Source organism: Rhinolophus hipposideros (genome assembly GCF_964194185.1).
Source record: "Rhinolophus hipposideros genome assembly, chromosome: 16".
Classification (NCBI taxonomy): Eukaryota; Metazoa; Chordata; class Mammalia; order Chiroptera; family Rhinolophidae; genus Rhinolophus; species Rhinolophus hipposideros.
The window spans coordinates 36,682,619-36,825,864 of NC_138062.1; the positions used below are offsets into that span (position 1 = coordinate 36,682,619).

General features: G+C 35.1%; 2 protein-coding genes and 1 pseudogene across 7 annotated transcripts in view; 1 reads left to right on the top strand and 2 right to left on the bottom strand.

The window, feature by feature from the left end:
• The window catches only part of PALLD (palladin, cytoskeletal associated protein), a 375,682-nt gene extending 364,614 nt beyond the window's left edge, over nucleotides 1–11,068 (bottom strand). For 2 of the 5 annotated variants that reach the window (XM_081075482.1, XM_081075474.1), the window contains exon 1: nucleotides 10,931–11,066. The gene's annotated coding sequence lies outside the window, so the exon portion shown is untranslated. Of the gene's footprint in view, nucleotides 1–10,930 lie in introns of all 5 variants that reach the window. The other 3 variants (XM_081075484.1, XM_081075481.1, XM_081075483.1) reach the window with 2 other exon arrangements.
• On the bottom strand, nucleotides 173–842 carry LOC308509086 (iron-sulfur cluster assembly 1 homolog, mitochondrial-like; annotated as a pseudogene). The gene is made up of 2 exons: nucleotides 578–842; nucleotides 173–366 (listed from the first exon to the last, which is right to left on the bottom strand). The product of its transcript is annotated as an iron-sulfur cluster assembly 1 homolog, mitochondrial-like (transcript).
• A 25,979-nt stretch (nucleotides 11,069–37,047) lies between the features above and the next one.
• On the top strand, nucleotides 37,048–120,942 carry LOC308509198 (putative ATP-dependent RNA helicase DDX60). The gene is made up of 39 exons (XM_081076951.1): nucleotides 37,048–37,252; nucleotides 38,031–38,090; nucleotides 45,674–45,783; nucleotides 45,956–46,025; nucleotides 46,580–46,769; nucleotides 47,910–48,251; nucleotides 49,945–50,061; nucleotides 53,723–53,884; nucleotides 55,456–55,614; nucleotides 57,048–57,189; nucleotides 58,153–58,308; nucleotides 60,891–60,996; nucleotides 61,452–61,567; nucleotides 62,866–63,026; nucleotides 66,255–66,513; nucleotides 68,152–68,318; nucleotides 68,855–69,013; nucleotides 70,112–70,261; nucleotides 72,435–72,554; nucleotides 73,914–74,009; nucleotides 76,339–76,454; nucleotides 77,260–77,402; nucleotides 77,497–77,606; nucleotides 86,847–86,951; nucleotides 87,526–87,654; nucleotides 88,648–88,772; nucleotides 92,559–92,717; nucleotides 95,577–95,724; nucleotides 97,078–97,230; nucleotides 99,329–99,433; nucleotides 101,679–101,879; nucleotides 105,507–105,611; nucleotides 105,879–106,020; nucleotides 107,590–107,711; nucleotides 113,000–113,147; nucleotides 114,467–114,609; nucleotides 116,994–117,145; nucleotides 118,358–118,420; nucleotides 118,595–120,942. Exons 3-39 carry the CDS (start codon nucleotides 45,780–45,782, stop codon nucleotides 118,692–118,694), a joined length of 5,145 nt encoding a protein of 1,714 aa, XP_080933077.1. The 5' UTR covers nucleotides 37,048–37,252; nucleotides 38,031–38,090; nucleotides 45,674–45,779; the 3' UTR covers nucleotides 118,695–120,942.
• The last annotated feature ends 22,304 nt before the right edge of the window (nucleotides 120,943–143,246 follow it).

The window sequence follows — 143,246 nt, forward strand, 5'->3', positions numbered from 1 at the left end:
TCTTCTGGAATATAACATGCTGGCTTCATTTTCAAAATGCATCACTTTATTTTCCTTATACGGCAGCCATGCATTAAAAACCTTAAGCATGTGACAGTTACATGGTTTCATCAGTACGCCCAGGGCTTCCACAGGCTTTCCTGGCAGTTTCTGTCAGAGTAGTCCTGAGGGGTCAAATAGTAAAGCTTTCTCCACAGCCACACATTCCTTTGATGTTTGGGTTACTGAACACAAACTCACTGGATAATTTGTCTTTAACACAGTCTATTTCTGTTAAAAGTGTTATCTGTGCTTTCTTTCTGATGGATACTCTGACTCCATCTTGAATAACTTCTTCATCAGAATCTGCTTTTGTCTTTGTATATTCTAGAGCAGGGGTGTCCAAACTGCGGCCCGTGGGCTAACTGCGGTCCGCAATCCATTGTTAATTGGCTCGCAGCAAATTCAAAAAAAATATTTAGTTTACTTAAATAAACCAGGTGAGGCAATACGTACTTTACCTCGAGTGATTGGCCCGGCTGTTTGTGTATTTTACTGCATATGGCCCTTGGTGAAAAACTTTGAAAAAAGTTTGGACAGCCCTGTTCTAGAGTATAAGAAAGGCCATTACAACCTCTGGTTCAGTCGCCAACTTTCACACCTACATGTTGAAGCTTATCTTTAAGAAGTTTTATCTTGTTTACTGCTGAAAGTGTCAGGGTGAAGGTGGCCCGGATGGGTGGCCGCTTCCTCTTGCTCACAGCCAGGACAGTGGCCAGGAATAATGAAGGTGACATCCTCGTTATCCAGGGGCCTGGGTGCCTCCAGCCAGAGTTCAGCCGCCTCAGCCTCTCTCCCTGGACACAGCGGACACATTGATGCCACGAGCACTGGCACAGGGCACCATTTAAATTCTTGTTTATGTTTTAAACTCACCATTAAAAAGTGAGCCCTCAAAATTCTAGACCCCTGTCATGCGGAGACACAGCTCCCGCTCTACCACACAGAACGCAGGATATGGTGAAGCCAAAAAGGAACTCCCATGGAGCCATAGATAGGGGAGTCATGCCACTATATTCTTGTTGGCAGTTGGGTTGGAGACACAGGAAGAAGGAGACACACGACCCACAATCCACCATCCGCTTCTCTGCCAATCAACTAACCTGCCTGCCTAGACATGGCAGTGATATTAGTGGCTAATGGCTAACTGGTAACAGCTGATGGCCACCCAGCCACAGCGGACGGCCATCTGATTACAGCTGATGGCCATCTAATAACTAAGCCAGCACCTTTCCACGTAAGGATGAGAGCCTGGAAACTGCTCTCCTGGCTCTCTCCCCACAGCCCTCATTCTCAAAGCACACTCCACACTTAAGAATAGTCTGTATCCCCCTGGCGTGTCTTGTATACTCCAGGGCCGGTAAGCAATAAACTCTTTTTTCTTCAAAGTTTTCTAATAGTTACCATGTGAGAGCATCTTACAATAGGAATAAGAAGCACAAGGGTCTGGCCAGTTGTAACATTAGTTTGGAAAGGGGATGTGTCTGTAGGAAGCTCCCAGGCCTAAGTGAGTGCCCCAGGCATTTTTGGCTGATAGCTATTGATTGACTGAGATGGGCACAAAACAGTAATGCCTTATGCCACAGCACTCCGACTTTACGACAGCTACATCATCACTAGGTGATAGGAATTTTTCAGCTCTGTTATAAACTTATGGGACCACCATGGCTTATGCTGTCTGTCATTCATTTAAATACTGTTATGTGGTGCATGCACAAAGTCTTGGGTACCTGAGGTGGTATGGCAAACTCAAGTAACTCATAGAGGTTCAGTTAAACAGAAATCTATCTGGAGATGGGGAAGATAGCCAGAGATAAGGTTAGAAAACAGGAGTGGGCTCAGAGAGCTCCTGAAGTCATGTGAAGAGCTTGAGTTTTATCTTATGGGCAGTTGGGAGACAAAAGAAGACTGTCAAGTAAGTATGTGAGAAATACCCCAGAGTTTCAATTTAGTAATATGACTGATTGCAGCCTGGGTTTAGGACAGAGTCAGGGGAAGATGAAGCAAGATGAAAGAAAAAAGTCAGTGAGAGGACCTTTGTAGTATTCTAGAGGTTGTGTGTGTTTATCATTGTTTTATTTTTGGTTGTCCATTATCTGAATCTCCTTCTTAGTTTTGAGTAATTCCTCATGTTATGAGCCTCAGAAACTGAGTTTCCTTGTCATAATGTGATGTGAAATCTCCAAATATTTGCTTTCCCAGTGCCTTGGAGCCTGGGCACAAGTCTTGGCATATAGCCTAGACTTGACAATTAGATACATCTGTCTTGGACTTTGAAGCAGGGCCATGGCAAAGCCATTCTGATAGCTAGCCACTGATAGTGGCTTTAGAGACAGCAGCATGGAATGTTCTGTGGTGGTTGTGCAGAGGGATATGCAGGGTTGGAGATGGAAGCCGTGTTGTAGACTGTTCAACTGTGGCAGAAGGGATAGCCACACACGAGCCTTTTTCTGGCACAGTTCTGACTGTTGACTTGTCTCCAGCACAGACTCTGGGCTTCATTCTGTGAGTTGCCACTGCTCTTATCAATAAAGCTCTTTGTGCTCAAGTTGACCAAAGAGTATTTCTGTTACTTGCTACTAAGAAACCCAATCGATAGTAGATAAAAAGAGATGATGGAGATGTGAACAAGTGACGTTAAGATACAAAACAGTGGACTGAACCAATAGAAGAGAGAAATGACAGAGATTGACGATGGATTAAATGAAGACATCATGCAGAGGCAGGATCATAGACTTCGTAATCACACAGTGGGATTCACATGACACAACTAGGGAAACAAGTTTGGAGGGAAAAAAAGTTTCATTTTGATTTGCACTTTTTGCATCTGAGAGGACGCTGGGACTTCTGGTGCTGATGTCTAAAAGGCAATTTGAGATAGTAGTCCAGAGTCCAGAGAAAGGAAAGCAGAGCTGGACCGGGAATTATTAGCCCACGGGTGGCAACATACTGTGGGAGTGGATAAGGCCGTCAAGAGAGAGAAAAGAAAGATTCCTTTAGGGAGTTGGAGGGAAACCAGGAGAGTGGGCTGTCATAAAAGCAGGCTAAGAAATGTCCCACGAAAGAGAGGGTACCCTTTGGACTCAACAACTGAGGAATTTAGCACAATTGGCAACAGCAATTTCAGCGTGTGTGACAGAGATGTAAATCAGATTCCAGATATGTTGAGAAATTATGGAAGAAAAGGAACTGTAGATTCCAAGTACAGTTGACTCTGGAGAAATTTATAGAAAGGAGGAGAGGGAGTGTAGCTAGACAAAAGTATGGAATCTAGTGAGGTTTTTTATTTGTTAGGATGGGCCACAGGAATATGTTTTGATGCCAATAGAATTAGTCAGTGGAGAAGAAGCATAAGATCCATGTTAGAAAGTGGGGATTATATGTACACCAGGTCTCCCAGGATGTGAGGTGAAATGGGTTATTATAATTTAAATGGCTTCAGGTTGGAAGGGGACAGTTCTTCCATTGTCAAAAGAAAGAAGTAATAAAGTATTTGTGTGTGTGTGTGTGTGTGTGTGTGTGTGTGTGTGTGTGTGTGTATGAGAGAGAAAAAAAATGAGAATCTGGATAAATTTGTTACCGAAAGGGGAGCTCTTGTCTTGAGACTTCTGCACATTTGGAATTTTATGAAGACAGGAGAGGATTTCAAATAGCTGTTATAGAGAGGGAGAAATTTCCTTAAGAAGTATTTATGGGCAAAGGTAAGGGCTTAGTTGAAGTTAGATGTAATGTATTTATGGTGTCATTAATCTGTGTGATGGCACAATTCTCTCCACCAGAGCTCAGCTGTCCAGATGAAGATGTGGAGTTACACGATCCAGGTTTTGACACCCAGGTAAGATGGAAGGGAAGTGGGCAAGGTCGTTGAGAATATTGGCAAGACAGGGATGGATTCTAAATCTATACTGGATTGGAGTTCATGGGTAAGCATTTGAACATAAAAAGATTAAGGAAATAAAGACCCAGGGAAAACAAAAGAATAGTATAAGGATGAGTAGAGATCTGGAAGGATGCATTAAGATAGTGACATGGCTGAATGGATCATTTTAGAGGCAGAGCCTTTTGACTGCTGATTGCATTTAGAGTGTGGCCGTGTTACTATCTTTGACTGTTTTTGTAGAATACCGTCAGAGTTTAGCTGCACAGAGATGGTATGATTGACAAAGCCTAAAATATTTATCCAGATTTTTACAGAAAACGTTTGCCAAGCTCTGCTATCGAACATCAGCTTCCTAATGAACTCATATAACACACATAAGCACTAATACTGATGATCGTGATAAACATAATGGCTAACAATGGACAGTTTACCATGAGGTAGGCATTGTACCAAGAGCCATTATGTAGATTATTCCATCTAAAATGCTCATCACATACCCAGTTTAGAAAGAAGGAAACTAAGGCACCGAATGTAAAAGAGCCAAGAATTAAAGCCAGATGACGCCAGAGATTCTGATCTTAACCATAGACTTTACTACATTATTTTATAGTATCTTAAGCAATATATCAGATTAATAAAACTGCATCCACAATCAGAACTCTGCTACTAATTTCATTATATTTAGTGCAAAGTGAACACCAAATAATAAGTTTTAAGATTTCACAAAAAAATATGAGGCAGCTTAAAGGAAAGTTCTGAATGATGAAATGATTTTCAGTTTTTTTTTGTTTTTTTAATAGGGAGTGTTTGCCGGAAGCAGATTAAATAACCTGCTTATTAACTTATATTTTGTTTTTAAAGAGGCGCCATCTGACAGGATCCAGTTGTCAGGATTAGGTGTAGCTTAAAAACTGCTTGCATGGTGAAAAATAAAATAATAGCTTTATGGCATATATGGTTTGGGTTTAATTTGCAAACCCAGTTATTGCTGCTAGAACATGCCTATCATTTAGGGAAAATGCTCATTCACTGTGGATGAACAAGGGAGATTTCCGGGTGGCCCAATTTTCACTGGAAAATTATGCTTCAGAGATGTACATGTCAGTCAACACTCCAAAATAAAAAGGTCATAATCAAAAGAAATACAACTGCAAATATTTCCATTATTTCCTTGAGATTTCATGTTTTATTTTAAACAGTGCTTTTGGTAATTCTATGCTGGTGTGATAGACACAGAAATGAAATATACTTAAAAGAACTAATTATGCAGCTTTTAAAGAGTAAAGAGGAAGTTAGGTAAATGCCAAAAAACATTAAAATATTCCAGTTTAGCAAGTAGAATTGAAAGATTTTGAAATTTTGAGGAATAAACTCTTCTCTTACACCTTTAAATCTTTTCTGCCCCCCGCCTCTATCCTCTTCTCTTAAGGAATTTGAATTGCCTGGAAGTGCCTTTTTTAGTCTTTTTCTCCTTTGTGTTTTCTTCATCATCTCCATCATTAATAATTTAGCTTAATTTTTCCTTCCCCTGAAACCCCCATAAGCCACAACTATTTTCTAATTTCTTAGACTTTGTGTAGTTCTAGCTCCTTCACCATAGGAGAAATGGCTCTTATTTGGCCCTGCTCATTTTATGGTCACTCTTTCTTTTTTCCACTTCCCTTTCCTGGAATGGCAAGTGGAACTCTAAATTAATTAAACAACTGTTTTATCACTGTGCACAAAGGAAGCTCCAAGGAGGGTAAAGATGAGCCAGGCATGGTTTGTTTCCTTTAATGGTTTTACAATCCAGTAGGAGGGATTTAGAGGTATTATATTAGCCAAGAGTAAAAATGACTGAAACAAAAAGAGGAACATGATGATTGATATTAAAATAGTTTAAACAAACTGCTATAAAAGATCAAAGATGGTAGGAAGAATCATATTTACAAATTTGGTCATATCAGTCCTTTGGTACTTTTTTTCCCCATTGGTACCCCTGGCTGATAAGAGAAGGTCCAAAGTATGATATACAGGTTATCTGTGTGCCTCTGGACAGTTTGCACTGATGCTCTCCAGCCTTATGCTCCATTGTCACTCTGAAACATGTTGCAGTCATGCCTAACTGGCTTACTCACCATTTCTTCAATAGTCCGTGTTCTTTCATGACTCCAGGCCTTTGCACATGCTGTTCCTTTGGCCCTTCCCTTTTGTTTCTGTGTTTCAAATCCCAGTTCATCCTTGAAAACTTTACTTAATTTCACTTCTTTTGGGTGCTTTCTATGATTCCCTAGTCAGTATAATCAGCTCCTTCTTCCGAACATGACACTTTGCATGTCATTTTATGATATTAGGTTGGTGCAAAATAATTGTGGATTAAAATTTTTAAAATAATTGCAAAAACTGCAATTACTTTTGCACCAACCTAATAGCATTCATCTTGTTGAATTATAAATATGAGTTTAGAGAACGCTTTCTTTGTTAGACTGGAACACCTTGAAAGCAAGAGCTGCAACCAACAATCTTTGTATGGGTCGTGCTTGGCACAGTGTCTGGATCGTGGCAGGTGATGGAGAGAAATACACCTGGTATTTGATATTAAGAATTCTACGCTGCTTTAGGTTCTCTCAAATTGTATCATGGAGGAAGCTGCAGGTGTCCTCATGATGTTCTGAAGGCAAGTTTGGCAATGAAGTTTGACATTTATGCATAATGCCAGACTCAATCTTTTTAAAATACTTAACTTATAGTTGACACAAAATATTATATTAATCTTAGGTATAAAATTAATAGATTTGATATTTATATACCTTATAATGTATTCACCCTGGTAAGTCTAGTAACCATCTGTCACTGTACAGTTATTATATTATTGACTGTATTCCCTGCAAACTCTTAATCCTAAGCAAACATTTGGTGAAGCGAAGGTTTGGGAGGGTCAGCAAATAATGTGAAGCATTACAGATTCCTTTCCACCTTGAACTTCATTAGGCATCTTGTCAGCATCTTTGCTTATCCCAAGCAAATACTGCTTTCAAATGTAAACTTTCATAGTCAACTATTTTGTTAAAATACTGTGCGTACTTCGTTGGTTTTCAAGGAATTCTATGCCACTTAATTTATACATTATTTCTAATTGTAATTTTATGGCTCGCAACTTCTCCATAAGTTAATATCATCCAAATTTTGTTGGACTCATGGTCTGCTATGAAATATAGAACACGTAAGTTTTCGTAGTTTATATTTGGATGTGTATATTACCCATTCTGACATAAACATTTTTATCCTCAATTGTCTTGGCATTACTATTCTAGTATTCAGGAAAACATTTATTTTTGAGTTCCTGAATACGTAATATACATGAAACGTATAAAATTCACATACATGTGTGAACATATAAATAATAGAAAAGATAGACACATTTAGAAATTATGAATAACATTTGTTTTGAGAGTTGCTGACTTCAGATGGATAATGATCTGAAAACCAGATCTATGATATCCAGGATAATCTTCAATTTGTCCATCAAAAAATACTTTGGGACATTCCTGGATCCCCATGAAGCAAGGCACGATAAGCTGTTGAAAGGTACAATATTTCCCTGACTTTGGAGGAACTTGGGGAAGACAAGGCATATTCATGAGTAATAGGAGAGTCTAATACAAAAGGAAATTCAGTTACAAACAATAAAAGCTCGCCTCCCTGAGGATTTACCACACAGCAGCTTCTGAACAGTGAATTGCCTGCTGTCCTATAGTAAACCATTTGGTCCTCAGTATAATTGATGGGGTAGGTATAATTTTTCATTATTTCTATTACTGAAACTACAACATAAAAATGTTCAGTTATTTGGCCAAAGTTGAACCATCAGGGAATTGTAGACATAGAGTTTCAACCTGCATTTAACCACAAAGTTTTCTTTTCCCATTGGGAATATTAAGATTATTTACCTTAAGAATTTAGATAAGGGGAGAACGTTTGCAATCTGTTTATGGACTACTTTGCCAGAGACCTTGGCAAGTTACTACAGTTTTTAAAGACAAAGTGTTTGATATTAGAAAAATACTTTCGGACAGGCACCAAGAATCCCACAATATGCCATACTATATAGGCCAGGCAATTTAGAGAGTCCAGACAGTGGTGTTCCAATAGGCATTTAAAATGTATATATGGTTAGACAGAAATACATGAAAAAGGTTGGAAGAACCTGCACGAAACAATTAATGCTTGTTTCCTTTGTGGTAGGGCTTAGGTAGGGATATGGTTGAAGGGTGGGACATTTAGGAGAATCTTTTGTTCCTTATCTCACATTCTTGGAAAAAAGTAAAAATCGTGAGTGATTTTAACATTTAAATTTAGTCTTTTTATTTATTTTTTATTTTTATATTTAAGCAATTACTAAAAAAGTAATTTAAAAAAACTGTGGGTACAAAGATTCAATACTGAAAATATTTTAAAATAAAGCCTAAACTATAAAAGCCAAAGTTGAAAACTCTGAAACTTTTTTTCCTCTTATTTGTGAATCACAGGCAGGCAGTCTCCAGACTAAATTTCTTCTGCTGAAGTAATTTTGTAGGCACAATATAGAGCTCCTCTTGCCCAGAGTGCCACATCAGCAAACTGAAGCTTACATAGTTCTGTGTCCCTGGAAATGCTCTGCTTGACCAGCAGCAACACAGTCTATCCAGTCAGCCAACCCCCAAATACCAAGCCGTCTAGGCTCGAGTTGTATTTTCCTTCTCACCCCAAACAAGGTGGACACTCTGGCCCAAGCCAATCATATATTTTCTAATTTTCTCTTCCTTGCTCTTTATTTTTAATCCAATAAAAGCTTCCTGCCGTTCACCCTATTTTGACAGTTCTCCCGAAAGAAACTGCTTCATGAAATGTTAAAGTTGGTTTGTATCTCCTAAATTGACTTCCTTCCTTCCTTCCCTCCAACCTTTATTTATTTATTTTTTGGGGGGTAATGTTCATTTTCATCAAGGGTGCTATAGAACAAAAGTCAAATATGAAAAAAACATAAAATCTTATTTGATGCAAAAAAGTGCACAACAATTTTATAATCTATTTCTTAATAATACATGTGGATTTCTACTTTCTTTGTCTTGAAGTGAATTGTCATTGCAGGAAGATATGTCGTATTTATTCTACAGTTAAAAATAGCCCCAAGTAGTATATTAATCTCAATTTCAGAGGCACAATATAATAGTTCACTGAATGCTCATAATAGCATTACATAATACTGAATGCTTATAATGCTGAGCATTCTGAATGATCATAATAGCATTATAGAGAGAGTGTTTTCAGTTATCCCTGGTGTCTTCTTCGTATTATCATCTTTTCTTACCATATTGAATCAGTTGTAAATATCTGGAATTTACTTCTAAATCATCCATTTCCACTGCCATTATATTTATTCAGGACTTCATTCCTCTCATCTAAATTCCAAATGTATTTACCAAATATGTTTCCGTATTTTCTAACATAATTTAATAGTTGCAAATTATGGTCAGAGCTGTTTTTCTCAATCTTTGTTTTCTTTGCTGGAATTGTCACTGAGACACAACCATGAACTCTAGATGGCCTAAATTCCTGACTGGAACTCAGTTATCACAATACCCTTTGATATCCTCCACATGCATATTCTTAATGAAGTGGAGGCCCTTGTCTTAGCCTGGAAGTTTTCGGTTGGTATCTCTTTAAGAATGGGTCAGCTTTATTTTGAAACTTGACTAACGTTTCCCCTCTACATTTTTAGAAAATGAGGTAAAGAAATCTAAGTGATTGTAATTGTCCAGTGTTATCTAGATACTTATTCCGTTGTGAAGTACGCTATAGGACCACTACCATATTGAGGTTTAGCAATAAAACACAGAAGCTCAGACAGAGAACTGACATAGAATCCCCAGGATACAGACCCTAATCCATATCAGACACGAGAATACGAGAGGACTAATTTGTATTCTAGGAATATGTAATCATATATTTACAGAGAAATTATTGGCTTGATAAATCTCTTAAGCCTTGTCTACTGTTAGCAGTTATTTGTCAAATAGACTGATTTTTAAAATCTGAATAATTGAGGTGAGCATCTGAGTCCTTTCTTTGAGGAAAACCTATTGGAAAGTACCTTTATCATGTAATAAGGATTTAACTTCTGCACATACATGATTGAGTAGTATAATGTCAGGCAGTGGTCTTTGTATGTGGTCACATTATTCATAATAAAAGGCAACTAGTATTTTCAGCAATTCTTAAAAAGTAATACGAGCCTGAAATAATTTTGTGTTATCCTCATGTATTGGATCCAAGACAATTTCGTTTATAACTTAAAACAACACGTTATAAAATTATTCTGTGATGTTTAAATTTGATTGGACTGTAGTTTCCCTTAGTAAGCTGTCATATATATATATATATATATATATATATATATATATATATATATATATATATATATGTATAAACTTTATGCATACATATAATTTAAGATGTCTGCTTTTACTATCTCAACAGATTTTTTAAATCCTTCGAAAGTATAATAATAACTTAAAATGTTACTAAAACCTAAAGTATATCATTTAGGCCATCAATATTTAGCACAAGTATGGGTGAATTAACTACCTTATTTTCTGTAAAACAAAGCACATACACAATCTTGACAAAAGTTGGTTCAATAACTATGTTTAACCCTTTTGGAATTGATAGCACCAATTTAGCATACTTAAGATTATAATAGAAAATGGAGTTATCTGACAGCACAGGTAGAAATAAGGCCTGCAGATAATCTTGTACCTGTACCTACAGCACAGGTAGAAATAAGGCCTGCAGAATCTTACATATTCTCTGTTTTTGGAAAGATGACAAAATTCCCATTACTTTTCTTCTCCAAATAAAAGAAAAATCAAGGCATCTTCTAACTAGTATTATATCTTAAGTCAAACTACTATTATATTTTTAACTTTAAAAACAAATTTAACAAATGTTGCCTTGCTGTTTAGTTAGTATATCAAGGTACATCTTACAGACCTTTTCAATCCGTGCTTACTTTGAAGACTCCACAAAGGTGATGGATTTCAGATGAGCATTTCTTTTCTGGGGGAGCAGAGGTTGGCCTCGTCTATTCATTAAAGGCTGCTTGGTCTGTGGTCACTTTGAGGCAACTGTGGCCTCAGAATCGTATCTGTCCTCTTACTCCACTCTACTATATTTGGTAACTGAACTCATGTTTCCTCAGACTGCCACCATCAGGAATTCCAGCAGTGAACTGGGAGGCAACCCCAGGTCTGAGGGCTGGGTTCTTAGAAATTAAAGGCACTTAGTGTAGAAAGAATTTTGTTTTTTAGAGCTAATAAACATAGAATTTACATATGTTTTCCTACATCCTGACCTTGTGACTGAAAATCATTACCTTTCTTTTTAACATATTCTTTATTAATTAAAAGGAGAAAAAATGAGACTCATAAGGAATGCTTTTCTTACTATAATCTTCTGCTCAGTACATTTAACTTTTCGTCATATAGTAGATTATCCTAAAATAATAAATCCAGTAACTATTTAAAAATTTAACCACCAAATTGAATGGAGAGTCCACTGTTCTCTTCAAGTTGTTCATTAACAATCATTTTATGACTATGGTTAGTATTAAAGACATAGTTTATAGTAGGATTAAATAGATATAAACATACAGGGAATGAATTTTATACACATTGCAACATTGAGTTCTTAGCCCAACGCGTAGCACATCATGAGCATCCAAATAAATATCTGTTGAAGAAATAAATGTTGAATGAAATTGTTCAGGACATGTAAAAAAATTGTTCAGGACAATTTAAAAAAAATGTTTTCAAGCCATTTTCTTATTCTGTAGAATCTCACTGTAACATACTCTTAACATTTCAAATTTCCAAATAACAAGTAGCAATAACAAGAACAGAAAGCTATTCTGTTCCATGGTCAGGTAGCAGAGCCAAATCTAAGGGGCAGAAAATAATCGCCCACAACTTCCTAGTTAAGTTTATTTGGAAATGAAGTGCTGAGTCCTCCTTTGTCTGGATAATACTATTATAGTTGATCCAGTTTCTTCTTTGAAGAAGTTTTTTCTGATGGTGGAACACTTATGAAAGTCTGCTCTTGTACTTTACAAGCAAAACTGATCATTTAGAAATGCTGTTTCTTGAAACTAGATACTTTTTGGGCTGTTTCAGCCATTATGCTCATTAATACATGTTTTATTTATTTATTTTTAATTTTTATTAAATTTATGGGGGTGATATTGGTTAGTAAAATTATATAGGTTTCAAGTGTACATTTTTGTAATATATCATCTACATGTGACATTGGGTGTTCACCACCCAAAGTCAATTCTCCTTCTATTATCATATATTTGACCCTCTTTATCCTCTTCTACCACTTCCCACCCCCATTACCTTTTGATAACCACTAAACTGTTGTCTGTGTCTATGAGTCTTTGTTTGTTTCTTTGGCTTGTTCTTTTGTTGCTTTCAATTTTATATCCCACATATGAGTGAAATCATATGGTTCTCTACTTTTTCTGTCTGATTTATTTCGTATAGCATGATAATCTCAAGATTTATCCATGCTGTCAGACATGGCAGTATTTCATCTTTTCTTATGGCCAAGTAATATTGTATATATGTACCACATCTTCTTTATCCAATTGTCTACTGGATAAAGATGATTGGATAAATCATCAAATGAAGGATGCTTCGGTTTCCATGTCTTGGCCACTGTGAATAATGCTGCAGTGAACATAGAGGTGCATATAGCTTTATGGATAAATGTTTTCAGATTTTTGGGGTAGATACCCAGAAGAGGGATTGCTGGGTCATATGGTAATTCTATTCTTAATTTTTTGAGGACTCTCCATACTGTTTCCATAGTAGTTGTACCAATTTACATTCCCAACAGCAGTGTAGAGGGTTTCTTTTTCTCCACAGCCTCTCCAAAAGTTGTTATTACTTGTCTTGTTGACAATAGCCATTCTAACAGCCATGAAGTGGTATTTATCTCATTAGAGTTTTGATTTGCATTTCCCTAAGAGCTAGTGAAGTTGAGCATCTTGTCATATATCTGTTGGTTGTTTGTATGTCTTCTTGGGAGAAGTGTCTGTAGAGGTCCTCTGCCCATTTTTTTAATTTGATTCTTTGTTTTCTGGTTCTTGAGTTGTATGAGTTCTTTATATATTTTGGATATTAGACACTTATCAGCGGTGTTGTTTGAAATGGTCTTTTCCCCTTTGGATGGTTGTTTCTTTGTTTTGTTGATGGTTTCTTTTGCTGTGCAGAAGCGTTTTAGCTTGATACAGTCCCATTCATTTATTTTGCCTTTACTTCCCTTGCCTTTGAGGTCAAATTCATAATATCCTCACTTAAACTCAAGGTCAATAAGTTTAGTAGCTCTGCTTTCTTCTATGCAATTTATTGTTTCAGGTCTTACATTTAGGTCTGATCCATTTTGAGTTAATTTTGGTATATGGTGACAGATGGCAGTCTAATTTCATTCTTCTGCACGTGGCTTTCCAATTTTCCCAGCACATTTATTGGAGGGGCTTTCTTTTCTCCATTGTATGTGTTTGGTTCCTTTGTAGAAAATTACCTTCCCATATATATGTATGTTTATTTCTGGGTTCTCAATTCTATTCCATTGGTCTGTGTGTCTGTTTTTCTGCTAATACCTTTCTGTTTTGATTATTGTCACTTTATAGAATAAATTGAAGTCAGAGAATGTGATGCTTCTGGACTTGCTCTTTTTTCTCAGTATTTCTTTGACTATTTGGGAATTTTTTATGATTCCATATAATTCTGATAAATATGTTTTAAAATTGATACTAATGGGGGAAAAAACCCTATGGTTGACAAAACACGTGTTTTATGTCTTCTTCCTAAACAAATAAACAAAAACCCTAAGATAAGAGTAAAAAAACAAAAGTTCAGAAATTGGGGAAGAAGACAGTTGAAGAGTGGTCTCACTAAATTAGAAAACTTAAATGCCTGCAGAAGGAGAAGCCAATGAGAAGTAAATGATTCTCCTTCCAGTATCACAGAGGGGTTCAGGAATTGAAGGCACATAGCCACTCCTTGAAAATAATTTTAATTGGCTACACTGGATATTGCTAGGAGTGAGGCAGGAGGTGAAAATAGGGAATTGGTTGAAAGAATCCCTAAGAAGCAGTTGAAACCTATACTGCCCCATTGCCATTTTAGATAGCCAGGGGACTCTCCCTGCTCATGCCTAGAGAAGTTGGGAAGTTTATTTTCTGGAAAATTTAAAACAGACAGTCTCCAGTGTCAGGGACACAGGATACAGAAGACGGAAAGGATGAGGCACTGGAGGAAATTTCTGGGAGCTGGATCAGAAAAGGGAATAGGGCCTTCAACTATCTAGTGCTATATTTCTAAAAACTAATAATGATGAGAATATGGAAAAATAGTAATGTTTGACACATCTTGTATTGTGGGTGTCTGTTACACTAATATCTGTACTTTTTGTGTTTGAAAATGTCATAATCAAAAATAATCAAAAACCTCTGTTGTGTCCTAAGGCAAACTGGGAGATGTTATAGGAATGAAAGTGTTGTAATCTCTCCCTGATATTATCTTAGTTATGGAACGAAATGCTGAGATTAAGTAGGCAAGTGGTTAAAAATGCCACACATATGATGAATACATTAATAACAATGTTATTATTAATTTTAAGATAAATGGATGCTAACCATATAACCCAACTATCATCTCAATGTTTTAACAGATTTTATTGTTGTATTAATGGTAAATTATGTGGAAGCTATCAAGTTCCCCCTTGCCCCCCGAGACCAAACTGCAGCCAGGCAATAATTTGTGTAAATTCCAGGTTCATTTACAACCCCATCTAAATTGTGTGTTGAGGACATGCACACTCATGCTGATATTTTTCTCTTATGAAAACATTACCAGGAAGATACATATTCTTGCAGTTTCTAGATAAAAAAAAATGGCTATGCAATCCAATAAATGTTCTCTGTACAGAAGAACAAAATTAATTCTGATGAGTTATTGATAAATTAGTGACTCATTTTTTCTTGTTGTTGAGTCACTCACAAATGAATTAAAACACATTTTCCCTTCCTCTTTCCAGGACGTATATTCAAGTTTTAGTGTGTTTAGTGTTCCCTTGTTATAAGAAAAAAATCACACATTTTTATAGAAAAGTTAAAAATAGAATGTGACATTGATCAGTCAAGGTGACCTATTGATTTATATGAGTGATTGAAATAATATTGTTAGATTATCTCAGGGACATGAGGGCTGGTGTTTCTAGGAGAAGATACTGGTTCTAGCCTGGGAGAGAGTAGAGTCGGGTTCTCAGGACCAGGAAGGACAGAGGGGTGCTGAGTTCTGTGGCGGGTCATGACACTGAGCAGGGTCTGGGCATACATGTCTAGACACTGAACATTAAGTATCATGATCTTGGGAGCTGCACTGAAAGAGGTGGATGACTCTACTTTCTAACAGGCCATTGGAGCTAGAACAATAAACCCCACAATCTCAGTGGCGATCACGTTGGACTGACCAGAGGGAGACCTCTGCCACATTTTTCTGGGATGCCCGGTTCTTAAATCATGCTGTAACACCAGGGGAATGATAAATCTGTAAGAAGAAAAAAAAAGGAAAAAGAAAAAAAGATAGCCTGTGGTCCCAAGAGAGACCTGAAAGCTAGATATAATTTTATTCAAAAAGATAAAGAAATGTGACTTTTCTTGTATATTGTGAGCAGTGCAGCAAATCATGCTTGTTTCTAAAAATATAAGAATCTGGAAAACAGAAGTTCTTTTCCTTTGGAAAGATTCTTGGCCAAGGTTCTTAAGTTATTATAACAACGTTTAATTGATATTAAAGGTAAAATTAGTGCATGGACAATAACATAGTTTGCATTTTGATAATTACCCCTAGAGCCCATTTCTGTGCATCCAAATTGGGAAGTGAGATCAGTGACCCCTTCTCTGGATTTCAGTTCATCTTCCAACTGATTACTTCCACATATAAAAATTTCTGCCCTTTTACGTGTTTACATTTGAGCCATGTATCCTCCATCCACAATTTTCAGTTAAGGCTTCGATCTAGTTGGGCTCTTGATTCTCTTTACTCCCAGTATCTTGTATCTTGGGTGGTGTTAGCATCTATTTGTCTATTTACTCCACACTGCAGCATATTAGTTCTTTGACCTGCTTTCATCTCTCTTCTTCTTCTTACACATGACATGTGAACCTGCTCCACCTCTCAAATCATTTATAAAAAAAAATTTAAAAAATTAGTGTCTTAAAACAATAAATATTATTTCACACATTTTCCCATCTGAGAATAAGCATCCGTCAAACCACAGCCAGTCTTCCTGCTTCTTCCTTTTCCTGTGTATCTGACTTGAAGACTTGTGAGAGAATAAGCTATGCCCCAAAGACGTGTTTGATTAAACTGGTATGTCTACCTGTAGGTAGCGGTAAACTTCAGATTTGTCCCTCATGAGTTATATTTTAGGGACTGGGGTTGAATCTCTTGTATATTTGTAGCCCAAGCCTCTGGGTGGTCTTGAGATCACATGCTTTTGCTGCTTGAGATGTTGGCCAATTTCTGTATATGCACAACAATTAATAGAAAAAAATAATTTTATCACAAAAGCAATAAAAGTAGAGTTGAGGTTTTCTGTGAATAGATTCCATAATCCATTTATATATATGTGTATATATATATATATGTATATATATATACATATATATATATATACATACATATATATATATATGTATGTATGTATTTGAGCACAGTTAGGTATTATGATCCTTGATCAGAAATTATCCCATTTTCAATTCGGCTTATCGGGCCCCAATGTAGAGAAGTTTTGTTCTTCTGGGCTTAAAAGCCAGTAACATTAATTTCAAAAGCAGATTTTATTGAATTTAAGCAAAATTAACGTTTCTTTACAAAGACAGAAAAACATGGATATCAGATTTAATAAAGAGGGAAAAGTGCAGACTGCTACTTTGAATAGTAATATAAAATCTGGAAAAAATAGTAGTGAATAGGAGTCAAGAGGATATTAAAAGGAGAATAAATGTATGATGCTAGGATAGAACCATTCTCTTCCCATCCCACAAAGATGGAAATTCAGAGCAGATGTTAACTTTTGTCCAAATACTCATTAATGATCTACAGAGATAGCCATATAGCTTTACTCTTTTGACTTATTAATATGGCAAGTTAAGTATTAGATTTTTGGATGTTAATTAATCCAAATTTATAACTTTGATACAACCCAATTGTCCACAGTGTACAAGTATGTATGTATAATTATATCTATATGTCGTAATCTGTGTCTCTAATCTCTCTCTTTTTCCTGACATACGGATAAAAAAATGTAGTTTCCCTGGAAGGTAACAGTAGTTAATCTGGGAGAGAAAATGCACTCTGACAGGGATTGTGAATAGGGGTGAATGGGAGAATTTACTCCAATGTACATGTTTTATTGCTACTTTAAAAAATGGTATTAGAGGGTAAAAATGGCATCAGAGATTATCTTGATTATCACTCTTGTTGCTCCTTCTACTTGTCCTTGTTAACAGTAATAATTTTAAAAATGTACTTCCTAATACAGTGTAACAAGAAGTAATGTGGAAAAGATATCCCCAGTGCACTGCTAAGTAAAATGAGCACACTGTATACTAATTATTATATCTGGAAGGTAAGATTAAAAGAAACTTTCAATTTTTTTCTTTTCCTTTTTGTGTTTGAAATTTGTTGTGCTTGCATTGTACTTACCATCAAAAAAAATGCAGCAAAATTAATTAATTAATTAATTAATTAATAATCACACAATCAGCCTAAAGTCATTTTAACCTTTTTAAAATCTTTTCTTAATTGAGAAAGTTACTCTCTACCTACTTTTTTTTTTTTGAAGTTCTTTGGTTATAAAATAGAGAATAAAGAAAGAAATTTTGATTTCAGTATGTGTCAGGTCAGAGAACTGAAAATAAACTTCATTGATTTTTAAATTTATTAAACAGAGTTTCTGCTGCTGTGGGTCAGCTCTCGTGCCTGCTAATTTGCAAATCACCAGATCCATTTACAAGTGGACCTCTTGTGCATATGAGCCTTCATCTTCATCTGGCTAACTTTAAAATGTCATATCCTTTGACCCACTCTATTCTAGATCTGTTCTGAGGACATGATACTTACTACAGAAAAAGCTTTATGAAAAACATCTTCAAATTCACATTGTTTATAATAGCAAAGAATTGAAGCAACTTAAATACAAATCATGGAACAGCTTAGAAAATGCATGGAATTTTGAAGTGGTCATAAAAAGAGATTTTTCCAGTGCTTACATTAGCACAGAAAAGAGCTCATTATATTATCCTAAGGGAAATAGGAAGAAAACCAATACTTTTTACAGTTTGAAAGTAACTTTAAAAAACTTAAGAATCTTTTCATGGCTGAAAGTGTTAATGGACTTCGTATACTATTAAAAAAATATATGAGGATGTTACTAAACTGAATGAGGCCATTTTTGTTTTTCCATTAGAAGGTAAAGGCAAATCTACCAAAATAATTAGATATTTAAAAATGGCTTCACGACTTATTTGACCTAAATCAAAACTCACAGCCTTTTCTTTTTATGAAAGTTAGCATTTTACACGCCTCATAGAGATACTTGTGAGAGAATATCAAACTTGAAAGTGGAGTGGTCACTGCCAAACAACTAGGGACAGCTGTATAATAATTTCAGAAGCTGCTGACCAAAGGAAGTCTAACGTGGAAAGATGTGCTGTCACTCCCTGGGAAAACAGAAATGAAGGAAGAATATGGTAAAGGAGGAAATCAGCTGTTGGACCAAAGAAGGATTTGTACATTGAAAAAATGCCAACCATTGAAGACAGTTGCTGTGCCCCACAAAATCCCAAGTTCTGTCCATCATCTACTTCTGTTGGCCTAGCAATTTGCTCAGCTATTGCTATTTTGGGAAGGAATTTTCACAGAGCTGGCATATCTTCAGCCCCCGAGGTTTCCTCTGATTGACTGATCAACAGGTGTTGAAAAAGCCTGTGACAGAAATATTGCAGACACAGTCAGTGCTGTCATGTGACTTCTGTGACTGTGACTGTAGTTTCACAGGACTGTATCGTTTCTTAAGAAAGCCTTTCTGCAGGAGAAAAGCTGAACAGATTATTTACAACATTTATGGGGAATTTTCGATAGAGACAGCATATGCATATCTTAATACCGTGTGTATTTATGATTTAAAAATGGAATATTGTGCTCGTGATTACACAACTGAAACCTAAATGAATATGAATAGAGTAAGCTTTTCAAAGAAATGGTGTTGACATTAGCATCCTAAAAATTGTTAAACTATCTCGACTTAATTTTGTTTCACAGGCAAATTATCACAAAAGCTATTCGAACAGTGGTCATATGAGTATTAGAGAAGAAGACAAAAAGAAAAAAAAAAGCACATAAAGTTAGATTTTCAGATACGTAAGGAATATAATTTGTTATACTATTTTTATACTAAATTTCATTTCTTGATTTTTAAAAAATTCATCCAAAGCAAAAGAAACACATGTATATAAATTATTCAAATTTTCGTTAAAAAGAAAGAAAATTTAAATAAGGCCAAACTTCTCAAAGTGTTTACCATGCCCTGCTTTCTTATAGTATTCAGAATGAAAGCCAAAGTCCTTATTTTGTTCTCTGGGGTCATGCGTAAACTGCCTCTTCACTCTATCTTTGTGACTTGATATTCTCCCACTCTCACCCTAGTCTTTCAGCTTCAGCCACACAGATCTTTCTGCTCTTCCTTGAACCAGTGGGGCTCACTCTACCTTAGGGCTTTGCTGTCCCTCCCCTGGGCATGGTATCTTTCAGAGAACAGAATGGTGGGAGCTCTCACTTCCTTCAGATCATTAGTCGAAATGTCACCTTCTTGGTGGGAATTCCCCTGTTTATCCTATCTAAAATTTAACCATCTTTTTCCATCATTGTTTTATATTCCTCTTCCTTGTGTATTTTTTCTCTTATGGCTTATCTTTACCCAACTCAATGTTCTTTTTACTTCTCTTATTATTGCCTACATTCTCCACTAGAAGGTAAGCTCGGAAGGAAGATTTTTTTCTTTGTTGTTGTTTGTTTGTTTACTTTTCCATCATCAGTGCCTGGGACATAAGAGTCTCAATAAGTACATGTTTAGTGAATGCCTAGAAAGGAGTCACTAGGAAATATGATGTTGGAATATAATTGGTTTGATACTACTGTTGTCACTCAACACAAGGCTTTTAATACTTGTATATGCCTCGTAACTCAGGGAAGGACATGTTATCTAGTGCTTCTTCAGGATTCCTAGTATTTTCTGCAGAGAATACCACTACCATTACTACTACTACTACTATTTTCATCCTATTGCTTTGTACTTAGCCTCTTTACAAAAATGAAATCATTTAATCCTTTAACCTCACTGAGTTAGGTCATATTATCCACATTTCATTGATGAAAAATTGAGCCTAGTTAACTAACTTATCCACTGTTGAAGCTAATATGTGATGGGGTTGGTATTAGATAGATCATCTGAATAAAAACATACGTATTTGTCACCATGAAGCTATGGTGTTTTGGAAATCTGAAAAGAGATGAAATATAAATAGGCAGATGTAATCTGAAAGCAATGAAGAAATGTTAATGGATTTGAAACCAGCGAATGACATAATTAGGTTTACATGTTAGAGAAATTACTCTGGCAGTAGAGTGGAAAAGGGAACAGGGTGAATGGGCTGGAGCCAGGAAGTAAATAGGTTGTTGCAATAAACCAGAAAACAAAACATGAAGCTCATTCTAGTCAGTGGAAGTGTTAAAAGAAACAAAATTTAGATATGTCATGAGCTAGAATTTACTAAGGTTTGAGAGAAGAGAGAAACCCACAATAGCTTCTAGGGTTTTTACTTGTACAGTTAGAAATATTTGATGGTGCATTAACCCTGATTAGAAGTGTAAGAAGAAAAATAGATTTAGAAGAGAATAGTGTAGCTGACATCAGGGATTAAGAGACCCTTACAAAGAAGAGACTGGTATAAAATCTCAAATATTGACGAGAGGTCAATAAGTCAAAAACTAAAGAGCATTGTTTGGATTTGGCAGTCAATAGATAATCATTGGTGATATTTGGCAGATGAGCTGCAGGACAGATTCTGGCCTAGAGGTAGACCAGATCAATCAACTGTAGGAGTTTGAAAGGGAAGTAGTGCTGGTGGTGAATGTATTAACTCTATGAGATACCATACTTAAAAGGAAGAGATAAAATAGGGCCGGGGCTTATTCTTTTTATTGTTTTAAAGAGGAAAGTTACTTCATTATTTTAATGGAATAGATTGTAAATGCCAGTTGTATTGGATTTCTTTTACTGTTGTAATAAATCACCATAAGCTTAGGGGCTTGAAATATACCAATCTGTTCTCTTATAATTCTGGAAGTCAAAACTCTGAAATCCAAGTATTAGCAGTCCTGTGTTACTTCTGAGGGCTTCAATGGGGAAATTTGTTTTCTTGCCTGCACTACTTGGCTTGTAGCACCCTCTTCCATCTATAAGGCAGCAGCCTAGCACCTGCTCTGTCCTCTGAGCTTCTGCTTCTCTTTTACAAGGATTCTTGAGATTATATTGGGCCCACCCTGGATAATCAAGTATAATCTTTCATCTCAAAATCCTTAAATAATCACACATGCAAATTTCTTGGGTCATATAACGTAATATTCATAGGTTCTGGAGATTAGAAAATTGACATCTTTGGGGGGCATTTATTTGTCTATCACAGTCCACTCTCTGCCCCCAAAGAGTCACATCTATTGCATATGCAAAATATATTCACCCCATTCCCAACTCCCCCAAAGACTCAACCCATCACAGCATCAACTCAAGTGAAAACTTCCCTCTAAATCTCAATAGCTCAAAAGACCCAAATCTCATCATCTCAATTATGTAAATTAGGTATGGTTGAGTCTTTGGATATGAATCATTCTGAGGCAAAATTTTTCTCTATCAGTGTACCTTTGAGGCTAGAAAACAAGTTGTCTGCTCCCAAAATATAACGGTGGGACAGGGATAGAGTACCAGTCATAGACATGCCTGTACAAAAAGAAAGGAAATGGAAGTATCAAAGGTATCACTGGTCCCAAGAAATTTCAGAATCCTTCAAGGCAAACTCCATTAGATTTCAAGGTATGGGAATAATCCTTTGTGGCTCTGGGCTCTGCCCTCTGGGCCTGAGGCTCTGCCTTGAAGTCATCCTTCCTTTTTCATGAAAGGGAACAGATGTTTGAAGCTGAGTAGTTTAACAGACTGTTTCTTGCCTGCCAAATTTTGGGAGTCCTACAACTTTCTTTCATTTCTCTCTGTCCCTTTCAATGCAAGCTGGCAGTGTTTCTGATATAATATCCTTAGGCACCTTGTGGGTCTCCTATGTAGTCACAAGGATTCTCTCCATTGTGTTACCAAACTCAGGTTTGGCTGCTTGCCACTCATGAGCTAGTGATTGAGAGATGGGTTGGTGGAAAGAAAAGTAGGTTTATTCAAAATGCTGGCATTCCAGGAAGATGGTGAACTGCCATCTCCAAGGCCATCTGCCCCATTTCTTGAATGATCAAGTAGTTTTATAGATATACAAGAAGAGGCAGAATACAAGGAAGGGGGGGTTAATCATGCAACTCCTTTGTGCTGAGGTCCAGGTGAATGTCTTCTGGGGTCCAGTTTGTTCTGCAGTGGTTACCTCAAACCTGGTCTTAGGGGTGATTCATATGTCCTCTGATGGAAAACTGCAGTCCAGAATTGCAGCCTGGTTGCTGGGTCCAGATGTTTAAGGGCTCAGTTGATTTCTTTCAAGTTAGTGTTCTGGCAATTAATCAGATTAACAGAGTATGCAAGTAACCTCAAGAAAACAAAGTTGTTGAAGAGGTAGGAGGGAAAGGAAACAAAATAATCAAAAAGAAAAATAAACTAGATTGTTAAATCTTGAAAAATATACTGTTACAATTATAATTGGACAAGAGTCTTTCATGAAAATTCCATGTATATTACTGACTTTTGCAAAGAAGGCTGAATAGATCTTTGAGCTGCATGCCTAATTTCTTTATGAGCATGCTGGGTAATTAATTGCTCTTACCTTTTGATATATTTGAGGTACTAACAAAGGTTGTCTAGCCATAATATTGGGTTGCTAGAATATGTTTTCCTGACAGTGAATCTCCTAATTTTAGCATCTTTTGAAATCTGAATAGGCTGAGAATTTCCCAGTTCATCAAATCATGATTTCTGTTTGCTTAACTGTTTTTCCCTATTATAAGGACATTTGTGATTATATAGGTCCACCCAGAGAATCCAAGGTAATATCCCCATCTCAGGATTCTTATTTTAATCACATTTGCAAAGTTCTTTTAGCTGTGTAAGATGATATAGTCACAAGTCTGAGGATTAGGACAAGGACATTTTTGGGAGACCGTTATTCAGCCTACCACAATAGAAGACAGAGAGATTAATGGTGTATGAAATTAAAGAATAATGGGGTGAGATTCTTCAGGAAATTGCAGGTAATCAAATCCAAGAGGGTTAGTTGTGTTGTGTATGGAGAACCATACAGTCTTTGTAGGCTATAAGTAAGGATATGGATGAAGGTTTCCAACAGTTGATAGGATTCTCTTTGAAGTAGCAGATATTGTATATGCTGAAGGGATTTAGAACAGCAAAATGCTGTAGAGTTTGAAGGGCCTGTGTAGAGTGTCCCTGGAAGCTGTTAGAATGAGTTTTTTTGTGAGCAAGAGTAACTCCATGTGGGACATGTGCAGAGAACTTAGCGGACAACATCCAGGCAGCTGCCCAGTTACCCTGGTAATTGGGTGTAATCAGCTACACTTTGAAGTTCTGCTACTGAAGATAAGAGGATGTTAGGGTAACCAACTAGCTGCCCTGTTAAGGTGACTTCAGGAAGGCACTCAGAACTGCTTAAGAACTGAGGACTTGTGCAGCTCAGAGAGCCAGTCTCGACTGAGAGGTGATCACGCTGCCACTCTACTCCGAGAACCCTCCACTCTGCTCTGCTTGGCTCTGACTGAACCTCTGTCAGACCGTCCTTCCAGACCAGCCACCCTTCCTTCCTCCACTATTGGACTCTGATTGATTTTTGGGACTGGTTCATTACTCTATTTCCCCCCATTGTTGTATTACTTTGTGTGCTTTACTGTTTGGTGTATTGATGATTGATGGTTGAGTAAACAGCATATTGAAAAGCATTTAAGATCTTTCGTACTCTGTTCTTCACTCATGCCACGGCTACCACGGAGATCTTAGTCAGTGCCAGGTAGGTCCTGGGGGTCGGAGAGTCTCTCAGGTGTTAGGCACCCTGACTTGCAGGAAGACACTGCAGCTCAGACTGAAAAGTCTAGCAGTCACTTGTGACAGGACCACTGTAAAAACATAAAATAAAATAAGGGAAAGGTAGTCATAAACAATATATTTGAGGTGATGAATATTATATAATTTCTCTGAATGTCCTGGCACAGGAAAAGGATGGTTGCCATGATCCAGGTTACCAAATTGCAGGGTAGGTACAGAGGAAAATCAGTGGGTGAAACAGTTGAGGGTGTAGATGAGAGAAAGGTTGAGTGACTGCTCACGGAAGTGGGTCTGGGGAGGCGAAAGTATGAGGTTGCCAAGGAGGCTGAGAGGGTGGGAGAAAGGGGAGGTCTCTGAAATGTGGAAATAGAGTTTATGTTTCTCAAGTTTCTGAATAAAGTCCAGGGTGGGGCCAAGGGAATAGATTGTTAGAGTGGAAGAGAACCAGATTCCAATTTGGAGTAGAATTTGCTTATGGGAATTGTATACATATTTTGGGGTGGCAGGTAGGAAGAGTGGAGTTACGTGTAGGGATCCCCACCAGATAAATCTGTATCATTAAAAGACAAAATAACAAGTTTCTCCTTTACTTTAAGAACTTGTTGGACCCATTTTAGTAACAATCCAAGGAAGACATCAAAATTAAATCCTATGTGCTTTGGGGTAGAAAACTAACATTGTAGCATCGAAAGCACTTGAATAAGATAATTCAATAGATACAGAGACTATTGTGCTTAGACAAAGATGCGTGAAATAAGAGAAAATTTCAAAATCTTGGCTACTTTTTACTAGCTGTAGAAACATGGGCAAATAATTTAACCTTAATAGCTAGCTCATAGGTTCTTAGATTTGAAAGCTGCTCAATAAATATTTGTGGGATGACAATGACCGACATAATTGTTGAGCATTTGACTACATGGCTACGTAGCTACATGGCTACATTGCTAAGTATTTATATGTATTTCTATTTTTACCTTTACAACCTCCTTATAATAGATGTACTGTAATTATCCCCAATTTATAGATGAGGAAAGAGAAGGAGAGAAAGATTAAATAGCCCAAGGACTCACAGTTAGTAATTGTTGGGCGAGGATACAGATTCAGATGGTTTGACCCCCAAGGCCTAATGCTCTTAACCAGGGTTATACTGAACGATTTGTAGACTGAATGCCTGTGTGAATGAATGGAAACGACTTCATAGATTCTGAATTGTGATAATCCAGGGTGAGTAAAACCCAGCAGAAGTGATTGTCTCATGGAAGTTTTCAAATTGAATTTCATTTGACTTTGACAGACTTTTCATTTGCTTCGCACTGACCCAAACCAGATGCTATAGAACACATTCCTGCCCCTCATGTCTCTTTGTTCACCAACTCTAAACCTAGAAAATAGACAGATAATTGATACAGACACATCATTTTTGAAGCTTTCCAATGATTGTTTGACATTTTCATCATAGAATTTCCAGTCATTTTCTAATTGCATAGTATTTTATAATTTTTTTTAATGATTTGCTCTGCTTAGGATGGTTCAAGATGGGTTATCTTTAATCAGCTGTGAGTACAGTGGCTGGCAGTACTTGGCAAGATTATCATTTGGGGCCACGTATATCCCTCTATTCTCAGTAGCTATTAATGGAGTAGCTGGAAAGCAACATAACCACTACAATGTGTTCTGACCCCATGTGACTTCTGCATGGCTATCTGTCGTATGAGCCTTCTTAAATGTTGACTCTTTTACGTCATGCCTGGGAAGAGATACAGAGATTTACGCTTTTTAAAATGTTCAGACAACTGTGGTCAAGTCTCTGAGGTGTGCATTTACATAAGATTAAACTGAAATGTCTCAATCATGAGGGGAAGCAAATTAAATTGAGGTAATAAGAAAAGACCGAAAGGGAACATCCCACCTTGTCCTCTCCTCTGTTATTCTCTCATGGAAATCGTTTCAAAAAGGAAAGGTTGGAGCAGGATTACTGAGCGGATCTTAATCCAGCTGTGGTGAGAGATCACCTACAATCCACATGTGGTTTGTTCCTGGGCAAAGAGAAGAGTCGCGTACTCTTCATTACGGATTATACTGCCATAAAAGACAGCTGCTCTGTTCCCTGAGAGGCTGTCAGCGCCAGGCAGTCCTAGAAAGCTACTGTTAGTCTCTTTCCACTCAGTTCAGAGAAATGCTTACCAGCACCTATGGCTTTTGACTCATTTATTTATCCTATTTTGTTTCACTTTTATTTTTGCAAAATGAAATAAGAGCATTGTGGAATGATAGATTGTGTTTATGAATGGAGATGTAGTAGAAACCAATGATCTTTTCTATATCATCTTTCTATTATAATCTTTTATATTACCTACGTAGGTTTAAATATACCAACTAATTAAAGTCGTGGAGGAGAACAAGTGAGTTTAATGTACCCATTTAGTGATAGAGTTGATAAACTGAAAAAGAATATCTATAATTTGATAATTAACTTTACAGGTGGGATACTAAAAAAGAACCAGTCGTTTTAATAGTGCATTATGTACATTGTATTATCTCATTTAATCGTCACAACAAACCTGTGGCATAGAGATAATTATCTCTATTTTAGAGATGAGGGAACTAAGGCATTTATAAAAGGTTGAGAGACACTTTGGAAATTGTATAACTATTATTCTATAAACCAAAAGAGAAGCACACTGTCAGTAAGAACCTCAACACACACACACACACACACACACACACACAAACACAAAAACAACAACAAATAAAACCAAAATAAAACAAATACAAAAAGAACAAAAAAAAAGGAAACAAAAATAACCAAAACTAACATGCTAGAAAATATAAAGAAAACTCAAGGATGGAACTAACAAAATATATTAAAAATGCAAAACAAAGAAGGTCATTTTCATACTTTGGGAGCCAAGTTTCTTTTAATCATTAAGTGTTTGGAGTTATATAACTTAGCCAATGCCAGTTTCTATTCCACTTTTCACTTCAGAAATTTCATTGAAACATGTTATCCAGTGAGTCTGAGGTAGAAAAAAAAGGATAGAGAACTCTTAGCCCAGTACATGTGGGCTAAGACATGTGCCCATTGTCTGTTGGAGACCCTATTAGAAGGACAATCAATATTGTTGATGTTGCTTTCACAGAAAAAGAACTGGCTCCAGAGTAATAATAATTGAGAAGATTGGGAGTTAGTAGAGGGAGTAAATATGTTTTAGACAAATAAAAATAAATTATATATAAAAATAACCAATTTCTGAAGCTTATATAAATGATGATAGAAGAGAAAATATAAATGTATTTGAAATTTTTAATGAGAGACTCTTAAGTGGCTACTCTGAGAATCAGAGATACCCCTGGGCATTAAGATTAGTAGATTTTGGTTCTAGTTGGCTAGCTGTATGTCATGTTTATTTGCCCTTTTTACTGCAGTGATAAGATACAGGTAAAGATGGTATGATGTCAGGAAATACTAATTCAGCAAATATTTTCATCTACCTTTTTGGCACAGTCAGAATGCTAGGTTCCATTAACTGTTAACCAAGAAAAAACTGGAAACCAAAGTACTCTCTACCTTCTATTCCCCCAAATGTTACCTAAAAAGGAAAACTGACTTTATTAAGAAAATGTATTCATGGTAGTACATTATTATTTATTTCACCAAAGATTTGCCATTGTAAGTATGTAAAGGAATTTATTAATTTTCTTGATGTAAGATCATGTTTATTTTCTGATTAGCAGTAGTAGATGATCTTTGTAGAAAATTGTAAAATATTTAGGAGCAGAATAAAAATTGTCACCCACAATTTCATCAGTTTGAAGTAAACAATTTGTTGCCAGTCCATTTGGTAACCAGTCCATTTGGTAATTCATCTCTTAAATTTTAAGTTAAGCATATCTCTATATTATTGGTAATCATATTTTAAGTATTTTTTTATTCTAAGAGTTTTTTGTATTTTGTTCAAAAATTACAAAACAAAAATTATTGAGAAAAATATCTCAGAGTGAGTGATTTATGAGAGTCCATTTCACTGCGCCATTGTGAATGATGCTATCAATGGGCTGTTCCTTGTTTTCTTAAAATAAAGGTGTTTGCTAATTTTATAGAAAAAAGTTTTACCTCAATTTTGCTTTATTTTTTTTTATTTTAAAATACTAGAAGGTCTAAAAATGCTTCTATATTTTGTAATTTGATCTTTCTGTGCTAATTTCCTATCTTATTATAGTGCTTTAATTTTGTGTGTGTGTGTAAAGAATATTAACCTTGTGTTATATTGCATAAAAATATTTTCCTTGTCTATATAGTATTTTTTCAAGATTGTTGATAACTTTCTGCATTTTGAATTTGTTCTATTACAATATGAAGTTTTAATTTTTAGAGTGCAATATTTTCAACTTTTCTCAGGTGACTTTTTTCGTTTTTAAAAAGATTTTTATTAAAATATAGCTCACGTAAAAATACTATATTAATTTCAGGTTTACACCATAGCTATTCAACATTTATATGCCTAAAGAAATGATCACCATGATAAGTCCAGCAACCATCTGACACTACCATGCTATCACAATATTATTGATTATATTACCTATGCTGTATATTACATCCCCATGACTTGTTTCACACCTGCAAATTTGAAACTCTATTCCACTTCATCTTTTTTCTGCCCTTTTAAAATTTTTTCAATTACAATTGACATTCAATATTATTTTATATGAATTTCAGGTGTATAACATCATGGTTAGACATTTATATAAGTTAAGAAGTGATCCCCCCAACTAGTCTAGTACTTACCTGGCACTATACATAGTTATTACTATATTATTTACTATATTCTCTATGCTGCCCTTTACACCCCATGACTATTTTGTAACTACCAATTAGTACTTCTGAATCCCTTTATCTTTTTCATACCATCCCCTAATCCCCCTCCCATATATCACCCCAATAAATTTAGTAACCATCTGACACCATACATTGTTATTACAATATTATTGACTATATTCCTTATGCTATATCCTACATCCCCATGACTATTGTATAACAACCAATTTGTATTTCTTAATCCCCTTTTTCACCAACTCTTAACCTCCCTCCCATTTGGCAATCATCAAAATGTTCTCTATCTATGAATTTGTTTTGTTTTGTTTGTTTATTTTGTTCTTTAGATTCCACATATACATGAAGTCCCATTGCATTTGTCTTTCTCTGTCTGGCATACTCCACTCAGCACAATACCCTCCAGGTCCATCCATGTCACCCTGGCTGGCAAGAACCCATTCCCATCCATGGCCAAGTAATAGTCTATTGTATATATGTAACACCTACTCTTTATCCATTCATCCATTGATGGACATCCAGACTGCCTCCACATCTTGGCCATTGTACACATTGTAGCAATGAAGTTATGGATGCACACATCCCCTCAAAGCAGCGTTTTGGGTTTCTTCGGACCCAGAAGTGGTATTGCTGGGTCCTCCTTTGTCTCTTGTTGTATGTAGCCTTTGTTTTAAAGTCTGTTTGGTGTGATATAAGTATTGCTACCCCAGTTTTTTATTTGTTTGTATGTTTCCATTTTCATGAAACGTCGTTTCCCCATTTCTTTACTTACAGTCTCTGTGTGTCTGTTGATCTAAAGTGAGTATCTTATAGGGAGCATATGTAAGGGTCATGTTTTTTTTTATCCATTCAGCAACACTATGTCTTTTGATTGCATCATTTAATCCATTTACATTTAAAGTAATTTTTGATAGATATGTAGTTATTCCCACTTTATTATTCATATTTTTGATCCTTTTTCTCTCTTGATTTGCATTTGTCCACAATATACCACATCCAAGGTATTATGGTTAAAGCAAGTTTCCCATGCACTTTCACATTTATCAACAGAACCAACCCATGTCCATCTGAGGTTGAGAAGTGGCATCAGTGGCCTTTTGCTGGGTCCCAGTTCAGCTTCTAAATAATTATTTATTCTTCTTATAAAAAGTCCTACACTTTTGAAGCTCTTATTATTTGAGTTGACCATCCTTCACCCTACTTCTTTTAAACAACACTTTGGATCCAGATGGACACTTGGTTCTCTTCTTCACCCCAAGTCCTGCCATTATCCTGGGTGATGTCAGCACACATTTTTCTATTCCACACCCTGGCATATTGCTTCATATTTGTTGTTTGACTTGCTTATGTAATTTATCTTTACCGCAATTCACCTTCAATGCTTTGGTTCTATAACTATACATGGATGAACTCAACTTCCAAAATCCTAAATCAAAATGTGTATGAATTATGCATTGCTGGATAGCAGATTACTCCAAAACTTAGATGCTTAAAGCAATGCACTCAAACCTAGTATGTTTTCATCCAGAGCATTAAAAGTTATTCTCATTGGTTTTAAATCCCTGAAACAAAGTGTCCTCTAATTCAGGCCAGCTCTTCTCTCTGAATTTCCAAACCTTTAGATCCATTTATAAGTGGATTAGTTTCTACACACTTTAAATGTTCATGCTTTAAAATGTTCATATTCTTTGACACATCCTATTCTATTCTTTGAGGACACACATGATATCATGTTTACCCAAACATTATTTATAATAGCAAAAAAATGGTAAAAACCTAAATCTCCAATTTATGAAATGGAGTATTTTATGAAATGGAGTAAACTTATGGAATTTTAAAGTGGTCATAGAAATTAATGTTTATGAAATATTTATAATAGCATAGAAAGACTCATAGAGTGATAATAGAAAGAAGAAATCATTTGTATTTATATGAATGCATTATTAAAAATGGATGCAGCTTTTTACAGCTAAAGATTTTAATGTTTTAAATTTAGTCGATATAAAGAGAAATAAAGGTTTGACTGGAAGACATAGTTTATTTTTTTCTTCACTAAAGGAGAAAGGCAAATCTACCAAAATAATTGGCTTTGAGATTTATTTGATCTAAATCAAAATTCACAGTTTTTGTTTCCCTTAAAGTTTGCATTTTCACATGCTTCATGGAGATACTTAGTGAGGGAATATCAAACTTGAAAGTTGAGTGGTCACTACCAGACAACTAGGGGACAGCTGTATAACAATTTCAAAAGCTGCTTACCAAAGAAAAATGGAAGTCGTCTAATATGGAAGGATGTGCTATCACTCTGTGGGAAAATAGAAATGAAAGAAGACTATGGTAAAGGAGGAAATCAGCTGTTGGACAAAAGTGGGATTTAAATATTTAAAAAATGCCAACAGTCGAAGACAGTTGCTGTGCCACACAAAATCCCAAGGTCTGTTCTTTGTCTACTTCTGTTGGACTAACACTTTGCTCAGCACTATTTTGAGAAAGAATTTTCACAGAACTGGCATATCTTCAGCCCCCAACGTTTCCTTTCATTGACTAATCAACAGGTGTTGAAAAGCCTGTGGCAGAAATATCACAGACTCAGTTACTCATTTTAATTTTATACCTGTGTCTGTGATTTTTTTTTGAATGTTTTATTTGTTGCTGTAGGATAAAGAGGTAAATAAATTATTGCTGATCTAATTACTTTTCCATGGGTATTCCTATAAACTTATTAATACCATCTGTTTATTTGTGATTTATAAATTAAATATTTTAAATTAGGTTAGATCACATGTTTCAAACCTAAACAAATTTAGTAGAGAATTAACTTTAATTGTAATGAAAGGTGTTGGTGTGATGATTTTTAGAAAGCATGCAACAATCTTGGCTTTTAAAAAAATCTATTATATCTAGAAAAAATAAGTCATTTTGAAATTCCTTACAAAGCTACATGTCAAGTAAGCTTCTCAAGCAACCATTACATCATAATCAGAGAAAAAGTAAAACACAAAATACAGTGTTAAATTGCTACACTCAACAAATAATTTTTGGAAATGTAACCATAAGACTTAATTTCATATGATCTAATCGATGAAGGGTAGTTATCCTCACTGTTTCTCCATTTAACAGCCCAATGTGTTATGTTCCTAAACCTGAAAAGAATGAATGGCTGCTCAGTGGAGTACCACAACCTTAACGCTGTGGGTCTCATTAAGACTCTCATACCCAATACTCAATATTATTAAAATTATTGGCTCCATCCAATAAGCAGTCACCAAATAATTTGCTATTATAGCAATAGCTAATACACAGTCCCCCTTATCTGTGGTTTCACTTTCTGTGGTTTCAGTTACCCATGGTCAACCATGTTCTGAAAATATTAAATATAAAATTCCAGAAATAAATAGTTCATAGGTTTTTAATCATGTGCTATTCTGAGTACCACAATGAAATCCCAAGCTGTCCTGTTCAGTCCTGGGGTCATCCCATCCTCTAGTTATCATAAACTCTGTCTCCCACAGTCCCACCATGTTCACTTTACTCTTGAGTTCAAGCCCTGTGTGGCACTGCATGGCATGTAGGCTCCTCCTGCCCTGTGCTGTAAGTACATGTGACTAATAAACTGCTGTAAATCACATCTGTCCAAAGTTAGGCGTCATGGGTTTGGCCATCCCCATAACTCTAGGGTAGGAGTCACTCCCTCACCAATGGGAGGAAAGGAGGCATATCAAACACTTGGAGGGGTCTAAAAAGAGAGGAAATACTAATAGGTAGATTTAATTTGCAAGTAGTCAGGAAATGTTGAAATGCCTTTTAGCAGGGTCTTGATGTGCTCAGTTTTGCATGCTAATAGATAACCCTGGCAGCAGAGTAGGAAATGGAATGAAGAAACAGAAGAGAATAGGCTGGAGTTAAAAGGGCATAGGCTCTGTCAGTAATCCAGATGAGAAACGGTGATGCTTACTCTAGCCTTTGGAAAATGGGAGAGAGAAGAGCTTCTAGATCCATAAGTGTTAGGAATTCCAATTCACTGGGATATGAGGGACATTAACTATGGTTTCCACTCTTCTAACTTGAGCAGTTGTTATGCAATGATTCTATCAATCCTGATAGAAAAGGTAGGAAGAGAAATAGATTACGCAGAGCACCCCTGTAAACTGTTAGAATGAGTTTTGTGTGAGCAAGAGTAACTCCATGTGGGACATGTGCAGAGAACTTAGCAGACGATATCCAGGTAGATGCCCAGTTGCCCTGGTAATTGGGTGTTACCAGCTACACTTTGAAGGTCTGCTACTGAAGATAAGAGGATGTCAGGGTCGCCAGCTGCATAAGAACTGAGGACTTGTGCAGCTCAGAGAGCCTGTCTCGACTGAGAGGTGATCATGCTGCCACTCTACTCCGAGAACCCTCCACTCTGCTCTGCTTGGCTCAGACTGAACCTCTGCCATACCAACCTCCCCTACCACACACCTTTTCTTCCTGTACTAGGACTCTGATTGACTTCGGGACTGGTTCGTTACTCTGTTCCCCCCCATTATTGTATTACTGTATGTACTTTACTGTTTGGTGTATTGATGATTTATGTTTGAGTAAACAGCATGTTGAAAGGCATTTAAGATCTTTCGTACTCTGCTCTTTACTCATGCCACGGCTACCATGGAGACCATAGTCAGTGCCAGGTAGGTCCTAGGCATCTGAGAGTCTCTCGAGGGTTAGTCCCCCTGACTTGCAGGAAGAGCCTGCAGCTCGGACTGAGAGTCTTGCATTCGCTCTTGCATTCGCTTGTGACATAGGTTTAAAGAAGAATACTGTAGCTGAAACCAAGGGAGAAGAGGCTCTTTGGAAAAGAGAGATTGGTTTAAAATCTCTCAAATATTTTAGAGAGAGAAGTAAATGTATCATGGACTAAATGAGCATTGTTTGGATATCTCAGTCACTGGGTCACCATTGGCGATCTTTGACAGAGCAGCTTCAGAACAGATTCAGCCTAAGGGGGACTGAGCATTAGGAGGAGGGTGAAGAAGTATAGACAATGGGTGTAGAGATTAGGAGTACTGTACCAAAAAGAGAAAGGATGAAATAGAGCAGGGGATTATTTTTGTTAGTATTTTTAAAACGGAAGTGACTTGAGTCTATTAGTGGAATGAACAGTACATTTTAGTTGACAGGGTGAAGTTGAAGATACAACATCCTGAAGAATACTGGACTGAGGGAACCAAATCCAGATCATAGAGAGTTAGTTGTGCTGGTTTGTGAGTGACGTCTGGTGTATTCTTCTCAGACCCTAAGTAAGGATGTTATATGGAGTTATCATAAAGTTGAGAAAGAATTGAAAAAAAAAGACATTCTGAAATTAGAAAGGATTTGAGGAGAATATAAAGTGCTGTAAGGTTGTAACCATCATGGTAAAACACGCCAAAGGTTTGGGCAGGGCGGGGAATAAAAAAGGATCAGCTGTGTTTGGAAACAGTTTGATGGGACACAAACTGGGTCATTTCCATCAGAGTTCAGAAACAAAAAAAACAAAAAAAAAAGAAAGAAATTGTTCCTGATTATCAAATTGTGGGCAAAAATGTAGAGGAGAGTCAATTGGCTCAAGCAGTTGAACATGTGAATTAGCAGAAGGTTGAATTGTTGACTCATGGCTGTCTTCCCAACAAGACAAACATTTAGGAGTCCCAAGAGGCTGAAGTACAGTGAGTAAAAGGGAAGGTTCTCAAAAGCAGAAATGGAGTTTGTGGTTATCAAGACTTGGACAAAGTCCAGAGTATGCTCCTGGGAGTAGGTGTTGAAGTGGATAAAAAAAAAAAAAAACTAACCTAGAGCTTTTGTATGTTGGTTAAATACAGTGGTGTAGGAAACTGAAAAAGATTAGGTCAAAGTTTATTGTGTTTTCGTTTATTAAAAATTGAAACCTCCGTAAATATGATATATACACTAAAAAAGTTAACATCTCAATAATTTGCCAAAAAAGAAAGCAAAGCAAAATTATTTGTCCATTAGTGAAAGACTTTCAGTTATAGAATGTAAAGCATTTGTCTGAGATCATGTAATAGAGAAGATTGTAGGAAGACCTTTGGGTTACACCAGCTTTTGAATCTTGGCACCATCTACTAGCTGTGCTATCCCTCTAAACCTTCTTATTTGTCTCATCTATACAATGACAAAAATAATAGTACACACATCAGGAAATTTTTGGGAGCACTAACGTAAGACTAAATGTAAAGATATTAGTATATTGCTTAGCATACAGAGCCTCCTCAATTAATGCGACTTCTTATTATAACACAATCCATCATTTCTGCTGGTAGAAGTGTGTTACCAGTGTCTTATTATATCAGTTCACAATAGTGTAGTATTAGGTTGGTGCAAAAGCAATTGCAGTTTGAAAGGTTAATAATTGCAAAAACCGCAATTACTTTTGCACCAACCTAATAGTGTCCTTTTGCTGCAATTACAAACTCAGCGGCGTGAAACAACATACATTTATTCTCTTACCGTTCTGAAGGTCAGAATTCCACAATCAGTCTCACTGGGCTAATGTCAGGATGTCAACAGGGCTGGTTCCTTCTAGAGGCTCTACAAGAGAACCTGTTTCCCTGCCTTTGCCAGCTTCTAGAAACTGCCTGACTCCTTCAATGGTAGCCCCTTCTTTCATCTTCAAAGCCAGCAGTGTAGTGCTATCACATTCTATCACTGACTCTTCTGTCATCACCTTGGCTGCTTCGACACTTTGCTCCTGCCTCCCTCTTAGAAGGACCCTTTGAGCCCACCTGGGTAATCCGTCATAATCTCTTCATCTCAAATGCCTTAATTTGGTCTATTCTGCAAAGTACATTTTGCTATGAAAATTAACATGTTCACAGTTTCCAAAAATTAGGACATTGACTTCTTGGCAAGAGGAAGGGGGACATTATTCAGCTGACCACAGGCAAGTACATTAGACATTCATGAGGGACGGATATGAAAATAGTATAACTTTAGGACAGTCATGTGTCAGGTGGCAAGTTCATTTATTTTCTTTTCAATGTCATCATCAACAACCATATCACAAATTTACAAATAAATAAATGAAAGTTTGATGGATGTGAAAAATATCCACCCTCTCCAACCCCACCTTTTTCTTTAAAAAACTTGTCTCTCCAATGTACGACAAGAAAATATGTCATTCACTGCTCTCTTAGTTCTGTTTTCCCTGTGGAACAGTGCCCGTACCTCTGCTCTTACCTTTCCTGCAGACAAAGCAGCTTGTGCTTTCCTGTTGTTGCTGAGACTACTCAACAGTTACTGTTGTCCCCACCTTCCACCTGCTAGAATTTTGATATATTCGTATATTTATAGCATTCATGAAGTTAAGACCACTGAGACATGCAAAAGAGAGGCTAGTGTTGAAACCCAAATGCAACCATCGACAGGCAGAAATTAAGTGAACATAACATCAGTTAAGGCAGAAATAAAAGTGAGCATGTTGCGTTTTCAATTGATTTTTAATGGTGTTTCTTGGCCTCTGAAAGCACCAAAAATAGTTCACACAGAACAGTAATTAACCACTTCTCATAATAGAAACTCCAAGTTCGTGTACTCTTACATAGTATTTCTGTTTTTCTTTTTGCATGAGGGTGGAGCAGCAAGACCCCACATCTCACGGTGGAATTTCAGAGTCCACTGTGTCATATATTTCATCTATTTCTAAATTCCACCACTATTTGATTTTGTCTTGTTTAGATGCCCTAGATTTCTCTGACTCATTGACCTCTGTTTTATGTCCAAATTCCAAAGCTCGTATTATTTTGCCTCTGCTATCTGTTTGTTATGCTTCGGGTTAAAGGGAAAGTGCTAAAACCCACTTTCCCTAAACCCGCCTCACCCAACCCCCGATGGCAAGAAACGAAAGTTAAATGCCACTGAGATGAGAAAGGAAACCGAAACTAACTACCTGAATATAAATGACCGGCTGTGGCAAGTCCGCCCGCTGTAAAGCCTTGGTCCAAGTGTCCCTGGAGCTTCCTTAGGACTCTGCTTTCCTTCCCCTCCCTGTTACTCCCTCCCCGCGGGGCGCGCCTATCAGAGGCTCTTTGGACGCAGGAGGTCCGGGTCCCGAGTCTCAGGTGAGGAGTGGGTGATGCTCCAGAGCCCGACCTGGGGCTGGAGACCGTGTGTGTCAAGGTGAGGGATTTGCCTAGGGATAAACGTGCAGCGAAGATGTTCCGAGGGGTTTTAGGTCTCGGATTGGTGGGGGGGGGGGGAAGAGGAGGGCGTGGTCTGGGAGCCCTCTCTTGTGCACCGGGCGCGGGGTGGAGGGAACTGTGGGCGCCACTGGGCTCCGGAAGGCAGTGTCAGGATGGTTTCCTACTGTCCCGGGATGCAGGGCGTGGGGAGGAGAAAATAAAAGGGACATTGTGATGAGCGCCTAAGGTCTGAAATCTGGAGGAGAAGGGAGAGTGTTCAGGCATGTATAGGGTCCTCTTTAAAGGTGTGCCTGTGCTGTGGATCTGAGTTATTGAGGACAATCAAGGGACATCATATCTCAATATAGCCAATAAAAAGTAAGCATTGACAGCAGTAAGCAGAGCTTCCTCCTCTGTGCAGAATCTTGGGCTCAACTCCAAACTTGTAGAATCAGAATCAGCATTTTAATAAGATCTCTCAGGTGATTCTTATGCACCCTTAAATTTCAGTGACTTAACACAATAAAAAATTATTTCTTACATAACAGTTAAAAGAATGTATTCATGGTCTAGCGGCATATATTATTTTTCTATTGCTGCAGAACAGATTATCACAGATTTAATGGTTTAAATTAATAGAAATGTATTATTTTACAGTTTCTGTGGATCAGAATTCCTGACCCAGGTTAACTGAGTCCTTTACTCTGCATCTCACCAGGTTAAAATGAAGGTGTCTGCTGAGGCCGCCATCTCATCAAGGCGCTGCGTGCTCATTCAGGTTGTTGGAAAAATCCAAGTCCTTGCATCTGTGGGATTAAGGTTCCCTGTTTTCTTTCTGGCTGTTGGTTGCAGTTCCTCTCAGCCTTTAGATTCCACCCTCTGGTCCTAGCCACGTGGCCCTCTCACAACACAGTGGCCTATGTCTTCAAACCCAGCAAGAGAATGTCTTCCCTGTCTGCTATGATAGTCTTACATAATTTAACCCAATCATGGGAGAGACTATCCCATTAAATTCACACATCTTGCCCTCACTCAGGTGGAGGAGAGTATATAGAATATCTTGACCAGGGTGGCTGGAGTCATGGAGGCCATGACTTAGAATTCAGTTCACTGCTCATCAGCTTTTCTCCAGATGGTGTTTCAGAAACTTGACTCCTATCAGGTGACTCCACCATTCCCTGGGCCTTGTGCTCTGAATGGGGCTATCTCCCCTTCAATATATCATCTGTGATTTCTCTCTGTCTCTCTCTCTTTATGGTTATTTAAATCAGAATCCAAATAAGGTCCTGACACTCCTGTGATTGGACGGTAAATCTCTTAAGTTTTTTATAATCTCTTTCATCCTCTTTTAATTTATTTGTCAATGAGTAGGGTTTTTTGTTTTCGTTTTGTTTGTTTGTTTTTGGTTTTGTAGAGATTCTCAAAAGTCTTCTTGATAGCATGTGACATGTTATTGTGTCTTCTACTGTGTTTCACCGAAAATAAGACCTAGCCGGACAATCAGCTCTAATGCGTCTTTTGGAGCAAAAATTAATGTAATAAAAAAGGAAAAAAATGGAAACATGAAGGTGTAAATTATACAGGCCTACTCTAGAATCTTGGGTTAGTTGTTCACAACAGACATCGTCTGCTTTATTTCCAAGTAATTTTAAAATTTCAAATCCGCTGTTGATTGAGCAATCCAGTCAGGTATAAGAGATTTCTTTAAATTGGGAAACATGAATTGAAGAGTCGATATCTCTAAATTCAGTCACAGATGGATCAGTTAAGAGTACCTGGAATTTTAGAGGGACCAGGTAGGAAGGAAAAGATAAATGTTTTAATTCTGTTTACAAAGATATACTTTACTGAATTGCTATAGGTCATAGATAGCTTAGGGGAAATTTTTTTCTTATATCTGGAAAACAAAGATCAAAACCCAGTAATATTTTATATAAAAACATCATAAAAATTATAATCCTTATTAGTTTACTTAGTTCCATGTTATTAATTCTCATTGATCTTGATGCTTTTGTTAGCAGTTTTATGAATCCAGGTGTTTCTTAGAGTTCTGTAAATCTTTATTCAATTCAGTGTTATGTTTTTAAAGTTATTAGAAACCTGCATTTTAGAGTACTTGTCAGTTTTTTTTTTAATGAATTTTTGAAGATGAAACACCTCTTTGTAGGAATATTTTTCCTAAAGTACCAGAGTAAAATGAGAATTATCTGTAAAGGATAAAAGACTTAAAAAATGGTTATGGTTAAAGATCTAGTGAGAGTTCACATACATACATATATAAATGATGTAATTGACTTAGTTATCCATTCCATTCTTGTTAATTTCACTATATATCTATTTATATATTTTTTTAATTTTTATTTTTTTAAAAGTCGTTTCTCCATGTACCTTCTGCAACTTCCAAAACCTTCTACAACAGACATAAACCTTCTACAACAGACATAAACCTTCTGCAACTTATATCTTTCAGTTTTTATCCTATCACTTCCTTTCTTATTTTGAAACAATCTTTTTACTTTCGACAAAATTACTTTCATTTTTCTTTTAACCAAAAACAAAACAAAACAAAACAAAACGAAGCTTATGTACTTTACTTCATATCCTTCTTTATCCAAAAAACATATTCTTTTCTCCTTTCCCTTAACAAAAGTGCATCTCCATGCCTTATACCTTTTTCTACTGATAACACATCCTACTTTTAATATAGTTATTTTACTTTATCCTTATTATTTTGTAGTAGTTTTGTAAAAAAAAAAAATAGATCTTTTACAAATCACTTATGGTAAGGGAACTTATATAGTAGTTTGTATTTTAAAAAGGCCCCTTTGTTTTCCCTTCAGTTTTTTTTTTTCATCTTTTATCTCTTTATTTTATTTTATTATTTTTTCTTTTTTTTTTAATTAATTTTATTGGGGTGACAATTGTTAGTAAATTTACATAGATTTCAGGTGTACAATTCTGTATTACATCGTCTATAAATCCCATTGCGTGTTCACCACCCAGAGTCAGTTCTCCCTCCATCACCACATATCCGATCCCCTTTACCCTCATCACCCTTCCCTTCAGTTTTTGTGAACAATGATTTGGTTAGTTCCTGGGTGTTTACACTTCAAAGACATGATAAGACTTATAATTTTCAGAGACAGGGAAAGACGAAATTTTTTTAGCATTATTTATTTGGCAATACTTTCTGTGTAATTTAACATACCAAATAAGCCTAATTAGTTTAATTTGCCACTTTTATAAAGAGACAGAAATTTTTCTTTGAAATGTTAAAGGGGCCCTCTGGAATACCCCAAAGTTATTTCTAGGTCAGTAAGATTTAATTTAGAATCTAATCTCGGGATGTTTCAAACGTTTCAAAACATTTGGTCAAATACAATCATAGGTCATTGTGTAACAATACTTAATGAAATAATAATTATCCATTTAATCGAAGTGACAATAAAAGATTTCAAAGACTAATACAGATTGCATAGTTGTAAGCAAAATTTAACTCTTTTAATATTAAGGAGATTGGTTTATTTAAGCAATTAAAGAGCTGATGATATAAAGTAGAGAAAATCATTTATATAAACATTAAATCTTTACTTTGGAATTGTTTTTAAGAACATACCAATAGTACAGGAAGATTTTGTTCTTTCAGCAGAGAAATAACATTTCAGTTTTAGCTTTACATAAGCACACCATTGATAATAAAGCCTAATTAAAAAAAAGAAACTTACGATAACAATTTAACTTTAGCCGGTATAGTTATGAAAGATAAAACTTTGAAATAGACAGGGAACACATTTTTATCAACAGACCCAAATATCTTTTTAGTTTTCTGTATTAAGAAGACAAAAGTAGGTAAACTTAGATTCATTTAGCGATTAATGGTTCAGTACTTAATCTTATTTGAAAATGATCTAGATATTCAGTCACTTTTATCTTTTAATTTAAGTCTAAAGTTTCAAGTTACCAAAAGATTTGGGGAAACTGTTTTAAGTACACATACCATAAAACAATTATTGCTGAAAAGTGTTATCACAAAACCTTTTATTCTACTTACATCTGTTTAATTTATTAATTCTTAATGATCATATTTAGATTACTAATGAAAATTTTATGAGACATTAGATAAAGTCAATTATTATCCCAAGTTATTTCCTATTGACAAACCCTGTAACAGAGATAATATCAACTTATTTTTTATAAACCCAGATCAAATTTAATACTATATGAAATGTTAATAACTTTAAAGACATGTCTGTTTTACATATATTGTGAAATGATTACCACAGTAGATTTAGTTAGCATCCACGTTCTCATACAGGTACACTTATTTTTGTTTATAGCTTCCTTTAATTATGATTCATCCGTAGTTTCACTGTTTCTTGATTATCTCATTCTTGATTTCTTTTTTCAATCTCCTATACTATCTCTTTAAATAAAATTGTCATTTAAAATAGATAGTTGGTGAAATTCCTGACTTCTTAAAAGTCTAGGAACATTGTTATTTTGCTCTCTCAATGGATTGAAAGACTGTCGGATGCAGAATTTTGGATACAGAAATTTTGAATTTAAGTTCAAATTTGTTTTTCCCATAGAACTTTGAAAACATTGTCTTGTATCAAAACATCCAGCAATACTGCTCATGTTAAGGAGTTCTGAATGCCAGGTACTATTTTAATCAATTTGTATCCATCAGCTCATGCATTTAAATAACCTGAAAACACAACCAGAGGAGAATAATATTATTATCTATCCCAATCCTAATTTTATTGGTGAGTAAACTGAGACATAAATAAAAATAAATAACTTGCCTAAATTTATAAAAATATGGTATGTTTCAGAACTAGGATTAAAACTGAGGCCGTCTGCTCACGCCTTTTACCACTTCACAGATGGCCTCTCTGACTTACATTCTTTCTAGCACATCTTCGTCTTAGTTTTGGAGCTCCACAATTTTAAAGAGCTGTGTCTAAGTGTGGGTTTGTTTCTCTGTTATTATTTCAGCTCAGTACTTGTAAAAAAATTTTCAGTCTAAAAATGTATATGTTTAACGCTGGTCTAATATTAATTAAAATATTATATCTGATTATTTTTATCCCCATCCCGTTTTGGAATCTTAGTTCTCTCCTATCGCAATTACTGTGGGATGGATTTAGAACTTTTTGATCTATTCTGTATATTTCTTAGTATTTTTTCGATTCCCTCTCTCTGGTTTTTTCTTCTGTCTGCTAAGAAATACCCTAGATTTCAACCCCTAAATTACTAACTTGAGATTTCATCATTTCCATTTTACTGTTCTGCACATGAAGTTTTTTCTGAAACTATATTTTCAACTTTTGTGAGCATTTGTGTTTTTTTTTGTGACAACAGCCTGTCTTTGTTTTATTAGAGTATATCATTGTGATTATTGAGAACTCTAATTAGAGCTTTTTGAAGGATTCTTCTGTTCTTGAATCATGTTTATTCATCTAGCTTCTCATTTTTTTCTTTCCCCCTTAAATGTTTAGTGATTCTAATTATATATAATGTATTAATTTATATACATATAATATATACATGTATAATATACATATTTTATACATATATGTATATATATTTATATATATTCAGTGATTATTATGGTAGGTAGCTGGTTTTATTTTCCTTAGCATGCCTCTTAAATGCCTCATTCCTTAAATGAGAGAGAACTGGGCATAAATATCGTAAATGCTGTGTGAATATTAAGGCAGGTATGATTTTGGGGTAAAGTTTCATAGGGAAAGTTTCCTGTAGGATATGGAGAGGAGAGTAGGCAGGAGGCTATGGAATGAATGCCTTAATTGTCAAATTAAGGAGGTTTTATTCCGCCACCAGGGCTATTATTGAAAAATTGTACAGAGTCCAACAGGCACACACATTTCATTGGTAATTATTGTTATTTAATTTTAGGAACTGTGTTATTCTCTCAATTTATGTGCATTATATTTTGAAATGAAGTTGTCAGGTCTTACTAATTTGTTTGGAGCTAACTACTTAATAAATGAACTATTAGGTATTTATTTTTTCCTAGGGATATAAAGAGTTCCTGAGATATAAAGGTACTATGAACTTCTGGGGACCTATGAATTAACTTCTGGAATCTGACACTATCGTTGCTGAAGTGTTCCCTTCTATAACATATTTGGGATTAATTTTCTCTTGTCTACTCGGTTCTCACGGACTCATTTTTTCCATTTGAGCATGGTACCATTTGGAGAACTGAAGAAAGATAGTATGGCTAATGTGTAATTAGTGAGGTTAAGCATTGCATGAAACAGATGGCAGAGAGGTTTCAGGAAAATATCTAAGCTTCTTTCCTGGGCAAAAGATCCTTATAATCGGGTCCTTATCTAATTTTCCTTTCTCATCTACAATCAAGTCTCCCTGTTATGTTACGTAGAATGACCCATGGAATCTCAGACTTGTCATGGAGTTTCACATTTCTGTGCATAAAACCCATGCTGTTTTGCTACCTGGAATGAGAGCCTCTGTATCTCACTTTCCCCACCCTGCTTCCATAATTCCTCATTTTTCCAGTGAGTGCTTAAAACCTCAGAACACAGGACCGTGAGCACTCCAGTTGATTGAAGAACTCATTTTCAATTCTCTAATGGCTACTTGTGCCATTTCTGCTTGGTCACTCAGCACATTATATTGTTTGGTTGAATTCTGTTTAAACTTTTATCAGGTTGTAAGGTGAAGGGACCATATTTCATGGATATTTGCATGTTTCAGCAAGTACAATGCTTGGTAAGGAGTAGGGGCTCTATATATCTTTGAAATATATGGAGTAACGGGTGAGTGAGAGACCATGCTTCTGCCCCGCCTCTATTAAGTGTTTCCTAAACATTCCGGCTCATATTATTTTTTTCTTTTGTCAAACGTACTTATTTTTACAGTCATATACTTCGTTGTATTATTAGTTTAATGTTTAGTATCAGTGTGTGCCTGCCTCACCACTATATGTTCCTTAACATCCTGTAATATGAATATGTATCTATCTATCTATCTATCTATCTATCTATCTATCTATCTATCTATCTATCTATCTATCTACCTATCTGTCTATCTATTTATCTATCTATCAATCATCATCTATCATTTAAAGTTTCACAGCCCTAACACACTATATGCATATTGGAGAAATGGCCCAATATTTGTTTTCTGTGACAAAATGCTCAAGAGCATTTTCTTCTGCCAATTTGGTAGTTCTTTATCAGTTACCTTTGCAGACTCTTCTTACTGTCCCTTGACATTTATTAACTATTAGTGATCCACAAAACTGGAGTTTTAGTCCTTTCCTTCCATGATGCTGTCTTTCTTTTCAAGCAAACTGCTCTACATCAGTTACCTCTCTTATCGTAATACTCCAATTACTCACATATTCAGACCTTCTGTTTGATCTCTAGAAGTATATATTTAATTACTCACATGACATGTCCTACGGTAAGTCCCCAAAAGCAAGTCAAACTCAGATTGACCACAAATGAACTCATGATCTTTCTCTGAAATGTGGCCTTGTTCCAAGGTTTCCTGCCCAGGGAATGGCCTAGTCTTCCATCCTGTTGCATCAGGTAGACTCCCAAGAGTTATCCTTGACAACCCTCACTCTTCCCTCTTCTCTATCCATATCTGATCCATTACCAAAGTATGTCAAACTCACCATCTAAATATTTAATGTGAATATGTGCCTCAAACTACCATTAAGCTATATTTCATTAAACTACTGTCATTATTGTTCGAAACCATGGCTTTCTCTCTGCTATACTAACTGGATCTTTGCTTCCATCTATCTATTCTCTGTATTGTAGCCAGTGTAATCTTTCAAAATGCAAAGCCAATCATAATACTACCTGCTTAAAATCTATCCGTGGATTTCAGAATGAAAAGCGTGCGCTCAAATGCTTTGAGTGCCCTTATATTTCTGTGATCTTCTCTAGCACAGCTAGCTCTTCCTTCATTCTCTCCACTCTGGCCTGGATAGCTTGTTTTCATTATCTAGTTCTGTCCATACTCTTTTATGCCACAGAACTTTTGCACATGGTATTCCCCTTGCTTGATTACTTCTTGTTTCATCCTTTAGAACTCAGCCTACACATTAGTCCTTTAAAGGAGCTTCCTCTGACCTCTTTGACTTTGTCACATTTAAAATTTTCCTTTGTTTACATGATTATTTGATTAATGTTTGTCTTTCCTGATAAATGTTAAGCTTCATCAAAACTGACAGCACATTGGGTCTGTTTATTCTTGTATTACCAGTGCCTAATGTTTTGCTTAACACACAGTAGTCATTTAATACTATTTATTGATGGAATAAATAAATTTCTAATTTTTCTTCTTTCTTTGTAGGTCTGCCATTTTCATTAATAACTGCCACTTAGAGGTACCCAAATAAAGGATATTTGCTGTTTTTAATATTGTCCAGTTCAGGTTGGAGGCACAGATAGCTGCAAGAATGGGTAATTTTCAATTTAAAATATTCATAAATTATAAAATAATTATTCTGTATGCCACATAGTTTTAATAGAATCAAAATAACTTAATTAGTTTTTTATTTTTCAATAGCAAGTAAATGATAGCTCTTTTAAAAAGGATTATTTGAAAATAACCCATTCTCTTTCTTTTTCTTAGGTTTAGAAAAATATACAGAGTTTTTAAAGGAAATATCAGAGTTAATTATGAATGAAATGCCAAAAGCTGAGTAAGTAATGTTGTAATGTAAAGACATGTAAAATCTATCTCAGTATATATATTGTAGTATAATATATATGTATATATATATATATATATATATATATATATTTGTTTAACATAGAACTTTTAGAGTGGTTTGATAGTGAATGGAAACAGTTTTTTCTTGCTTTCTTTGTCTATAGCTATCAATGAACCCATTGTTTTATAGAATAATAGGATTGATTAAGCAGGAAGGAAGTATAATACAAGTCTATATTCTGAATATAGGTGTTAAATTGCTGAGTCCAACTGAGATTCTGCCATATGGCCCTAGATAATTTTTTTCTATCTCTTTGAGCCTAAGTTTCCTTCTTTATAGTATGTGAATGATCCTGCCTTTTCCCCATGAAAGATAGTTATGCATATGGATATACTTGAAAAGTTTTTATCTTTGAACCTGACATAAAATAATTACTCATCAATTTCAGCTATTGATGATAATGATAATGAGATAATAACAACAAGGCTACTGACTTTTGTGGACCTTATTAAATTTACATGTACCTTTTGTTTTCATTTTAGTTATGCCAGCATATTCAATGATTTTGTTGAATCTGAATTTTTTCTGATTGATGGAGACTCATTACTTGTCATGTGCATATGTGAGAAATCATTAAAGCAGGGACAGGAGCTTCACTTCTTCTATCTGGTGGAATGCTACCTTGTGGATCTTGTTAGTAAAGGAGGACAATTTGCCATAGTTTTCTTCAAGGTAACATGTGACAGTTGAGTTCTTTTCTATGACTTGAGAACTAAAATTAAAATTTCTGATTATAAATAGTTTTTTTTTTCTTATTACAAATTGAAATATATATAAATGTATATATAAAATTTAGAAAACTTAAAAGGGAAAACAGAAAAATTACCCATAATCCCAGTATTCAGAAATTACTACATTTAAGAGTTTTGTTTGTAATAATATAACTTTATTGTAAGGACACACGGGATCATGAAAGAGGATGAGAAATCTCCTCCTCCTCCAAGGAACAGTGGTCTAGCTGATCTCTGGATTCTAGTCTTCCAACTGAGAGCTATTTCTGTCTTCAAAACTCAGCAGTCAATTTGAGCACAGAAGAATGTCCAACTCACTAACGCTGCTTTGCTATTATTTGATCTATAGTAAATACCTCCAAGGGAATATATTTGATCTGCTTTTTTGATTATTAATATAATTAATAAAATTTTAACAATTTCAGATACGTATAACCACTACCACGCCTTCCTCATCCTATCTCTTAAGGTAACCAGTGTGTTACTGTTAAGGATTTTGGTGTGTGTCTGTTCAATTATTCTGCAGTCCACATTATTGTTAGATTTTTGAACATGGATGACTGATTGCAGGCAGTGTTTTGAATAAAGAACCAGGGTTCTAGCCTAATGCTTACAGTCCAGTTTACTGCACTAATTTTGGTCTATTGAGAAAAAAACCCTCTGCTGCCTCAGGAACATCACAATGACCCGGGACAATTCTCATAGTGATCCACCTCAGCTTCTGTTTCCTGGATGATTTATATACACCATTTGCATTGACATATTTTTGTGTCCTTTTTTTCTTTTTGAAGCGGCATTGGAGAGGAAAAGAATTAGAGTGGGAAGGGAAAGTGTGATAAATCCTGAGGATTGTGTACTTGCTTAAAGGGGACACATGTATTTTAAATCCAAGATGTAGTATATGGCATGTATTTGTGAAATGACAGTCAAGGTTTTGGGCTTATTCCCTGACTATGAAACAGCACAAAAGTGTGTTGGAACCTATTCCTTTAATGACTTTAATGATATGTGTTAACCAACTAAACGAGTAAACTACTAAATGATAATTTCAAAGTACTGTATTTACCCCTCTCCCCCACAGGATGCTGAGTATGCGTATTTCAACTTCCCTGAACTTCTTCATTTGAGAACTGCCTTAATTCTTCATCTTCAGCATAACACCACCATCGATGTTCGAACAGAATTTTCTGGATGCTTATCACAAGAGTGGAAAATTTTCTTGGATGAGAATTACCCATATTTCCTAATAGTTGCAGATGAAGGCCTGAACCATCTACAAACACACCTTTTCAACTTTTTCATCATTCATTCTTGGGCAGTGAAGGTCAATGCTGTGCTTTCCTCAGGGCAAACATCTGATCTCCTTCGACTTTATGCATACTTTATACCAAGCAAGTTCACAAACCAAAAGTTTTTCATGAAGGTAATTTATATCAAAAAGACAAATTTCTTCTAGAATTTTACAAAGTTTTCTAAATTCCTTAACTCATTTCTGTTTTCACCTATTCTATGGAAATTATCATAGCTTTAATAGAGAAGTATAGAACATTAATAATAATAATAATAATAATAATAATAATAATACAAATGTAGTCATTTGTTAAGTAACAGTAAGTAGTGCTTGATACTTCCCATGAATCATTTTATTTAACTTTCGCAACAACCTTGTAAGGTAGGTTTTAATATCATCGGTGTTTTACAGATGAGGAAATAGATGCTTGAATAAGTAATCTGCTCATCATCAATACCAAATGAGTAATAGAGCATGGATTTGAAAAGAGGCATTCTGATTCCAGCACTTATGTGTCTAACTACTGAGTGGTATATTGCCTTCAAGTTAATGATGTCCAGAAATGCATTAAATTGGAGGTAAAAATTATGCCTCTGTTGCTGAGACAGACTAGTAAAATGATAGTTACTATGGGAGCTTTCAATGAGCAAATATGGAGATGGTTGATGAAGAAAGAAAATAAATGAAATGAGTTTATTTGTTAATATTAAGTAATTAGTAGAATTTCCAAAGTATTTAGAATTTTAATTCCGTGATCTTATTATTTTGCTATATTGGTTTATTTGACAAGTATTATATTGAACTCTTGGGAGTCAAAAATGCATACTAATCTTATAAATAAATCTAGTTTCTGTTTACTTTTACTATTTAATATTCAGAATTCACTATAAATAAGTGAATTCTGAATATGAAGATAATTCTATATTTCATTAGCATGATTTTTGACAGTTAACATTTTTCACTCCTTGAGAATAGTGTCTCATGGTATTGGAGACATCCAGATGGTTATCATAAAATCATAAGATAGTTTATTTGCTTTAGTTAGAACTCCAATCATTGAACTCTAGTTCTTACTGTGAGCACGGTCAGTCCTGATACTCATTTTTATTTTGGAAGGAGATTCTGTAATCAGTTGATCTCATTTTATTCAGAACAATTTCTGAATCTGAATTTGAAGAGTCCCCTACAAATATCCCAGTCTCTCCTTAAGAGGATTTTTTTTTAAATGAGGGTTTTATTTCTGATAAAATAATCTATTTTCCAACTTATTGAACACTCACCTTTAAGAGATTATTTCATTTGTCAATTTGAGGTCTGTGTGAAATGCAAATAAAAGTGCAATATATGTCGCTAATGGCTGTTGCTGGATGACCGGTTATGCTATTCTCTATTTATTTGTGTGCTTGACATTTTTCATAATAAAATATAATGCATTAAATAGACACAATGTTTCTTTTTGAGATGTGGGAAATGTTCTAAAATTGGATTATGGTAATGGTTGCACAACTCTGTAAATTTACCAACAACCATTGAATTGTAACCTTAAGTGAGTGAATTTTATCTTATGTTAATTATACCTTCCAAAAGTTGTTAGAAAAAATTAAATGTACCATATTCCCAGAAAAAAAATCATTTGACAAAAACAATAGTGATGGTTAGTAGGCTTTTAAAAGCATTATTAATCATCTGTAATTTCATGGGTGTAATTTTTTCTTTACTTAGAAATGTTTTAACAATTGTATCTTCAATATGTGATTTTCTATAGTTGGAAAGTAATTAGATATTTTATTTACAACAACTTACGTGACTTGCCTTCCTTTTACAGAATGAAAAGAAGATTAAGAATGCTTATCAAACCCTGATTAAACAATTGGAAGAATGTAGAGTATTGGCATTAGAATCTCTCTTTGGAAATTTAAAATGGAAGAATATGATGGAAGAGGTATTGAAACTTATTGGAACTATTTATTTAATTATAAAAAAAAAAGTTGCAAAAATAGTACACAGTTTGCATGTACCTCTCACATAGCTTCCCCCAATATTAACATCTATGTAACCATTGGTACATCGGCCAAAACCAGAAAATTAACATCAGAATAATACTATTACCTAAGCTTTAGACCTTATTTGAATTTCACTTACTTTTCCACTAATAACCTGTTCCAGAATTCTATACAGGGTCCCACATCCATTTATTTAGCTATTCGTCTCTAGTTTCCTCCAATTTGTAATAATTTTTCAGTTTTTCCTTGTCTTTCATGACCTTGACATTTTTGAAAAGTATTGATCAATTATTTTGTTAATATCCCTCAGTTTGGGTTTGCCTGATGTTTTATCATGATTGGAATGAGATTACATAGTTTTGATAAGAATGCCACTGAATTGATGTTGTGCCTTCAGTGCAGTGTATGAAAGGGTTCATGATATTGTTATGTCTTAACACTAATTATGCTGGTGCCTGCCAGCTTTCTCCACTGTAAAGTTACTGTCTTTCTTGATTGTGCAAATACTGTCCCTTTTCAATTTTTTGCTAATTAATTTTAGAATCCATCAGTGGCTCTAATCTATAACAGTTATTACTGATGTTTTTTGGCTATGGTTATTTTCTATTTCACTCTTTCATTCTACATTTATTAATTGGAAATCTACCGTAAGGGAGAGTTGCTTTAGCTCTGCCATTTATTTGTTTATTTATTTATATCCATATGGGCTAGTGAATGTTTATTTTATGTTATAGGTTCAAGTCCAATATTATAATTGTTTTGTTGCTCAGATTGTTCCAGGATTGAACATTAGAAACTTCTTCAGGTTTGCCCCTGCGTTATTTTACAAGCTTTTTTTCCTCTTTTAAAACCACTTTATTGAGGTATGATGGCATAGATTGTAGGGATGGTTAATCGGGTTTATATTTATTTTCAAACTCATCAAGCGTCTTCTTTCTGAGCATTGTCTTATTTTTTGAAACCATAAGGTGTTCCAGTCGCATCTTGTATTTACGCTGCCCAAGCCCTGAAATCAACCACTTCTCCAAAGTGTTCTGGTTGCTTTCATTGGAAAATGGCATTTAGAAGCCAAGATGTGGGAATAATGTTTATTCATTACTATGGGGTTGTCATTGCTACTAAGACTTTTCAGCAGATAGAGCAAGGAAATACATGAAGGTATACTAAGCAATGTGTATATACTTGTATACGTATTTTTTAAAATCTATCCATCTAGCTATCTAGCTATCTATTAATATCTATCTACTTAACCTATCATCTATCTCTCTATCATCTATCATATGCGGTAGATGATAACTGATTACTTTGACTACAATACAACTCCGTATAGTTCATTTTACCCTCTCCCTTTCTTTATTTGTAATTTGTAATTTCTCCAATTGTGAGAAATCAAGCTCTCATTACCTATAATTATTTACTTATTTTTTTTTTTTCAATTAAAGTTTATTGGGGTGATAAAAATTCTAGTATACAAATAAAGTAGTTTTAGAATTGTTAACCCTATCTCGAGAAACATATTCAGTAAGTGGATTACAGGATTTCTGTGCAGTTCTTTTTATCTATGGTTATAGAATATGTCAAAATACTGTTTCACAAAGTTATTCAGGTGAGTTTTTTTTCACCTCTTCTAGTGTGCTTATGTTATTCATTGTTAATAGAGTTAGGTTCTTTGGTTAGTGTTTGTGTTTCATTTTGGGTCCCTCCCACCCATATCCTGATTATTTTTAATTATATGTTTATTTTGGAGGGTATGTGAAAGTTATATGAAACATTATTATGATTTTCAGAATCAGATATATACAAAAAGATATATTCAATGAAGTAACACTTTATTTATATTCCTGCTACTTGGTCCCATTCTCCTCTACAATTCACCCCTTTTCCCAAATAATTACTGTAGGTAACTTGTCTCTTTAGTCTCAAGTTTATCCTTTCTGTATTTCCTTTGCACACACAAAAAGATACATATGTATTTTCTTATATCCCCTCTTTCTTAAATAAATAATAGCAATATCCTTTAGTACCTTTTTGCATTTTACAACGTCTTAGAAATAATTTTAAAGCAGTTCATAGTTATCTTCCTCTTTATGTCATGTAGTTCTTTTTAAGTCATTTTTGTCTTCATAAACCAAGTCTGTCTCTTTAAATCATGTGCCTAGCATTTTTAAACGCCATCTGATGCTTTACGTTGCGCATATGTTGAAATTCATTTCCTGTAGTCTATGCTCTATTCTACCTGGTTGCTTTTTTTTTAAATTTTCAGATTTAGTGTAGATTTAATTTTTCTGCTGGTTGTTCCAAATCACTTTCACTAATGTTTTTCTTTATGTTTCCTGAAATTTTTCTCAATCTCTCTTTGGTCACTACAAAGCCTTGTGTTGAGGCAGGTGTGGCACAGGAGCCTAACAGATTGCATAGCGGGAATATGTTAATGGTTCCCCTTCTACACAGTTATTTTGCAGTATTACTATTCTGTCTTCTTAATTCTAAGGGTATGATTTCATGTACAATATTTATAGTTATAAAATATTTAATATTTTTAGGCAGTTGATTACAGATTCTACTGTTTTCAACTACACAGAAATCCCACAAAATTATGTATTTTTGTATGTATGATAGAATTTTAGCAAAATGCATAATAGAATTTGAAAAATATAAAAAATATCCAATACCTCACATTGGGGTGACTTAAATTTCATTAATAGAAGTATAATATCTAAATTTCAGTATATCATTGTCTTATTTTTTTGAATACCTTTCATACTCATTATACCATGATTATACATAGTTCTACCATTTAGAGGTAGAAACATTTTTTTAATATTACCTTTCAGTGTTGTTCTGTGTATTCTTGTACAATTGACAGCATATCGTATATACCTTTTATTAACTTTCTAAATTAGTATTATTATTTAAACTTGTTCTAATTATCAAAAGTTCTTCACCAATTTTATTTTTAAATAATATTCATAATATTTCCCTAATGGTAAACGTTTAAATTGTTTGAAAATTGGCTTTTACAAATAACTTTGTGATGAACATCTTGGTACAAGAACATTCTTGGTACAAGAACATCTTGTATTATTTACCTAACCTTGATTTAGAACGTAAAAGCCAATCAAAAAGTATCAACGTATTTAATGATCATCATAGGTATTGCCAAACAGCTTTGCAGTAATTCTGCACCTATTTAGAAATTACATATCACATTTCAGTGCTATTATCATTAAAATATATTTTGCTAACTTGAAATTAAAAATATGATATCAATTGTTCTTTTTATTACTGAAGAGGTTGAACATTTTTTGTCTTATTAATATTTGTATTTCTTTTGTGTATTATCTGCTGACATCTTATTATAGGCTTTGATGTTTTCCTATTTATCTGTAGGAGCTCTTTACATACATTTTTAAGGGTTTTACTAAAATTTTAAAAATTATTTTCTCATTTAAAAATGTTGTTTATCATTTTTAACAGAAACATTTATAGTTTTGTGTGTTCATACCTATACTTTTCTCTATAATTTCTTCTGGTAAGATCACTAATGAATAAAAATATTTTTCTAAATATCATGACATTTTATAATTTCCTCTGTGACAGGCATGTGAAACTATTTCTCTGCTTAAGCAACTCTGGCCAGAAGGATCTGACATTCGGCGTGTACTTTGTGTTACGTCATGTTCATTGTCTTTGAGAATGTGCCATCACTTTTTAGAAAACAGAGAGAAGACTACCCCGGATCAGAAAACTAACATCCAACAGGTGTGCCTGTTTTAACTTTACTATGAACCACCATTGCTCTTCACTTTTGAAATTGTATTGATTTTCATCTACTATTTTCCATTTGATACTTCATTTATGTCCCTAATTTATTTATATGCACTTCCAAAAGTGGAAAAAATCTAGAATTGGTTTATAAAAACTACTTATTGTACTGTTATAAGATTTAGTGTTTTACCGTACAGATGTTTCTCTTAGTACATATTTAGTCAAATTTGTCCACTCATCCCGAAGAAGAGGAAACGATCAAGAAAATTAGCACTTGGTGAGAGCTTACAATGTTACAATGTTCTGGGCTCTTTGTACACCTCGTGCCATAAATCCTGACATAGCATTTTAAAGGAGGTGTTATTATCCCTGTTTCACATATGAGAACACTGAGGTTCAGGTAGTCCAGGTACCATTCCTCAAATCAAAGTTATTAAAGATAGGTCTGGATTGAACCTATGTCTGTCTTATTCAAGTTTCACAACACCAAACTATTTTGAAAGAACATTCCTGCTGCAGTGTCTGAGTGCCATCCTAGAGATGCTGGAAGTCTTAAACTTTTTATGGTTGATAGAATTCATTAAGAATCTGTTGACCAGTATAGGTTTGTTCTCCAACTAGTCATACCTATATGTATATGCACACATGTACATGCACGCACACATACAAACACGCACTCTCAGACACCCACATGTGTACACATACTATTTTGTATACAATTTGAGTACTGGGGGAATTTTTGGTTAAAGATTTTTATTAAAGAAAAATGAAGTTTGTCTCTGTCTTCTACAATTTCAGAAATGAACAGGGCTCGTCATCTTTACCTGGCATCCTTTATATAGTATTTGGCATTTCAATATCTGTTTGGATATATTCTCAGTAAAATATTTCTACATGATTAGGCATGTCATTTTAAACTGTTACCAGAAAAATGATACAAACCAAATGTATCTCTCTGGAACTTCCAATCATGAGGCCCTATTTGGCCGTCTGGAGGTACTCTGAAGAAAATCTTAAACTTGTTTCACTTACAACCCTGCAAATGTTTGAAGATGACTATGAGTCTTTGTCGTATCACGTTAAATATGCCCACTTCTCTATCCTTTTTCTAGTTGGTGGTTTCTAGAAATGTCCTGGTTTCCTCACTCTGGTAATTTTCAATATAACTTTTAAACTATGATGCCTTGGACAGAGTAGAACATTTAATGTTTGTCTCCATCAGTACAGAGTCCGATGGGAACATGACTTCATTAGCTGCTTGGTCAACTCACGTAAAGATCGTCTTGAGTAAAAATACTAAAAAATGCTGTATATAAACTGCTCTTATATAAACTGCTCTCTGGACAGGGAGCTGGAAGTGCCCTGTCCCCCTTACCTCACATCTGTATAAACTCAATCAAGTTTATGTACGAAGAAAAGGACTTTCTCAAAAATGTAGAATGAAGAATGTAATAATATGTGATCACTTCACAGCAAAGTGTGACTGCCTACTTTCGTGGTGCTGCAGGTGGATCAGGCAGTGGCCCAGCCAGCTGTTCTCAACCTACCTTCTTTATTTTATTCAGGAGGAAAGGAGTTACTTAACCCTGCAAGAAATGGAAGATTTATGTAAACTGCATTGTCTCAGTGTGGTATTTCTACTCCACTCACCTCTTTCTCAAAGAGCTTGTACTAGATTCATCGTTTCCCATTGGATTGAGGACATTCAGACATTCTTAAAAATGGTAAATATGTTCTTTATTAGTTTATAAATTTATTTTTTTTGTTTCAACTGTTTGATATATTCAGACCAGAGTCACTTTCAAAATTAGATATATATGAGAACAATGTCATCCCTTTGGGGGGCTTTAAAAGTTTAACGGCCTAAATCAATCATTTCCCAATTTTACCAACTCTATTTGATAGTAGTAATAAACTGCATGATATCTATTCAACCTAAGGAAAAAGCCTCTCTGTAAAGATTAGTTCTTTTTTGTCTGTCTGCTTATTTGTTTTTTTAATCAACTGTAAGGAATTGATGGCCTTTGCATTCTGCTCTGGAGAAGCATTAAAGAAATCAATGTAGTAGTTTACTGTTTTTGTCCATTATAGAGGATAGTTAAAGGAAATTTGTAGACTTTGGAAAAGTAGAAAGCAAAAACTAAAGAAAAACCCAGCTGCCCACCACTTAAATTGATGTTGGTAATTATTAACATTTTGGTTTATTTTCTTTATTTTAAATGATTAAATTTTTCTGTTGTTATGTGTATTATTTCTAACATCAGAAATATATATATATGGGGAGAGAGAGAGAGATGTATATATATCTATGCATATATGTTTTTTCTTTTCATATATTTTTTCTATTTTCTTTCACATTCTTGATTGGCATCATTTTTTAATGGCTACTAGTTATTTTTTTTTTAATGGATATACCATGGTTTACTTATCCATCTCTCTATTATGGAATATTAAGAGGGTTTTAATTGTTGTATTATAAATGCTGCTATTCTCTAGGTTCTTTGAATGTAAGCCTTTCCCTTTAATTTGGGGGTATTGACTTAGACTGATATCCAACAATGAGATTAGTGGATCAATTGACATTTTTTTTTTTTTTTTTTAGGATTTTGATACTTATATTTAAATGGTAAAGGAAAGTGTTCTAGAACCAATTAGATAAAAGCCAGTCCACAAATATTTATCAAATGCACAAGCATTGTGTGAATCACTGGGGATACAGTCAGAAAATATAAGAATATATTTACTCATCCCACCCTACCAACTTCATAGAGTCACATTTTGCAGGGAAGACAGATACTGAATTTTAAAATTACTATGAAGGAGGAACTATAGGGTGCTTTAGCATTTGATAATAAAAAGACTCTACTTAGTTTGAAATGGATGGCTTCTCTTAAGGAATTAAGAGAAGTAATCAGTCTTGAAGTAGGAGTTGGTAAGTTGGAGAGAGGATAAAAACTAGATTCTATGAGATAAAATAGAATGTGTGATCATCCTGAAGATGGTATGACCAAGAAACTGTGATATATCTAGTGTAACTTGAGTAGAAAAAATATGGGAAAGTGATAAAGCTGAAGATTATAGACACATATAAAAACACATTATAGTTTATTGCTAATATAAAAATTGTTTATAATTTGGTTTTATTTCCAATTTTCAGAAAAAGTGGTGTGAATATTTCATCCTAAGTAATATAAACATTTCTGAATTTTGGAACCTTAATTTAATTCACCTTTCTGACTTAAGTGATGAGCTTCTGTTGAAGAATATTGCCTTTTACTATGAAAATGAAAATGTTCAAGGTACTATCTTAATATATTACAATAATCATACTTTTATCCAGAGATAAACAATAAAACAATATAAAGAATTTAAAGCTTCAAAATAATTTACCTGTATTTCCAATATGTAATATAGCAATTGTTTTACTTCCAGTCTTTGTTTACACATGCATGTAAGTTTTATTTATGTGTGATTAGAGTGAATGTTGTATTTTAAAACTTTTTAAACTTAATATTATTCCATAAATATTATTGAAAAAAATATGTGTGTGGGTGCTTAGTGTTTCCAGATAATGTAACACTTGAATTTTTCATTTAAATATATGCATAACATTTTTCTGTAATATTTACTCTAATATATGTAATCATCCTACTATTATTAGATATTTAGAGAATTTTATTTGTTTTCAAAAGATGAAGCTGATTTATGTATTTATTATATGTTATTTGTTTTTCTTTGAGCTATTTTCTAGAATAACTTTTTTGCTATATTTTAGTAGTAAAATATAAAACACATTTCAAGAGAACTACAACTGATTGAACATTGTTGAAGTTTCTTTGATCTGTAGGATTTGGTTTCTTCATATTGCAAGCATTAAAATAAATTGGCTACATATAAATTTAACAATCCTCCACACATTTTCTCATTTCTGAAAAATCATAGTTTTTATTCAGTTTTATTGAATGTAAAGTGTGAGGTATGACATTTTTTAATACCTTAAATGATAATTATATATTCACCATCTGTTGTCGTTAGCTAAGATAATTATAATATTAATACTTAGTTATCAAATAGGTAAACAAGATAAAATTTTAAATCTAGAAACTCATAGTCAATACTAGCGGCCATTTTCATTCAGGCGCAGTACGGAACTCACTGAAAATTTTACTGTTGGAAACATATCTCAGAACTCTCTGAATTTAGTCAAAATCTGTGTATGTGTGAATGACTTTTAATATTTAGTATTTTTAATTATTATATAGGCCTACATTTGAATTTGGGAAATGTCATTGTGAAAGATTATGAACATCTCTGGAATACGGTATCAAAGTTGGTCACGGAGTTTGATGTTGGAAAGCCATTTCCTCTGAGAACAACAAAACGCAATTTTCTTAAGAAGAATCCAATACCAGTCAAAGGTAAGAAATCTTTAAATTAATTTGAAATAAAAGCAGCATTTCTCTAAAAATGTTTTAAAAGTACCACTAACAAAATGCTGCAAGTATAATTTTCTGGTACTATGCTATTTAAAAGTAAATTTCCTTCATTGTCATATCATCAGGGTGATATGCTATGATTATAGTTTTGAAGAGTTATATGTTTTGTTTGTAACTAATATTGTTACTATTTTTTTGAAAAAGCCAGGTATATGTGACTTACATTTCCATCCATATGGCAGTATAGATCAAGTGAAAATCTCTTGTGGAAAACTATTAAAATGCTGGATAAGAGACATTAAACATCTTTTTGTATAATTATAGCTAAGCTCATAACAATAGAAGAGAAATCCAGAGGCCAAAAATGAAAGGAGAGCCTGATCTCTGGGTAATAGAAAATATATCACTCGGAGAATTTCTGGTTATAGATCTTCTCTTAATAATCTGTGGCTTCAATTTACTCTGTTAGTAGGGTCAAGACAACTCTAAGCCAGAAAATTAATTTTAAGTGATCAAAGGAATTTAGCAAATTCTCTGTAGAGGCACATAACGTAAACCCTGGTTTTATAGGATTTTCTGCCAAATAGTAGTACAAATACAAATTTATAAAACAACAGAGGAAATAAGCCCTAAAAAAAAAGTAAGCTAAAGAACTAGATAGAAGTCTTAAATACTTCAGATTTTGTAATTATCAAAAATAAAATATACTATATATGTGTTTAAAAATGCTTTAAGAAATAAAATATGAGATTTGAAACACGAGAAAATAACAAAATAAAAACATCATTCACATTTTAAAATAACTGAGCTTGTAGAAATGAAAATATTATCAACAGATGATGATTTAAAAAGCTGACTGGATATTTCTAAAAAGATAATTTGTGAACTAGAAATAAATCGAAAGAATTACAGATATAGAGAGATGAACATGTTGTATACTGTAAATTTACCCAATGTTATATGTCGATTATATCTCAGTAAAGGTTGAAAAAATTTAAAAATCAAAAAAATACCCAAAAATAGAAAAGAAAAAATATAAAAGTGATGTTAAAATATATGAAGGAGGTTGGCCTGTTGGCTAAGTGGTTAGGGCACAGTTCTCATAACACCAAACTCGCCGGTTCGATTCCCACATGGGCCAATGAGCTGTGCCCTCCACAACCAGATTGAAAACAATGACTTGACCTGGAGCTGATGGGTCCTGGAAAAACACACTTTTCCCCAATATTCCCTAATGATATATATATATATCAATATCTATCTATCTATCTATCTATCTATCTATCTATATATAATCAATACATATACATATATATCAAGAATAGAATGAAGAAGTCAACTTTTCATTCATTGGGAGATTCAGAAGGAGAGATTGAGCCAATATGAGTCAGGCAATATTTTGAAGAGATTATAGTTGGGCATTTACCTGGATTGATGAAAGATAAGAATTTGCAAATTCAGGATGTATTATAAATCCCAAGTGGAATAAATTAAACACATGCACATATATAGTCTCAGATAAATACATATACTAGACACAATAGAATAATATTGTAGAATATAAAAAATAAATATCTTAAAAGAACCAGAGTTACCTACAAGGAATAAAAAGTCTAATAGACTTTTTTAATAACAACGATATAAGTCAAAATAGAGTAACATGATATATAATTAAAAAATATAATTTAAGAATGAAGGAGTAATGTGGATATTTTCAGAAATACAAAACTGATTTATCCATCATCATAACATCACTGAAGACATTTCTATATGTCGAATTTCAGGAAAAAGAAAATGATCCTAAAACGAATATGAAGAGAAAAGCTAATGGGAATTTAGGGTGTATTGATATAAGGATATTTTTCATGATGTGAAGAAAGAATATATATCCCCTTTCCTTTTTTCAGGATGAGTTCCACCAGACAAACACTCTTGAGTATAAGTAGTTTTACTGATCCCAGAAAGATAAAACAAGGGAGTGGTCAGATTAGAACAGAAAAAAGAAAACAAATGCAGGGCATGTTAATAAGTAGGTTTCCACTGTGGACAACTACAGGTAAATTTTACTGGGAATCTCAGTCTCTGGCTGAGGGCTCTCTCTGGGGCATTAAATTCTTAGCACTGCTACATGTGGGTTGTAAAATGAAAAATACTCAGGCAGAGGGTTGTAGAGCTTGTATTATATATAGTAGGAAGGCATTGGGAAAACAGAAACAGTGAACACCAGGGGAAAAGGGGCAGAGAAATGGCAGCTTACCGAGAATTATGAATCAGATGCTAAATAAAGGATTTAACTAGCTGACTGCCACATATATATGGTATGTATGCTATGTAGCTACCTACTTTCCACGTACCTACTTAAAAGCTGTCCATTTCTTTATACTCTACTGTGTTCCAAAATGTTTTAAAGTGGGAAATAGCTTTATGGGAAGGGCTAGAATTGATCAATATAAGTAAGATCAATGAAAAATGTTTTTAAAGTAAAATTTTAGATAATAATTGTATAATAGTCCTGTATGAAAGTTTTACATTTGACCTTGTCTTAATATTTTACTTGTTTACAGACACCTCCAAGGAAAAGATGCCCAGTTTGGGTTTTATTCCAATGTCATCGGAGGTGGTTGATAAATTTGCTGGAGACATTTTGAAAGATTTGCCTTTCCTGCAAAGGTATAGGGGTAAAAGTACCTCAGTAAATACTTGTGTGGAATGGAAGAATTACTTATTAAAGATTCCTTGAATGTAACAGATTAGAGTCTATTAGTTGTAATACGTGTTTTGTAACACATAATGAGTTTAATATCAAATATAACAATGTCCTTTGATTAACACTAAGTGAAAATCAACATGGTTTTAGTCTTAGAGTAAAATCACTCTAGCTGCAATTTTTTAATTAATGAATTAATTAATGAATATTTGTTGTTGATGGGACAATTAGAAACATGGACTGCATTCTGGGTTCTTAAGTCTCTAATAAACTCTTTGGATTCAACCATTCACATCATATCACAGAAAGAGGAAAGGGGAATATGATTTTTAAAACTATTATTACAGAATGTCGTCTGTGCTGTTATATTTAAGGCATGCAATTTAAAATATGTGTATATTTCTTTTTTTTCTCATAGTGATGATCCTATTGTAACTTCACTGGTTAAACATAAGGAATTTGATGAACTTGTACATTGGCATTCTCGCAGACCCCTTAGTGATGATTATGACAGGACAAAAAGCGCATTTGATGGTGAGCTCTGTGACACTGGTGAAATAAATTAAAACCAATTTAACTCTCTGCCTTTTATTAATAGTAATATCTAATTATGAAGTATTAGAATGTTATGTGCCACAAATTATACTTCTTGAGTAAGAATAGTCTAGAAGTATTTAGATGAATGCCAATAAAGATGGTGATGAAAAAGTCCCATTTTATTTACTGTCAGTCTTTTGTACAGGTCTCCAGATATCTTAGGAGGAAATACACAAATATGGCATTTAGCCCCACAAAACTTAGAAGCTGTTTTAAGCAAAGACAGATAGTGGTTGAAGAAATCTGTGTATTCCTTGATATAAAAAATATTGAGGCCATAGTTTTTCAAGCACTTGCCGTTGCTTTCATGTCACCCAGTTGACTGTGTGTGTGTAACAAGTACCAGCATTTTACCTGCCTTTGTGCTCCAGTTGGGTGGAACTGTAGAAAGGCTCATGAAATCACTAACAGTAGATCAACAGCGTTTGAATTAGGGATCTTGTCTCCTTGGTTCATTCCTTGTCTTCATCTCATAATTGTCTGTCCTTGTGATCACTCCTACTCTCCTTCAAGTTGACAAAACTTACTTTCAGAAGAAAGGAGTTTGCGTAGTAGTATGCTCAAAGGAAATACTTATCAGCCTGCCTGTGTAAACAACTATCAAGATCTTGCAAAATATGAGGGCCTCCTTAGATTAACCATTAGCATTCTTCAAAGTGGTTTGATTTAGTATGTGTGGATAGACGTAGAAAATTTAACCAGCTTAATTACTCCCTTTAAGTGAGTATTATAATTTTCCTTGGGCAAGGGAGTAAGTCACAGTTTGATTGTTGGGATTTCCTGTCATTGGATTTCACCATAGTGTGAGGTTTTTCATTTGCTAAGCTCTTGACTCTGTGGCCATGGTCTAGAGTAAGGACTTTTCTATCAAGTGATGCAAGAAGCCAGGATATACCAAATGGATATCTTTTTGACTCTGCATCTGCCTTCCTCTTCTTAACTTTAAGGGCACATGACAGAGGCAATGCCCAGAATCTGTAATTCTTTATAGCATCCTGATATTTAATTTGGGTGGTAGACAGTGAAAAAGTGTTTTGTCATGTCCATCTTTTAAAAAAGATAAAGGATTATTCTATACACAAGACCTCGTCTGACTTAAGATTCCTTCTTTTAAAAAAGTGAACAGAGTAAATTACTATTCCAAAATAAAAAGAAAAGTGCATGTGTGGGTGGGATGGTGTGAATAATTAGTGAGAAATATAGTCGTGTTACATTTTAAGTCTCTTATTTTTCAGAAAAACCTAGAGATGGTTATTTTTTAAAATCTCTTCAAAAGTATCATCGTTTTCAACGATTTTATGGAAATTCATTAGAATCAGTCTCCTCCAAAGTCATTGTAACTCAAGCTATCAAGCCAAAGAAGAATTTCAGTGAACCCAAGAGCAAAAAGGCAAATGTAGGTTCTATAAATTCTACAAACATGTTTTACTTTTCTTTTTCTTTTCTTACTTTGATATTTTTCAGTCTCTTTGGTAGTTTCTTTCCATGCTATGCTTTTTGTTTTTGATATATGATCACTTTTTATTTTATTTACTTGCTAAGAAACTCTAACCTGTATATAAAAAGTTATATATGGCCCTCTATATATAATAAAATATATATTTGTTTGAAAAAAAAGACATTAAGTAACTAAAGGCTTGAATTTAGAAATGTTGAAATCACATGAAAAATATAACTCTTAACATTAAAAATGTAGCTCTTTGAGAGATCTGGTCCACAGTGGCAAAAAAGGAGGTTTCTGAACTCACCTTCTCCCATGGACACACTGAGTTTATAGTTATCTTAGTTATTCCCTCTAAAATTCCCTCTGAAGGAAATCCAGAAACTAGTTGAATGACTCCTACATATTGAGTGATTGAGAAAAAACACACACAACGAAACAGGAAGAGGAGGTTGAGACATGCTCTTGCACTAAACTCCACCCTGGCATAGTGACATATAATCAGGAAGGAACTCACAACTCCCACCTTCTCCCTCTGGAGGTAAGGGTTTGGACCTAAGAACTAGCACCCCAACTTTTAATATTTCTACCTGAGGGAAGAACCCCTCAAAACATCTAACTCTGAAAGCCAATGAGAGTTTCTTCCACAAGACCCAAAAGACTATAGCAAACAAAGAAATTTGTTTCTTAACAAAGCCTGTTTCTTAACAGGCTTGCACTGAACTGGCCTAGCTATTCCCCCAGGGCTCAGCCAGAGACAGCAGACTAAAACACTTATCTCCCATTCCCTGAAAGAAGCCAATTTGCACACTTTAAAAACTGCTGTCTGGGGGTCAGTCTTCTAATTTAGAGTACATCTAGGGATAGAATGTAGTCCTCCCCAGACATCAGGAAGGCAGAAGACACCATCTCTGTATTCTCCTTCTGGCCCGCACCAGATGTGCAATGTAATAATGTAAATAAATATAAGGTATTTTGCATAAGCCTCATGGTAACCACAAAGCTAAAACCTATAATAGATAGACAAAAGAGAAAGAGAAAGAAATCTAAGCATTCAACAATTTCCTAAGCATAGAAAATTAGCAAATCACAAAGGAAGAGCCAAAGAGAAGAAAGGAACAAAGGAATTATAAAATCAGCTGGAAAAAAAATAACAAAATGATAATTATAAGTCTATGCCTGTCAATAACTATTTTAAATATAAATTGACTGATTTGTCTAATCAAAAGTCATAGAGTGGCTGAATGAATAATAACAAAAGACCCAACCATATGCTGTCTACAAGAGACTCACTTCAGCTTTAAGGACACACACAGACTAAAATTAAAATGATGCAAAAAGATATTCCATGCAAATAGAAACCAAAAGAAAGCAGGTGTAGCTATACTTATATCAGAAAAAATAGACTTTAAGTAAAAGAGAGAAAGAAGGTCATTATATAATATAAAGGTGAAAACCTGAAAGCTTTCTAAGATTAGGAATAAGACAAAGATGCCCATTCTTGCCACTTTCCCCCCCACTCTTGGTACTCTTATTCAAAATAGTACTGGAAGTCCAAGCCAAAGCAGTTAGGCAAAGGAAAGAAATAAAAGGCATCCAAATTGGGAAGAAAGAAATAAAACTATCTCTATTTGCAGATGACACATTATATGTAGAAAACCCTAAAAAATCCACCCCAAAACAGAATCAATCCATAAATTTAGTAAAGTTACAGGTACAAATCAACATATGAAAATCTGTTTCATTTCTATACACTAATAATGAACTATCAGAAAGAGAAAGTAAGAGAACAGTCCCATTACAATTGCATCAAATAGAGTAAAATATTGAGAAATAAATTTAATAAAGGTGATGAAAGACCTGTACACTGAAGACTATAAGAATTGATGAAATAAACTAAAGAAGAAACAAATAAATGGAAAGATAATCCATGCTTATGGATTGGAAAAATATTGTTAAAATGTCCATACTATCTACAGAGTCAATGCAATCCCTATCAAAATTCCAATGGCATTTTTTTTACAGAAATAGAACAAACAATCCTAAAATTTGTATGGAACCACAAAAGACCCTGCATAGCCAAATCAATAGTGAGAAAAAAGAATAAAGTTGGAGGTATCACCCTCCCTGATTTCAACCTGTATTACAAAATTGTAGTAATCAAAACAGTATGGTATTGGCACACAAACATTTGGAAGATTAAAACATTGGGAAAGCTCAATGTTATTGATTAGAATTAAATACTGAGAAAGTGGTGACAACTAAAATTGAGTTTATTATAGGCAAAGTTTAGGTATTAATTTCATGACAAACCAGAATCGTGGAAGGTTTGTCAGAAAGAATTCTCTTGTGAATACAACAATTTTCTTATTTGTCTTTGTAGATTAATAAATCATATTGATAAAAGTATAGTAAAAATGGGCCCATAGTGTGATTAAGTCAATTGGAAATGTATTTCTGGATAGAGCAAATAAGTTGTATTTGTGTTCTTCCTTCTATCTCCTCTTTTCTTTCATTCCCTTTCTATTTCCTCATTCACTCATTAAACATTATGAACTAAATATTTTATGCTTGGGACATACAGACAACTATGACACATTCCTGTTTTAAGGTAATTGATCTAGAGGAGAAGTATGACAAGGAAAATCACAGCCACAGTACATGTTATGAGTGCTTTGATAGAGAGAAACCTGGGTAGAGGAAGACTATATGACCTAGACTTAGGAGAGTTAGGAAGGGCTTCATCTAAGAAATATCTTGAAAGGTAAGTAGGGGATAGAGAGGTAACTACGAGTATGCAAGGATGGAAGACGAAAAACAATTCCAGACACAGCAACAGGAAACAGTGCACGGAGACATAAAACAAACAAACAAACAAAACCAAAACACAGTAGCCTGGTATTTCTGATTTTGTTATATTTTCTCTTTGATTTATAATCTAGACCATTCAGAAAACTAAAAAATTATCTGCACAGAGTTTTTATATTCATTAAAATGAATTGTCATAAGTTTTCAATTAAAAGAGGTTTTAATTGTAAGATATAAACTAAAATTATGCCATTCAAGAATGGGATGATGGTCAAAATAATCAACATACACTTAAAAATATTGTCTCGTTCATGAAATATCATCTTGGAATATTTCCAACTTGATTCATGGGATGTTTCTTTCCTTTTTGGGCAGGAAACCAAGGCTGAAATAATTACTAGAGAGAATAAGAAGAGATTATTTGCCAAGGAAGAACAAAAAGAAGAGAACAAATGGAATGTTCTGTCATTTTCTATTGAGGAGGAAATGAAAGAGAATTTAAACTCTGGAATAAAGAACCTGGAAGGTTTTTTGAAATCATGTAAAAGTAACTCAGTGAAACTTAGAGTTGAAATGGTAGGGTTAACTGCCTGCTTGAAAGCATGGAAGGAACATTGCAGAAGCCAAGGAAAAGGTATGTGACTGTTTTTTATTTTGATGAATAGGAGAATTAATTTAAAAAATGGTTCACGGTGTGAGGGATGTAAAAATAAAATAAAATAAAAGTCAAAAAAAAATGGAATGATGATAGCTGTCACTTATTATTATTATTAACTGGAGAAACCTTAGATGCATTATCAGATTTTATCCTTACAAAATTCCTCTAAGTATTTTTACCTCTATTTTATCAATGAGCAATAAAATCTCAGCGAGAGTGCCAGTAGCAAATATTCAGCACATTCATAAACAAATTCAAATGAAATCACAATCAAAGAGAGGTTTTTTTTTTTTAAAAAAAAAAACAAAAAACAAAAAAAAAACTACTTACAAAGTTGTAGGAATGGTTAAGGGAACCAGCAAAGATGGTGAGGCACCCAAGGAGAATCTGTCATTCCTCTTTGAGATCTGAAGTGTAAACATTTTCTTTCTGGCTAAAACTGATACCATGTTTGTCAGCATGGTGAGTTCTTCCAAATATTACTGTGGCTTCTATGCACCCGACTTTATAATTTCTGCAATGAAAAGTAGAAAAGAAGAGACAGGGAGAGGAAGATAGTGGAGAAGTAAGACTGGATAGAGATACGTAAATTGATAGCTGGTGATAATGATCACGTGCCATACTTCCAAACTGACCTTTCAAACAAACCGAATTGATGTCAGTCTTGAGCATCTCCACATTTGAATCCATTTAACACATGGTAACCAGGTTCTTTTTTATCCCACTCTCATTCTGCTAACTTCGGTCTGCTCTCATAGTCAGTCTTTCACTGTGGATTCTATTACAGCGAGAAGCATTAACTTGGCTGACTGTATTTCTCCCCAACCAAGATGTTGTATCAGAATTTGAAGTTGGCTGTTACTAAGAGAGATCAAAATTAACAGTGGCTTACCCACCTGGAGAGTAAGAATTCTGTATTAATTTTTTTTTTTTGTAGCCTCAGTGTTCAGTATGTGTTTGGTAGTAGTTGGTAAATAAATAAAGTATAGGTTGACTAGAAGACAGGTGGCATCAAAACCAGCCCTAACTCGCTAAGTATGGAAAGATTATCAGTGAGGAGAAATAAAAAGGATATATATCTGACTATAAAGAAATGGAGAGGAATTAGCAAAGTCTTTCTTTATCTGGCAGTTGTAATAGGCTGCTTGATTTGAGAGGCTCCGGTGATTGCACCAAATACTTACGTATGGTCAACAGTAGAACTCAATAAGTGTTGCTAAGTTTTTAACCAGATATTTAAAGTCACCTGAATATTTTTCTTTGAACTGAGTAGAGAAGACATGAAAATAATAGGTGGAGAAAGGATTTGTTTTTCCCCAGAACATATACAAACTTGAGCTTTAATTATCTTATCTCTATCAACTACAAGATTTTTCCTTTTCTCCAACATTTATACAGCAACTTCTCAGTTATCCATGGAGATGATGAAGTGTGGAGAGTTGCACTTTAATTTTATTTTATTTAGTACTTTGTATTCCACAACCTCCATTAATGTTAAGTAAGACAGTCATTTTAATGAGGTCTGATTGATAGCCTGAATGGCTAATCTTGGATAATGAAACATTTATTATTATTGGTGGTCTTTATAACAATTTTATTGTATTCTTTGCCAAGGTGAAACTACAAAAGATTTAAGTATAGCTGTTCAAATGATGAAAAGGATCCACTCCTTGATGGAAAAATACCCAGAACTTTTACAAGAGGCAGATCGGCGACTCATAGCCAGATGCCTTAAATATTTAGGATTTGACAAGTTGGCAAATTCTTTATATCCAACCGAGGTAACGTTCTTATTATAGCTCTATTTTAATAGAGTAATTATTAGGTATGCATAACGTGTCTTCCAAGTACAGCCATCTCTTCCAGATTTTCTTTACCTGAAAATATTTACACGGAGTTCATAATCATTAGTAATTCAGCTGCCCAAATTTAAAGTAATCTAGAATTAGGAAGCTTGTATAAAATCTTGCCTGGACAAACATTAGATGCCACGTAATCTCTGCAGATCCTGAAACAAATCCTGTGTTTAATTCTAGCAAAAAAATAAAACACTATATTGTTATTGTGAATTGTCTTTAAATATATAGATTGTAGCTACAAATAGCATGATGGATATTTGAAAATTTTGATGTCTGCTAATTTACTCATAGTTCAGATAATGATTCGGTGGTAAAGGACTTGTTCCATAACCACTACAAAATGTAAAGCCTGGTAAAATGATTTTCTCGTAAAAACTGCTCAGTAATAAATATTTTAATTATTTAAATGATGTTATAATTTAATATCACTTTCAAAATGGACTTTTAAAATAATTTAGGTGGCAGCAGATGACAACGTAAAGAAGAGAAAGAGAAAATATTCAATTGGCATTGGGCCAGCTCGGTTTCAACTACAATACATGGGTCATTTTTTGATACGAGATGAGAGAAAAGATCCAGATCCCAGAGTGCAGGATTTTATTCCTGACACATGGCAGGTAATCATTGAATGAAACAAACATTTTTATATTTTATTATTAAATGTGATCTCAGCATCTTCTCATTATTGTGGCTCTATATATTTGTCATGAAGTGCTTAATATTGAGTCATATTACTTAAAATTATTTTGCCATTAGGAATGTAAAATGTGAGCCCTTTTCCCAGCTTAAAGAAAGTGAAATTCTCTTTTCATTCATTTTTCATAAACAGACCAGTTCCTTGGAGGTACTCTGATGATTTCACATGCATATTTTGAATTTCTCTGTCATCTAGTTGTATCGTTATGGATCAGCCTCCCAAATTCCCTGTGTCAGTAGGATTTCATATGTAAATATATAATTGTTCACAGAAAAATTTGGGTATCTTAAATTGTATAGACAATTATTTAAATATTTATGTGCCTCATCTATCACCATAGTATCTATTCTTCTATAAATAAATGTAAAATTAATATTTATGGGTATAAAATTTGGAATAAAATGGTGAGTGTCTGCAGACTGAACCATGAACATGTACCCACAAAAATGCAATTGAACGCTTTTCCACATACCTCCCATCCTACAGGCTTATGATTCTTTGACTAGTCATTATTTTGATGAATAAAAGGATAGGCTGAAGGGATGAAGATCCCACATGCCTTCTGAAGTAGGTACCTGGCATTATTCTATATAGGAATTAGAAGGCAAGTAGTAAAATAATGAACACTGATTTTTTTTTTTTCTATTCAGCCACTTTTTCACCATTGGAAAAATGCATATTGGCTACTTTTTAGAACTTAATTTCTCAAAGCCATTCAGCACTTAATCAATGACAAATAATTTTAAAAAAATCTTCCCAATAACAAGATATTTTATTCACACTCACTTTCCATTCTTCACACACAAACCCACCTCCAGGTACTCAAGAGCCTAACAGTTCTCTCTTCTGAGAGAATATCATGACTTCTTCAGATTTTCCTGTGCCTCTCTTCAAGTGTTTTCAACTCCCAAGCATTCCATTTGAGGTTCAGAAAATTATACTAAAAGTGCGTTAATATCTGTGTGTTGGTAATGTGTCGTTCCCATTACTGACACAAAGCGTGCTCTCAACCCGGCAGCGTGAGCTCCTCGATGTTGTGGATAATAATGAGTCCGCTGTGATTGTTGCCCCAACATCCTCAGGCAAAACCTATGCTTCCTACTACTGCATGGAGAAAGTGCTGAAGGAGAGCAATGAAGGCGTCGTTGTGTATGTGGCTCCAACAAAGGTAGCACTCAAGTAACTTTCATTTCCTTTCATGCTTGAACCTCCTTTTTTAAAATAATACATGTAGGCATGTAGTGAATCTATGTCATTATTTGTTTTTCAGTTTTATTGAGATCTAATTGACATATAACATTGTATTATTTAAGGTGTACAACCATAATGATTCAATATATGAATATGTTGTGAAATGATTACCACAAAAAGTTTAATTAACATCCATCACCTCAAATAATTATTATTTTTTTCTTGTGATGAGAACTGTTATGATCTTACTCCCTTGGCACCTTTCAAATATGCAATACAGTATTGTTAACGACAGCCCCCAGGCTGTACATGACATCCCTATAACTTATTTATCTTACATGTGAAAGTTTGTTCCTTTTAACAGTTTTATGCTCCCCCCCCCATGCCTTTGATAACCACCAGTCTCTTCTCTGTTTTAAAGAGTTTTAATTTATTTTTTTAACCTGAAGTTTCTCTTTTTAGTTTCAGAGGCCCAAATAATAGTTTCCTTAGAATTATTGTGAGGAAAAAGTCTGGTCTTGTGGTCTTGTCATTCAACATTGTGCATGAATTGTGAGAAGTACCCACACTTTGCTGGACAATGTTGAGTCACTTAAGAGCCTAATATTGCCACTGCAGAGTTTATGGATATATCTAATCTGCTATTGGACCTTAGTGACTGCTCTATTTCTTAAGCCAGGTTGTTTTGCCATAATTCTTTTATGCCTAGAAATGTATAATGTTGAACTTAAAAACAGAAAATATGATTTTTGTCATTTTGGAGAAAGTTTGATTTGCAGGAAATATAAGTTTGCATATCCTCATTCGCAACTCATTGTTTTTAATGTGATTACAATTGAGAAAGACAAATTTAGTTGGGATAACTTTAATTCTACACATTAATATGAGTTCAGATTCCATTTTATTTTTAGGAAAATGTGTAGTGTGGAGTGACTTGTGGTCAGCCTCCACACCAGATTGACTAATATGATTACTTGAAATTAGCACTTTATTATTTATTGTAGCTTTTTTTGTTTTTCATGGTTATGAAAGCAATGTGTGCTCACTGTCAGTTAGCAAAATATATCAAGAAAAATTAAGCTTACTAGAAGTGGAATTGGTAAGTCAACACAATACATATTGTTAAATCACTCTTCTATATGGTTAAGTCCATTTTTATTCCTACTGGCAGTAGATAGCAGTGTACATTTTCTAATCTTTTCCGATGTTCTTATTATCATTTCGAAAGTTTTTGCCATACTAATAGCTGGAAAGCTTTACCTTATTTAAATTTACATTTTTGTTATTACTAATGATTTGGGCATCTATATGTATGGTTTGGGGGCATTGATATTTCTTTATACATGAACCACTTGTGGATGCATTTGCCCATTTTTCTTTTTCTTTGAGGAAAGGGAATGTCTTTTTATTATCAGAACCTTGTATAATTAGTATAATATTAGTATAATATAATTAGTATAATTATATTAGTATAATATAAATTATAACGAATATATCTGTATTTGTCATTTTGCGGTCATACTAATTTGTCATATATTGTGGTCATACTAATGAAAATATATATTTAATATCTTTGTATAAACAGATCTATCAGTATTTTCGTTTAGCTTTTCCATGTGTGCTCAAATATATAAAGATATATGAAAATATTCACTTTTAGTATCTTTATGCTTATGTTTTAAAATTTACATTTTAACCTATATAAATTATTTTTTTTGGGGGGGGCAAAAATGTGAAATAGAGTTTTATAGGTTTTTACATATTCAGATTTCACTGGCCAGGCTACCTGCTTGATCCAGAGCATGGTTCTACCTGTTGGCATCTATATTCAAACCTAAGATGTCTGGGGGGAAGTCCTCAGATATAAGAACCAGAAAGCTACCTTGACTGTTCCTTACTTGACCTTTCTTTTATAGCAGACTCACACCTATCTTACTTTAGGTTGAGGTTTATCAATGAGGTTCACATACTTCATCAAGGATCTAAAAGAGAGCATGTGAGTGTATTTAGAGAAGATGAATATAAGAAAAGGGTTATTAAGCTTTCAGCATTCATAGCAGGACATTTTTTTTAATACAATTCCTGTTATTCTCTGAAGTTTTACCTGTATTTTATTATGTGATTAACAAATCTCTTTCTTTGTCAACCAGGCCCTTGTTAATCAAGTGGCAGCAACTGTTTACAATCGTTATACCAAAAATATGCCAAGTGGTGAAACTCTATGTGGTGTTTTTACAAGGGATTATCGTCATGATGCCCTAAACTGTCAGGTAGGATATACTAATTCATGCATTTATTATCAAATTATATAGTAGTACTTATATGACTTTTTCACTAGAAAGTCAACATCTTCACAAGGCCTCATGGAAATAATTTTCTTGAATTTACAAAAGATGAAATGGCTTTAGAGAAAAGTTAATATTGTTATATTCAAAGAGTGAGAAATAGAACTAATCTTTTTTTTTAGGATACTTAGATTTTGATTTCAGATTTCATTGCATCATCTTGGTTTGTAACTTGATTCAGAATAATCTGAAGAACCCAATGTTATAAAAATATTAACAAACATTAATTACCTACTCAGAATTACTTTTTATTGATAAGTAGGATTCCCTTACTTTTCTTGATGAGTAGGATACTCATTGTAATTTTAAAAATGTCGTATTATGAATAGAAAACTGAGTAAATCATACACAGTTTTTCTCATTATTGAACTCATAGATGAACAATTAGGGATACTGTGGATGCCTGATCATGGCATTGTACACCAGAAGCTAAACATTAATGAATGCCAACTATAATTTTATATATATAATGTGATGGCTCGGTGTGAGGTCGGAGGGATAGTGGATGGGGGGAGGGGGGTTCACAGTGTGAGGGATATAAATGATGGACGTCTAAGTATTACCTTGTCTTGTACACCTGAAACTAATAAAATAAATAAATAAATAAATAAAACAATTAAGACTAAACAAAAAGTGAAAACATGATTGTAGAACATTGTATGGTAGACATGGAGATGTGCTGCCTGATTTGGGAGTGTGGACAAGACAAATGCCAGCTGTCAATCCTCCCAGTTCTGCCTCCACAGTACGTATCCTGTGACTGAGCTAGACAGGGGTGTTTATACATTTCGGCTTCATATGGAATTGCTCTGATAGCCAATATGTACTCCAGAAGTTTGAGCCACGTTGGCCAAGGCTTCATCAGGTCTGTTTTGAAGTTTAGCTTCTCTCTCTGCCCTACCGTGCTTCACCTACTTCCATTGTTGTTGATTCTTTATAAACGTTTTTCAACCTAAGTTGTATTTCAGGGTCACATTTTGAAGAAATAAACCTATGACAATTAACTCTATTTTTTATTACTTTGAATGTTCATAAATAAGAATTTAAATTTCAAATCTGGTATTTTACCATTTTGACCTGTAAAATAAATTGCAATGTCATAAAGTTCCAACTAATATATCACAATTTTAATGAAACATTATCAAAAGCAGTATTATATCCTACTTATCAGCTGGTGCTTTTAGGAGTTATAACTCTATATTCTTACAACTATGTCTGCACATGTTTGTTTATACAATATTATTATTGCATAAATGTTTGTTTATACAATATTATTATTTTTAGGTACTTGTTACAGTGCCTGCCTGCCTTGAAATTCTGCTGTTAGCTCCTCATCGCCAAGCATGGGTGAAAAGGATCAGATATGTTATATTTGATGAGGTAGGTTTGGTATTATATATCTGGGTTGATTTATTGGGTACCTAAGCACTATAATGAACATTTTTGGTGCTTGAGAACACCTATCACTTTGTATGGTGTTCAGGTTGGGAGCCCTTCCTTCTGAATGGTTTTCCCAGTGAATCATACTGGTCTTTTGGCTCCACATTCCTGTTGCGACTCAAAAGGGTATATCAGTGTATCTGTGGAGCTCTGTATGGGAGAAGAACCTGTCATTGGTACCTACTGTTTCAGAGGAGCAGAAATAACCACTATGACATACGTTTTCCTGGACAGATGTCAAGCAACGGATTTTGGGCTATAATGATGGTGTCACTTATATAAGTTATTTTATCAGTCATGGTCCCAACTGCATACAAGTGGCACACTAAAATACAATTCAAGAAGAGTATTTCCCAAAGGTGTGCATGAGGGAAACTATAAAGGTTAGTGCAGTAATTCAGAACTAGTAGCTTAGCCTTAGGCTTAAAGGGACAAGGCAAAGAAGCAGTTACTGAGACTTAAAAGGAGATTCTGAGTGAGTTGGCCATGTTGTGAGGAACAGTTTCCTTACATGAAGGACATAGCTAGCCCAAGCTAACCTCTCAGGAAGGGAGCCAATAATAAAGAGCTCACTCTTATTCTCCTCCCTTCTTCTCATCTCTTGCCAAGGTGGTCCATTTGTCAAATACAATGGAACCAGAGAACATTGGAGTACTTTTGAAGTAGTCTCTGTTGGTTGGTTTCCCTTGGCAGAGAGAACAGGGTAGAAAACAATGGAAATTTGTAGGGACAAATAGGAAATATTTAGAAAAATATTTTTAGTGGCATTGTTAGGTATATTTATTCAAAGAAACTTAAAACAAAATGATATATTCTTTTGCTCCAAAGATTTTTTCAGTTTAAAGGGGGAAAAGATGATATCTATATTTAGTTTAACTTTTACTGTTGTAAACGTGGGGCTACCATGCAGGCTGTGCTTTTCATTTGTTTGATACTAATTTTTGGCTAATCTGTATATATTGCATCTTGAGGGCCTTGAATACTTCTGTTTAAAAAAAAAAATCCAGCAATTTAGTCTTGGCAGTCTAGAACCTGGAATTGTATTCTAACCTCAAAACCCTGAAATGATATGAAATTTTTGTATAAGGGTAAAGCAGAAAGGTTTTGAAGGCCAATGTCTATTCTGGTGGGGCCAGGGAAAAGTGCTATCTAGTACAAAGCATAAAGTGAATATTCAGCAGAGTGGTATGTTATCTGACCAAAACAAAGCCACATGGGCAGTGGAAAATTTTTAAAAATTATCTGTCTCTGATAGTAAGTACTTTCCAGTTGATCTCAGTGTCATAATTTAATATGGCTATAGAAGACCCTATTTGAGAATCTAGTTTAATTTCATTTATTTGGTCAAAAGACATTCATTCATTTATTCAGCAAGTATTTAAGGAATGTCTCCACAGTGCCAGGGCTCTGTTAGTACCAGGAATGCCCAGGTCTAAGGTCACAGAGTCATCGAAAAAAGAGAATTAAACAATTAAGCATACAAATGACTACGCCAGCCCACACTCCTACATGTTGTGAAGAGAAAGAGCAGGCTGTCGTGACTGTGACAATGGCTGGAAGATGGTAGGACAGCTCCAAAACAGGCCATCAGAAACGTTTTTCTGAGTGACGTTAAGCTGAACTTACAGGTGGAAAAGAGGGGTGAGTGCATTTTAAGCAGAGGGAAAAATGTATGTGAAATCTCTAGAGTAGGATATCTCTGTTCCAGGAATAAAGAAAAGGCTAGTATGTCTGGAGCAAAGTGGGAGCAAGATGAGAAAGCATGGTTTGAGATGAAGCTCAAGAGGCCAGCAGGGGCCAAATTATTCCAGGCAGTATATACCTCGTTAAGGAGTTTATATTTTGTTCCACATGTAATGGTAAGATATTGAAGAACTTGAATTATGGACATGGCCTAATCTATCTTTTAGACCCATCATTTGGGCTATGATGTGAAGAATGTAGGGGGAGGGAAGGGTAGCTAGGAGAATAGTCAGGAGGATATTGTAGTAGTGCAGCTGACATGGTGGGCAGAAGGCATAGAGATCAATGCATTGAGTACCAAGAAAGTTTTGAAAGTAAGATAAAGAGGAATTATTGATGGATTGGTTATGAGGATTAGGTAAAACTTAGGTGTGAAGATTTTCTAATGAATGTGAATATTTATATGCATTTAGCATGGTTGATTAAAGTTAACAAAGCTATGTATGACAATTTAGCCTTCCATGTCATATTTTCATGTGCTATATTTAAAATAACTTTTTAATGGAGACATTTTTGTCTTTCATAGGTCCATTGTCTTGGTGGAGAAATTGGAGCAGAAATTTGGGAACATCTCCTTGTGATGATCCGATGTCCCTTTCTGGCTCTTTCTGCTACAATAAGCAACCCTGAACATCTCACTGAGTAGGCATTAGGTTATCTATTTTGAACATTTGAATGTCATACTTTCTATATGATTTCTGAAGAGTTTCATAACTTTCTAGTGAATTTATTAACTTATATGTGGATATTTAAGGAACAGAGACTCTATAGCACCCCCCGGACAGGTGTTGGGCAAGGCCACACTTTGTAAAGGAAAACCAAGGACTCTCCCAGCCAAATCTACATTTCCCCGAGCTCTCAAAAACTGTTCACCAGAAATGATCGATTTATGTTCCTTTCCCTTTGTCCTTTACCAATAAGTAAAAATAAAATGGAATAATGACACACTCTCCCCTGGACCTTGAGATCTCTTATATTGTCCCACTTTGTAAATGTGTAGATAGCAAAGCCTTATTACTCATAGTTGAAAGCCCCATATCATGTTGTCTCTGGGCTACATTTTTGCCCACTAATAATAACAATTATAGCAAATACTCCTGTGTGCCAGGCATTGTTCCAAATGCTTTGCCTATATTAATTTATTTTAAATGCCCAACAACCCTTATGATTTAGTCTTTCCGTTACTACTATTAGGCAGTGTTTTCAATGCTACTATTATTATTTCCACTTTAAAATATAGCAAATGAGACATAGAAAGATTAAGTGATTTTAACAAGAGCCATAGCTAGTAGTAAGGAAGCTGGGATTCAATCTCAATAGGTTCCGGGGCCTATTCCCTTAAGCACAATTTTTAACGCACATGACATATTTCTTTATTTAAAATATTTGGTGTCACAGGAAGTGGTTCCATGTTCTGCCTAAATAATATGTAAATTTATTTTTTAAGGTGGTTACAATCAGTAAAACGGTACTGGAAACAAGCAGATGATGAAATAGAAAAAAATACTGCTTCTAAAAGAAATGCTGGCCATCGTGCCAATTTTCACAAAGACTACGTGCAAAGGAAGCAATCATATAAAGTTAGACTTGGTATGTTTAATATATTCATAGGAGTTTTATCATTTAGAATTATTCCAGTCATTGCATGTTTATTCATTTGGAAATTCTTGTTCTTCATTTTTAGTGATCTATGGAGAGAGATACAATGATTTAGAGAAGTACATATGTTCAATAAAACATGATGATGTTTATTTTGATCATTTTCACCCATGTGCTGCGCTAACAACAGATCATGTAAGTGACGCCATATTTGTTCTAAGCAATAGAAATTATTTGTATATATCACAATTGAAAAGCTGCCTAGTTGATACTTTTCAGAATGAACGTGTAGATATTGCATAACAGATATTTAACCTTAGTTTTTAAAGTAACAAGAATAACTTTATAGTTTTCATTGGTTCCTTAATGGTGTCTAGATCAGCAAAGCATAAAAATGACTGAAAATTTTTTTCTGAAGTTTTTTGGTTAATTTTATTTATTCTTATTTTGATTTATGTATTTATGTATTTATTTATTTTTTTAAATTTAAATTTATTTATTGGGGTGACAATTGTTAATGAAATTTTATTTATTCTTGAACATTATCTTTGTCCATTTTCTTTCTTCTCAGCTTCCATGTCTATCTGTCCACTTCTCTAAAACTACCTCTTCTCTTAGTGCACCTACAACGGTATGTGGACCATAGCTAGTGCGTGTGAGAATCTGACCACCATGCATTAGGATAAACCAGGAAAAGCCACATTTCACTAACAATCGCAGCATGAGTTTTCGGTAGTGACGTAATAAAATGGAGATCTTAAAGAGATCTCATTTGAGGTACTAGGATTCGACTGGGGGAAGACTTCTTAATTTTTCTTGCATATTTTTCCTTCTTTCTTATCCTAGTCCCAGGAATGGCCCATTCAAACTCTGGTTGCTTCTCAAAGTGATAATTAGTCAATAGTTTGTCTTCCTTCCAAGATCTGGCAAGTTAAATATATTCTTAATTGTGTTGTGGTATTAAGCCTTCTAATGTGACAATTTTTAAGGCACATGAACCTTTCTTTAAAATATTTGATGTCACAAGAAGTAGTTCCATGTTCTGCCTAACTAATATTTTTGGATCCTCAAGGCTAATTTAGATAAATAATAAAGATAATTCTAATTTTGCTAAGTCTTTAGTGGCTTTCCTTTGGAAATGGCTAGATGCACAGCTCCCAGCTTGACTTCCTAGGAAGGTCGCCTATCACCTGCCCCATAGTCCTTTCTATTTATCCGCTTGATATGTCTTACCCGGATGCCCTCCGGCTTTATATTGTTCCTAGAATATTTCACCCCAGATGCCAAATGCCAGTTGTCCAGATCCTGTTTATCTTTTAGGACTCTTCTAATGTGAAGCCTCTTCAGAATCCATCTAGGACTTTCTTAGCTGGACGTCATCTCTCCATGGCACCTTATCTGAATTTCTCATATGACAACAGTGATGGTCTGCTTGCTACTAAAGTTGTTTACATTCATGTCTTCTTTATCTTACTAGAAGAATTCATTGAAGACAAATTTTTTGTCCTTATAGTTCCTAACAAACTGCTATGTATATAAAAGGTGCTTAATAAATGTATGTTAAAGAACAATAGCCAACCTAAGTTGGCACTTACTTTGTGTTTTAAGAATTTTACATATTTTGTCTCTTTTAACCATCACAACAATTTTAAGATGGATTCTTTATTGAATCCCAATTTGCAAATGAGGAAGGTGAATCATAGAGAGCTTGACTAATTCACTGCTGCACTACTAAGTAAGTTGTGGTCCCAGGGTGCAATCTCATTGATTCCAGAGCCTGCTCTCTCATCGTTGTCTTCTGAATGGTCTGTTGATCAAATACCTGAATGAGGGAATGAAGGAGAATCACCTTATAGGCTTTGGGCTATGACAATAGCTTCTAAAAGCAACCAAATGAATCGTAATGATGGCGACTTTCTAATTAGATTTAATTATGATAGTTTCTCATTTTTGTGGCAATGACCCAATCTAAAATGTAAATAAAACTAAAATATGGACAAAATTCCAGTGACAAAATTCCCCAAACTAGAATACAGATGATAACCCACACATAAATAATAGAAAACTCCTCTCTCTCTCTCTCTCTCTCTCTCTCTCTCTCTCTCTCTCTCTCTCTCTCACTCTCTCTCTCGATTCTCTCACTCTCTCCCCTCCTCCTCCCTCCCTCCATCTCTCTTTTCTTTCCCCATTATTACCTGGTATTTTAAAAACAGCATAATATTTTTAAAAGTTTGTTTTATGTAGGATGGTTCAAGGCAAGTTATCTTTCAGTAGCAACAAGTGTAGTGGTTTGGAATACTTGGCAAGATTGTCATTTGGTCCAAGTGCCTTTCCTCTATTTTCAGTAGCTATTAATGGAGTAACTGGAAAGCAGTGGAACTGCTACAGTGTGCTCTGACCCTATGTGGCTTCTGCAAAGGTTATGCTGTGGTATGGATCTTAATACCTTTGGACCTTTGCAGCAGGAATTCAGAATGAACACAAAGGCTTGGACGTAATTAAATATGTTCTGATAGCTGTGTGTGTAGCGTGTGTTTGCATAGGATGTTTCCTAAAGTAGCTGTGATAAAAAGCAAGTAGACCTTTCCAAATGAGTAAATGATAATTGTGCAGTATACTTCAGATTAATATGAAAGTACTGAGTTGCAAGAAAAAGCATAATAAATTATAGCAACATAAAGAGAAGAGCCATCCACCTTAGTTGTCTCCTCTATAGCTCTATCACTAAAGTTGTTTCCGAAGGGAAGGGGTGGGCAAAATGAGTGAGCTGACCTTAATCCAACTGAGGTGAGGGATTGCCTTCAATCCATATAAGGCTTGTTTCTGGCAAAGAGCAGAGTCTGGCCTTTGCCACCAGTTATGCCACACAGGAACAGCTGCTCACTCCTGGAGAGCTCTAGCACCAGGAAGTCCTTGGAATAACTGCTGCCAGGCTCTGTTCAACATGGATCAATGCTTTAATCACCTATGGCGTTAGGGATAACGCGGTTTGCAAAAATGACATCTTGGTATGATACTATTGTGTTTATAAATGAAGAATGATACAAATCTATGACTTTTTAAAAGTTAACTTTTTTGGGGTGACATTGGTTAATAACATTATATCTTTCTAGTGTACACTTCTTTAATACACTATGACCTTTTCTTTCTCTTCCTTTGCTACCTACACTGGCTCAGTGCTTGCCAGCTCATTAGTTATTGTTTGGTAGAGAACTGAATTTAATTCCAAGCTTTTTTTTTTAAATTAAAGTTTATTGGGGTGACAATTGTTAGTAAAGTTACATAGATTTTAGGTGTACAATTCTGTATTACATCATCTATAAATTCCATTGTGTTTTTACCACCCAGAGTCACTTCTCCTTCGGTCACCATATATTTGATCCTCTTTACCCTCATCTACTTCCCCCTCCCCCCCTTACTCTCTAGTAACCACTAACCTATTGTCTGTGTCTATGAGTTTTTGTTTCTCATTTGTTTGTCTTATTCTTTTGTTGTTTTTGGTTTATATACCACATATCAGTGAAATCATATGGTTCTCTGCTTTTTCTGTCTGACTTATTTCGCTTAGCATTATAATCTCAAGATCCATCCATGTTGTCACAAATGGTCCTATTTCATCGTTTCTTAAGGCTGAATAGTATTCCATTGTGTATATATACCACATCTTCTTTATCCATTCATCTATCAAAGGATATTTTGGTTGTTTCCACGTCTTGGTCACTGTAAATAAAGCTGCAATGAATATTGGAGCACACGTGGATACTTATACTTTATGCACACTTATACTTTATGGATAAATGTTTTCAGATTTTTTGGTTAGATATCCAGGAGAGGGATTGCTAGGTCATATGGTAATTCTACTTGTAATTTTTTGAGGAACCTCCACACTGCCTTCCATAGCGGCTGCACCAGTCTGCGTTCCCACCAATAGTGTATGAGGGTTCCTTTTTCTCCACAGCCTTTCTAACACTTGTTGCTATTTGTCTTGTTGATGATAGCTATTCTGACTGGGGTGAGTGAGGTGATATCTCATTGTGGTTTTTATTTGCATTTCTGTGATGATTAGTGATGTTGAGCATTTTTTCATATGTCTATTGACTATTTGTATGTCCTCTTTGGAGAAATGTCTCTTCAAGTTCTCTGCCCATTTTTCGACCGGGTTGTTTGTTTTGTTGTTGAGTTGCATGAGTCCCTTGTATATTTTGGGTAGTAGCCCTTATCGGAGGCACTGTTTGCAAAAATCTTCACCCATTCAGTTTGTTGCCTCTTTATTTTGTCGATGGCTTCTTTTGCTGTGCAGAAGCTTTTAAGTTTGATATAGTCTCATTCATTTATTTTAGTTTTTACTTCTGTTGCCTTTGGAGTCAAATTTATAAAATGCTCTTTGAACCCAAGGTCCATAAGTTTAGTACCTATGTTTTCTTCTATGTAGTTTATTGTTTCAGGTCTTATACTTAAGTCTTTGATCCATGTTGAATTAATTTTGGTACATGGTGACAGATAGCATTCCAGTTTCATTCTTTTGCACATGGCTTTCCAATTCTGCCAGCACCATTTATTGAAGAGGCTGTATTTTCTCCATTGTACTCAAAAATTATCTGTCCATATTTATGTGGTTTTATTTCTGGGTTCTCAATTCTATTCCAATGGTCTATGTGTCTGTTTTTCTGCCAATACCATGCTGTTTTGATTATTGTTGCCCTGTGGTGCAAGCTAAAGTCAGGGAGTGTGATAGCTCCAGCATTGTTCTTTTTTCTTAAGATTGCTTTGGCTATTTGAGGTCTTTTGTGGTTCCAAACAAATCTGATGATTTTTTTGTTCTATTTCTTTAAAAAATGCTGTTGGGATTTTGATGGGGATTGCATTAAATCTGTATACTGCTTTGGGTAATATGGCCATTTTAACTATGTTGATTCTTCCAATCCATGAACAGGGAATGTCTTTCCATTTCTTTGTGTCTTCTTCAATTTCTTTTAAAAATGTCTTATAGTTTTCAGCATATAGGTCTTTCACATCTTTGGTTAAGTTTATTCCTAGGTATTTTATTCTTTTTGCTGCAATTGTAAAAGGAATTCTTTTTTTTAAATTTCTTTTTCTGAGATTTCATTGTTAGTATATAGGAATGCAATGGACTTTTGTACGTTGATTTTGTAGCTGGCAACTTTACTGTATTTGCTGATTGTTTCTAATTGCTTTTTGGTGGAGTCTTTAGGGTTTTCTATGTATAATGTCATGTCATCTGCAAAGATTGACAGTTTAACTTCTTCATTCCCAATGTGGATGCCTTTTATTTCTTTCTCTTGCCTGACTGCTCTGGTGAGGACTTCCAACGCTATGTTGAAAAGCAGAGGTGATAGGGGACAGCCCTGTTGTGTTCTTGAATGTTAGAGCAAAGGGCTTCAGTTTTTCACCATTAATTATGAGATTAGCTGAGGGTTTGTCACATATGGCCTTTATTATGTTAAGGTATTTTCCTTCTGTAACTATTTTATTAAGTGTTTTAATCATAAATGGATGTTGCATCTTGTCAAATGCTTTTTCTGCATCAATTGATATAATCATATAATTTTTGTGTTTTATTTTGTTTATATGATGTATCACATTGATGGATTTGCGTATGTTGAACCATCCTTGTGCCCCTGGGATGAACCCCACTTGGTCGTGATGGATAATCTTTCTACTGCATTATTGCATTCGATTTGCTAGAATTTTGTTTAGGATTTTTGCATCTGTATTCAACAGAGATATTGGTCTGTGGTTTTCTTTTTTTTGTTATTTCTTTATCAGGTTTTGGTATCAGGATAATGTTGGCCTCATAAAATGAGTTAGGGAGTACTGTCTCTTCTTCAATTTTTTGGAAGAGTTTGAACAGGATTGGTATTAGATCCTCTTTGAAGGTTTGGTAGAATTCACTAGTGCAGCCATCTGGTCCCGGACTTTTGCTTTTGGGAAGGTTTTGGATGACTGATTCAATTTCGTTACTGGTTTTTGTTCTGTTTAGATTTTCCAGTTCTTCATGGTTCAGCCTAGGAAGGCTATATGTTTCTACGAACTTGTCCATTTCTTCTAGGTTGTTGAATTTGGTGGCATATAGTCCTTCATAGTATTCTTGAATGATCTTTTGTATTTCTGTGGTGTCCATGATAACTTCCCCTTTCTCATTTCTGATTTTGTTTATTAGTGTCTTCTCTCTTTTTATCTTAGTGAGTCTAGCCAAAGGTTTGTCAATTTTGTTAATCTTTTCAAAGAATCAGCTCTTTGTCACATTAATTTTTTTTATTGTCTTTTTTCCCTCTATTTCATTTAATTCTGCTCTGATTTTTATTATTTCCTTTCTTCTGCTGACCTTGTGAGAGGTGGCCCAGAGCAATGGCAGCAACCACCACCACAGCCGATCCTGCTTCCACAGCTCCCTCCCCTTTGCCAGAACTAGTTGGGCTGCGAATCTATGTCTGCAGACCACAGTTGTCAGAACTGCAAATATTCTGTTCTTTTGATCTGACACTGCTACTGTTCCACTTCTAGCACCGGGCAGGTGGGGGCGGGGCAAGCTCTGGGAGGGTAGGGAGGGGGTGGCTAGTCTCAGTGCCTAAGGTTTCTGTCCTCTGAGGCAGTGAGGGCTTACACCACCATTTTCAGCCTTCTTCCCTCAGTCTTTGCTCCGAGGTCTCTGCCGTGAGCGTTGGGTTCAGCTGTGTTATATGCTACCCCCTCAGCCCTGTGGGCCATAAACAGAACCCTAGCAGTCCGAGTTCTTCCCTCTTCAACTACCACAGCTGCGGGATGCAGCGAGCTCGGAGCACTGAGCTATGTCTGTGTCCTGCGCCCACTCGGCCCTGTCTCCACACTTCTTATTTCTCTCCTCCCCTGCTCTCGTAATTTGTCCACCTTTAGGTTATTTCTGTAGTGTTCCTCTTAGTCTTGCCTGTCTGCTGTGCAGGGAGTCCTTCGTGGAGTTATAGTTGTTCAATTTGTTGTAAATTCCAGGTGAGATTTCCAAAGGCTTACCTCACGCTGCCATTTTGATGATGTCCTCCCAAGATCATTTTTTAAAATAATGTTTGATGGGAAGAGATTATGCCCATAAAAGTTCTTTAGGTGATTTCAGTAGTGAGCCTCTTCATCTTGCCTATCTGCTATGCAGGGAGTCCTTTGTGGAGTTATAGTTGTTCAATATGTTGTAAATTCCAGGGGAGATTTCCAGAGGCTCACCTCACGCCGTCATTTTGATGACATCAAATTCCAAGCTTTTAAGGCATAGATTTGTTAAACTGATTTAAAAAATTAAGAACCATACATTGATTAATCAATCACCTTGACAGTTGAGGAATCCACCATGTGCCAGGCATTTTACTAGGAATAATATATATATTATCTAACTTAATTGTTACAACAAATCTGTGTCATAGGTGGAATTGTCCTCTATTTGAGAAATGAGGAAACTCAGGCTTGTGTACAGGCTAAAAGATTTAAGAAATCATAAGCACTCTAGTGACCAAAATGGAAGATTTAAGTCTTAAAAATTATGATAATTCTTGGATTTATTTTGTTTTTTTATTTTATTTAAGTAAAATAAGTTACCACTTTCAAGTTGTAATAATAAGAGAATAATATGCTAATATTCCAACATAATATATTAATTTACTATTTTGGCAAAATGTGGTCCTTACTATCTATCTAGCTTTCAATCTCAAACTGAGAGATGCTAAATGATGATTCTATTCAATTATTTGGATCCTATAGTTTTTTTACATGCCTAATTCAAAACCTAATTAATTTTTTAATTAAAATATATTTAACATATAACATTGTGTAAATTTAAGGTATACATGTTGATTTGATTAATTTACATATTGCAATATGATTGTCATTGTAGCCTTAGCTAAAACCTCTATCAGGTCACATAATTATTATTTCTTTTTTGTGGCAAGAATAATTAAGATCTCATCTCTTAGCATGTTCAATGTTTATAATACAATATTGTTGTCTACAATTACCATAGTGCACATTAGATCTTCAGGACTTATTTATCTACTAGTTTTAAAAGTTTAAAAACATACGCTAATATATTTATCCTGTTTGGTTTTATCACAGTCTGTAAGGTGGGAGCAGAAATATTTGAATTTCTATATTATAGATGAGCAACTAGCATTAATAGGTAGAATTAAAACTAGATCTTCTGATTCAAACTCTATTGCATTTTTTAAAATTAAGTTTATTGGGGTGTCAATGGTTAGTAAAGTTACATAGGTTTCAATGTGCAATTCTGTAATACATCATCTATATATCACATCGTGTGTAACCACACAGAGTCAGTTCTCTTTCTATCACCATATATTTGATCCCACACTTTCCATTCAACAAAACAATTTATTTTTCAACTGTATTGTGTTGGTAATGGCTTTTTTTAGCCCAGAATTTCCAAACCTGAGTGTCATAAGTTGCTAACTGCTATTGACCAAAACAAGCATCCTATTTTCAAATCATTTTGGAGAAATCTGCATACTATATAGTCCCTTCTTTGAGATTTTACATTTCCAATGTGAAACCTTGAAGAAGCCTATTTAATAGAACACCTTTGAAAATACACACCCCCTTTTCTTTTGAAGGATACCTATTAACATCACAGGGATTATGGTTCCACAGGCAATTGATTTGTATCAAAGTGAATGAAAGCAATAGAAGATACTACAAGGCAAACTTTTTTTGAGAACAGGATTTTTAAATTTATACTCTAAAATACTTTTGGAAAAATTAATGATGCACATATCTAGAAGGCTTAAAGTTGAACCAAATAAGTGACCTAGGGGAGAAGTTTCCTTGAGTGTCTTGAAAGTGATCTGAGAACCTTAGGCTTACCAGCTCTGATCTTGGAACTTAAGCAAATAAAATTTGTCCCTTGTTAGTCTGACTTGGTACTCGAAGCAAAGAATCATATTCATAATTAAACCAATTTCAGTTTCAGCTGCTGGATAGAGGTCTGTTTTCTTGTTTAAACTGAGTCCACAAATATTTTATCTTCCCAATACTCTGATTTGAAATGTGGAAGCAGTTTATAGAGAAGTAACCCAATGAAAAGGCATTAGGAAATAATACAAAAACTTTTTGGAGAGCTTTATCAGCATTTGAACAATTTAGATAAGTGACATTTTCTTTTTGCTTTTCCTGTGATAATTTTTTAAAAAATATTTTTTCCATTTTTTAAAAATAGTTTCAGGTATACAAAACAACATACTAGTAATTAGACATATATCTCACAAAGTGACAACCCAATAAGTCTATTACCTATCTGATACTGTACATACCATTAGTTATTACAATAGTTAAGTGTTGTTTCCAATGTCTTTGGGTTCATGATAGTGACTCTGAGGCAAAGGATGAAACATAAGATAAAATAAAAGGAATATTAAAATTTTAATTTTGTTTTGCATGTAGATTGAAAGGTATGGATTCCCTTCTGATCTGATCCTTTCACCTCGAGAAATCATCCAGCTTTATGACACCATGTTTCAATTCTGGCAAAGTTGGCCCAGGGCCCAGGTAAATAATAATTGTGCAATTAATTTGAATTAATTATGTTATAGTGGATGGTGACATTGCTGTTCAGAAAGACAAAGTCTCACCCTTTCTAATCACTTGCATCTGATCTTTTAAAATTATCAATGGACTCTTTCCAGAATACAGTACCCCTTTTTAGACATTCTTCTTTCTAACATATTTTGTTTTACACTAATGGGATGGAATGGCACTGAATTCCTGAAAATATTTCTTCTTTCAATTTCTGAGATACTGTAATGCTTTATTCTCTTCTTGCATCCTGGATTTATATTCCTCCATTTTCTTGCACTGTATACCCCTTCTTTCTCTATGCCTTAATTACTATCTGTTTTCATCTATTTGGCTTTGCTCTGCATTCTTTTTTTTTTTTTTTTTTTTTGAAGAGTTCATCTATCTTATTAGGTTTATGTACTAAAACTATGGGGAGATAAAAAGAAGTTCAATTGTCGTGAATACTCTCAAGAAGCTTTTAATTCTGTTAATGAAATGTGTAATTGAGAAACATCTTTGGATTTTCTTGGATGATTTTATTAATTTTGTGGTATTTCTTTTCAAGGAGTTGTGTCCAGAGGAATTCATTCATTTTAAGAATAAAATAGTAATTAAAAAGTTGGATGCTAGAAAGTATGAAGAGAGCTTAAAGGCAGAATTAACAAGTTGGATTAAAAATGGCAATGCAGAAGAGGTAATGTTCAAACGTTTTTGGATAAGCATGCTATCTTTGTTGTTTTCTTAAGTTGCATTGTTCAGTCATTACTATTTTTTTTTAAATCTTTACTTTTCATTTTAGAATTTTAAGCTGAACATGAAGTCTAGTGATTCTGAGATAGAAAAAAAAGAGAGAGAGGAAATTGGTCTTTGTCTCATCCTCTTTGCCTCCTAAAACATGTGCCAGAAGCTATTGGTTCCTGCTAGATGTCACAACAGATTAGAACAGAGGTGTCACTATCTAGAAAGTTGGTGTTCTTGATGCTGTGGCAGTACAGAGTTTGTAATCACAGTAACAGAAGCTGAAAAGAATTTTTCTCTCCTTTTTTTTTTCGTCCTAGATTTTTATTCCTTTTGTGACTTTTATTTCAGTTTGTATAAACTATTTGTATATTAAAATTTTACCCTAGGGTCATATAAGTTGTGTATATTTATTTTAAGTAAGTTGATGGTCAAGGTTGCTTTATTGGCACATATTGAATTTTCTGAGTGACATATGTTAAAGTTTTCTCATGTGATTTTTTCAAATATATTTTAACTTAGATACTTCCTCCCATTGAGAAATATTTACTTATGCTTTCTTCTGCTTAGTTTTCATTAATATTCTTTAAAATGTATTTGGAAATGATTTTTTCTACTTGACATGGAGAAAAACTGACTTACTCTATCTTCTGCCATAGTGAAATCAGCATTATTTACTGAATAATCCTCTTCCTGACTGATTTGTGTTTTGTTAAAAAATTTCACGTTAAATTGCATATACATGTTATAAATATATTTTAAAATATATTTATATAAAATAATTTAAAAATATATTAATTTAAATAATTTAAAATTTAAAAATATATTTTAACTTAGATATTTCCTTCTATTCAGAAGTATAATACAATTAACTTACATTATAGCCAAAAGTTGTAATTCCTTTATTATGCAGAACTTAAAACAAATAATATTTTATTTATTGCTATAGGCCAAAAGAGTCCTGAGGAATCTCAGACCCAATTCAGTTTTTAGTTCATTAAACATGGAAAGAATGTTCCCACTTCTTGTTGAAAAGCTAAGAAAAATGGAAAAGTTACCAGCACTAATTTTTTTGTAAGTCATTTAAGATATTTTGTTTTTATTCATAATTAGTTAGATTCTTTCCTTTGAGTTAAAGAAAGTTTTACTAACTTACTTGTTGTATTATAATATTTATTACTATTTTTGGTGCCCATTTGTTATCAATATGCATATTAAAGAATACATCTTTCTCATTAACAATTGTCACCCCAATAAAGAAATTTAAATAAATAAAAAAAGAATACATCTTTCTAGTTTAATTCTTTATAAAATATTTTTACTTGTGCTATTACAAATTACCTTCTTTATTTAGTTCCCTTTTCTATTTTTTTGTTTTCTTTTTACTATTGTATTTTTATCTAGGTCTTGTTAAATACCTCGGTTCAGTAAATACCTAGGTTTAGTAAATACCTAGATTCTATGCAAAACAAATTGAATGTTTAGGCACACAAGTATCCCTCACAAAATTGAAGTATCCTCACAATATGCTAGAGCATTTATTGTTGGGATATTTTATTGTTTTTAATTTGTAGTTATGAGAACTATAATTTACTGACACTGATTGCCATGCTAAATTTTATATTGCTATAGCATGAAGCAGCTTAAAATTAAATGTAGTATTCCAGTTTTGATAAAGTATAAATTGTATAAAAGTATAATTTATTAAATAAATAACACTGTATCCTGGTTTAAACTTGATCACATATTTTGGGATCAAAATAGAAAGCCTTATTTATTTCAGACAATTTCAAACTACTTTAAGCCATGAAAGCTTCATATAAGTAAGGCCACAGAATCTTGTTTAGGTTGAAAAGTTTAATGAAACTTGTTCCCACATAAGTAAACATATGGTAATGAATAATCATTGATGGTGTATATTTAAAGTAATGATGATAATTGAATGTATGTTGTATTTGGGGAATTGCAATAAAATTGTTCTTTTTACCTTTGTTGTTGAGACAAGAAAAATACATTTCTGAACCACCAAGAAGTTACACTTACCTACTTTGCTTTCAAGCATGGCTACAAGTTTTAGTTAGAAACAAACATAATTTAGTACCTCTGGTATATTTCTGAAAGGCTAACTGCAAAATAGAAATCCAAAAATAACTGTATTCTTTATTCATATACGTGTATGTGTATGTATACTATATTTACATTAAACATTTAAGATGCTTAATAGTAAAATATTTCACAAAAACATCAAAGGTTTAATTCTGCTCAAGGAGTTGCATTTCTCGATGGAATTTTGGGTTCTCTACAGAACGTACTGGTCAAATCTTTGGTCTTATACAGCTTGATTTAATCCTAAATAGCCCCAGATCATCAACAAATCTGAAGTTTTGTCAGGGACCTGTACCTCTGGGAGCTTTTCAAATAATAGCATACCTGTCAACCTTCTCGAATCTGGTCTCTGGGAAACATAGTTGTGTGGAGCAGTTTAGTGTTTAGTGACAGTTTCAGAGTGTGCTCAAGAGCACACCCTTCATAGTCAGGCCCAGTTTGGGAGCCTGTCTCTGCTCCCTGCTAGCTCCGTCACTTCCAGACAGCTACTTAATGGCTCTGAGCCTTAGTTTCCTCATTTGCAAAATGAGATGACAATAATAATGCGTAGGGTTGGGGTTGAGAATTAAATGAAAATAAGTTAGGAAATTACTTAGTACAGTACTATCACATACTGACTGAGGTCCAATCTCTAGAGCACCTTTGTTCTATATAGGTTATCAGAGAGATCGAAGAGGAAAATTTATTTTGAAGTGATCTAGATTTTAATAAATGAAGGACTGTGAAGGAAATGGCATTGTTTAAAATGGAATTATGTGCCTAAACCACAGGAACTTGCATTCAAGTAAAAAAGAGAAGCAACATAACGTCAAGGTTAAGAACATTGTCTTGGAGGCTGGACTCTGACACATACAAGCTGTGGGATCTTGGGCAGGTCGCTTAATCTTTTTATTTCTCCATTTTCTCGTCTGCAAAATTGGGATCATAACAGTGCCTTCCTCATAGAGTTGTACAAAACGAATTAATATATTTAAGACACTTAGAATTGTATCTGACCATAGTAAGTCTAATGTTTACTATCTTTATTATTTTATGGTCCACTACATGAAATTCCTTGTCATGTGGCATAGATGGCCTCTTTCTTACTCCTTCCTTTACCAGTGTACCAAGTTATTTACTCTTCACTAGCTAACGGCATTCCTCTTCATGCTAGTTCTGTAAAGACATGAGAAAAGCCCTTTGTCTCCAATTTACATTTAAAAAACTTTATTGTATAGACCCAACTGAGGACATGCTATCATGAGCTATGGTTATATGGCTATTGAATATACTTCCATCCACAGCATTTTGCTAATAAGATATTGTAGGGGAATGAAACTTGTGCATGTTTCAGTCTTCTTGTCAAAAGTCCTCGCTTCCTGATGTATGTGATATAAAATAAAGATAAGGAGTATTTGATTTTACTTCTGCTAGAAGCATTTCACTCTTCACATACCATGAGAATTTGGTCGCTAGCTATTTACCTAGTTAATTGGTCAGGTCTGAAAGGGACAAATGGTTACAACCCGGACTAGACCTCTAATTTAAATGCCAAGGTGTCAGGAAGTCTGGACCACTATGTCCCAAGGCATTTACATTTCAAAAGGTATAAAGACCAGAGACACTGGATACCTTTCTGGATTGTAAAGGCTGGCCACACGTGCGTTCATCCGGTCTCTAGAAAGAAGTAGTTACATTCCAAAAGGTTAGGGCGAGAACCCAAGATTCTCTCCATGCTGCTTAAAAAGAGCCACATTTTACTGTGTGATCTCACTTATACGTGGAATCTGAAAAAACCTAACTTCTAGAAACAGAGAATAGATTAGTGGTTCCCAGGGACTGGGTGGGGGGGGCGGGTGGCGGGTGAGAGAAATGGGGAGATGTTGATCAAAGGGTACCAACTTCCTGGAATAAGATGAATAAATTCTTGAGATCTAATATGCAGAATGGTGACTATAACTAACAAGACTGTGTTATATACTTCAAAGTTGCTAAGAGAGTAGATCTTAAATGCTCTTAACACACACACACACACACACACAAAAACAGTAACTGTGAGGTGATGGATGTGTTCACTAATCTGATTATGGTAGTCATTTTGATATATATATATATATATTTGACATATATATGTCAAACCATCATGTTGTACACCTCAAACTTATTCAATGTTGTATGTGAATTATATCTCAATAAAACTGGAAGAAAGTAGAAAAAACTAAGGAGGCACTAAAATCCATGAAAGATTTGGCTATCAAGAAATCTGAACTTACATATATTTACCTAATACTATGGACCTATGATTCTGTTATGAGACAGACCTAAAGATCAGTGGAATTAATACCAACTACAACAACAATAAAATTAAGAACAAACTTTTTAGGTTAAAATTTTTACCCCCTCATCTTTCATGAGGGGAGGGAGGCATCTGTCCCTTTTCTGTACATAAATAGAGAAAATTCATCATCCTCTGTCCCCAGACTGTGGAGTGCCTGACTATTCTTACAGGAAAAATTTCCATGGGCTCCCATTGCCGTTGCCCCAAGGGTAAGGTTTGGGACAAGGGTGGGTGGAACATCTTTTGTACCATAAAATAGTTACTAAGGAGTCTGCCTATCCAGAATACCTATGTGCCTGTTCAGGATAAAACTCATAAAAATGGATATTAAAAACTCAAGGTATATATCGGGATGATAGCAGTAGATGGAAATATGATTGCATGCTATTATTTACTGTATTATATTCAAGGTAAGCATTCTTTTCATTTGTTTCCAGATTCAAGAGAGGAGATGTAGAAAAGAGCGCTATAAATGTGAGCACTTTCCTGGAGCAAAAGCAGGAGAGAGAAAGGCCTCTCACAGCTGATAAAGAAGCCCATGTTGTGGCTAACAAACTTAAAAGAATTAAAAAATCCATTGAGAAACAAAAGACAATGTAAGTATTTATCTAAACAAATTCGTGGTTAAAAGGTTAAAATACGTCACAAGTCCCAGTAGGAAACATATATTGACTGTGCTACAAAGAAGTTCTGGTTATTTCTTGGGATTGTTTGCAAACTGGGTAAATTTCAGTGGGAGAACAGGGTAGAGATAAGCTGGCCATATTTATGTATTCCTTAGTTGCATAGATCAGTCTCATTTAGGACTTGGAGAGGCAGGACCACTGCCGATGAGTATTGGTAGACAATGTACCTGACATAATCATTTCTCAAAATAAGCACATGTTTGATACCTAGTGCCTGACTCTCAGTCAGGCCTCAGAAGGCTGAAACGAAGTCTCACCACACATTGTCATGGGTCACAACATAGAGATATCACTGATACCTCATCACAGTCACCTAAATGACATAGAGTGGATTTGAGAATGGATTGAAATGCCAATTTTATGCTTGGTAGAACTTTACTCTTTCTTGTTCTCAGTGTCTAATTCTGATAACTCTAGGTCTAAAATGTTTCTTCTCTCTTTATTATCCTGTCTTTAGTCACTGCCTGGTTTCGATAGATGCTCTTCATATCTTTATTTTTTGACCTCAGAGCCTTAAGTTTCACCACTCACTCTCCAGTTTAGCTAACAAATGATCATTCAAATTGATGAAATTATCTCCCAGGCAATAGTCTTCCTGCTTCCTTGCTTATGTGATGAAGTCTAAACTCCTTGACTATTGTTGGTATGATAACATATTTTGGACTTTGACCTATCTTTTTCAGTTTTACATTCTACCACTCCCCTCTAACAATACTCAGCATTTATGGTTCTCCTTACGTGACTTGTTCCTCCACCTCTATGCTTTTCCATGACATGACCCATCTGCCTTGAGTGCCTACCTTCCTGCTTGCCCCCAAAGCTTATACTCAAATTGTTTCTATTGTTTTTTTCTGGATCTTGCCCTAATTCCACCAGTTAAATTCAGTACCATTTTCCCTGTGCTCTTGCTACACTCTTGAGTATTTAGTAGCTCAATTATTATAATGCATAGCTGTTGTTTTTATTTTTCTTAAATTATTGGTTCTTTTGCATCAGGGACCATGCCTTTTCTTTTTTTAATTTCCAGTGCTTAGCACATTGCTTGGCAGGTAATACTTGTTTCCTAACTATTTTTGAATGAATGGTAGATACTTCCCTCAAAGCTGACACAAATTCTAGAGCCTCTGTGATTCAGATTTCTCAGACAATTCTAGATCAAGCTGGAATGTGCTGCTGACCCTTCTCTTTCTGTTCCCTCTGCCTATTGTGCTGTTTGCATGGAATTAATGGGAAGTGAAAAGCCCTGAAAGACAACACAGAAGATGTAAGCCTTTTCAGTAACTGATCTTCTGATTAGGCAATTTTATTCAGGGCACTAGGAGCCACCATTCCAAGTTGAATTAGTGACCAACAATTCAAGCTATAAAACTATAAAGAATGTTTTAGTATCTTATTCAGTCCATCATTATACTGAAGGTACGTGGGGTCCCTGCCTTGGGCCCTGTGCTTTGGACAATACCACCCTGACCCTCCTCCATCTGTATCCAGTCCCATAAAATTGTGAGTCAGTGGAGCTTTGGAGGCATGCCCACCGGAGGCCACTCTCACCCTTTTCAACTCTAAGTTGTTATGGAGCTATATCTGTTAAGGTAGGAAGATGGAATGTATTATTCGACAGTTTGTAACCTTGATTGAAAACATAAATAGTTAGACACAGTGCATGGGCCTCCCTTAGTACTTTGGCCCACGTTCTGCAAACATTAGGGCCAGATCTTTCCGTACGCATTACATTCTCCTGAGTTAAGGGTAATGTGAATTGGAGGTGAGAACACTTGATGGTGGGACGCTCATCCTCTCATATTTGGAGTTGTCTTATGTACACAGTTAAGAGACAAACTGAAAAATTTAAGAAAGGATGTGATCCTGGTGTCTATAAAAGGCTGTTACACTGAAGAGTAACAGATGATACAATCTGATGACGCAGAGTCTAAAATAGGCTTTATGGAGCAGTTTCTTAGGTCAGATTCCCCAGTAACAACCACAGAGCTGGGGATACTTGTGTAAATGATTTATTGAAAGGATGTGCTCATGAGGGACTATGAGGAAGTGAGGGAAGGTGAAGAATACTAACAGGGTTGTGGGTTTTTCCAGAATGTGGCCTGAACCTGGTCCAACAGAGAGATCTGGGGGCACCACAGAATTGTCCCAATTTGAGTCAAGGTAGCTAGTTTTTCTATGTCCCATCAGTCAGTTACTAGCTGTGGTCCACTTCCCCATTCCCAAGGGATGTTGTAACCTCCCTGGCATTTCCGGGGGGCGGGGGGGGTCTTCTCAACTGGGGGCAATTCTCCAGGGCATAGCCCTGCCAATAGCATTTAGCAGCCAAATTCACAGCTGTCCCATCCAGCACAAGAAGAGAAAGAGAATGGCCTGCAATTGACAATGAGGAGCAAGGAGGACACCAACCTTACCTACAAGCCTAGTGTTACAAAGGCCAAGAAAGAGAAAGTGATCATCACTTTAGCAAATGGCACCACTTTAGCAAGGGGAAGCAAGGTCATCTGTGGGGACTGGATTTGGCAAGTAGGCTCCTTAATAGCAAGAAGGAAAGGAAACATTCAGAGGAAAATATGGGTGTGTAGGGGATTTTTTTGATAGGGACAGCAAGTTCCAGAGGCTAATAAGGAAGTGCACTAGAGGAAGGAAATTGAGTCGGGATAGTACAGATGTACAAAGGAGTACGTGTCTGTGTGATGATAGGAAATCTTGGGCTTTCTGTATTGGCCAAATTTTACTATTCATTATTTAAAATTTATTTTTTATGGACAGAGATGAAAAAAGCCAGAAGAAGCCCAGAAAAATGGATCAAAGCTTTATACATGAAGCCGAACATGATAATCTACTCAGGATTCTAGAGAAGAACCTGGAAATCCCTCAGGAGTGCACGTATGCTGATCAGAAAGCACTGGACACTGAGGTCAGCACTTGCAGTGAAACCGTTCTCCAGGAATTCCTTTCGCTTATCAGCCATTACCTCTCAGAGCTAGGCAGCACAGGATGTAATACCTAAATGCAGTCTCTCCGAGAATAGACGTCTTTGTGGAACCTCCAGGCTACATGTAACTCTTGAGGGCTCTACAGAGCATGTCTAAAAAAGACAGGATTAGGATTTAGAGGTCATTTCTTGCTTGTTAACAGTTAACCCCCGAGAGTGCCTATCCTTTCATTATTTATTTCTTTGATACTGGTTTTCACAGCCAGAATTCTGACCTTCAATCTCACATGCTTCATTTGAATATTTGTGTACCTGTGGTCAATATACTTTAAATAATATGCGCAAAATTTCTCAAAAACAGGATTTCTATATTATAGTCCAAACATTCCACCAAAAAGACATTTAAATATCTTCAAATAGTATGCCATTTTTTCTTTAAAACTTTTTTTTATATAAATTGATTCCTGCTTATGATAGAGAAATTCGAAGATACAAATTAGTAGCAGGGAAAGCAATGCTATCAGTCAGAAATAATCATTGCCCTTCTAGATGAACCTTTTATATCTTTTATTTGTGACTACAGACACACGGACACACAAACACATATATAGTATGGATATATATATATATATATATATATATATATATATATCCATTTTATTGTATACATGTGTACAATTTTGGGGGGATTACTTTTATTTTTCTACTTATAAGTAGTATTTATTTTTGTACATATAACTCTGTACACAAGTGGACTTCCTTCTTAGGGCATAAATATTTTTAAGGCCCTGTTGTGAACAATTTACAGTGAGAAGTAACCATTCCCATACCATATTGGGTAAAGACCCTGCTCTGTCTTTTTGGAGACCCCTCTTTCTTCCCCCATTTCCCCGGGGAAGGTGGTCCAGTGGAGAACTGACCTCCCTCAGGCAGGAGCAGGTGCGGCATGCACACCTTCTCTGGGTGTTTTATCTACTACTTTGTCAGTACTTCTCACCCTTTGAGGCTGGGGTTGGGGAGGGTATAGGGAGTGTGTACGTGGGTGGTAAAACAGTGCAAGACTTTCTGCTGATCTTGAAAAAAAACACAAAACGTTAACATAATAAAATTAAAAACAAAGACTTTCTGCTGAAGGATTTGGGAATATATTGCATAGTTTCTGTTGCTGCCATAAAGTGTTCTTTGTACCCATGTGGAGTCAATTTCAACAGTTGCCTCATATAGCCAAATTATTACGTAGTATGCCTGTTATTTTCATTTAAATACTTTTTGTACTGATTTAAGTTAAAATTAGGAAAAAATGATCAAAATCCTTAAAACTCTTGCTTCTTTTAGACTTTGCAGACGGTGTTTCATCGAGTGAAATTCACAAGAAAAGGTGCAGAATTGAAGGCTTTGGCAGAAAGGGGTATTGGATATCATCACGCATCTTTGGAAGCCAAAGAAAAACAGTTAGTTGAGATTCTTTTTAGGAAAGGTTTTATTAGGGTAGGTACATTTTTTCATTCTAAAACTGGAAGCTGTGTCTACATAAAACTGAATACCCAAGAAAAGTGGGTATTTTTTTTTCTCATCTAATGGTGTCTTTTTTGAATGACCCTTGATATGACAGCATATTTCCCCATCTTATTTAATTGAGGGAAGGGGTTTGGAGTTTATCACTCAGTTTATCTTTTCCATGACATTAAAATAGTCCCTAAACAGATACTTTTCCAAATATTTCTATAATGAAGTTACCTATGCTGATCTTAGAACAACCCCTTGCTTTTTCATTTATAGTACCTAGGGAATTTTGTCAATTGTTCATGTAATTTTAACTATAGTCATTCTTTCATGGGCTTGGAAAACATTTATGACAGTGTTTTGATCAGAAGTTTTCTCAATGTAATAGCTGAAATACGAGCAAGAATGGATCACTTCCATGGGACCCCCTGCATATCTTGGTAGAGTTTTTAGATATGTCACTCCTAAATGCTCTTCTCTCATCACTGATAGTGGACAAGAGGAAGATTACCCAAAATAACTTGCATACCAAACCCTTGTTATGTATTATTTAGTATGTTCCATTAGGATATATGGGGATAGTCTAGATGAATTCACAGAGAGAGTTTATATAGTTATTTTAGATCTTGAGTAATATTTAAAAACAGATCCTGACTTTTTCAAATTATCCATGTTAAATTTCTGTATGATGTACATTATATCTGTGTGTGTGGTATGTGTATGTGTGGTGTGTGTGTGTAACAGAGAGAAAAAGAGAGAGTGATTGAGACTGAGATTGATTCTGCTATTCTGGGTAGTATCTTTTCATCTTAATAAATAAATGTTGAGGAAAATCTGACATTATAATTAAAGGGCAAACCTGGAAAAACCCCAAATATGTCATGAAAAACTTAGCTTAGATTTTCTCTTAACTAATAACAATTTATTTGTTTATTTTGAAAGTCAACAACTGGGGACAAACTTTTCTACATGATTATGTATTGAAAGAAAGAAACACATATCCTGTGTCTAAAATATATCTATTAAATAGTAGTTGCTAGATCATCCTAGAAATTGTATTGTGGAAATAGTGATAACTGTTACAAAGAACACATTTTCAAAAAGGTGTTTTATTCTAGTTATATCCTAAATTTAATGTTCTTACTTTTCCCATTTTTGTTTTTATTAAAAACCTTTACATAAACAATTAATGAATCGCATGTTACATTTTGACAGATGTATAGATCTCTGTTACAGATTAATTAGGGAAAATTACCTCATATACTTTACCATTAACATTAATCATGGCATGTATGATAATCAATATAAAGGGAAAGACAGGGCAATTAGAAATACCCAGCATTATATGAAAAAATAAGCAAAAATGGATTATTTAGGAAACTTTAAAGTTTGCCCTACTCCTTTTCTCATCAGTTATGGCAATTCAGAGAAGAAATGAAATTTTACTTTGTTTTTATTACTTTAATATGTTATTGCCATTAAAATAACCTTTGCAAATAAATTGTAGTGATGAAGTAGGCAATTGCCCACAAGTGGGTTTGTAAAAGTATTATTACCCTGTTCTAGGGAAATTCCCTTTCTAGTTATTTATTTAAAAAAAAACACAAAAAACATTTACTGAACACCTATCACGTGCCAGGTACTCTTCTCAGCGTGGGGATACAATGCTGAATGGGGCTTGGAGTCTGGTGTAGGACAATTAAACAAACAAATAATATTACTTCAGGTTGTCTGTCATTAATGCTGTGAAGAGGAATACTATGGGGTAGGAAGAGAAATAATGATGATAGACTTGGTTTACTTTGAATATGGTCGTCCATAAATTTCTTTTGACATTTGAGCAGAGAACTAGACAAACCCAATAAACAAATATTTGGGAAACAATATGATGTGCAGAGCAGAGTGACTGGTATGGCCCTGGACTGGAAATGGGCTCGATGTGTTTGTGAAACAGCAAAAATACCAATATGGTTAGTGTCGCTAGTGTTCCCACTGTGGTTTATTTGAAGTTCAAAGTTCAAAAACTATGTGGTCTTCTACAGAAATCCTTTTTCATGAGGTAATTGTTCTATTCTCTTTCTAGGTGGTGACAGCTACCGGAACACTTGCTTTAGGAATCAATATGCCTTGTAAATCTGTGGTTTTTGCTCAGAATTCAATCTATCTAGATGCTTTAAATTATAGACAGGTATTGTGATGTGCATAAATCCTCTATTGCGTTACTAAAATACGGCTATAAAATAGTAAATAATAATAATAATGTGAGTCTTTAATCTACAAACATGCTGCAATTTATGGGCTAGGATACCTTGACATTCATTCATGCCTGACTGTCATTTTTAGCTGTGGTATAATGAAAAACACGAGTTGGGGATTATGTGACCGTCACTAACCAGCTATGTGACCATGGGTGAGATATCTAAACTGCCTGATCCTTCTTTCTTATCTCCAGAACAGGAATGATAATTATGACTCCACAGCATTTGGCAGAATTAAGTGAAGTGATTTGTAGGAAAGATATACATGGAAGGTGCTTCATAAGTACTTACTCGTTCACTTCCTGTGCACATGATTTTGTGCTGTGGAGTTATCACTAATGTGTCTCTCTTCTTTGCCCCTGATACACAGTCTTACAAATCCCATTTCATTAGCCTCCTGTGATAGTATTTAATTTTTGCCTTTCAATTTCTTTTCCACTATCTTTCATCATAAATTCTTGGCTTTGTATTATTAAAACGATTTTCCTGATTTTCAGTTTTCATTATGCTACTATTTCCTGCATGCAGAGTAGTTTGTCTTCATATGGTTTCCCTGCTCAGGAACATTAATATTTTTGCTAGTGGTGTTAAATTTGGATATATCCTCCAACATTCAAGTTTTTATTAAAGTGTCCCCTTCCCTACCTGTGTAAACACTTCTTATCCCCCTATAGCCCTTGTTCCTACCAAATATAACCTCCTCATTTCTAACCACTTTACCAATCCCTGTCCTTTTTGTTTCTTTTCCTGCTTCTATGCTGTACATGAACTATCTTTCCATATCAACTTTGGGAATCTCATAGTTAGGGCTCTGGAGCCAGGGTGTTATGATATTTCAGTTACTGAACTTAGGAGTCAAAATGTCAGGGTTTGAACCCTGGATTCCCAAACAACTTCCTAGTTTGACTATGGGCAAGTTTCTTACATTCCCCATGTCCCAGTTTCTACATTGTAAAATGGGAATAATGATTAGATTTACCTCATATGGTTGTTGTGAGGTCTGTGTAAAAAACAAAAAACAAACAAAAAAATGTTTAAAGGACTTAGCACATTCTATCCTGACTGCACTGCTTCCTATAAACTTTGCAACCATGAGAAGTCACCTGACCTTTCTGTGCCTCATTTTTTCCCATTTGTAAAGTGGGGCAAGGATACAAAAAGACAAAACAAACAAACAAACAAAACTTTATAATGCTGTTTTAATAGTTAACTATGTCCATATGCATAAAATAGTTCAGTGCTTGACACATGGTAGAAGCCATTTACTTTTTAGCTACTGTGATTATTACCTTCCATGACTCTTTCTTACTGGGTTTAAGCCAGCCTTATACCACTTCTAACTTTCTTGTTTGAGGGTAGAGTTATTTGTTTTAGTGTTTTGTTAATGACTGGTAAAGTAAAAGCCATTATTGTGATCACAACAATAAAAACTGCAAAGAAAGCTATAAGAAAGACAGAAAGACAAATCTATAAAAATCATCAACAATAAAATAATCCCATCTATTGCACCCTTTATTGCAAGAATAAGCAAACTATGGTCCATGGGACAAATCTGGCCTGCCACCTGTTTTTGTAAATAAAGTTTTATTGAACACACACACACACACACACACACACACACGACAGCACATTCTAAGCACTTAATAAGTAAGAACTAATATAATTTCTGTAAAGAGTTTGTTCTTAACTTGCTTTTTACAAATAGTGTTTCTGAATTTTATCTTGCTCATATATTTTCTCAATTTGTGCACAAATTTTCTGGTGATTTGTAACTTAATACACTTGTGTGTGTGAGAGAGAAAGAGAAAGGAACGAGGGAGGAAAAGATGGGAAGAGAAAGAATTGATGTGATAAATTTAGCTGTAAGTGAACTTGAAATTAGGGTAAGGTCTTTTCTTGTTGTTTTTTGTTTTTCTTTTTTTATATATATTATACAAATATCTAGCACAATTTTTGGCATGAAATAAGTAGGTAATAATGATAAATATCTCCCTTTCAGCTCTTTCTCAGTCATGGTAAATTTCCTCAATGCTACGTAGTTGGATTTTAGTTTCAGTTATTTAATAGTTAAACATATGCACAGTTTACTTGTTCCAACCCAATGTAAAAGTCTCAATTCTAATTGTGATAAAGTATTTAGATAAGTTTTACACTGTGCTTCTATTCTGTTTCCAGATGTCTGGACGTGCTGGAAGACGAGGTCAAGACCTGCTGGGAGATGTCTATTTTTTTAACATTCCGTTGCCAAAAATAGAAAAACTCATCAAATCCAATGTTCCTGAGCTGAGGGGACAGTTCCCCTTAAGCATCACTCTGGTCCTGCGACTCATGCTACTGGCTTCAAAGGGCGATGACCCAGAGGACGCCAAGGCCAAGGTACTGAGCTTAACCTTTTCTAAGGTTAAGTGCTCATTACTGGCCTACCTGGGGTCAGTTCTGCTGGTCTTTTAGAAGTCTGAGCAATAACGTTCAATTTCATCAGTCTGTAATGCTTTGTAATGTCTTAAATAGTAGAGGACTGGGACTGGGTGGAGGGGGAAAATAATAATTAATTTTGTCTCCTTTATCAGTCATAGAGTTTGTGTCTGGATGGGCACTTGGAATTATCCAAGATTATGGTTTTCACGAATGATAGGCGTTGTCCTAGAGTAGTGAAGGGTGCTGGCTATGGGCTAACAATTCTCACCCCAATAAACTTTAATTAAAAAAGACATATGTATATATATAATATAATATATTTTATAATATATTTATAATATATTGTTAAAAAACAATATATTTATATAATATATTGTTAAAAATATATGTTAAAAACACATATATATAATATATATTTTATATTATATTTATAATATAACATAGAAAAACATATATATAAAAAACCAGATATATATATCTGGGTTAGTTTCCTGTTTCCAGCATTAGGAACAGAAATACTATTTTTATGATTTTGTAATCAAAGAATTTATTTTTCCTAAAATGTAACGCAAGTTCATCAGATAATATTTGGATAATGTAGAAAGCTGAAAGAAGAAAAAAGTACCCGTACCTAGTTCCACTATCCAAAGACAATCACATCATCATTTTGGTATGTTTTTAAGTCATTTTTCTAGGCAGGATGTGCATTTGTTTTTTAAACACTGATACATATTTATATTTAATTGGACTTCAGAATATGCTTATAAGTTTTCCTGAAGGTTTTTTCACAGATGAATATTTTACATTCAATCCCATAATGAGAAATTTAAAATTCATAATTAAATAATTTGATTTTCATCCTGTTGAAGATGCATTGTGAAAGGGACCCCCTTCCCTCTTTTTGTATATTGATTACTATGTCCAGTTAAATCAGATAGTTTGCTGAAGTGAGGATTCTTTCAGGAATTCCATGATGAGTTGGCTCTTATGTTGGTTGATGGTCTTCTAGAGCAGGCACACAGCATTTCAGACCAAAACTTCCTCCTGTCGAACTCTTAATTTTTACCTCTGTATAGGAGGGATGAAAACATCTTCTAGCAACATTTTGAATTTTTTCCAAAAAGGTTATCAGAGTGGTTTATTTATTGTTTGCCTTGGCATATTGAGAAGATCTATCTGTAATTTTCACATGTAAAAGACTCTTAAGTGTGCACATACAATTCTGAGAATATTGTCTTTGCTCATCCTATCAAACTAAGATAGCTTCATTGCCTCTGGCATTTACTAGTATAGAGGACTAGACTCTATTTTAGAGTCTCCTTTAGAGTAACCATGTTCATTCCTGTTCTCTTGGAATTAATTTGATTTTTTTTTTTCCTATGTGATATATGAATCTTTCTTTTTAATCCTTGTATTTCAAAATCTTATCCCCAGAATATTCTGTTTTGTGGGTCCATTTTTTATTGATGGTTTAGTTATTATATAATGAGAACTTTCAATCTGCATGTTTAGATTTTTTTCTTGTGATAAAATATACATAACATATAATTTACTATTTAAACATGTTTAAGTGTACACAGTTCAGTAATGTTAAGTATATTTGAATAGTGCAATGCTCAGGTAGTTTGGGAACTAAGAACATATTTCTTAAATTAAATCTTGATATTTGCTTCTGTTTTAACTTTGTTGAGGCTCTTTTTCAGGAAAAGTTACAATTTTTAAATCACAAATTCTTTTTCTCTTCTCCGTTTTTCTTCATTGTGAGAGAACATATGATATTTATCTTCCACATTGCTGATGGCAGCTCTCCAAAGTTTTACTTCTGCTTTTTAGTAATATAAATGTGGATTTTAATTCCACTACTAGACTTGCAGTTTTCCTGAAATTCTTTAGTACTATTTCATGTATTACTCTTTCATATCATATTATTTCAACAATAATGTATTAATTTTTACCAGTCAATTTATATTGTCCATTTACCTTATTCTATTGTGCCTTGTCTCATAGAAGTCATAGTTTTTGGCATCCATTGAGGATGCCAAATAATTTTCAAGTAAATTTTTTTTGCTGCTAAAGAAAACAATATTTATAGGTCAGGTCAGCTTTTTTTTTTTTTTTTTTTTGAAGGGTAAAAGCCAATGTTCTTCGGGCACATTCTAGTCCGAGAACCATGACTTTGTTTCTTCTGCTTCTAAAATCTTCCCTCAGATATGTGCATAGCATCACTCTTTTATGTCATTCAATTTTTTTCTCTAATATTACTCTGCTGTTTTCTGTCTATTACCATCTATGAACTAAATGTAGAGCAAGAGAGAAAAGAGGTTACAAAAAAGGACATTTTGGGGACCCTCAAAAAGTATCACCCCAAAGTAAAGGTGATGGACAGTACACCTCCTTTCTCCCCTTCTTCTTTCCTTCTTTTCCACCTTCTTCCCTTCCCCCTCTTCCCCTTCCTTCCTAGTCCATTGGCCTTTCAATGAGCAGAGTTGGTTCCTGTAAATTCTCATGCCCAAAGGCTTAAATTTTGGTGACCCTGGGAAATTTGCCTTTTGTTGGAACTTCGTAGACATTTTAGTGGGCAGTTAAAAGATGTCTGAACTGCTATCTCAATGCTGTTTTACGCTGGAAACCAAGCAATATTTGTATTACTTTGGTTTTAATCAACCTAGTTCCATTATTTTTACAACGATATTTTAGGACATGGAATAATATAATATCTTATTTTCTTCCAGAACAATACAAGAACTAGAAGCTTGTAAATTCAATTCACATTTATTACCAGATTATTTGGCAATATCCTTCTTTTCTGATGGTTCTGTTTTATATGTTCTGTTTTGTGAAAGGAAGGATCTGCCATGTAAGAAGATGGTCAAGCAAATAATATGATATCTAATTGAAACTTATATATTGCTGGTATCTATGTGGTGTAATAGATATGGGTAATATCTATCTTAATTTGTATTCTCTTATGTGATGATCAGTCCACAACAGGGAACAGAGGAGCAGCTCAAAAAAACAAAGTATTATACTCATGGGTCCTAGAGAGGGAAGGCACAGCATGCCATGCAGTATTGCATGTTGAAGATATCAAGGGTGGTCAGGAGGCAGAAGATGGAAGCAGGGGGAAATGTTAGGTGACTGCCTTTATTGGAGTTTTCCACAGCAAAGATAAGACAGAGCAGAGGAAACAGTTTAGAATTTGCTAGATTGAATAATTCCAGAGGGTTTGGGGCTATATAAATGGTCTCTAGCTTGCTGGTACCTGTTCCTGGGGTGATTTAGAGAAGGAGAAATATTGGTTGGTTTGTGAGAGTTAAGCAAGGAAACAATATAAACTTGGGATTGGTTGGTTCGCATAAGATAAGCATGTTTTCAGGCAAGTTGTTATCTTTCCATATACTAGCTAGCCCTGGGAATGGTAGTCTCTCCCCAGTCAGAATGTTTTTCTTTTGTTTGTTTGTTTGTTTTAAGTCAAAACATCATAATATACAGAAAATAGTTTTAAATTATAATATACTTAAATTATCATTACAAATGTATTTCATATCACGAACATGGTATGAATTAAGGTATTATTCTTTAAAGGTGCTGTCAGTGCTAAAGCATTCATTGCTGTCCTTCAAACAACCCAGAACCATGGAGATGTTAAAACTTTACTTCTTGTTTTCTTTGCAATTCCTGGTGAAAGAGGTATGATTGTACTTTGCCTTTTTGTGAAATAGGATTGGTACTATCTCTATTTCTTATCATGCTGAACTAATTGTAGTCTTCAGATCGTTATATCCAATGATTTACATTACTTATAATTGATGTAATTATCAAAATTGGGCCAGGTAATGATTGTCGATCTCTTAGATTGGCATTAAGTACTATTTTAAACTGGCTCTTAATAAATTACTTATTGATTAATCTATGTGCTGAGTTGACCGAAACTAATGAATTATTTTTGTTCTTTAGGGCTATTTAAGTCAAGAAGGTAATCCGATGGGGTTTGCTGGACTTGTATCACATTTGCATTATCATGAGCCTTCTAATCTTGTTTTTGTCAATTTTCTTGTAAGAGGCCTCTTCCATAATCTCTGTCAGCCAACTCAGAAAGGTAAGCTTGATGTTTCCTGTGTGTAGTCTAAAATTAGCAACAGAAGCTAAGTGCTTCTGTTCAGGAATATTTTTTTCTACAATGAGAGTACAAGGTAATATTCACATAATTTAGATACCAAATTAGAAAAAATAAACCTTTATATACCTACAATATAGATTATATGAGAGACAGCCATATTTTTGTGATACCTATTTTAAAATGTCAACTTCTTATTAACTTCAGTGATTCCTTGACTCCAGGATTCAGAACGTATTAAATAATGTATAATTTTAAAATAAATATTTAGTTTTAATTAAATTTAGTGTATGCTCATCGTAGAAAAAGGATATAGGAAAGTATTATATCAAAAAAAATTACTATTACTATTTGAAGTATTTTTTCGCATTCTTTTTTTCTTTAAATTTAATTGTATACTGTATTTAAATAGCTGGTAATATATTTATTGCATAAGCAAGAATCTTGTTTTCCCCTTAAATATGTTTTTGCCAATAATTGTGTAAATATTTTATGAATTCCATTTGCAATGCCATGTAATACTCCATTTAACACAGTTTTTAGTTTTTTTTATAATTAAATAGATCTCTTAAACTGTGTTCCTGAAAGAAATGTTTCCCTCTTCGTGTTTAAATTTTTTAGAGTTCCTAATGCCTGGTGAAATGTGCTTTTTACAATGTTATCTTTTATCATTAACTGGTAGAAACACTCTATTTTGCACAATAGTTCTAGTCACTGTGCTCTGAACATGCATTGTTCTGTGAAACAAGGGCATTTGAAAAATTCAGGCCACCCCAAAAGCTCTGTAAGAGGAGAAATAATTTCAGGCAACAGGATGTGCTGTTTGTGTTTATTTCTGTGTGTGTATGTGGAGAGGGCAGTGTATGCAGTTATAAACATGGAGATAGAAAATTTGATAACTTTGTGAGGTAGATAATATGGCTATCATTTTTTAATTGAGGAAACTGAGGTACATAGAAATTATATAAATTGACATGGTCACAAAATTTCAGTAAGTGTCAGAGCAAAGATTCAAATATATGTAGTCAGACTCTAGAGCCCAAGTTTTTAAATGTAGCACCTTTTAAACCACTATAGTAAAGCCCTCATGTGTTGTGATGGATAAAAAGCAAGTTAAGTTGACCCTATCTTAACCTGAGTGACAGGAGGGTAAGGAAGGGAGATAAACCTGGGAAAGCCTTAAATGCTAGGCAAAGGAGAATGGATTTTGTTTATGAGACATTGAGATGCAATCAGAGATTTTTGAGTAGGTGAGGGATGTGACCATAAAATGTTTTAGTAAAACTGACCATTGACAGAAGAAAGGAGAATCCAGGTATGGAAATAAGGCAATTTGTGTTTGGAACAACTAGGGTCTGAACTAAACTGGGAGCAGTAAGAATGAGACAGAAGTCGCAGACATAAAACTGCCACACATGTTCCTTAGTTGCTATATTTGTCAAAATGTTTTAGTTTCCATGAAGTGAAATGCAATGTAATGTTCAATTTAAATATTAAAAATTGGATTAACATACATTTTTACATTTATAACAAGATATATGTTTTGTGCAGGCTCAAAACGTTTTTCTCAAGATGTTATGGAAAAGCTAGTGTTAGTATTGGCAAATCTGTTTGGAAGAAGATTTCTTCCATCAAAGTTCCAAGATGCTGCTATCAAGTTTTATCAATCAAAGGTAAAATTTATGATTCTGATGGCATTAAATATTTAAGATAAATAAATTTTACCATAAAAGCAACAGTCAAATTTTATTAAACTAGGATTTGTTTGTTTTGTATAATAATTTGTTCTTTCTATAATTACTGTTCTATTTAATCTGTAATTCGTAAGCTTCCCCCTATAAATCTATTAAAGATTAAATGCCTTGAGGAAAAAAAATAAAAGATTTTGCTCATGTTTTCTATTTGATTGTATCAAATTGTACCATTCAGTGGTTAAAGACAAAAATGTAGGTAACTGTACATTAAATGAACTAATAGTTCCCATCACTGAATCTACAGTCTCAGGATCTTTTAACCTTGAGATAGGTCTATGAACAGGAAGTATATATTGTGAATTATATGTCCTTACTGAAAAAATATTATAATAGTTATCTAAGAAATCATCCCTTGACTTACATAGTCTAGAAGCAGGAAAACTGTTTTACAATTTTATTTGCAACATTTTCTTTGATCATGATTTCCTATCGTTAAATCAACATCAAATATTAATGTAATCCACAAGAATCTGAAAAAGTGGGATAGGCTGGATATACCAAATAGCCTTAGTAAAAGGTGACAAGGAACAAAAAGGGATGAGTTAATCTATATTGTCTAACCCCACAATGTCAAATTACAAATCTTAGCCCTCACAGAATCTTCTCTAGACCAGTGAACACAACTTTAGTCAGTGACCTATCATCTTTACGCTTTTAAATCATATGTACATTCTTGAACTATCATTTAATTTTTTGTCTTAATAAATTTGTATTTAACTTAGAAAAGTCAGTATCTTTATTCTTACAAAAAATACAATAAAAGGTTATGAGTACAGGCCTCCTGTGTGTGTGTCTCTCCGTCTGTCCTTTCTTCCTTCCCTCCCTCCCTCCCCTTTTTCTTAAAGATGATTGGGAATTTGTTTATTTTCAGGTAGGATATTTTAGGTGGCTATTACTATTGCGACAGAGCTGTGGAAGTAGTGAGGATTAGATTGGCTAAAATGATAAAATGGCAAAAGCTTATCCAAGGTGTGATAGGAATCTCCAAGCATGGTTTTCCTCCCAAAGAATTTGTCTATTCTCAACATGGGTTGAAAATTGTAGTGAGCATATGCAGAGAGCCTCTCCTATGAGATAGGTGAAAACAAAGCAAAATACGCAAAACTAAAAGAATGAATAAAGCTATTAGTGACCGCATGGTACTGGAGTAACCGGCTAGAAACTTGAGAGACATAGCGAGTTTTAACCACAGAATATTTACTGGGTACCAAGTCTGCATGAAGTTTTTGGATTCTACACCAAATATTTTGTTATCTGAATGCATTTCTTAAGTAAAAATCCACTAGAGAGGAGGTCTGCTTTTATTTACACGTTAGTATCCCCCCCCACCCCAAGACATCTCTGAAGCCATTTTGGACTGGAAGGTATGAAAGTAAGTTAAGAAGCTCTGCAGGAAAGAGGTGGATCTTTGGCCGTGTTTTAGGGCTGAAAAGACTGACACCCACCACCTTCATACTCGGAATCCCAAAAGGACCATGACCTCAGAACAGAGATAAATCAGATATAGACTGAGACTTATTAAAACTAGAAAACGGGACCAACTCCCTTCGGTCTATACTTGGACAGAAGTGATCACACCTTCACTCACTTGGCTAAACACAAAAACGGGGGAACTCATTTGGATGGAAAATACTAGCCATTTAATACTAAAATAATCATTTAAAGCCTATCAGGTCCTTTTATCAACATTTTCTGGTGCAAAAAAAAAAAAAAAAAGAAACAAAAATAGCCACCCCCTCCACCCCCAAAACTAAAAAAAGTGAGTAAGCAAAAATATATTATCAATTTAGCAGGAAGAAAAACAGGTCGTAGCAGTTACACAGATGATCCAGATATTGGATCTGGATATTGGATATCCAGATATTGGAATTAAGATACAAGGACTTTAAGTATGAATAATATGTTCAAGAAAACAGGGAAAGAGATAGGCAAAAGTGATGAAAGGTTAGATAATTTCACTGGATAATTATCATTCCAGAATTGAAAAAATATAATATCTGATCAGAATATAGTACATATCAGAAATCAGAATCAGAGAATTGACAGCTCAATAGAAGGTGTCCACACAGGGAGAAAAAAGTGAAAATAAAAGCAGATAGCATAAGAGACATGTAAATTTAATGTTTAATGTTATATGGGAGGAATCCCAGAAGAAGAGGGAGAAAAATGGCAGAAGAGTATTCAAAACTAATAGCTGGAGAAATTCTGAAGCTGATGAAAGATAGCCCTCCATAGTTTCAAAAGCGTAGTCAACTTCAAGGATAAATATAACTAAACATTAAATTAAAACTAATAGGAATCAAAAACAAAGAGGAAATCACAAATCTGCTAAAACGGAAATAAACATTTCCTTGAAAAAGGTAATAATGAATTAGACAGCTGACTTGTTAATAAAAATAATGGAAGCTAGAAAATAAAAGGAAATATTTTCACTCCTCTCTGTTTATTTTCATACATAAATGTATATATATACTTAACATATATGTTAAAACAGGGTAAGCATATTGTAATTGGTTTAATAAAATAGCAAGAGGATATGCATTTGTCTGCTCTTTTTTTGCTTTATTGAGGTAAAATTGATATACAGAAAATTGCACACATTTAACGTATAATCTTAATGAGTTTGAAAATATACATACACCCATGATATCATCACCATAACCAAGGTACTAAACATATCTTTCACCTCCAAAAGTTTTTTTATGACTTATTTTTTTGATAGGAAGACTTAATATTATATTTATCCCCTTGATGTATGTTAAAGTTTACAATACTATGTTGTTTACACAGGTACTATGTCCTAGAGTAAATATCTAGAACTTATTTATCTTGTATAATAGAAACTTTATATCCAATGAAAAACAATTCCCCATTTCCTTTTCCACTGAGCCCCTGGCAACCACCTTTCTATTCTATACTTCAGTGAGTTTGACTATTTTAGATAAGTAGAATCACACGGTATTTGTCCTTCTGTGACTGGCTTATATTATTTAGCACAATGTTGTTGCAAATAGCAAAATTTCCTTTTTTAAAAGACTGACTGCTGTTGCATTGTGTGTGTACACCACATAATTTTATCCATTCATCTGTTGATAGACATTTGGGTTGTTTCTAAATTTTGTGTGAACAATGTTGCAGTGAACATAGGGGTGCATATATCTATTCAAGATCCGGATTTCACTTTCTTTGGATTTATACCTAGAACTGGGATTATTCGATCGTATAGTAGTCCTATTTTTAATTTTTGAAGAAACCTCCATATGTTTCCCACAGAGGTTGCACCAATTTACATTACCACCAACAATGTATAAGGGTTCTAATTTTTCTACATCCTTCTCAACACGTTTCTTTTTTTTTTCTTTCTTTTTTATAATATCCATCCTAACAGATACGAGTTGAAATCTCACTGTGGTGTTGATCTGCATTTCCCTCATTTTTAGTAAAGTTGAGAACTTTAATACACATAATGGCCATTTGTATGCCTTATTTGGAACAATGTCTATTCAAGTGCTTTGCCCATTTAAAAAAATTATTTATTTTTGTTATTGAATTGTAGGAGATTCTTATATATTTTAGCTATTATCCCCTTATCACATAGATGGTTTAGAACTATTTTCTTCTATTCTGGAACCTTTACACATTGATTATTCCCTTTGCTGTACAGAGCTTTTTAGTTTGATATAGTCCAATTTACTTATTTTAATTCTTGTTACCTGCATTTTTGGTGTCATATCAAAAAAGATCATTGCTAAGACCAATGTTTCTATATTTTCTTCTATGAGTTTTACAGTTTCAGGTTTTACATTTAAGTCTTTAATCCATTTTGAGTTTATTTTTATGTAGTGTATAGTTAGGGTCCAGTTTCATTCTTGTACATGTGTATGTCAAGTTTTGCCAACACCATTTGTGGAAGAGACTGTCCTTCCCCATTAGGTATTTTTGGCACCCTTGTCAAAGATCTGCTGACTATATATACCTGGATTAACTTCTGGACTCTCTATTCTGTTTCATTGATCTATATGCCAGTCATTATGCTGGTACCATACTGTTTTAATTACTATAGCTTTGTAATATATTTTAAAACCAGGGAGTGTGATGCCTCCAGCTTTGTTCTTTTTTCTCAATATCAATTTGTCTATTCAGGGTCTTTTGTGGTTCCATTTACATTTTAGGATTATTTTTCTATTTCTGTAAAACATGTCATTGGGATTTTTTATAAGAATTACATTGAATCTGCAGATAATTTAGGGAAGTATTGACATCTTAAAATATTGATTCTTCCAATCCATGAACATGGCGTGCCTTTCCATTGTGTCTGCTATCATTTCTTTCATCCGTGTTTCATACTTTTTAGTGTAAAAATCTTTCACTTCCTTGGTTGTTTATTCATAAGTAATTTATTCTTTTTGATGCTATTGTAAATGAGATTGCCTTAATTTCCTTTTAAGATACTTAATATACAGAAACACAACTAATTTTTTAATGTTGATATTTATTCAGCAACTTTGCTGATTTTGTTTATTAGTTCTAGCAGGTATTTTTGGTGTATGTGTGTGGATACGCGCACATGCGACCAGCATGCCCACTGAAAGATCTATGCTAAAAGAAATATCATATACCTTAGGCAGACAGAAAAAAAAATCTAAACTTGGAGAACATGAAAATATGGGAGGATGTGAAGAACCCTGGAAAAGATAATGAGTGGGTAGATAAAAATGAATATCTATTGTCTCTAAAAATACTTGTAATGTGGTAGAATAATTCACAAAATATTAGCACAATCAATCCAGTGAGGTTTTAAAAATCCTCACAGTCAAGGGAGGTTTATTCCAGGCATGCAAATGCATTTTATATTGTCGCTTGCTCTCCAAACATAAACCAAAAATGAACTATGCATAAATCAAATGTCATTTGAAGGCATGCTTCTATTTAAAAGATGGTTTTGATTAAGTAGTGTGAAAGCACATTTTTAGCAGTAAAACAATTGATTTTAATAAATGCAAATAGAAACAAAAATGAATTTTACTTTAAATTCAAAGATGAATGAATGAAACAGTTACATTATTGAATAAATAGATAATTATAGAATTGTATTGCAGTGTTCCTTGCCCTTCTTACAAAGTTTCAGTTTTCAAGGAAGGTATAGAGAACTCTCTGAAAAAATATTTGGCCACCAGGTTTTCTTGATACTCTCCTTTATAATTTAGGTGTTCCTTGAGGATCTCCCTAAGGATTTTAATGCTGCTTTACATGAGTATAACACACAAGTTACAAAGGACTTTGCCTCTTTCCTACTCATTGTTTCCAAATTGGCTGATATGAAACAGGAACATCAACTCCCATTGTCAAACATAAGTAAGTATCATTTACCTTTATTGTGGAACAATTTAAAGAATAAATCCTCTTGCCTAAGAGTATTTTCTCCCAGAAGAAGAACAGAGCCCTGAAAATAAGTCTGTCTTAGTAGGGGATTCCTTCTGACTTCCAAAGAAAGAAAGTGATTATTTGAAGTTAAAAGGGCAATGGAGAATGAAACTAAATAGAGTCATTTATAAACCATCTTTATTAAAGGTTGTTTTTGGGTTAGTCCTGGAAAATGGAGTAAGGACATCTAGGGATTATGACAGGAAATATGCATAGTACTCGTGAACATTGACTCTTGGCAGATACAGGGGTCCAAACTATGGCCTTGGTACTTACTAACAGTGAGACTTTGGATAAGTGACTCCACATTCATACCTCAATTTCCTCTATAGATATATGAGAAAGAATATAACATTATCTAACTAGTTTGTGTGAACTTTAAATAATTAAGTTAAATAATTAAGTGAATATTATAAAATAGTACCTAGCACATAAACATGCACTATTAAACTTTGCTCTTGTTTACACTATTGAACTTTGTTCTTTTTTTCAAAAGCTGTTGAATGGAACTCTTATAGGGCAAAGTACACAGGAAAAGGTGGACTGGGAGAAAGGGAAAGAGTTGAGCTGTGGGTAATAATTTCCTGGTTTCATTACATCCTAACATCCTCAACTGAAAAAGTCAAGGAGCTAGAGCTTGTAGCTTTCTGAACCCAATTAAAGTGGAAAGTAACATGAATAAAAAGCAGACAATCACAGTGGGACACTGTTATTGAGCATCCCAGAGGAAGCAAAATAGGAGTGTGTGAATATACTGTCTCCATTACAAATTAAAGCCAAGTTTGAATGCCTGATATGATGCTTTATAAGAATAGGAATTGAAAAAATATTCCTTTTCAGATGCCATTTCCAAACCTACTGATAGTGGCTACTTGGAATAAATACCCTGTCTAGAAAGAGTCAGAGGTCAAGTTTGAGTTTAGTGGGAAAAAGTACCAAGGTAATAATAATTCTGTGTTAAAAGTATATAATTTAAATTTAGTCTTTTATTACCTGTTGATCAAAGCAACTAAAGTATAAAACAAAAGTATGTAATATTGATAGTAATATTAATAGCTAACATTTATTGAATATATTCTATGCCAAGATTCGCTATTCACTTTATGTGATATTGCTTACTCAGTCTGCATTATGATGTATGTCCTGGAAAGTTGAATGGCTCCCCTGTAGCATGATCTAGAACAGGTGCGTAAGGCTTGATAATTTGGCTAATATTTAAAAATGAATCTATCCCAACCTATTATGGCCAGGTTTTACAGATAAAGAATGTGACGACTCTCAACTTGTGTCTCACTTGATGAACTGCAAGGAAGGAAGAGTAGCTATTTCTCCATTTGCTTGTCTCTCGGGGAACTGTGACAGTGATTTGCTTCAATCAGAAACTCCAAACCATGTAAGTGGAAAATGGGATTAATAAATAAAATGTCTTTAAGAAAAAAATGTGTATTTATACTTTCAGGCAGCTCAGAAAGGACTTCAACTTTCCCAAATTGAAAAAAAAAAATCCAGTTTAATGAACAGAAATATCCAGGGATAGGTAGTCTTGGCAGCAGTATCTTTTCAGTTTCTCAATATTGACCTGAGGGACTCTGCTTCATTGCAGCAAACTTCCAGGACTACTATTATTTTTTCAATCTTTGAAGACTTTAGGGGAGATTAACAAAGGATTGCTATGAAAACAGCACATAAAGCTATCTTCAGGCTTTCCTGATATTACTATAAGTACTGGTAATCCTTGATAGGGGACAAAGAACTGGACACATTTGGAATATGCCGAATAATCCATTTGAATATTGGAATAAGATTACAGAAGTTTAATTTATATCAATGTAAAATTTGAGAAAGAAAATGTTTTGTTACATTCAATATTATGGAATGATGTCTCAACTCCATTTGATTCCAAAATCAGTCCTCTATTATGTAAAATAGTCCAGTGCCACTTAAAACAATTTTGAAGACCTTCGTGCATTTTAAATGGACAATTCTATCTGAATGATGTCTTATAATAAAGTACCCTTGGAAAATGCAGAATTCTGGCATAGAAATAATAAAGGAGTGCACTTTAGCTTACAAAAGCAATAAATTTATAAAGATTATTTCCTGTATTTCATTTGTATGACAACAATTAATTACTTATATAAGAGCTGTGTAGCTAGCGACGTTAAAAAAGCATGTTAATTGTTAGGTGTTGTAATATTCCCTTCTCTCTATTGTACAAACTTATGGACAGTATGTGCCATTCACTCTGTTTCCTTTCCATATGCAAGTTTTTCCATGGGGTATTGGAAGGACACAGATACAGTGATAACAGAACATAATGTCTTATTGCCATGCAGTCACCAGAAATTATCAGTGACCCGTAATGTACAGGGCATGGACTGGCTCAGGCATGTAGTTATTCCTGATGGTGTGCCAGAGAGAAGGGGTCGGGTCTACGTCATTTTGAAGCACCTTGCACTGGTGAATATTTCCAGAGAATTGCTGGAGTGTAACGTGCCCTTTGTCGTACTCAACTCACTTTATACAACTTCACTAGTGTAAATTATAATCTCTTAAAACTTATTTTGCTTGTTGTATTGTCTGTTACATTTTAGTGTAACATTAAATATGTATACATACGTATCTTTAAATGGCATATAGCTAAGCTATAAGACATAAAATTGAAATGAACAGCCGTGTCTTCTTCCTCTATTTCATTCACTCGTCTCTCTCTTCTTGCCTCAGGATATCCACTGTCCTAAACTTTGTGTTTTTAATTCTCCTCAAAAAATGTCATATTCCAAAATCATGTTTCATTTTTGCTGCTTTTGAATTTTGTAAAAAGTAAAGGAATACGTACTGTGGTCTCTTGGAAATTGCTTTTTTTGCACGCAACACTATGTCTGTAAGATTCATTCGTGTTGTGACTTGAAGCTCTAATTTTCATTTTTACTATTTCATAATATTTCATAACGTGAAAATAAAACAACCTGTTGATCCTGTTCTCCTGTTAATAAGTTTTTGTGTTTGTTTCTAGTCTTTGCTGTTACAAACAGGGTTGCTATAAACATCTAGTATACCTGTGCAATAGTTTCCCTTGAGTATACATTTTCTGGATTTTCGGGGTCAAAAAAATTTTCTGGACCATACTGGGATAAAAGTATTCCAAGAAATTTTAATAATAGTAACTTTTCAAGCTACAAACAAGTCATTTGAGAATGTAGTGTACTGGTTTACACCATCACTAGCAGTGTACTAGAGTTCCTATTGGCCCCATGTAGTTTTAAAAAATAGAGCAGGCATGGAAACTATTCATTTGCTTTATTCCTTTTTTCGTTTCCCTTTTTCGTTCCTTTTCTTCCTCCCATTTCTTTTTATTCTGGTAATTGGATTTTAAAGATTATTAGAGTTGCTCAGTTGAACTCTTCTCTTGAGACATAAGGCACTGGCTCCCTGATACTCTGTTTATAAAGATATTACCTGCACCAATTAAGATAATAATAAATTTTTAAATCAGCTTTTCTTTCCTAGGGATTCTTGCGATATTCTAGGCTGGATGGTTGAAGTTGCCATCAGTATGCGGTGAGGAAAGTATTGTTCATAGGTAGAGCCAAGCCATTCTCTAGGTTGGGTTAGGATAGCACCACCACAGTGTGTATGGAAGACACCCTCTTCCTTCACCATGAACAGTGTGCTTTACAAATGTTGGTTAAGGAAGTAACTGCAAAGCACAGGGTAATAAATTATAAGCTTTCTTTGTGTATAAACAAGCAATTAAGAAGAGTCATATTTCTGCAGATCATTCTGCGCACAATTGGTATCCACCACGCTCAGGCTCCTGTGCTGTTGTCACAGGAATTTGACAGCCAAGGAAGAAGAATGCCACTTAATGCTTATGCACTGGATTTTTACAAACATGGTTCCTTGATAGGATTAGTCCAGGACAACAGGTATGTTTTATCGATTTCCATCTATGTCTATTTCTACCCCTAGCTCTATCTCCATGCCCACAGCCATCTCCATGTCTCTCTCTTTCATCTCCATCTCTATGTCTAGATCTAGATCCATTTCCATCTCCACCTCTGTGTTGATCTCTGTCTCCATCTTTATACATTGAATGGATGAACATAATGAATTTTAGGAAAAAGACTGTATAATTTCAAGTGCAGGTTAATTATGCTAAAGATACTGGAATTTTTTCTTAGAGACTAATGGCAAGAGTTTGTTATTTTTGTTTGCGGTTTACTTGCAAAATCTTGGGACTTTGGCTGACTCATTTGACATAAAGAGTTACTCTACAGATGTAAATATTTTCACATACTCACAGATATATTTTTATGTATTAATATCCTATATATTCTTTACTAGATATTTTAACACTGAATAATAATAAATATTGTTAGGATCTTTATTATCTGAGAGAACTATATAAAAAATATGTAATTCATACATCTGAGGACCGAAAATATGGCAATTGTTTTAGTTCTTTTGCAGGGAAACTAGTTTCAAAAATAGTGAGCAGGATTTACGTAGAATGGAGAAATTGGCTCAAGCACTGAGCACCTAGATGTGGGGAAGGGCATTCTGTCACACCAATCAGGAATTCAGTATGCATTTTACATAAATTCTTTTTCATATAAGAATAATTTAATAATATTTACATTTAAGCTATATCTAAAAAATAAACAATATTTTTTATTATTATGCCTTTTTTAGATTGTATTTTTCTCTCCTTTCTTTCAAGTCTGTGTTGAACTGAAGTAGTTAAAACTTCTGACACTCTTGAGATATATTGCTCATTTTTAAAAAATATGACTCGTTGTGAATAAAGCCGTTGTGCTATTAGTAAGTAATTCATTTGTTTTGATTCTTTATCTTTCATTCACTCTTCTGAGCTTTACTTTCCTACCTTGGTTTTCTCCTGAAATGGTCAGCCTTCTGTGTTTATTATCTGTGTTTGTGACACTTGTGACTCTTGAATTCATAATCACTATTGCCACAGGTTAAATCATCATCTGGGAATCTGTGGCAAAAATGATTGTGGTAAATACATCTTGACAGACAAAAGTAACCTATGATTGACAGATCCAACATTTCAACCTGATATAAGATGTTCTTCAATGTTTCTAGATGGTTAATTTTCCAAATGTAATTTTGTTTAGAATGAATGAAGGAGATGCTTACCAGTTGTTGAAAGATTTTTCACTCACCATTCAGTCTATCAGGTGTGTTATATATTTCAAACACTAATTTCAAATTTTTTAATAATTTAATGGTAATTTGAAAAATGTTAAATTCATGGTGAGGGTTACTTAATTGTGCCTGCCTGGGGAATGTCAGTCTAATAGTAACGCCTCTTTTAAAATGGGTGCTTCATATACATTTATTTTCATTTACAGTGTTTCCTTGCGTGAACTATGTGATAATGAAGACGACAATGTGGTCTTAGCATTTGAACAACTGAGTAAAACCTTTTCTGAAAAATTTAAGAAAGTCTAAAAACTAAGTCAGTCTAAACCTCTTAAAATATTTTTAATTCATACTTTATGATTCTCATGCTTTTTGTCAAAAATACGTATATGATGAAGTAGAAAGAGCAAGCACTTTGCAGTTAGAGTTGTGATCAAACCTGCCATATTCTCTCATGAGCACCCTTGGATGAGTTATTTAATATTTCCAAGTCTTAGTTTCTTTATATAGTTGAGTAATAATGCTTATGTCTCAGATAATTTGCAGATTGATTGAGAAAATGCAAGGATTTTGTACATAACTGGAAAATAATTTTGCTCTGTGTGGTATACACACATATTACATTCTGAACATATTTTTCCTCAATGTCACAGTTTGTAAAACAAGGTCTACTAAGGCTAAAATAAATGGTTACTGTATCCTGAAGTTGAAATATATTCTCTCTAATAAATGTGATTATGTGATTTAGATATATGCCTATTAAAATAGTATCTTCTGGTAATTTTAAACTACTGTTTTAAAATTATATTTATAAATGAGAGTTTTGGTATAAATTCTGTGATGTTTTAAAGGTTAAATGTAGCTGATGATTTGGCTTGATTTTAATTGTATATTAGTGACTGGAAAACCACACAAAAATAAAATGGGTTTAATCTATGTACCATTGATCTCTTTATGTTAAATCTATGCATCTTTCAATCCATTTGCACACATGTGTGCATTTTGTGTAATAGTTTATGTACACATTTGACTCTTGAACAACAGTTCAAACAATGGGTTTGAACTGTGGAGGTCCACTAATATGTGGATTTCTTTCAATAAATATGTATACTGGAAAATTTTTTGGAGATTGCGACAATTTGAAAAAACAGATGAACCATGTAGCCTAGAATATTGAAATAAAAATAAGAAAATTTAGGTATTCATGAATGCAAAAAAGTATATGTAGATACTAGTCTATTATATTAATTACTACCATAAAATATGACAGAGCCAATCAAGGAAATCTGAAAGAAGTTGTGGATGTTGCAAAAAAAGGTGGTAGATATTGCAAAAAAAGATGGTGGTGGTAGTGAAGGGTTTCAAGATATGGATCTTGGAGAGATTCAAGATCTCATAAATACCACACCAGAGTAACTAACAGAAGACAAGGTGATGGAGATGATTGCTTCTGAACAGTGCCAGATGATGAGGAAGAAGATGCAGAAGCAGTGCCAGAAAGCAAACGGAACTGAGGCAATCTGTCAAGGGTTCTGATTATTTACGACTGCTTTTGACTTCTTTGGCACCATGGACCCTTCTATGATACAGGCACTGAAGTTAAAGCAAATGGTGGAAGAAGGATCGGTACTGTATAGAAACATTTTTAGAAAAATGGAAAGGCAAACGAGTCGGACAGAAATTAAGAAGTATTTCTGTAAGATTACACTGAGTATGCCTGCCTCTGCTGCCCCCCTTCCACCTCCTCCTCCTCCTTCTCCTCTGCCCCTGCTGAGACAGCAGGACCCACCCCTCCTCATCCTCCTCTTCCCCAGCCTCCTCAGTGTGAAGACAACAAGGATGAAGACCTTTAGGATGATCCACTTCCTCTTAGTAAATAGTAAATAATCATCATGCTGTACAGTTAATAAACTTACCTGTGTGTTTGTGTGTGAGTGTCTTCATGCAAGAAGGGTATGAGATGTTTTTGTCTCGTCATCATCGACTGAGCATTCATCATATGCAAGGCTTGTGAGGAAGTAGATAGCCTGTCCTTACATAAAGTGTGTGATATTTAATATAAAATTAAGAATGCATTAGTTTTCTTACTGTGTTATAACTGCTTTCAAAGAGTTACATTACCGTACAATAGACCTTTCTCGTAATTGGAAAAGCTTTGTATCAGCCTATCATCACAGGTAAGTGTTGTTTTTTTTTTTAAGTAACAATGTTTCCAATATTGTATTATGAGTATGACTCTAATACTGTATGCCATAAAAATGTATAATAATTCATTTTCTGGTGTATAGACTAGGTGACCATGAAGCAATTGTATGGATTACGCTAGACTACCTTAAAGCAATCGTATTGCTGCTTCTTTGATATCAATGCATGAGTTGTTATGCCTGTAAGTAAATATGAATTTATTTTTTACTTTATATTTTCATACTTGATGTTTAGTGTTAATATGTATAACATCTACAGTGTTTCTATCATATAAGACAATATTGATGTAGGTACTAACAGATGATTCCTCTTGTAAATAATGTAAACTTATGGTGCCAATAAATACAATACAATACTATAAGTGAATTTTCTCTTCTTGTTGATTTTCTTAACATTTTCTTTTCTCTAGCTGACTATATAATACATAGAACATACACAATATGTGTTAATTGACTGTTTATGTTATTGGTATGGCTTCCAATCAATAGTAGGCTATTAGTAGTTAACCTCCCTGTTGTTTAAGAGTCAACTGTAATCATTTACCCCCCGCCCAACCTCAGCCTCCAATCACTCTTCTGTAATCTATTTTTGACCCTAAACTTGAACAAAACATTTCATTCTTAGAGCAAAAGGACTGCTGTGTATTACTCCTTGGTTGCCTTACTTAAAGATGATCTTTTGTGTAACAGCATTTATACATAGATTATATAGGCTTAGAAAAACACCAGTGGTTCATTTTGTCTGGAGATAAAATACTCTGTATTCTGGAACTGACCCATCATTGATGTCCCATGTTAGGGATCTCGACTCTCTTTGGCTAAGTCCATTTTTATTATTTAAAAACATGCACTACATCAATGTCTAAAAACCAAGACACATAGAAATCAAAGTGGTTTTTTATCTCTAATCAAAGTGGTTCCTTATCTCTACTAAAAATAATGATACAAAATATTAATATATTATCACAGTTTCTGCTTCCTACTTGTAGTTTTGTAAGTCTAATGGAGATGTGACGATTTTCCCACATGACTAAGCCAATCTAGCTCCCTAATTTTTAGGAAGAATATAAGATTGTTTTTTACAATTTGGTATTCTCCTAAAAGAGATAATTATGCCTATGTTCTTTGAGGTGGGTCTAATAGGCAGCTTCCTTCTTTATTTCTAACAACTTCAGAGTACCTTAGAAGAATTTATGAACAGTGAGCTTGCGTAGGAACTCTGAAAGCATTTTATGTTGTATTTGTTGTAATAATGTTAAATCTTTCCTTCTGAGATACATAACACAGAGATCCTGGTGAGAATTACTGGAGAATTATTACCACCATAATTTATTCCCATATTTTTTCAAGAAAGGGAAAAATCATATTGATATTGGACCTATAAAGGATCTTCTGAAAGACCCATTGATTTAAAAAAATTGTTTTGAGAAAATCATGGATCCATATGCTGTTTTAAGAAATAATACACTCATGCATATATAGTAAATTAATCCAAAAATATAAGTATATAATGGGGAAAGGACAGCCTCTTCAATAAATACTGTTGGGAAAATTGGAAGCACACATGCAAATAATGAATTGGACCCCTGTCTTAAACTATGCACAAAAAGTAACTCAAAATGGATCAAGGAATTGAATGTGAATTGAATGGAATCATAAAATGCCTAGAGAAAAACATAGACCATAAATTCCTTGATATTGGACTTGGCAGTGTTTTTTTTGAATTTGACACTGAAAGCAAAAACAACAAAAACAAAAATAAACAAGTGGGACTACTAAAAAGTTTCTGCACAGCAAAGGAAACCATCAAATTGAAAAGGCAACCTACTGAATGTGAGGCAATATTTGCAAATCATATATCTGATAATGGGTTAATATACAAAATATATAAAGAACTCAGACAACTCTGTAGCAAACAAATAATAATGATAATAACAACAATAATAATAAACTGATTGAAAAGTGGACAGAAGATCTGCATAGACATTTTCCAAAGAAGACATACAGATGGCCAAGAGGTACATAAAAAGATGCTCAACATCATTAATCGTCAGGAAAATGCAAATAAAAACCACACACACACACACACACAAAACACACCTATTAGAATGGCTGTCATCAAAAACGAGATTGCAAGTGTCCTCAAGGATGTGGAAATTCCACATCCTTGAATTCACAACCATGAATACATGGTAGGTGGGAATGCAAATTGGTACAATATGGAAAACAATATGGAGTTTCCTCAGAAAATTAAAAATAGAACTAACATATGATCCTGCAATCCCACTTTGAATATGTATCTGAAGGAAACAAAAACACGAAAATAAATATGCACCTCTATGTTCATTGAAGCATTATTTACAATAACAAAGACATGGAAGCAACCTATGTATCCACTGATGGATGAATGGATAAAGAATATATTCACGTGTTTGTGTGTGTGTGTGTGTGTACACAGAGGGTGCCAAAAAAATGTAGACAAGTGGACACTTTGGTCAATGTAGCTCAAGCAGTAGTTCACCGTAATCTGAAGTGTCTGGACGCTGATGGTAACCACTTTGAGCACCTGTTATAATTGCAAAAGTCAAACATGACTTGTATTCATCTTTTGTTACTGGTATATATTGAGTATTACAATTTTAATACAGTTTTCCTTTCTTAAAATGTGTATACATTTTTTGGCACCCTCTGTACATATGTATGTGTATATATATGAGTGTGTATAATATTATATATATTGATATTATTTGGCCAACAAAATAATAAAATCTTGCCATTTGCAATAATGGACATTGAGGGCATTATGCTAAGTGAAATAAGTCAGATTGACAGACAGACAGAGAAAGACAAAGACCATATGATCTTACTTATATGGAATCTAAATTTAAAAAAACATATAGCGGCATGCTGCAGGGCCGTCTTCCGTCAGTTCTTCTAGTTATGCAAGCAGTGCACCTTCCCTGTGCACCAACCACACGGGGCTCATTCTCCGTGGGGGTATTAAAAAATAAATAAATAGAATAAAATAAATTAATTAAAAAAAAATAAATTGGCAGAATTGATTCTGCCAGAGGCAGAATGTGGATGTTGGGTGAACAGGTAAAGGGAGTGAAAAGGTACAAATTTTAACTTATAAAATAAAGGTCATGAGATACAATGGTCAATTTTGCTGTATTGCATATTTGAAATCTGCTAAGATAGTAGGTCTAAAACTTTTAATCACAAGAAAAAAATTGTAACTGTGTGGTGATGGTTGTTAACTAGACATTGTGGTGATCAATTCACAACATATGCAAATATTGAATCTTTATGTTGTATACCTGAAAGTAATATGTCAATCATATCCTAATGAAAAACTAAAAAAAAAAAAAAAAATTACAGTGAGATTCCTATAGCCATTACCCAGTTTCATGAATGGTAACACTTTGCATAATAAATATTAATTTGCATAATAGTATAGTAACGTGTTTCCCCGAAAATAAGACCTAGGTGGAACATCAGCTCTAATGTGTCTTTTGGACCAAAAATTAATATAAGACCAGGTCTTATTTTAATATAAGACAGGATATAATTAATATAACACAGTATAGTATAATATAATATAATTTATACTATAATATAATAATATAATATAATATAACATAACATAATATAATATATACCAGGTCATAATATAATATAATATAATATAATATAATATAATATAATATAATATAATACCGGGTCTTATATTAATTTTTGTTCCAAAAGATGCATTAGAGCTGATGGTCCAGCTAGGTCTTGTTTTCGGGAAAACACGGTACAATATCAGAACCCAAAACTGATATAAATATAATCCATTATTGAGATTTCATCAGTTTTACATGCACTCATTAATGTATGAGGATGTACTTCTATGAAGTTTTGCTGCATGTGGAGGTTTGCATCTTTACCATCAGATACAGACCAGTTCCATTACCATAAAGAACCCTTTTACTGCCTTTTTATAACCACCTCCCTGTCATTCTGCCTCCCCATTTTCCTTTGTTACCTGATTCCACACATCCTACCCCCACTTCCGCCCCTAGGCTTTCCCTAAGCCTGACATCCACTAGCTGTTCCTATTTCTGTAATTTTTTCATTTCAAGATCTATATAGGTGGGATTGTATAGTGTGTAGCCTTTTGATATTGGCTTTTTCACTCAACATCATTCCCTTGAGAGCCATCTAAGTTGTTGCATTATCAATAGTGTGTTCCTTTTTATTGCTCAGTGGTTTTCCACGATATGGATGTACCACAGTTTGTTTAATCATTCAATCCATTTAAGGACATTTGGGTTGTTTGTAGATTTTGCCTATTAGAAATAAAGCTGCTATTAATATTTATATTTCTTCTGTTTCTTGTTGTGTTTTTTTTTTCTTTTTTCTTGCCTTTCTGTGAATTACCGGAAAATTTTTGGATTACATGTTGATTTATTTTTAGTGTTTTTGGGTATATCTCTTTGTATAGTTTTACTGGTGATTGCAATCTACATATGTAGGTTATAACAACCTACTGGTATCAAGGTTTAACCACTCTACTTTTACTTTTGTTCCGTTACCATCCCCACTTTTTAAATATAATTGTATTAAGTATTTTCTCCACATACAGTGAGCACCACATCAGATGATACAATTTTTTAAAATTCAACCATCAGATGGTGAAATTATATGGGTTTCAAGTATACATCATCTATATGTTGAATTGTGTGTTGACCACCCAGAGTCAGTTCTCCTTTTATCACCATATATTTGACCCTATTTACTCTCTTCTATCACCCTCTCTCCCCACTTACCCTCTGGTAACCACTAACTAAATTGTTTTCTGTGTCTGTGAACTTTTATTTGTTTGTCTTGTTCCTTTGTTGCTTTCAAAGTTATATCCCACATATGAGTGAAGTCATATGGTTCTTGACTTTTTCTATCTGACTTATTTTGCTTAGCACAATGGTCTCAAGATCTCTCCATATTGTCACAAATGGCAGTAATATTTCACCTTTGCTTATGTATGAGTAATATTTTATTGTATGTCTTCTTTATCCAATCATCTACCAAAGGTAACTTTGGTTGTTTCCATGAATACCCTATTTTTATCCATTGTCATTTTCTTTCTGAAGACCCAAGCTTTCTTTCATAATCATTTTATTTCTTTTATAATCGTTTTCTTTTCTAAACCCCCTGTTTAGAGAACTTCCTCCACCAATTCTTGAAGGATAGGTTTGCTAGTGACAAATTCTCTTAATTTTTCTTCAATGGACATTTTTAAAATTTCTTTCATTCCTAAATAATATTTTCACTGGACATAGAATTAATTCATAATTGACAGGTTATAAAAATTTTCTTGAAAACGGTGCTACTTCTGGCCTCCATGGTTTCAGGAGAGAAATGCACTGTCGTTTGAATTGATGTTCTGCTTTTGGTTATTTATTGTTTTTTTTTCTGTCTGCTTTCAAGATTTTTTCCTTGTCTTTAGTTTTCAGAAATTTAATTATTATGTTTCTTTTGCAAGATTTGGGGGGGGTGTTCATTTAGCTTTTTCACTCTGTAAGAATATGTCTTTTGCTAACTTTAGGAAGTTCTCAACGGTTATTTCTTTGAATATCTTTTTAGCCCCATCCTTTATTCCTCTCCTTCTGAGACTCCAGTGATATGAATGTTAGCTTTTTGTATTGTGTCACAGGTCCCTAAAACTCTGTTTATTTCTTTTTTTAAAATGTAAACATATATTTACATATAATTTTAACAGGTGAATAATTCTGAATGACTTTGAAAAAGGTTTTTCATTTTTTTATTAGTTTCAGGTGTACAAGACAAAGTAATATTTAGACATTTATCATTTACATCCCTCAAACTGTGTGAACCCCCTCCCCATCCACTATCCCTCTGACATTGCACAGAGCCATTACATTTCCACTGTCTCTATTCCTAATGCTGTAGTCCGCTTCATGTAAGTATTTACATACATATATACATATATATGTAGAAAATTGTAGTTGACATTCATTATTGTTCAGCTTCAGCTTCAGGTGTACAGTGCAGTGATTAGGCATCTACATCATTCCTGAGTTGGTCTCCCAAATGGGACTAGTGTCCATTGGATACCCTACAAAATCTTTACAACATTATTGATTACATTCTCCAAATTAAATTTCAAAACCCCGTGGCCATCTTGTGGTCCCGACTGTTTTCTAATCCCCTCACTTTCCCCCTTATCCCCACCCCCCTCCCATCTAGCAATCCTCAGTTTTTCCTCTATGTCTCTGTTTCTGATTAGTTCATTCATTTATTCTTTTCTTTAGATTCCACATATAAGTGAGATTATATGGTATTTGTCTTTCTCTGTCTGACTTATTTCACTTAGCATTATGTTCTCTAGGTCCAGCCATGTTGTAGCAAGTGGTAAGATTTCTTTCTTCTGTATTGCTGTATAATACTCCATTGTATAAATGTACCACAGTTTCTTAATCCAGTCATCTACCGATGAGCATTTCGGTTGTTTCAATGTCTTAGCTATTGTGTATAGTGCTGCAGTAAACATAGGAGTGCATAAAGTTTTTTGAATTAGAGTTTCGGATTTCTCAAGATAGATACCTAGGAATGGAATTGCTGGATAATAAGGTAGTTCCATTTTCAGATTTTTGAGATACCTCCTTACTGTTTTCCATAATGGCTGCACCAATCTGCAACCCCACCAACAGTGCACAAACGTTCCTTTTTCTCCACATCCGCACCAGCACTTGTTGTTTATTGATTTATTGATGATAGCCATTTTGACTGGGGTGAGGTGGTATCTCATTGTGGTTTTTATTTGCATTTCTCTGATGGTTAGTGAGGTTGAGCATTTCTTCATATGGCTGTCATCTGTATGTCCTTTTTAGAAAAATGTCTCTTCATGTCCTCTGCCCATTTTTTAATTGGGTTGTTTGTTTTTTTTGGAGTTGAGTTGAGTGAGTTTTTAATAAATTTGTGACATTAACCCCTTATCAGATATATCATTGGCAAATATCTTTTCCCATTCAGTAGGGTCCCTTTTTGTTTTATTGATGGTTTCCTTTGCTGTGAAAAACTTTTTAGTTTGATGTAATCCCACGTGTTTATTTTTTTGGTCTTACTTCCGTGGTGCGAGGGGATATATCAGTAAAAATCCTACTCCGGGTAATGTCCATGAAGTTTCTTCCTATATTTTTTTCTAGGAATTTTACAGTTTTAGATTTTACATTTAAATCTCTAAGCCATTTTGAATTTATTTTTGTATATGGTGTAAAGAAGTGGTCCAGCTTCATTTTTTTGCATGTATCTGTCCAGGTTTCCCAGCACCATTTATTGAATAGAATGTCTTTACCCCACCGTACATTCTTGCTTCCATTGTCGTAGATTAAATGGCCACATAGGCATGGATTCATTTCTGTACTCTCTATTCTGTTCCATTGATCTATGTGTCTGTTTTTATGCCAATACCATGCTGTTTTGATTACTGTAGCCTTGTAGTATAATTTGATGTCAGGTATTGTTATACCTCCCACTTTGTTCTTATTTCTCAAGATTGCTGAGGGTATCCGGGGTCTTTTATGGTCCCAAATAAATTTTAGGATTATATGTTCTATTTCTGTGAAAAACGTCATTGGTAGTTTGATAGAAATTCCATTGAATATGTATATTGCCTTAGACAGTATGGACATTTTAACTATATTAATTCTTCCTATCCATGAACATGGTATGTGTTTCCATGTATTTGTATCTTCTTTTATTTCTTTCTTCAGTGTTTTATAATTTTCTGAGTACAGATCTTTCACTTCTTTGGTTAAATTTATTCCCAGGTATTTTATAGTCTTTGAAGCAATTGTAAATGGGATTGTTGTTTTTTTTTAATCTCTCCTTCTGATGTTTTATTATTGGTATATACAAATGCAACTGATTTCTGAATATTAATGTTGTATCCTGCTACTTTACTAAATTCATCTATCAGCTCTAATAGTTTCTTGGTGGAGTCTTTAAGGTTCTCTATATAATATCATGTCATCTGCATATGACAATTTTACTTCCTCCTTACCGATTTGGATGCCTTTTATTTCTTTTTCTTGTCTGACTGCTGTGGCTAGAACTTCCAGCACTATGTTGAATAGAAGTGGAGAAAGTGGGAAACCTTGCCTTGTTCCTGATCTTAAGGGGAATGGTTTTAGCTTTTTCCCATTGAGTATGATGTTAGCTGTGGGTTTATTATATATGGCCTTTATTATGTTAAGATATGATCCCTCTATTCTCACTTTCTTAAGGGTTTTTATCATAAATGGCTGCTGGATTTTATCAAATGCTTTTCCTGCATCTATTGATATGAACGTGATTTTTATTTTTCATTTTGTTAATGTGGTGTATCACATTAATTGATTTGCAGATGTTGAACCAGGGATGAATCCCACTTGATCATGGTGTATGATCTTTTTAATGTATTGCTGAATTCTGTTCGCTAATCTTTTATTGATGATTTTTGCATCTATGTTCATTAGAGATATCGGCCTGTAGTTGTCTTTTATTGTGGTGTCTTTGTCTGATTTTGGGATCAGGGTAATAGTGGCTTTGTAAAAAGTGTTTGGGAGGCTTCCCTCTTTCTGGACTTTTTGGAAGAGCTTGAGGAGAATAGGTGATAATTCTTTTTTGAACGTTTTGTAAAATTCACCTGTAAAGCCATCTAGTCCAGGGCTTTTGTTTGTTGGGAGATTGTTGATTTCTGATTCAATTTCCCTGGTGGTAATCAGTCTATTCAGGTTTTCTGTTTCTTCTTGAGTTAGCCTTGGAAGGTTGTACGCCTCTAGAAAATTGTCCATTTCTTCCAGATTGTCAAATTTGTTGGCGTATAGTTGCTCACAGTAATTTCTTAAAATTTTTTGTATTTCTGTGGTGTCTGTTGTCACTTCTCCTCTTTCATTTCTGATTTTATTAATTTGGGTCTTCTCTCTCATTTTTTAAATGAGTCTGGCTAAAGGTTTGTCGATTTTGTTTATCTTCTCTAAGAACCAACTTTTGGATTCATTGATTTTTTTTATATTGTTCTTCTGGTTTCTATTTCATTTGTTTCCGCTCTGATCTTTATCATCTCCTTCCTGGTACTCCCTTTGGTCTTATTTTGCTGTTTATTTTCCAGATCCCTTAAGTGTGAAGATAAACTGTTGATTAGTGACTTTTCTTGTTTCTTTAGGTAGGCCTGCAATGCTATGAATTTCCCTCTTAGGACTGCTTTCATGGCATCCCATAGATTTTGGATCATTGTGTTTTCATTTTCATTTGTCTTGAGATATCTTTTGATTTCTTCCTTGATCTCATGCTTGACCCATTCATTATTTAGTAACATGTTATTCAGCTTCCATGAATTGGTGTGTCTTACATTTTTTTCCTGTAGTTCATTTCTAATTTCATAGCACGGTGGTCAGAGAAGACACTTGGTATGATTTCAATTTTCTTAAATTTATCAAGACTTGTTTTGTGGCCTAACATATGGTCTATCTTGGAAAATGTTCCATGTGCGCTTGAGAAGAACGTGTATTTTGCAGCATTGGGGTGAAATGCTCTGAAAATATCAATTAAATCCAAGTGGTCCAATGTATCACTTAAGGCTGTTGTTTCCATATTGATTTTCTGTCTGGAAGAGCTGTCCCTTGTCAGAGGTGTGTTGAAGTCCCGTACTATGATAGTGTTACTGTTGATCTCTGTCTTCATGTCAGTCAATAACTGTTTTATATATTTCGGTATTCCTATGTTGGGTGCATAGATGTTTACTAGGGTTATGTCCTCTTGTCGGATTGATCCCTTTATTATTATATAGTGCCCATCCTTGTCTTTTAATATGTTCTTCATTTTAAAGTCTATTTTGTCAGATGTAAGTATTGCAACTCCAGCTTTTTTCTCATTTCCATTTGCATGAAATATCTTACTCCAACCCTTCACTTTCAGCCTGTGTGTGTCTTTTGATCTGAGGTGAGTCTCTTGTATACAGCATATACAAGGGTCTTGCTTTCTTATCCACTCAGCCACCCTATGTCTCTTGATTGGAGCATTTAATACGTTTACATTTAAAGTGATTATTGATAGGTACATATTTATTGCCATTTTTAAATTTGTAGTTAGATTGTTTTCATCTTTCTTCTATTTACAGGAGTCCTTTTAGTATTTCTTGCAATGCTGGCTTGGTGGTAATAAATTCCTTTAGCTTATTCTTTTCTGGGAAGCTCTTTATCTCTCCATCAACTTTAAATGATAGCCTTACTGGATAAAGCAATCTAGGTTGTCGGCCTTTGTTTTCCATCACTTTGAGTATCTCCTGCCACTCCCTCTATGCCTTCAATGTTTCTGTAGAAAAGTCATTTGATAGTCTTATGGTAATTCCCTTGTATGTAACCCACTGTCTTTCTCTTGCTGCCTTTAGGATTCTCTCTTTGTCTTTAACCTTTGCCATTTTAACTATAATGTGTATCGATGTGGACTTGTTTGGGTTTATCCTGGTTGGAACTCTCTGCACTTCCTGGGCTTGTATGTTGGTTTCCTTCATCAGGTTAGGGAAGTTCTCGGACATTATTACTTCAAATATGTTCTCAATCCCTTGCTTCCTCTCTTCACCTTCTGGTATTCTTATGATGTGCATGTTCTTGCACTTGATGTTATCCCAGAGGTCTCTTAAACCTTCATTGTTTTTTATTCTTTTTTCTTTCTGTTGTTCTGTTTGGGTGATCTCTGCTAACTTATCTTCTAAGTCGCTGATTCGATCCTCTGCTTCATCTAACCTGCTGTTAATTCCTTTAAGTGAGTTCTTTTTCAGTAATTGTGTTCTTTTTTTCTAACTGATTGTTCATTTTGATTTCTCTATCCTTCTTTATGTTCTCTAAGCTCCTTAAACATTCTTATCATCAGTGTTCTGAACTGTGTCTCTGATAGGTTGGTTACCTCTGTTTCATTTGGTTCCATTTCTGGAGATTTCTTCTGTTCTTTTATTTGGGACATGTTTCTTTGTTTCCCTATTCTGGCTGACTCTCTGTATTTGCTTCAATGTATTAGGTAGATCCCCTAGAGTTCTTAGTTCTTGCTGGGTTATCTTATGTAGTATGTGTCCTTTACATTTGACTTGCACTACTTCGTTCTTCTCCTTTGCGTGTGTTCCAAAGGTGACTCTTGCGTTGTGTATATTGTCCTATTAAAGAAGATCTTTAATCGCTTTTCACTTGTGAGTAGGTGGGGTTAACTCCTAGGCTGACTAGTTGTGACACTTGGCTCTGCCCACAGCAGGGTGTTTTGCTGCGTGAAGGTTGACCACTTAAATATTGTTTGGCTCTACGGGCTCTTGTGCCTGTAGAGAATTCCCTTTGGGTGTGTCACTTATAGGTCAAATTCGGTAGTACTCTGGTTAGGTCTGGAGTTGGCCTCTGGATGTGTTGAATCTTGTGCCTCTTAAGCTGGGCCCTGGTAGGGCAATTTCAGAACAAAGCAAATCACCAAGCACAACAACAACAACAAAGAAAAAATCAAATACATTCATATGTAAAAACAACCGACAAACCACACTCAACACAGGGAAAGATATCAAAGGTATAAAGACAAAACAAAACAAAACAAAACAAAAAAACAGCGCCAGTCTTGGCTTAAGCCCACCAAGTAATCTCCAGTTTGTCCTCTGCTGTACCAAAGAGGTCCTCTGCGTATTGTGCAGGCAGAGCCAGTCACCTGGTGCCCAGAGTGACGTTGGGACTGAAGATTTAGATGCGTGGGCTGAGGGGTCTGGATGGTAGTTTCTACAAAGTCAGTGCAGTTTCTGCCCTTGCCTGCACATATGCGCACTGAGAGTAGCACCACCAGCCCTGTGTCCAGTTCTCCTGAGTCTTAGGACACTTCTTCCGTGTGTGTGTGTGTGTGTGTGTGTGTGTGTGTGTGTGTGTGGTGGGCGGGAGATTTCTGAGCTGCTGAAAGCCCAGAGCTGCGTCTGCCATCTACTGCTGATCCCTGGGAGTGCCTCCGTCTTTGTAATTGCCCTGCCCTAGGCAGGCCAGAAAGGGTGGGAGCTGGGGATGGAGAGGTCTTCTCTCTCCTAGCTCATCTGTGTCACACTCTTCCCGCAGGCCATAAAAGGTGGTGGCTAGGGGTGGAGGAGTCTCTTCTTTCCTAGCCCAGCAAAAATCACACTCTTCCCAGTCTCTTCCCTGGGTCAGAGCTGCATGTCAGTCTTCCCAGAGCCTCAGCACTAAGGCTCCTCTGTCATCTGACACTACTCCTCAGTTCAGGGGCCAGTTTAAGTCTCTGGAAGGGTGGGGATAGGATTGGAAGAGCGGGGGGGAGGGGCCCAGGTGTGGAGTTTGTGTCCTTTGTTTGATATAGGGCTCAACTGGCTGCCCCCGCGGCGGGTGAGATCAACCGTGGGACGCAGGGAAAGAGCCCACCTCCTGGCTTTTGTGTTCTCTGTTCTGTCCTGGGATTTTCTGCGTCTCTGCAGCTGCAGATGCGGGCCACGTCTCCACTCCGCTCCTTTCCCTCTTCCCCTGCTTGCCCAATTTGTCCACCTTCAAGTAATCCTTGCACAAGTCTCTTAGCTGTTCTGGGTGATGAGCAGAGAGTCCTTTCATGGGTTATAGATATCCTGTTTGTGATAAGATCCGGAGGAGTACTCAAAAAGTGCACCCCGCTGCCGCCATTCCTATGATGTCACTCTGTTTACTTCTTTTTTAGTCTTCTTTCTCTCTTTTAATCAGATTGGTAAATTATCTTGATCTGATCTCAAATTCACTGATTCCGTCCTATATCAGCTCTACTCAACCACTGAATTCATCCACAATTAAAAAAAATTCTGTTATTTCATTTTTTTTTATTCTATACATTTCCATTTCATTTCCATTTGTATTCTACATAATTTCCATTTCATTTTTTTGGAGGGAAAGTAATGACTTAATGCATTTTATGTAAAACAAAATTAGCTCTTGTTATGTATGTGGGCATGCCCATATGAAACCCATTCTAACTTCCTACTGAATTAATAGATCCATAATGCTTGCTCCACACATCTTTGTGATGCTGGAGTTGATAACAAGCCTGTATTATAGCTTCTGCTGCTGAATAATGTCCTAGAAACAAACAAACAAACAAATGCATGCAGACTCTTGCATTACAGTGATTTGCTCTCTTGACATAATTCTACATAGAGATTTAGTCCCTTAGGAAAAAAATGTATGACCATGCATTGGCCCTGGCTGATGTTATGCAGATTGGATGTTTGGTTAGTTAACACTGAGGCTAAAATAAAACTCAGTTTAGCACATATATTTAGCTACCATTGTTTTTTTTTTCTTTTTGTTTTTTGTTTTGTTAGACTCCTATAATAAATATTTCAATTTTTTAATGGTATTTCTCATAGCCTCTGAGCCACAAGTTGTTAGAGTTGTCAACTCTGGCTTCTACTCTCCTTAGCAGTACTAACGTCCTATTGATATAGCCTCCACAGGTCTCTCAAATTTATATTCTATTTCTATCCACCATTCCTACCCAGGTCCATGTATTGAATTATTAGAATACATTTAATAATTTACATTTCAAGTTCTTTTCTTCTGAATAAGCCTATATATCACTGTCCAATTAACTTCTAAAAACCATCATTCTTTCTATCCTTCCTTTCTCCCTCCTTTCTTTTCTTTCTCCCTTACTCCCTTCCTTCCTTGGATGGATTTGGAGCCTTCAGTGTTACGGAGGAAGAATTATTTCTCAGTGGGCTCCTACTACTGTCACAAAATCAAATTCTCTTATCATGATTGTATTTCGTGAAGGAAACTAACATTCTATCAACTCTGACTGCAAATAGTTTTACATCATAATAAAAAACTTCTATTTATTACGGACCTATTAAGTGCTAGGTGTTTTATAATTTAATTTTATAATAAAATAATGACACTGAATATAATAAATCTCATTTGTAGAGTTTTGGCACTGTGTCAAGTACTTTGCAGAAATTATTTTTTAATTCTCAAACAACCTAGCCAAGAAGTTATCATCCTTGTTGTAATGATAAAAATAAAAAATAAAAAGACTCAGAAGGGCACACAGGACATCATGTGAACCCAGATCTGTGTGATTCCAAATCTCTTTTCCTTTTGATTACAAAACAGTGTTTCAGATACAGGGTATTATGTAGTGTAATTCCGAAAAGAGGATGGCATTATTCAGTTTGGGGACAAAAAGCAGATTAGAAACATGTAGGAAATGGTTGAGAAAAGATGCAAATTTATTTTGTGGGGGCTTTAAATACTATGTTTTAGTTCTTATATCTTAATGGATAAGATTTGCTATTATTTCATTTAGTATTTTGTTTAGGATTTTTTCCCCCCAGATACATTGTTTAGGATTTTTACATCTATGTAAATTAATGACATAGTCATGAAATTTTCCTTTTCCATGTCTGATTTTTGATGGCAAAGTTATTTTAGAGTCAAAAGTAAATTGGGAAACATCATTTCTAGTTCATTTATTTTCTATTTGTGAATTGTTTCATAAAATTCATATTTATGAATTGGAATCATGTCCCTTGAATGTTGCCTTTTTTTTAACTTTAAAACATTTTTAATTATAAAAAGTTATCATATACAAATATTGAATCATTACACTGTTCTCCTGAAATTAGTTATGTCAATTATACCTCAATGGAATATAAATTTTTAAAAATTACAGATCCTTCTTTTTTTTATTTTATTTTATTTTATTTTATTTTTACATCCCTCACACCGTGAATCCCCCTCCCCCCAGAATGTTGCCTTTTTTAATTGGAGGAGAAGAACGGGGTAAATTGTAAATGTTCAGTTATAGACCTATTAAAGTTTTTTTTTTTCTTCTTTAGTTGGTTTGGCACATTATAAGAAAATTTCCAGTTTATCTAAATACTTAAATTTCTCATTGATATTGTTGTTGGTAGTATTTTTTCTATTTTTTACAATTTCTGCCATTTTTTGTAATAAGCTTTTAAATACTAAAATTATTTGTTTATGTTATCTTTTTTTCCTTGGCAAAGGACACACTTTAGTGGTTTTATTATTTTCAAATAATTAGTTTTGGCTTTATCAATCATTTCTCCTTTTTTACATGTCAATTAATTTTTACTCTTAATTATTTCCTTTAACTTTCTTTAAGAAATGTTCTTTTTTCTTTTGTAAATGTACATTTTGAAAAAATATATAATTTTCTTTTGTTCTTCTTTTAACTACTTTAGTAAAGTTGTATGCATTGCTCACAAGCTTTCATTCTAACTTCTTTTCTATGTAAACGATGATGTAAATTTCTCTCTAATAACAATTTTAGATGCAGTCCGCACATTTTTATAAATATATTAGTGTTGTTTAAATTAAAGCATTTACATTTTTTTGTTAATTTTTTAAAAGCCATTAGAAGTGCTTTTATTAATTGCCAGATGTAAGAAATTTTGATTTTATTTTGTTATTTATCTTCCATTGTTGATTATGTCGACAAAGAACATGGTCTCTAAGACACTAAGTCTTTAAATTTTATAGACTTATTTTGTTACGTAGTATACAGTTAGTTTACATAAACGTTCCTTAGATGCTTGAATAGACTGTGTATTCTGAAATTGTTAGGTGTAATAGCAATCAGAGAAAAGTTCCTAATTAAGAACCTGTTCAAATTTTCTCTAAACTTCCTAATATTTTATGCCTATAATATGAAAACTATGAAGAAAATAGACATATAACAATGGAGTACTGGTTCTCCATTCCATTAAAATCTTGAGGAAGATTTATTGTGCTAGTTTTCTATATAGCACTGCTGCTGAACAAAAGCTCTCCACTGTGGAGTTTTATCTCCCATTGGACATTAAATTCCATTCAGCAGACCATTTGTGAGCACATACAAAATGTCAGGTTCTAGTCCAGAGTGATCATGACTTTTGAGTTGAGGACAAATAATTTTAGTGTCTCAAGACCGCAATTAATTGCCCCAGGAGTTCCTCTATTCTTGCTCCAATTTTTGTAGAATTTAAAAAGCAAGTAAAATTAGAAGGTAAAAGTGAGTTTAAAGGAATGGTTGAACTAAGTCCTTGGAGTAGCTGATAGCTGGGACAGGTGCCAGAATGCACTGAGGTAATGAAGCAGGTGTATGTGTACATTTGACCTTCGCCTTCAGTGTCCTATATCTCATTTACACTTTTCTAGAGGGTGCGGCCTAAAGAAGTGAGATAATGCTGAGAATCTTTCATAAGCTATTTAGAGATCTTGTTTTCTCAGCCTCTCCAGGAAACGAAACCTAAACCAGGCTGACAAAGATGGTAAAGAGAAGTTGATGCTAGTGGTTCAGTTAGAGGAATAGTGTACCTCTGTCTGCATTTTTGGATCTTCTCAGGACTTCTCTGAAGACTCACTTCCCCTGTCTTGTGACTGCTGGCAGCTGTTGGACTATGAAAAGAAAACTATAGACCACAGGTAAAAGGGGATTTGGTGCCTTGCATATAGATGAAATGGTGAGAAAAAAAGAGTGCATATGTTGAGGGACCATTTATGAAAGAAGAACTGGCTGCTAAGAGCTGAGTTAAACTTGAAGGTTGGACTTGAGGCAGAGTAGTGGTGGTAGTTTCAGTGCCAAAACAAAACCATTTATTTGCAAATAACTTACCTCTAGGATCCATTTAAGATTGATGTAAAAAAGGCTGCTTTAGATTGAATTTATATTTTTAAAATATGCTAAGACTTCCCGGTACCAGATTGATTATTAAACATAAGTGTGATATACAATTTTGCATTAGGTTTATGGCTTAATGTAACAGACAAGGCGAACATACAAAGGACACACACACTTATTAAGTATATATTTTTAACTGTTTTGGTAAATTGAGAACAATGATAACCTTGGTGGGATTGATTGAGAAACAATGGTGTTAGTAAATGAGAAATTTACCTTAAATGTTTATAAACTTGAATTCTGAAATACTGTTAACATAGTTATCTTGAATATATTTCTAAGTTTAATAGTTGGGAATTGTATTTCACTTCAGGGTAGTTGGCGATATATGACAACTTAATTAGGGTTCTCTGAACAATTAAGACTAATTTTCTCAGTGATTCAATAAAACTAGAAATCAAAGGGAAAGTTAGTTCTTGTCTTTGTAGTTATTTCTAAAATCTAATTGTGAAGCTCACTGGATTAGCCACTTCCCTTTTAATGACTACAATAGTATTGTTGGTCTATTGGGAAGGACAAGGACCTTGGATCAGATCAACTCAGCTATTCAATTTACTAGTTACATGACCTTGCACAAGCTGTCAAACATCTCTGGTCTGCTGAATGTTAATTTTATGAGGTGTGATCAAACGATATGGTGAATGTTTAAATTAAAAAAATATTACAGTAAAAGACACATTGCCATTAATACCCCTCAAAATACTCCACCTCAGTTCGAACACACTTATCCCATTGCTCTTGCCACTTTCTGAAGCAGTTCTGGAAGTCCTCTTTCATGAGTGTCTTTAGTTGTGCTGTCATGGCTGCCTTGATGTCCTGAATCATTTTGATTTGGGGGAAGAGCTAGAATTTGCATGGTGCCAGATCCAGTGAATAAGATGAATGAGGACACATCGTAATGTTTTTATTTGACAGAAATTGCTGAATGCCAGAAGCAATGTGTGACATGGAGATTTGTCATGATGAAGGATGATTTACAGTACACTTTAAAACATACCTTCTCTCAACCATAGCTCACACCTGACTCACTGCCCCAAACAAGTTGAAACTTGTCACACACTGTTACCAAGGTTTTACTGTGTTTACCCAAAAATAAGATCTAGCTGGACAATCCGCTGTAATGCATCTTTTGGAGCAAAAATTAATATAAAACCCGGTCTTATGTCATATTATATTATATAAGATCTGATATTATATTATATTGTATTATATTATATTACATTATATTATATCTGGTCTTATATTATAGTAAAACAAGACCGGGTATTAAATTAATTTTTCCTCCAAAAGACACATTAGAACTGATTGTCCGGCTAGGTCTTATTTTTGGGGAAACACGATATGTACCACTTTCCGTATTGAAGATCCCTGATTTTCCATTTCCAGCAGCAGCATTTACTGTATTTTGTGATCATGTGGAAAGGCTCCATATCACACATCGCTTCTGGTATGACCATTTAGGTCAAATAAAACCATTGTGATGTGTCCTCATCTACTTTATTCACTGGATCTGGCACCATGCGACTTCTGTCTCTTCCCCAAAGTCAAAATGATTCAGGACATTGAGGCAGCCACAACAGCACAGCTAAAGACACTCACGAAAGAGGACTTCCAGAACTGCTTCAAAAAGTTGCAAGAACAACGGGAAAAATATGTTGAAACTGAGGAAGAAGATTTTGAGGGGGATTAATGGCGATGTGTCTTTACTGTAATACATTTTTTTTAATTTAAACATTCGCTGTATTTTGTAATCACTTGTATATCCTGCAACTTTGCTGAATTCACTTACTAATTTTAATAGTTTTGGGTTGTAGAATAGTGTAGTACCAGAACTGCCCCCTCAAGGGTTAAGAAACCCTTTACTGTAGCACCAGAACTGCCTCCCCAAGGGTCAAGAAGCCCTTTTCTGAACAGCCCCCAGACCAAAATAACCTAGTCATTAATCATAAACACCACGTATTGCAAGGTCAGGAAGCTCTGTTGAGAAAAGGCTTATTTTGCAGCAAAAATGTAAGCAAGGACACAGGACCAAAAGTCTTGTAAATATCTTGCCTGCATGGAAAATTACTGAGAGCCTTAAAATGGTATGCTATAAAAACCCCTAGCTTTGTGTGTTTGGGGTCCTTGTTGAAACCCGCTGCGTCGGGCAGATACTCGGACCCCAGCTAGCTGGAAATAAACCTCGCTGTGTGACTTGCATTATCGTGTGACTTCTGTTCGCTTGAGGAGGGGTTGACTCCGGACCCTAACATTTGGGGGCTCCTCCGGGATCAAAAGACTCTACCTCAGGGGAACAGACGACTCCCGATACCGAGGTTTATTCAGGAACCGCGGTAGGAGGTTTGGCCACCTCCAATCAGGGAAGGACTGAAACAGGCCCTCGGCCGGAGAGACTGAAACAGGTCTCTGCCCGGTCCCAATTTGAGAATTCTCACGGGAAGGAAGGAGCGGGTTGCGACCCTGGAGGCTCCATTATTGGAAGTCGTGGGAGACGTCCCCGACGAGAAGGTGGCCCAGCGACGTCCACAGTGGACGCCGTTCGGACGGGCCCTGGGTAAGAATCCTGGTGTGATTGGTGTGAGTGAGACGGCGCCAGTGGATGTGGTGTGGTTGACCGGCCGGTGGGTGTTGAAAAGTCCTGTGCGGTTGTGTATGTTTGCTGGCACTGTATTTCTTGTCTTTTCCTGGCTTCTCTTTATGATAATCATGGGACAGGCTCGGGTGACACCTAAGACTCTGCTCCTGAACCACTTTCCTGAAATCCGCGCCAAGGCTCGTAATTATGGCGTGGAAGTGAGGAAAGGTAAGTTTGATACATTCTGCTCTGCAGAATGGCCCACTTTTAATGTAGGCTGGCCCCCCCCAGGGAACCTTTACCCTGGACATTATTAGAAAGGTCCGAGATATTATTAATCGGTCTGGCTCGCAGAGCCATCCGGACCAACTTCCCTATATTTTGATGTGGCAGGACTTGATAGACAGTCCACCCTCCTGGCTGAAGCCCTTTATCCCCGAAAGGCCGGAAGATCCCCCTACGGTCCTGACCGTTTCTGGGCCCTCCCGCCAACCGGCGGTGCCTACGGCCTGCCCGACACCCCCGGAGAAAACCCAAAGACCCATCCTGCAGGAAGGATCGAACGTATATCCCTCCCTGATAGACTTAGATCTTGAAGAGACTCCCCCTCCCTACGCGCCTGTGGCGCTGCTCCAGCCTGAGGCGGCTGCCCCTCCAGTGTCTCCTCACTCGACTGCCTCCCCCGGCTTCCCCTTCCCAGCCCAGGGACCAGCGAGGGGATTGAGGCCCCGTAGACACTGGGAAGAGACCCCAGAGGAGGAGGAACCGTCTTCCTCCACTTCCGCTGGGGCGCCAATCCTCCCCATACAAGCACAAGGAGGGACTGGTCCTAATGGGGAGCGAGCCTGTAAGTATTAGCCTTTTTCAAGCAGTAATCTGTATAACTGAAAGACCCAAAATCCCTCTTTTTCTGAGAACCCGAAAGGTCTGACTGGTTTGTTTGAGTCTGTCATGCACACACACAGCCCCACTTGGGATGATTGCCAGCAGCTTCTTAAGACCATATTCACCACCAAGGAGCGCAAGCGGATCCTCACTGAGGCTAAAAAAAATGTTCCCGGTGACAACGGGCGGCCTACAGCCTTGCCAAACCTGATCCCCGAGCGCTTTCCCTTGAATAGACCGGATTGGGACTTTGGGGATGCAGAAGGTAGGGAGCGTCTGCGAGTCTACCGCCAGACTCTTATGGCAGACTCTTATGTCTCCGAGTGGCAGCACGCCGCCCCACCAATTTGGCCAAGGTAAAAGCTGTGATGCAAGGGGAAAATGAAAGCCCGGCCATGTTTTTAGAATGCCTCTATGATGCATTTAGACAGTACACCCCGTTGGACCCCCTGACAGAGGAGAATCAGTCAGCCGTAATTATGTCTTTTATGAACCAGGCTTCCCCAGATAGAAAGAAATTATAAAAAAAAGAGAGAAAGTGAGAAAAACCAGGGAGAGAAGGAAACAGCAGATGTGGAGGGCCATAGAGAGAGAGAAAAAAAAAGAAAGAGATTGAGTGAGGGAGACAGAGAGAGAGAAAGAGAGAGAGAGAGAGAGACACGGCAAGACAGAGAGCATCAGAGAAGAGAAAACAGGAGACAGCAGAGGGAGATGGCAAAGGTTTTGCTGGCAGGAGTGCAAGGCATAGCTGGGCCGGGACTGAGTCCAGCCGGACAAGCCTGACCTCAGGGAACAGGGCCCAGACTGGATAGGGGACAGTGTGCATACTGCAAAGAATATGGACATTGGAAGAGGGAATGTCCCAAGGGACAGGGCCAAACCGGACAGGACGCTTGGGTTCTGCGGGCGGGAATAGATAGTGACTAGGGGAGACGGGACTCGGATCCCCTCCCTGAGTCTTGGGTAACCATGTATGTGAAGGGGGAGCCAGTGGGATTCATGGTAAACACAGGGGCTCAGTACTCAGTTTTGAATAAGCTTACAGAGCCTATATCTCAGAAAACCAGTTTAGTGCAAGGGGCAACTGGGTCCAAGACTTATTGGTGGACCAGTAGGCGCCGGGTGGACTTGGGCCACCACCAAGTGACCCACTCCTTCCTAGTTATTCCTGAGTGCCCTGCCCCCTTGTTGGGGCACAACCTCCTGACTAAGGTCAGGGCTCAGATCCACTTTGAGCCAGGTGGCATTAAGGTAATGGATGGCCAGGGACAGCCCCTCTATGTTTTAACCCTGTCTCTTGCAGATGAACATTGCTTGTTTACCTCACAGGGCAATCCTATCAACCATCTGCCTACAAAATGGCCTCAGGACATGGATTATTGGTTTAGGAAATACCCTCAGGCATGGGCAGAGATAGCAGGTGTGGGTCTGGTGGCCTGCCGAGCACCAGTGGTGGTCGAAGTCAAAGCCTCGGCCCAGCCTATTCGGATCCGCCAGTACCCCATGTCCTCCAAGGCGCGGAAAGGGATTGCCCCACATATTAACCGCCTACTGGAAGCTGGGATACTGAAACCCTGCCACTCTGCCTGGAATACCCCGCTTCTCCCCGTTAAGAAACCGGGGTTGGGGGGGAAGATTATAGGTCAGTCCAAGATTTGAGGGAAGTGAATAAGAGGGTTGAAGACATCCACCCCACGGTCCCCAACCCTTATACAATGCTAAGTCGTTTGCCCCCTTCACATGTTTGGTATACCACCTTAGACCTAAAGGATGCATTTTTTAGCATAGCCCTGGCACCCAGCAGCCAACATATTTTTGCCTTTGAATGGCATGATGGCAGTACGGGAACCCCCGGGCAGTTGACCTGGACTAGACTGCCACAAGGCTTCAAAAACTCTCCTACTCTGTTTAATGAAGCCCTGAATCAGGACTTGGACTCGTTTCGCCGGAGCCATAATTCAGTTACGCTCCTGCAGTATATAGATAATTTGCTCCTGGCGGCCCCCTCCGAAGCCGAATGCCAATGGGCCACTGGAGACCTTCTCCAGGAGCTAGGGCAATTAGGCTATCGGGCCAGTGCAAAGAAGGCTCAAATATGCAGGCAAACAGTCACCTACCTGGGATATAAACTGAAAAGAGGAACCCCATGGCTGACAGAGGCCATGAAAGAGACTGCTGGCAGCCGTACAGAAACCCAGGGCAGTTGCAATTGTCCACGTCCCTGGACACCGGTCTGCCCGGACTGCATTATACTTGCATTATCGTGTGACTTCTGTTCGCTTGAGGAGGGGTTGACTCCGGAACCCTAACAGGGTATTTTTGGTGGGATCTTTAGGGTTTTCTATATATAGTATGTCATCTGCAAATAGCAATAATTTTAGTTCTTCCTTTCCAATTTGGGTAACTTTTTTTGTTTCCTGTTTTATTGCTGTGGCTAGGACTTCCAATACTATGTTGAATCAGAGTGGTGATAGTGGA

Coding starts and splice junctions, on each gene's coding strand:
- LOC308509198 (XM_081076951.1), top strand. Junction 77,403..77,496: donor ATCATATAAAGTTAGACTTG/GTATGTTTAATA, acceptor CTTCATTTTTAG/TGATCTATGGAGAGAGATAC. Junction 106,021..107,589: donor CTGTCAGCCAACTCAGAAAG/GTAAGCTTGATG, acceptor TGTTTTGTGCAG/GCTCAAAACGTTTTTCTCAA.